This window comes from Glandiceps talaboti, chromosome 12, assembly GCF_964340395.1.
Source record: "Glandiceps talaboti chromosome 12, keGlaTala1.1, whole genome shotgun sequence".
Lineage (NCBI taxonomy): Eukaryota > Metazoa > Hemichordata > Enteropneusta > Spengelidae > Glandiceps > Glandiceps talaboti.
Genome location: NC_135560.1, coordinates 7,598,626 through 7,741,297, shown reverse-complemented (window position 1 = coordinate 7,741,297; position 142,672 = coordinate 7,598,626). Strand labels below are relative to the sequence as shown.

General features: G+C 36.6%; 10 protein-coding genes across 10 annotated transcripts; 6 read left to right on the top strand and 4 right to left on the bottom strand.

Annotated features, from left to right (window-relative positions):
* The first annotated feature begins 6,782 nt into the window (after window positions 1-6,782).
* On the top strand, window positions 6,783-16,018 carry LOC144443260 (arylsulfatase B-like). The gene is made up of 7 exons (XM_078132690.1): window positions 6,783-7,205; window positions 8,361-8,547; window positions 12,203-12,366; window positions 12,892-13,102; window positions 13,563-13,812; window positions 14,352-14,518; window positions 14,670-16,018. Exons 1-7 carry the CDS (start codon window positions 6,954-6,956, stop codon window positions 14,933-14,935), a joined length of 1,497 nt encoding a protein of 498 aa, XP_077988816.1. The 5' UTR covers window positions 6,783-6,953; the 3' UTR covers window positions 14,936-16,018.
* Window positions 16,019-17,562: 1,544 nt separating this feature from the next.
* Window positions 17,563-22,826, bottom strand: LOC144443677 (arylsulfatase B-like). The gene is made up of 7 exons (XM_078133218.1): window positions 22,575-22,826; window positions 21,421-21,607; window positions 20,731-20,894; window positions 19,571-19,781; window positions 19,018-19,267; window positions 18,393-18,568; window positions 17,563-17,828 (listed from the first exon to the last, which is right to left on the bottom strand). Exons 1-7 carry the CDS (start codon window positions 22,824-22,826, stop codon window positions 17,563-17,565), a joined length of 1,506 nt encoding a protein of 501 aa, XP_077989344.1.
* Window positions 22,827-26,541: 3,715 nt separating this feature from the next.
* LOC144443407 (tubulin alpha-1A chain-like) lies at window positions 26,542-27,957 on the bottom strand. The gene is made up of 2 exons (XM_078132874.1): window positions 27,822-27,957; window positions 26,542-27,671 (listed from the first exon to the last, which is right to left on the bottom strand). The coding sequence occupies exons 1-2, from the start codon at window positions 27,940-27,942 to the stop codon at window positions 26,542-26,544; spliced, it is 1,251 nt and encodes a 416-aa protein (XP_077989000.1). The 5' UTR covers window positions 27,943-27,957.
* A 6,038-nt stretch (window positions 27,958-33,995) lies between these two features.
* Window positions 33,996-45,405, top strand: LOC144443533 (uncharacterized). Its single transcript, XM_078133056.1, has 11 exons — window positions 33,996-34,357; window positions 34,695-34,791; window positions 38,679-38,914; window positions 39,059-39,197; window positions 39,675-39,914; window positions 40,837-40,977; window positions 41,363-41,626; window positions 42,218-42,409; window positions 43,063-43,389; window positions 43,836-43,979; window positions 44,381-45,405. The coding sequence occupies exons 1-11, from the start codon at window positions 34,208-34,210 to the stop codon at window positions 44,698-44,700; spliced, it is 2,250 nt and encodes a 749-aa protein (XP_077989182.1). The 5' UTR covers window positions 33,996-34,207; the 3' UTR covers window positions 44,701-45,405.
* Window positions 45,406-59,068: 13,663 nt separating this feature from the next.
* On the top strand, window positions 59,069-63,128 carry LOC144443494 (RNA-binding protein 8A-B-like). Its single transcript, XM_078132984.1, has 6 exons — window positions 59,069-59,141; window positions 59,410-59,475; window positions 60,380-60,454; window positions 60,748-60,884; window positions 61,704-61,843; window positions 62,367-63,128. The coding sequence occupies exons 1-6, from the start codon at window positions 59,078-59,080 to the stop codon at window positions 62,383-62,385; spliced, it is 501 nt and encodes a 166-aa protein (XP_077989110.1). The 5' UTR covers window positions 59,069-59,077; the 3' UTR covers window positions 62,386-63,128.
* A 1,337-nt stretch (window positions 63,129-64,465) lies between these two features.
* Window positions 64,466-80,803, bottom strand: LOC144443695 (WD repeat-containing protein 93-like). The gene is made up of 15 exons (XM_078133235.1): window positions 80,457-80,803; window positions 79,594-79,795; window positions 78,930-79,070; window positions 78,374-78,504; window positions 77,741-77,848; window positions 76,068-76,221; window positions 74,984-75,170; window positions 74,001-74,152; window positions 72,280-72,309; window positions 68,570-68,701; window positions 67,785-68,001; window positions 67,347-67,407; window positions 66,453-66,609; window positions 65,639-65,816; window positions 64,466-65,165 (listed from the first exon to the last, which is right to left on the bottom strand). The coding sequence occupies exons 1-15, from the start codon at window positions 80,712-80,714 to the stop codon at window positions 65,006-65,008; spliced, it is 2,268 nt and encodes a 755-aa protein (XP_077989361.1). The 5' UTR covers window positions 80,715-80,803; the 3' UTR covers window positions 64,466-65,005.
* Window positions 80,804-81,288: 485 nt separating this feature from the next.
* LOC144443844 (peroxisomal membrane protein 11B-like) lies at window positions 81,289-86,406 on the top strand. The gene is made up of 3 exons (XM_078133414.1): window positions 81,289-81,353; window positions 82,565-82,680; window positions 85,817-86,406. The coding sequence occupies exons 1-3, from the start codon at window positions 81,289-81,291 to the stop codon at window positions 86,404-86,406; spliced, it is 771 nt and encodes a 256-aa protein (XP_077989540.1).
* Window positions 86,407-90,161: 3,755 nt separating this feature from the next.
* On the bottom strand, window positions 90,162-97,210 carry LOC144443380 (large ribosomal subunit protein mL54-like). Its single transcript, XM_078132847.1, has 2 exons — window positions 97,097-97,210; window positions 90,162-94,924 (listed from the first exon to the last, which is right to left on the bottom strand). The coding sequence occupies exons 1-2, from the start codon at window positions 97,203-97,205 to the stop codon at window positions 94,641-94,643; spliced, it is 393 nt and encodes a 130-aa protein (XP_077988973.1). The 5' UTR covers window positions 97,206-97,210; the 3' UTR covers window positions 90,162-94,640.
* Window positions 97,211-101,643: 4,433 nt separating this feature from the next.
* Window positions 101,644-124,704, top strand: LOC144443676 (ATPase family gene 2 protein homolog B-like; the record flags this gene model as incomplete). The annotated part of the gene is made up of 8 exons (XM_078133217.1): window positions 101,644-102,792; window positions 111,105-111,302; window positions 115,626-115,784; window positions 119,910-120,119; window positions 121,051-121,278; window positions 121,518-121,658; window positions 124,178-124,303; window positions 124,557-124,704. Coding segments are annotated over 8 exons (2,355 nt in total), but the record flags the coding sequence as incomplete, so codon positions are not given.
* Window positions 124,705-132,623: 7,919 nt separating this feature from the next.
* On the top strand, window positions 132,624-136,386 carry LOC144443675 (uncharacterized). The gene is made up of 3 exons (XM_078133216.1): window positions 132,624-134,099; window positions 135,291-135,402; window positions 136,037-136,386. The coding sequence occupies exons 1-3, from the start codon at window positions 132,624-132,626 to the stop codon at window positions 136,384-136,386; spliced, it is 1,938 nt and encodes a 645-aa protein (XP_077989342.1).
* The last annotated feature ends 6,286 nt before the right edge of the window (window positions 136,387-142,672 follow it).

Here is a 142,672-nt window from a genome sequence, read left to right as displayed (position 1 = left end):
ACTCTCAAAACTGGTATACACAACATAGACCCATTTTTGTTTTTGTTTTTATTAACAATAAACTATAGAAGCCATGGAAAAATTGTGTGATACCAAACCATATGTGTACAAAATAGTGTACTGTAGTTGTGTGCTGGACAGTGTAAATGTAGTGAAGATTTATAATACCAAATAGTACTACAAAATAACATTATGAACAACGGTGTAACTCTACATAAATTATAGTTAAGAAAAGTTGTGTTTTCAGGAATTTCTTCCTGCATGCTTTATCAGCACTTCATTGTACACTCGTATTTAACTCAGAGAGATGGAAAAAATGACAGTGAAATCAGCTCATTAAAAACAGTTGCAAGTTTTGTAGCAACAAGGTGTCAAACATAGGAATATCTTGTTATTTTTGAAACTCCCAACAGGTTACTGATTTTCAGTATGTATGTGAATGGTTATGAAAATAACAAACTACAATTCACTTTATTTCAAAAGAAATCACAATTTCAGTAACTTCATCCATTATATATTTGACACACTGTCTATTATCATTTAATTTTGAAAAATCATTTTACACATTTTTTTCATTTCGAGGTCCTCCAATAATTCAAACAGCATATTTTTAGGTTCTTCTCAAGATGAAAGTTAAAGTCAGGAAGATTTTAAGGATCAGTGTATTGAGATATAGATCTTTTTTCTGCATTTCTTAAGAACAATGGACACAGTAATCTCAGTAATGATTTTTAAGAAAAATTCACAGGCACACAACTTGCAAAATTAAACCTGGAGACAATGTATCTTAAGTTCTGTTTGCCTGATTTTTCAAGCATTAGGTACATTTTGTAGTGCATTCCAACAGTGTTCAGGCAAAGATATGGGAACCATGGTAACAGAGGAGGGAAATCTGGTAAAACTTGCATAGATTTCCAAATAACACATAGTATGGTGAAAACCCTGTGGTTTCTTGTGGCGCAACTCTATACATGAATAAAACGGACTGTAGATACAAATTCCAGGCAGTTTTTCATGATGACACAAAAATCATTAACATATTTATTATAGTTGCATTACAACACTCTGTCACCATTCCGTGTTGGGGAGCATGGGTAAAATACCTTGGCAACTCTTTAGCAGATTTCACCTTCTTATCACAGTATTTTTGCTAAGGCTTAGGAACCCAGTAATAGAAATGGGGAAAGGGGTAAAAGTGGCATAGTTTGCCATAGAATCTACCATACATTGTAACACTGTTTGAGAACCCAGGTAAAATGACTAGGTAACTCCAGTAGATTTTACCTTCTCTCCACCCTTACGAAAACACTAACACCCTGAACAAAAACATTTATTCAAGTACAGTACAAAATTGTGTGGCTGATGGCAGCATTTTTTGTCCACTGCTCTTAAGCATGCCCCTAATAATGACATTGATATCAGTATGACCACCACTATAAGAGTAAATTTGAAAGATGAAACAACAAAACATTAAAAACTAAACGTCAAAGTGTTCAGTAATTTGAAGTAAAAGCAAAGATGTTGTGTGTAAAACTGTTCTGTCATACCCGATAGTAGCAGTAGAAATCATATCACCAGACATGTATTTGTGAATGTGACAGGTTGCCAATGAGAGAAAATGTATGTTTTGTATTACATTGAAATTATTTTGAAATGCAGGTGAGGTGAGAATAAACAAACACAGTACATCTCTATGAATGATGCCAGTTTAATTTAGAATTTTCTATACGTTAAAGCTGCACTAGCTGCAACTGAAACATATTTTTGGAACTCCTCTGTTTGATATAATTACTCATAATATTGTACACCCTGAACTATCTTGAATCTTTCACCCCAGGCTAATTATATGTACACATAGTATGCCACCAAGCCAATCAAAATGCTTTCGGGGTAATATCCGTGCCCCAGTGCAATCACAATTTCAACCTGTTCTGTACTACTTATGGATAAAATCATGTATAATTACCATGTGCAATGTCTAATAATTGGTATTTTAACAAATGTCAATGAATGTATTGTTGGTTGTCTGGTTGGTTGATAAAATAAAACCCTAGTGACGGCTAGTGCAGCTCTAAGCATAACAGTAAAGATGACAAAATAAAAACCATGAAATTTATGTTCATCTGACAATGTAGTTTTTTCGGCTCCAAATGCTATCTTTATATTTATGGCAAATGTTGCAACATCACACTGACTGTTCATTTGTTTTTGTTTCTTCTAGCCTCTGTTACAGGCTTGATGGTCGACTTGGCAAGCATTTTCTCCACACAGCCTGTGAACTCAGTAATTTAAACTTAGTGTTTGCCATGGATATAATGCATTGAAACTGATTGGTTGAATAAGTCACATGATGCATATATTATGTTGATTGTGTCAAGTTACCAAGATGTCACCCCATTTCCTGTATATGGAAATGTGACTATAGTACCATAAACCTCAAATGTCAACTGAACTGAAAATGAAGTATGGTCAGAAAGTACTAAATTTGATGTACTGAGTTCACAGGCTGCCTCGCAAGAATGCTTGTGAGGTTGACTGTTCAACCTGCTACAGAGGCAAGTTTTCTCAGTCCTAGTATCTTCAAAGGTTACCTGTATTCTAACATGGAATTAGATTAGGATGGCATTGTCTGATATCTTGGTCCTTGATCTTATGTATTTGATTGTGCACTGCTGTGTGTGCATACTAGTGGTATTTGCACTGAAGTGACATACAGAAAACATTATTGTATACCTGCATGCATGAGGTGCAATAATTTGTTGTACACGAAAGCATGTGATCGCACAGGATCGTTTTCACAGAAATTTGCTGTTTTGGATAAACATATGTAATAATAACAAAACCCCATGCCATGTGCGTTCAAGTTAGGGTACTAGGGGATATATGCACTCGTGCTTGCAGTGTTTTCTGCTGCACTTTCACTCACCTACGGCCATAGAGAACACTGCAAGCACTGTTGCAAATACCCTGAGTACGCCACACTTGCACTCTCGCATCACAGGGTTCTGTCATATAGTTAAGCACATGAGTAAATTTGATAGATAAATCCTCTCCATTTTACTAAGCAGGGAAATCTTTGTAAAACAGAAAGGAGAACTTTACAAAGCATATGACCAGTGGATGTACAAGCTGGTATAATATTGGGCACCTCTCATAGTTTGGTTCTGAACAAAGCATTAGAACTATTGCTAGAAATTTGAAAATGAAAAATAGGTATTTGTTGTCAGCATCATTCATGGACCAACACATTTTCGTTTTGTTTGGCAATTTGTGCATTTAATTTTTCAATAGCCATGACAATTTAAAACTAAAGGGCAAATAGTGCAACTTTTTCAATCATAGAACCTGTAGGAAGATTGTCAAAGAGTACTGTAAAAGTCAAGTTCAAATGTCTTTGTAGTCTTTGTTTCTGTAAACCTTATAGAGTTACAAGTAAATTGTGTATGAAATATGCTTATATTTGCAAGTCACATTTTTTTTATAAGTGGAATTTAGTCATTTACAGTAAATTGGTCATAATTTTTTTTGCATTGTTACAATCCATTTCACTCATCATAACGAAAAAAAGACCATAATTACAAAAAAAAGAAGAAGATTTAGACAGTTGGAGTATTAAAACCAAAAAATTATGAATTATTCTCAGCCATCAACCACTCTTTTGATGGTTCCCTGGCTTTTCCAAAGAACACCAAGGAAAGTTTAAAGGTCAAAAAGCAATCTTGAATGGTATGTATTGTACCACAATGCCTATGACAAAATACTGTAAACTTGGAAATTTTTGCTAAAGATTTATTTTTGCTTATTTCACTGGGAAACAAAAATGTGAAAATAAGTAGTGACTAAAATGCCCCATTGTACATAAATAAAAGCTTAGTACTTTATGAAAATTAGCCTATGAGAACTAGCTAAAGATTTTTCTAATGGCAAAAATATCCAGGTTTACAATATAACGGTTGTAGTAGTGAAAAATCTTGCCAAGCATGCTAAATCCTGATATGTGATGTGTCAGTTTACTACCATTAAATCTGGTTTTCGCTTGACTCAAATTCTTATGTTAAAAGTCGTAGGTCATGTGGTAAACATGATAAGTAATGTACCATTTGAGATAGTTTGTATGATATGCTGTGACGGGGCGCCCTCATACATTGGCCCACCCTTTTCAGAAAAAGCCAATGAGGGCAGAACGACATGATATATTGTACTGTCTAAACTTGAGAGATTACTCTGTGTAATTTGAATTGTTCCTCAGCTATGGTATTATCTAACTCAAACCGCCCAGGCAAATATCTTTTATATACAATAATGTCCATGTTTCACATAGCATTGTTATTTCTGTTCAATGAGTCATTGTTTACCATCCTGTCCACCTGTCAAGTTATAACAATTACCTATTGATTAACATCCACAACATGTACATTCAGGCCTTGTGTATCTATATATTACAGGACTATTAATGATATGCATTTCCGTAGGACCTGCATTAATTGTAAGACAGCTTGAACCTTCAATGCATGCAGCCATGTACATTTATGAAGTAAACCACACACATGATCCCAACTTTGAAAATTGTTTGTTCTGTTATTTGTAAAGACAGTTTGGGGTTCATTCTCTCTTTTAAAGTCCTCATTGAAAGTCGTTGGTCATGATTACTATTAGAAAAATATGTTCTCCTGGTAGCACCTTCAAAATTAATAATATGATCAGCCATAAAATATGGATAATATATTCATTACTGGAAAAGTTGAAGGCCTTTTCACAATATACCTTGGTGGCGCTCTACTTCCTGTCTGTGTGTACCTTGGGGGTATACATGGTATAGGTTACTTGGTTAATCATAGAGCACTGCTGCTTTCCTTGATGTCTGAAAAATACAAAAAACATCCCTGATTTACACATCTACAGAATACCAAGGGACAAAGCTCTTAAGTAACGGTACTACATGAGGTGACCATACCCCCAATTTGAGTAAGGGCGCTGTATTCTCAATTAACTGTTTGCAGTCTGGAATGACCTAAGTGGCAGACTGTTAATGAAAACATAGATCCTGGTGTGTATGTCACGTGGTATTCAATATTTTACATGATACATAATTCTGTACAATTCAAGTCATGTGGGTATTATTTTGTAGCTACGGCTATGATTTATAATGATATATGCCAATCTGCTTGACTTCCCAAGTTGAGAAATTTCATCAGTAAATCAATTTATGAGTGTTTGGATAAAATGTGATAATCATGTGCAAAAGAACAGCACTTCAAAGAGGAACCTCAGTTTTTTATCCTGTTCACTCCAGTGGCTTTGGTGAGATGTACTTAAAATACTCCAGCCTATAAAATTACTTCATGATGACAATCAGGAAAATTTTAAAATGATTGTGAGGGTGAGCAGTTGTGTAATCAGGGTGTTCTGAATAAAATGTATTAATACGGATTAACCATCAGATAAGGAGCATTCCACGTATAGTTTGTAGCAACTATTACCCTACCCACAACATTAACCTGAGATAGAAACAGCACTTTGACTTGTGGCCTTTTACATTTCTGACAGCATTTTAACCTACATTTTGAACTACTTTAACAGGGGAAGGGTCATGTTTTAGAGAAAGAAAGCTGAGGCCTCTTTTTAATGTCCTTGAGATGTTAAAGTAAGGTATGCGAAAATGGGGACATGATGTCCAGCTGGTAATAACCATGTTGTGTCAGTGACTCAAATCTTTGCAGCTTCAGCGATCTGTAGTCCAAGATGGATATGTGTTCCCGGCTCTTTTAACTGGAAATTAAGTGAGAGAATCTTAACGTTAAACGGTTGCATTTTTTTTACCTTCCATGAGGGAAGGTTATATTTTGTAGGGATGGGATGCATATATGTGTGTGTGTGTGTGTGTGTGTGTGTCTATCGGTCTGTCTGTCTGTAATTGTTTACTGAAAAAAAAACACTGGAAAATTGGTGCTTATATTTTCTAGGCTAATGGCTAGAACAAATTTGGAAATAGCCATGAAAATTAATGACTCACTTGAATAATTAAGAATGTTCAGTAATTAGGCTATATATTAAGAATGAATGCTTCCAATTCAATATAATTTTGTACATATATTGATCATAATAAAGCACATATGTTGATACTGTAGCTTTTAGCTGTAATGAGTCATTTGCATACTTAACGATTTTCAGTAATTTGGCTATATCTGAAGAGTGTAAGCTTCTGATAGCTAAAGCTCAGAATTCAACAAATGTATGTGTGTAGGAACAAAAATCTATGGTTTTGCCCGTATGGAAGGGATTCAGTTTACATCTGGTTTTGAATATTATACCAGATGCTAGTTGCTTTCAGGTTTAGGATTTTTGACTGAAAATCACATTTTTTAGACCAATATTACATTTGGTATCATTTTCCTTGTGAGAAGTACAAGAATTGGTTAGGTTTTAGTTAATAAAGGCCATACCATTCTGCAAGGATTTACACTGATAATAGAGAAGATGGTCAGACAGTTTGCATGTTAACATTTACACGAATTTGTCAATAATAAAATAAGAAAAATGAAGGGGGACGGTAAAGCTGCGTAGGGTTTTCAGTTGGAACTTTTCACTTTGATGACACCACATCGCAAAATGTTGGTTAGGCTGCTGTAACAGCTGTTTTATAGAGATTGTGTACTATTAAAGGAAGACAAAATCCCACAAAATATGTGACCTGCTTCTGTAATTGTATTCATGGTAAGAATGGGTCATAACTTCCGAGTTCTGACCCGGTGACCTTCTGTCATCCGCTCCGTGTCACGCGGTATGCAAAACCTTGGAGTCTTGGCGTAATTATACTGTCTATAATTGGAGTAGTTACACTGTATAATTACTCCAAGGCAAAACTCGTGCCAAAACTAACGTAACACAGTTCAGTTTAAAACTGACTGCTGGTGTGTGTGTGTGCTGTGCTGACTGTGAACACATGGGAAACAATGGATAAGCGGACGCTCGTTTTTATATTTCTGACAACGATTTGCATGAAATTTTCCTGGAGCGAATCTCCACCACACATTCTCTTCATTTTAGCAGACGACTACGGTTGGCATGATATAGGCTATCACGACTCAATATTGAAAACGCCAAATTTAGACAAGTTGGCCGCCGAAGGTGTAAAACTAGAAAACTACTACGTACAACCGATATGTACACCAACAAGAAGTCAGTTGATGACCGGACGATATCAGGTAGGCAGACATACAGTAATCATGATCATGAAAGACTGCAGCTGGAATCACTGGTCACTGTGAACATGGATCTATAATATAATATTAAGATAGATCCATGCTGTGAATGACTGAATTTCATCAGCAAGTACAATCTGCTTTACTGAAAAATGAAATAATACGTTGTTATTTGGTGTTTTAAGGTAAAATGGAAGCATTTGTGGAGTTCCGTGTGATTTATCTGACATCGGACCGGGGTGGACTCGACACGCAGTTTCACCGTTCATGACTTGACCCCAGCTGAGAAATCACTGGTTGTTCGTGTACATGTAATATCCGTATAATATATGCTAGAAGGTAGAAGTTTACCCGGGGAGTTTACAAGCTTACGGAACCTTCGGTAATTATAGGGTGGGGGGACGGCCGGAGGAATTAGGGGGTGGGTCGCCTTTTACAAATCACAATCGATCCTCGGGGGAGCGCCATATTTTAGAAAGTGGAAGTCAGTGGGCTAATGGTTGAGGGCGCTCAACAGAACAAACTCATAAATAATTACATGTAATTGGTTTTTTTTCATTGAACTATTTTAACAATAGGAGGGTCATATTTTAGAGAAAGGAAATTGAGGGAGGGTCACTTTTTAGCACAACGGACTAGGGGGAGGGTAAAATTTTATGCCACAGACCAACTTCCATTTAGCCCCATACATAAACTATGCAAAGGCTACTGACAAGCACTTGTTGATGAGAAATTGTGGCTCACGAAAGGTCAGTCATTTATTCAAAGATGCTCTGGCAGACTTCTTTTTTTTTTTCTTTTTTTTTTTACTACTGATTTTTGGTCCTGCATACTGTTGTACTGCAATATACATATTTTGGGTATATTTTCTTTGTCAGGAAAAAGTTTTTGTTTTTTTCACACAATACTTTTGAAGTGATAACGATGTACAATATTTCAAGCGTTGATAAGTTTGATTTGTTCCAATAGCCCCAATGAGTACACTTAATAATTAAGATCATCTTTTGGTGGAATATAATTAGTTGATGCAGATATCGCATAATAAGTTTGGTTCCTAGTGTACGCTTTATCGAGGCGCCAAATTGCCCAATTTCATTTTTACCTAGAATTCAAAGAAAACAGGGCTGTTTTCTATGTAACAAAACGTTTTCCTCATAGATTCATACAGGCTTACAACATGGAGTGATTAAACCACAGCAACCCAACTGTCTTCCATTAGACGAAGTGACACTGGCTCAGAAATTGAAAGAAGTCGGATATTCTACACATATCGTTGGTAAATGGCATTTAGGATTCTATAAAGAAGCATGTCTACCAACTCATCGAGGTTTTGATTCCTTCTTTGGTAAGTAAAGTTTGTATAAATTTTGTCATATTTTGTTGTTGACAAACAGCAACTTTTTTTCAGAAAATGTGTATAGTAAAGAGACACCGACGTTGTAAAACGATGAGACTTAGTATTTAGAGGGGGAGGGCCGGGGGGGGGGGGGGGGGTAACATTTTACAAACCTGTTCTGGGGGGGGGGGGGTCATATTTTGCATTATAATGTTTGGTGGAAGGTCACCGGCATTTTAATATCCGTAGTTTTGTGACCACATTGAAGATTCAATGATTGTCAATTTGTTTTGTGTGTTTGAGATGTAAAAGTGATATGAGCACTCAACATTTATTTTTATGAGTATTTTACATGCCAAAGTACAAAAACATATTGTAAGAAAATTGTTTAATAAAACGATGCATTTTATTGAGTGTACCATCTCACCTTTTCACTCACACAGTCCGTGTGAGTGAAGATGATTTAGTATTGAATGTAATATAGAACACAGACAGTGATACATTATTGACTCAAGTAGTGACAGTGAGTCAGATGAGAGTGACACTGATAATGGCAATACTGAAGGTGAATTAGGTGATGATGATGACAATGATATCAGGGAACGTTTACAAGTGACCACATCAGGCAGAGTATGCACAACTTAACATAGAAAGCACGTTTTAGATACTAACTAGATTGTGTATGATTATAAGAGAAAGGTAACCGGCCAGTTTTTTTACTGTTTGTCACTTTATATGTAGCTTTCTAATGCAGTCAAAATCATTTAATTTGTATGTATACATATAATGGGAATATTGATTAACATTTAGTATATTTATCCTTGGGATTGAAATATTGCCCTTAAGGTTGTTGTATAGGCTATTTTTCATCCAATTCTTTATTGTACAAATATTGTTGTAACTTTGTTAAAAATAAAGATATTGACACCAAATTTTCTGAGTTTGTCCCTTTAATATTCATCATAACATTAAAAACATTAAAGTAGAGTTTGTTTAAATTATGATGAAATTTGACACCTGTGTATATTATTATATCATATTTTTCATATTTTCCACTCTGTAATAGGCAATTTTGATTTTTTTTAAATTTTTTTTTTACAGTTGTGATCATAAATATACATGTCAAAATCTGTCTAGACAAAATTTTGAAATTTTGATCCAAAATGCTTCAAATTAATTGTCAAAAAGGCAAATTTTGTTGTATGCGTACCCCATTTTCAACAAAGTAGTGCCGAGTGCCTGTTTCACTAACAAAAAATCCCTCTAACCAGTTTCTCGTCCTTCATCTCAATTATCAAATAAAACAAACCCGAATTCCCTAGCATGTATAATAAGCTAGAACGAGTAAAATGAAGAAACGTTCTAAATGGTCAAAAAGGCAAAAAAATCCCATTTTTTGACAACTTCTCAACCATTTTGCGGTACTTGTAAAAACAATACTTGCGAACGCGTAAGTGATTCTGTCTCTTTGAACCCTCTAGAATGAATGAAAATCGTAATATGGCTTGAAAACAGGTTAACACTCTGATATATGGCCGCTTACATTGCTAATATGTAGCGTTTCGGTAATGCGATCAACTGTGTCAAGGCTAGGGGGACATCACAACTCATGCATATTGCGCATGCGTATCTTTGATTTCAATACGGAGCATACTGTCACTCAGTTACTTTCTACAGCGTGATATGAAAACTTTTAGCTGCCGTTGGACAACCCTCGAAGACTCACTACCATATTTGGCACACACTACCACGATGCCGAAAACGAAACTAGGTAAAAGACGTTCCAAACTTCGTTACGAGGCCTTGGCTGAGAATGGAGGGACAGTGTTTCCGTGTGATCATATCTAGTCATGACTCATGCTTGCAGACGTAACTTGTACGTGCGGGGTGACGGTAGATTATGAATATGACCTTGGAGGACAGACTAGAGTTTCGAATTACTCCCTCTGAAACTACGCACCGGACTACAGCAAATCTTATGTATTTTACGCATTTTCAATAAAAATTACATAGCAAAAAATTGTGTCTGCAGACAACCATAAATTTGTGTCTGCAGGCAACCATACGCATTCCATTAGCCAAAGAAGACAGAGCGAGTTTGCCTACAGTGTGAGCTCACACGTGTGAACGGCGCGGTACAAGCAAACATGAGGTCTATGAGTATGATGCAAATCGTCGTTCCTGAAATTGCCTGTTCGATAGTCCATGACGACTCAAATGTACAATGTGAGCAAAATTAAAATGTTTCAGTTAGGTCCTCAGTGTAATATTGACGTGTGTTACGTATCATTCCCTGGGAAAATCATGATTTCCATCCGCAGATTGCTATAAATAAACACAGTTGCTTTGATTTGTTTATTGTTGTGTCTTTGATTACTTGATGTGTCGCCCATGTCGGCATGCAATCTGAAAATGGTTGTTTTATTCAGGAAAGCGACTCTTAAAATGTATCTAAGCCGTTCATAAAATGTTCAATATTTGTTGGCACTATCACAGCTAGTCATGACATCGACTAACATCGTAGAGACATACTGGGATTATATTTACCGCTACGGAGACCAAACTTGGCTCGATCAGTATTCACCGTACCGCATGCATTTGTTTTGAAATACATCGCTTGTGGTAATTGTATCGATGTGAACTCGTACTCGCACATGTGACACGGTGATGTTATATTATTAGCCTTTTAGTCTAGAAACGAATACGACGTGAATAGTAATACATGTAGTTTAGTTAAGATTGACTGCTTTCAGAGATGACACCGTGGCTTTTGGAAATAGAACAAGTTTAAATCAATCATAAAACAGCCTTCACCGAATTTTGAAAAACAAAACTTTGAAGGAAAATCATTTGACTTGAGATCGTGTACGTGTGTATCGACGCCGTACTTCTGAACTTATGCTAAACTCGGAGTGTGGGCAATACTTCTGCGGGCACCTGATTCTGTGAGAAGCACATGCTCACGATGACAAAAAAATTGTCATCCATCAAACGTTTTTTTTTCGTCTTTAAATTTATAACAATTGACAAAAATGCCGACACTCAACGTTTTACAGTCAGGCATTTAAAATACTAAAACATCTTTACGGCAGACTCTCACACTCCCCGTGTGTGTGTTACTCAGGAATTTGTCGTAGAGGGCGCATCAGACTCCCCAGCAAAATGTCAATTACTCTTAGTTGGTCAAAGTTTGTGGCTGTGTTACTGCTTATTGACGGTATGCCCTTTGCTAGTTCCGACTCCAATGCGTCTATATAAATATGTATAAGTGGATTTACATAGTTTTATTGATAAATTCACCTGACGTCCTAGCCCACACAGATATATTTTGTGACGTATATTATAATAGTGAGTGGGAAAGAACAATATTGTGTGAAATGATGTGGCAAGTTACCATTGAGTAAGTCGTACATGAAAAGTGCAAATCTGAAGTCTGTTTTGGTTAAATATATTTAGAAGGTGTAATTGATTAAATATGCAATTGTCATGAGGAGGGACATGTTTTACAAAATGGGACAAAGGGGAGGGTCACTTCTTACAAATGGAGAATGGGGGGGGGTCATGTTTTATTTAACAAACCATGTGTGATTTCCTCTGCCCCTTCCCTCTGTAAATACTGAAGGCTCCTTTATTCCTAATGATTATGACATCATCACTTTTATAGGCTATTTGCTCGGCTCAGAAGACTACTATACCCACATCAAACAGAATGGTTTTGACCTTCGTAGAAACGAGAAAGAAGTGGCCCAAAATTACATAGGTCAGTACTCGGCCATGATATTTGCAAAAGAAGCACAAGAGATCATAGAAAGACACGATCCCGAGAAGGTAGGATTTGTGAAACTTGAAAGCACGAAAGATAAGAAATGAATACTATATAGTGATATTTCATTATTAAAACTAGACACATATAAGTGCACTTCGTTCTTTAGATATTTATCACAGACATTACCAAGAATTGTGGAATACAGTATATCTGTTTCGATTGACCTTTGTAATGATGTAAAATGACCTTTTCCCGCCTTTCGGCGATGATATAATTGTACCTGGTTATACCTGAACTGATATTATGAAATAAACAAGTGTTTGATTTTTTTAATGAAAACTCAATATCAATACTTTAACATTAAAGTGCTCATGGAAAATTCCATAAATTTATTTATGTACTTTTTATATTATTTTATGTAACTGTCACATTATTAAAACAATGTACGTGTTTATATGACCAGATAAAGTACCTGATATGTTGGAAAGATGTGCCGTAACTTATTTTGTGACTACATCCTGACATTACTAAGGGTCTATGCTAATTATGAAATATCTCACGTAGATTCTTCTTTTTCTTCAATCTAGCCATTATTTTTATACCTACCATTTCAATCCGTACATGCACCATCAGAAGTTCCTGTACATTATAGCGATGAATACAAAGGTCTTATTGAAGATGAGAAACGCCAAACCTTAGCTGGCATGGTGACGTGTATGGATGAAGCCATCGGAAACGTTACTGAAGCTTTACGAAGATCTCCGATGTTAAACAATTCTGTAATTGTTTTTTCCACCGGTTAGTAGTGTATTCCAGTTTCTCTGTAATCTTTTAGTGTACAAACACTAGGATAGACTTCCATGGTCAAATCTATTCCAAATGAATTTATAGAGACTTAAATTATGCATTTGTACATCAAACAACTATATTCAGAGAGCAGGCATAATCACTGCCCTCATCAGAATAAGGAAACAAAGAAACAAAAGAGCTGGAAAGGGTATATAAAGTGTGAGCATAAATAGACATGTATATTCTCCATCCTTTGAATTTAAATTATTATTATTATTATTAAATGATGTGTGATAAGTGAACATATAGTAAATAGTAGAAAAATTGCACTCATAGATAGGCATTCACTTAGTTCCGCACATTTCAAATATTTTCATAATCACTGCACTATGCAATACTTTTTATCCTTGATGTGTGATATACAGAAAACACATTATATATATTTGGGGATTAATGATCATTATATTAGATAATGGCGGACAAATACTTAATGGTGGAAACAATTGGCCACATCGAGGCTGGAAGGGTTCATTATGGGAAGGTGGTATGCACGGTGTTGGATTTGTACACAGTCCCCTCCTGGAGAAGAACGTGAAAGGCACTCTAAATAATGAATTGATCCATGTCAGTGACTGGTTTCCAACTTTGGTCAATTTATCGGGTGGTTCTTTGAATGGTACCAAACCATTGGATGGCTACAACCAGTGGCAAACTATAAGGTAATATTTGTGTTTCGCATAGATTTCCGATGTAAAACTCGAAATTACTTTCATTTTAATAGAGGGTGAAGATGATAAATGTCTTGCCTGCTCCAAAGAATGTGTATAGTGAATGATAAAGTTGTATATAGCAATGGACTCAGGACTCGGTGAAGTCACAGATAGTGGTTAGTGACAATGACAGTGATGTATTAAATTGGAATAACTGAGAGAATCTGAATGACACTGACAGTGAAAGTGAATCACACGATGACATAGATGGTGAATCCTTAGCTACATGTATTTGTGGTCAGGGTTTGTTGAGAAGTTGCAGAATTCAATGCGACTCATTTCATTTCCAAAAAATTAATCCCCCATGAAACATGATATATTAGATCAGTGTCCACCTATTTTTTGTTGGGAAAATTTGATGGCCCTTAAAAAAACCTCCACCCCGGAAGTTAAAAGTGTACACTCCCTTATGTGTTTCATAGAAAAAAACTGTACATTTAATTGATTTGTTTGTTTATTTATTTATTTACTTATTTATTTATGTACAGTGAAGGTACGCCATCTCCAAGAAAAGAATTACTTCACAACATCGACCCATTAATGCCATTATCCAACGACACTGTGTCTGGTGAATGGTGGAATGGAACCTCGTTTAATACATCCATTCGTGCTGCTTTGAGAGTTGGAGATTGGAAATTGATAACTGGGAATCCAGGTGGGTGAAAGATTACATCATCAGTGTAGACTTTTTGAAAGAGTTCTTCATATACTCATTTTATATACTAGTTTTGTTGAAGTTAACAACGATGTGTTGATGACACGATGTATTCAGAGTAACATCATATTGCACTGTCTTTATATTGTAGGAAACGGAAGTTGGATACCACCTCCAGAATCAGGAATGGTCCCAATCCATCCCCATGAGAAACCCGGGAAAAAGCTGTGGTTATTTAACATCAAGAAGGACCCGGATGAGAAAACAGACCTATCTGAATCTGAAGTTGAAAAAGTCAACGAACTTCTAGAGAGATTGGAAGCTTACCAAAATACTGCAGTTCCAACTGTATATCCTCTGTTTGACCCCAAAAGTAACCCCAAACTTCATGGTGGTGTGTGGGGACCCTGGGAATAGAACACACACACACACACACACACACACACACACACACCATATTCAACAAACAATCACTCAAAATAGTGTATCAAGAATGTAAGGAGTCTTTTGGTGAACTTGTCTGGAAAAGTGTTTATAATTTTGTCAAGAGAGTTTTAGATAGTAATGTTTATGTACAGTGTGTTTATTCATGTATGTACCACGACTCCAGTGCATTGGAGAGATATTCTTTATTGATTTATATCACTATATGGTTTTTTTTTATAGTTTGGTTTTTGAGGATTTTTTATATGTATTTTCTTGAAAATTCCTGGTGTATTTCTTTTATATGGGCCTTTAGCCTGATCCAAACAATAAATAAAATAAAATAGATATATATATATGTACCAATGTGTTGGGTGGTTGGGCAGAGGGGGTAGTAAATCGACAAAAAAAATACATACCACAAATCATTCCGAACCAGAAATTTTATTCAATAAATACATGTGACTTTTGTTATTGAAAGAAAGCATTTTCCTGAAGAATAATCAATTCAGAGCTGTTGTTTATTTATTTATTTATTTATTTGTCACACATACACACCTACAAACAAGAATGACATTAAATACACAAATGATATTGCACATACGAAAGGTACATATGAAGTAACAACATAAAGTATAAAGTAGTAATAAAAGTAGATGGTACACATGAAATATAATAGAATCAATATAATAATAAACCATAACAATGTAAAGCTGTAAATTTTGAGGTGTAAATCTTGGTATGTAAATGAAACAATTCAATGTGGAATTTAGCAAGACATATGTGACCTGGGAAGATAGCTATTGCAAAGCTAATAAGTATCCAGGGACCCCCACCTGAAATGGTTCACATAGATGATAGCAATAATTTTGAAAATTGTGCCTGTAATACAATTCAGAAAAAAAAGAACATAGAATGCCATTGCCATTGGTTGTTAATCAGGGATAACCAAAATGAAAACTTTGAACCAATCCAATTAGTTTAAAGTCACTGACAGCAAAACACTCCTGACTAGACTAGTCACTCGCTAGCTTTTGCGCCACCAGTGGTCACTGTGGACTGGTCATTTGTAACTTACCGAGGGCGTTTGTTGTTTTTTTGTTGGGGGGGGGGGGTTATTTTTTAAAAAGTGTATGTAGGTGGGAGGGGGGTGTTACTTTGGAAAACAACAGGTGTATTTGTCATTTTGATGCCATGAAATGACTCCTGGACTGTAATTTCCCAAAATGTATTTAATGTGGGAGGGGGATACCCCTCTTCTTATCCATGTGATATTTCCATATATCATTATTATTTATTTGCCAGAGGTCGAAAAGAAAACAAAATTTACATATCAGTGAGGAAGATGAATTAGTTAAGTAAATACAATTGGTATCGCTTGTTACAGTCTCGGTATAGACTGATCAGCAAGGACGGCACTTTTTACTGACGTCTGAACTGGCCATATGTGTTTAAACCAATTTGTCATGAAAAATACAAACTTGCTCTGTATCTTATTCTGAATGAAATATAGAATGAATACGTTGGAATATTGGTTCATCTTAATGTATTAACTGATGTCACTGAAAAGTATGCACTTATTGGTATGAGTACAGCCAATTCTCTACATTTTTGCTACGCGTCACACTGCTACGTGTCACACTGCAGTGTATATTAACAAAATTTGGTGAGAGAGAGAGAGAGAGAGAGAGAGGGAGAGGGAGAGGGAGAGGGGGAGGGAGGGAGGGAGAGAGGGAGAGAGAGAGAGAGAGAGCAACATTCTCTTTGCAGTCTCATGCCATAGGTTTAAGAATTCATTGCGGTAAAACCACAAGACATTTTGCAAATGCATTCGATAATGACCAAACGACCACTCATGAAGTTCAGTTTGGTTCAAATAATGAGCAAAATATTTCGTGCCCCTCCACCTCTAGTGCCACCTTAGATGATCTAACATATAATCAGAATCAGCTAAAAATGGATATCCCTCTCTCACATTTATCTACAGAGGGCGCAAAATATACCAATTGACCATCGGTCCATCTCCTGAGTTGGTATCAATAGTGATGTTTATTTGAAGATCAAGTTGACAATAGAATATGCATATGGCTAAAGAGAGAGGTAATCTCGTGTCAAGTTTTTAATATATTGGAATGTATATGTACACTATTCTCGATTCCTTTACTAGATTCTATACTACATATGCACTTACCAATTTGCCAACTTTGCTGTATACAAGTAGTTGGGTTTGGGTTGGGTTGAGAGGATAGGCGAGTTATTTGTGTGTGTGTGTGTGTGTGTGTGTGTGTGTGTGTGTGTGTGTGTGTGTGTGTGTGTGTGTGTGCGCGCGCGCGTGCGTGCGTGAGTCTAGGAAAGGGTATTAGAGTTTTATTTCAACTCGTTTTTCAGGGCGTGATCGTGAAATATCAATTTATCTATAATAATTAAAATCATTTTTAGTACGAAGAGTTTGTTGGTATTTAAAATTCCATTTTCGTTAACTTGCTAACTTATCAAATCGGGGTGTCTGTAAATGTTACGTTAGTCCAATATAACAAAAGAATGTATTTATTCATAACAAAAGAATTCATTAATTCACATACAGAATGATACACATTGACGCGATTCTTTGAGAAAAATATCTATTGCCAGGGACCCCATGCACCCCCGTGTAATTTAGGGTCACTTGCGGGGTCATTCGCAGGGAATCTAACCGGAACTGACGTTTGATAGTAATCTTGTAACTTCTGGAGTAGTTTGTTTACTATTTCCAATTCAAACTGAGACAAATCTGTTTTCTCATTCGGATCATTTTTTATGTTGAACAGCCATATCTTCTTGTCGGTGCTCTCATGTGGATGAACTGGCGACTTTCCTGACTCAGGTGGCGGTATCCAACTACTATTCCCTAGAGAACATACAGGATGGCAATAATTAGATATTATTACTCAATCAAGGTAAAATACGAGTGACCTAAGGGGCCTTGTCACTGTGAGTCGAAGACGTATAGTTGAACTCATTAGGTCACGAGTAATTTCCAGCTGAATTGAGGAATACATGTGTATATGAGTAATTATACCTTCGCAAACATAATGTATGAACAATCAAGAAATTTAATGGAGATTTTGAACGTTTTGTCAAATACTTTTGACACTACAGAACCAATGACTTACACGTAGATGGGTCGATCGGTCGGTTAAAATGTTTTTAAAAAGTGAAAAGAAATGTAAGCGTATGTGTACGTGTTGGTGATTCTTTCATTTCCTAATCATATTTAACAGTTAGAAGGAAACTTTGAACTTGATCTATTTAAATTTGTTTTATTAGATTCCAAATTTCAGCAATGAACGATAATTTTCGCTCAGATGCACTTTTTTTTTATCACCATCGAGAGAGAATAATTTTTTTTTTATTTCGAGACTGACCTGATAAGTGAACAAATATTTTTTGGTAATTTTACTTTTGTACCTACCTGGATAGCCTGTCAATATCTTCCAATCTCCTACTCTTAAGGCAGCATGTATTGATGTGTTAAAGGCTGTATCGTTGTCAAAATGAGTAATGCAATCACAAGTATTGCTTGGTGGTGACGGGTACAATAAATCAATGTTATGGAGTAACTCTTTCCTCGGAGATAACTCACCCTTGCTGTAAGACATAATGGGATTTATGTATACTCTATCAGAATGATAATTTACTTAAAGATCAATTTTAGCTGAGATGTTTGTGTCATTTTTTGAAATAAATCTGTTACCTGTGCTCACAGAACAACAAATCAAGACAGAGATTGAATGATGAATGATAAGTGGAAGAAATTGGTCTTTTAATTTTGGAATAGAACGACCTAACTCAGCCTACCTTGAACAAGAAATGTCTTGGCACATGCATGTTTCGTCGAAACAGAGGGATTCGGAAATATGAATGAATGCTCCGTCAATTTCTTTTCAATGGAGAAGACAAGGTGTGAACTTTTGTGAAAATAATGTTGATTCTAGATAAATAAATATATAAATGAAAAAGTGTATCCGAAAAGGAAACGTGAGACATCATTTCTATGGGGAAGATAGGCTACATATTCGTCATACAGCAAATATTACCTTATAGTTTGCCACTGATTATAGCTATCCAATGGTTTGGTACCATTCAATGAACCACCCGATAAATTGACCAAAGTTGGAAACCAGTCACTGACATGGATCAATTCATTGTTCAGAGTGCCTTTCACTTTCTTCTCCAGGAGGGGACTGTGTACAAATCCAATACCATGCACACCACCTTCCCATAATGAACCCTTCCAGCCGCGATGTGGCCAATTGTTTCCACCAGCAAGTATTTGTCCGCCATTATCTGATCGAAAAATGTAGTTTGGTCATATTTTAGGGGATGTAATAACACATTCTGTTCAAGTTCTTGTTCCTTGACATTCCTACATGATTCTCAGCTCCAATTATTGCCTCAAGCTGAGTGCAAGCGAAAGCTATTTCACAATAATGTATATAAAGCAAAGTATTCAAGAAGTTTCACCCATTTTTAGGTTCCCTGTAAAAATGATGCATAGCAACCGCATGTATGAAGGTAGCAACGTTCTCACTGAATTGCACCGATGTCTTATTATTCAATGGATGGAAAGTATATTGATGCATTTCCTACCTGTTGAAAACACAATCACTGTGTTGTTCCACATCGGCGATTTCCGTAAAGTTTCGGTGATGTTTCCGATGGCTTCATCCATACACGTTACCATGCCAGCATACGTTCGGCGTTGCTTATCTTCAATAATACCTTTGTATTCATCGCTATAATGTACCGGAACTTCTAATGGTGCATGTACGGATTGAAATGGCAGGTATAAAAATAACGGCTAAATGAAAAAAAAAATGAAAATGTCTTAAGTACATGAGGCAAACTGTGAACTCATGGGATTGGCGTTGTTGATCTTTAATGAGACCTTCGTATTCCTCTATGCATTGCTTTGGAACTTGAAGCGGATTATGAACTGATTGCAATGGCAGATATATAAAAACATTGGCTGACATAAAGAAACACAAACAATGGGTGTTTATGACAAGGACAGAATCAGTGTACTTTGTGTTGTAATCTGACAATATTAACATTTTTAAGTATAAATACGCCATTTCCAATCGACTTCTTAGGTGATTAACAAACTTTATTATTATGGGTTTTAACTTTTAACAGTAAGTGTAACGCCTCAAAATTTGTCCCACAAAAAAGAAACACGAAGTAGACATATAGACGTATGAAGTAGATAACCCAACAATCGATGGTAATCCTGTCCTAATAGTACAATACTTTAATGTTATTGAAAAACAGCAATTTCGTAGACATATTGTTGAGTAATACACTCAAACTTACCAATCCTGTCTGTAGTAGCCTAAAAATGAGCGTGATAGTTAGATTTCTCAGATTTATTAATTCCAGTATTTTTAATAAAAGTGTACTATTTGGAGTTTACATCATACTTAATTTTTTTACCAGTTAGATATTATCCTCATTATCTATAGGTTATATTGTCTTTTAGCCTCGATACAAGACGGACAGCTTCGTTGCTGAGTACATTCCTCAGTCTGTCTGTCTGTCTGTCTGTCTGTCTGTCTGTTTGTTTGTTTGTTTGTTTGTTTGTTTGTTTGTTTGTTTGTTTGTTTGTTTGTCTGAAGTGTGGCTTATGGTTAACAGAAGCGCCAGCAACGGCGACGACAGTCTACCACCATACATCTCCAAAACTATTCCTACAAATCATGATAGCTTAACTGGATTTATTTTCTTCTCTTGTAATTCCATAAAAAGTGTACCTTCTCTGAATTATGTGTCTGAATAATTTTCTGTGCTTCTTTCGTAAATATCATTGCTGAATACTGTCCAGAGTAATTCGTGGCCACTTCAATTTCATTTCTCCTCAGATCTTTACCATTTTCAACAATGTGAGTATAATAATCTTCTGCCCCAGTCAAATAGCCTGTAAAAAAAGTAATGACACAATGACACGTGACCTCCACTCAGCCAATAATATTTGCAGATTAAAGATATTCTGGAATAATCACAGGACAAACTTTTTCTATGCAGACAACTGATTTTCACACTGGGGAAATCACTCAAGACTTACTTTTAATAACACCCCTTGGTGTTATCATCACTTTTGTGTAGATTACTGTTTCGCCTATCAATTATTTTCAATTGATGATATAGGTAAGGCCTTAAAAATAGTTTACTTCCGGTTATCTCGACCCTAAACTTTGTTTACGCATTCGAGAAAAAAATGAAATCGCGAGACAATATAAAACTGTTCTTCCAATCTGTAATGGCTGTACATCTGATGAGAAGAATCCAAAAACACAGAGACCATATGGAAAACAACGGAAAATATAACTACCTGAACTAGACACTCACATATGAAAAAAAAATTGACAAATCGACCTACGTACCCCACCTATTCTAAAATTGAGCGTAATCGGAACCACAATTTTTTAGGCCTAAATACATACCAAAGAAGGAATCAAAACCTCGATGAGTTGGTAGACATGCTTCTTTATAGAATCCTAAATGCCATTTACCAACGATATGTGTAGAATATCCGACTTCTTTCAATTTCTGAGCTAGTGTTACTTCGTCAGTTGGTAAACAGTTTGGTTGTTCTGGTAGAATAACACCATGTTGTAGGCCTGTGTGGATCTTAATAAAGGACAACCACGTGTTACGTTGAGAACATTTTGTCTAAATGAAATGTCTAACGTGCCACCATATAGAGACACCAAATGCAGACATCAAAACATTATTAGCGCCCGCGTATCTACGTCTTGTAACATGTAGCAAGAAATTGGGATCTTGCTGTATGTAGTTTCTTATGGGTTTCTGCGAAGTTGTATCAAACAGAGCCAGTGAACACTAACATGAAACGGGTAGTACTTCTGGTATTGGCATTCCCACTTTTCAACTATATATTGTAAAATGTCTTGCATCGCTTTCGAAAACCTTTAAGATTCACGATTTTTCCAGATTAAAAAAATATATATGTTGTGGTACATTTACGCGCCTTGTTGGTTAAAATGTGACATTAGACTATTGTGGTGTGAGTTGTTAAGTTTTGAAAAAATCACGAATATCGATTTTTCTCAACTGCTGTTTGACTTTGTGGAAAATGAAAACCTTATAGGGACATAGAATGAAATATAGTTGTCGGAATATATAGGTGAAAGGTCAGTCACTTTAGTTGAAGTATTTTGGTGCGTTGTTTGGCAGTAAACACCTACTTATTAAGGAGCTTTAGGCCCACATTACTAAATAGGCGAAACGCTGGTTTCCTCTAATGCCATTAAGATGTAACATATCATGTGCTCCCCAGTCTGTAGAGTGTCAGTTGACTGTGCTGTCAAAGTGTTCGGAACTCTAGTCTCTAATCAAGACTTCGGAGGAATTTGTGCGTTGTATTAAAAAACATGTACAGTTCCCCCAACACTGCGCGACCTTTCGCATCAGAGACCCGCACTGTCTGACCTACATTGCATTGCAATGATTGAAAAGGTGCAATGTACGGCATATTACCATTACTTCCTGATGAGTGCCAACACACATGTATGGGTATGTATACGTCGATAACACCCGACTACCAAGTGCCATATTAGCTATATTCTATACCTACCTGATATCGTTCGGTCATCAACTGACTCCGTGTTGGTGTACATATCGGTTGTACGTAGTAGTTTTCTAGTTTTACACCTTCGGCGGCCAACTTGTCTAAATTTGGCGTTTTCAATATTGAGTCGTGATAGCCTATATCATGCCAACCGTAGTCGTCTGCTAAAATGAAGAGAATGTGTGGTGGAGATTCAAAACAGGCTGGCTTCGCCAAGATTGCCGACACGAACATTAAAGCTAGGGTAGATTTGGCCATGGTCATATTCATAAAACCAACGCCGTAGATTCGTGTACCCTGGCCGTGACGTAAATTGTAAATTGGAGATTTGAACACAGTTCTGCGCTGACACTGTTAACTTAGCTTACAACCTACATGCACGTTTACAAAGTACAGACTGGTACGTCCTGTGACCTGGCGAGTTTTTTTGTTTGATGTCCTTGCTATGTCACTGAGTCGTCACAATAGATCTACTCAATTGACAAGCAAGATCTATACGGAGCGCGTATATATACTGCCAGTAAATACTTGCATAACCTGAAAGAGAGTGTCGTCTGGCAAACATCGCTAATGTTACTACATCTTTGTGTTAATAACAAATAATAAAACCTTGCTTGATCTTTGCCAAAATATTTACAATATATTTTGAATAACAATGGCCGGGGATAACACCCTGAAAGTTAAAACGGGACGAAACAGTTTTACAGCATCACCCATAGCCACAGACACTTGTGAATGTATAATAAGGCTTAAATAATTATGTGGTTCCGATTACATTCAATTTGAGAATTGGTGGGTTATATATATATATATATATATATATATATATATATATATATATATATATATTCCCATATGTGAGTGTCTAATTCAAGTACTGAGATATATTCTCCGTTCTTTTCCATATGGTCTCTGTGTTATTGGTTTCATTCCTATCAGATGTGCAGCCATTACAGATTGGAAGAACACTTTTATATGTCTTTTTAAGTTGATGTCGGTTTCCACATCCCCTATTTCTTGCGGAACTTCACACAATTTTCGTGATTTTATTATCTTTTTGTCAAATACGGTAAAAAGTTTCGGGTCAGTGTGAAAAACTAGGTGGAGTCGGGTAACCGGAACAATTTGTTTACGCCTATTGTAAACGTATACTGATGTGAAGGAGATAGAGTGTTTTTGTTAACGGCGGTAAGCAGATAAAATCTATACCTGAGTTCCCATGTCATTTTTATCGGGGTTCACCACCAAAATTATGGAACGTACAACGTATTGGAAACTATGTAAGATACGTCGTGACGTGGCGCCCTCACCGGCCTCTTTTGTTGGCCGGCGTACATTTACCGACAACTCAGTGATGACTGTGCGATCCCAGAAACTCATTCTGTGTTAATGTTGTGAAACGCCTGTAACAGAAAGGGGAATATTATGGTAAACTGGCATAGTTTTTCCAATACATTGTACCATAATTTTGGTGGTGAACCCCGATAAAAATGACATGGGAACTCAGGTATAGATTTAAGGTCGCGGCGTACAGTTACAATGATAGATATCATCAACCGAAGTCCATGTTATCCCTTTTACGTATACGTATTTGATATCGTCAATATCATCATTTCATCCACAACATTCTGAAATAGTGTGTCACAAGTGTCTGTGTCAATGTCATAAATGGAATGTTAATTCTGATGCCATTCATAACTAGACAGTCATTCATAACTTGATCATTGAGTATGTCCTTCAGGATGATGTTATGGTCCATGATGTATATTTATAAAAACAATAAAAAACGTGAGGTTTGATTCCATTGACGTCTTCATCTGCAGGTACCCGTAACTTGTCATGGCCAAATTGCAGATATTTTTCACGCATCATATTAAATTTACAATTTCACCTGCACAGTTTTTAAACAGTTATTAAAAGTTCCCTGAATAAGTCAGAACGGATTTAAATTTGACAATATCATCACCATCTTTTTTACTTCGAATTTCATACAGTGGTAGATGTGTCTTTTGTCTTCAATGGCGGTATTACAAGAAGGGGTATATTACACGGTACAACTATGTGGGAGACGGATTTATTGCACATATTTTTTAGGTCACATCTTTCTTCAATCGTAAGTTCGTTCGGGTAAGGTATATTGTTTGTTCTACTTCTACAACAGATAGTACTGTCACATGATATTTCAGGAACTGAAACGAGAAGGAAAAGTTGAGTGCAAAGATACGTCATGTAATTCCGCCCTCAACGGGCTGATCATTCTTTTATTCTTTTCCAATGCCGTGTGTTGTCCTCCCCCGGGGGGGGGTACTCCCATAGAAAGGTGTACGGGTATGTGCCACCCAAATTGGCCACTTTTCACGTAAAAATTCCTAAATATGGGTCGACTTTTCATCTGGAAATTCCCTAATCATTGGTCGATAACATAGGAAACGTCCCATGCTAGTACACGTATACCTAATACAAGTCTGCCCTATAAATATGGCCAGATTAAAATGTGAAAAAAAACCAGCTGCCCGGTAAGGAAAAAAATGGCGTAGAACAAAAGAGCGATCATATATACTCCTTACTGATATGATAACACTAATTCTAGAACGTAGGACACAATCCCAGGCCTATAAAGAATATCTAGCTAACAGTACTCAAATACCGAATGGCATTATACTCATAATTGTAATCGTGACAAGGGGTGATGTTTTCGGGAAATTTTCAAGGCCTGTCGAAAAACACGGAGGCCTTTTTTTAAAAGACTGTTTATCAATTTTTATCGTGGCTTCAGAAACAAAATTAAGGTTGGCCTTGTAAATGATGTAATGGTGCTATATCGCATGTTCGATTATTTAGAATGACACAATGCTCCGTGATATTATTTCGTTCAATCTTTCGTTGACATTTTCATATGTTTTCTCTGGAATATGTCATTCCTTTTCTTCATGAAATGGCGTTTATTACGTATATATAGATAAAACTGTTACCGAAGCTCTCAATGATAGACAATACACATCGTCATCGTCATCGTCATCGTCATCATCATCATCATCATCATCATCATCATCATCATCATCATCATCATCGTTTGTACAATTGAAAAAAAAAATTGGGAGTTTACAGTCTCGTTTGAAAAGAAATCGATAATCTTGTACATGAATTTTTCAAAAGATTAATTTCATATTTTACGGCCATTTTGGATTCTAAAATGGGTTAAATGTTGAACTTTATTCTTCATATATTTCCATGGTGATTCCTAATTTTCTTCCATGATGTCAACAAAGATTGGGTTGGCGGTATTTTGAACAGAAATAACAGCAACAGTTCTTTAAATTCTGAGACGCACAAGACGTTAATAGAAAAGATATGACAAACCTTCATCACTAGCATGACTAGAGTGAACACAAATAACCCCACCACACAGACAGACAGACAGACAGACAGACAGACAAACAGACAGACATACACACACACACATACATACATACATACATACATACACACATACACACACACATACACACACATACATACATACATACATACATACATACATACATACATACATACACATATACACACATCCATCCATCCATCCATACATACATTCGACAATATTTATTGAAATTGGACGACTTTATTTTTAAGAATAAATAAAGTATTTAGTAAAGTAGATGAAATATATACACTTTACAAAATAATGACTTTAACACATATCAAACTAGTTCACAATATAAAATGTATATCACAGTTTTTCGCAACATACATTTCCTTTGGATATTTCTATGCGAATTGGTACAATAAATTTCTGTATTCGAACTTATCGTTCCTCTAGGTATCATTTCTAGCTCGATCTATATTTATCTCTTCGAGTTCAATTTCTTTGCATATTTTGTACTTGACTTAAATGTTTTGTTAAATAGAGCACGATGTGTTCTACGTTAGTTAATGAATGGTCCTTTTTCGTATGATCAATATTGTTGAAGGTTTAATATTCTTCGACTTCTTCTTCTCCCTCACCGTCCACGGAATCGACACCGACCTCTTCGTAGTCCTTCTCCAAAGCTGCCAAATCTTCACGGGCCTCGGAGAATTCACCTTCTTCCATACCTTCACCGACGTACCAATGGACGAAAGCACGCTTGGCATACATCAAGTCGAACTTGTGGTCAAGACGAGCCCATGCCTCAGCGATGGCGGTGGTGTTGCTCAACATGCATACAGCGCGTTGTACTTTAGCCAAGTCACCGCCTGGTACAACGGTTGGTGGTTGGTAGTTGATACCGACCTTGAAACCGGTTGGACACCAGTCGACGAATTGGATGGTACGTTTGGTCTTGATGGTGGCAATAGCAGCGTTGACGTCTTTGGGTACAACATCACCACGGTACAACATACAGCAGGCCATGTACTTGCCGTGACGTGGGTCACATTTTACCATCTGGTTGGCTGGCTCAAAGCAGGCATTGGTGATTTCAGCAACTGTAAGTTGTTCGTGATAGGCCTTCTCGGCAGAGATAATTGGGGCATAAGTAGCCAGTGGGAAGTGGATACGTGGGTAGGGTACCAAGTTGGTCTGGAACTCGGTCAAATCGACGTTCAGGGCACCATCGAAACGCAGGGATGCGGTGATGGAGGAGACGATCTGGCCAATCAGACGGTTCAAGTTGGTGTAGGTTGGACGTTCAATGTCGAGGTTACGACGACAGATATCGTAGATAGCTTCGTTGTCAACCATGAAAGCACAGTCGGAGTGCTCCAGGGTTGTATGGGTGGTCAAGATGGAGTTGTATGGTTCGACTACAGCGGTGGAGACCTGAGGAGCTGGATAGATGGCGAATTCGAGTTTGGACTTCTTACCATAGTCAACAGATAGACGTTCCATCAAGAGGGAAGTGAAACCAGAACCAGTACCACCGCCGAAGCTGTGGAAGATGAGGAAACCTTGGAGACCAGTACATTGATCAGCCAGTTTACGGATTCTGTCCAACACCATGTCGATAAGTTCTTTGCCGACGGTGTAGTGACCACGTGCGTAGTTGTTGGCGGCATCTTCCTTACCAGTGATCAACTGCTCTGGGTGAAATAGTTGACGGTAGGTACCGGTACGTACTTCATCTGTGATAGAGAAATATGTAAGAAATTACTAAATGGTGTTGGTGACATGACTCATTTGGAAATTTTAAAACAAAATTATTTGGAACGTAGTATTTAAACCAAATCACCGCCCTCGTTTAGAATCTGCAAGGTATAAAATCCATCACTTACCAATTACGGTTGGCTCCAAATCGACGAAGACAGCACGGGGGACGTGTTTGCCAGCTCCAGTCTCACTGAAGAAGGTGTTGAAGGAATCGTCACCACCACCAATGGTCTTGTCACTTGGCATCTGACCATCAGGCTGGATACCGTGCTCCAAACAGTACAACTCCCAGCAAGCATTACCGATCTGGACACCGGCTTGACCAACGTGGATAGAGATACATTCACGCTATGAAACGAAACAAATGAAAAAAAAGTTAATAAATCAGAATAAATCAATATATTCGCACAAGTTGGAAAAAGTACAGTGGTTGAGCATTTGTTTATGTCGATTGGTAAACAAAAGTTTCCAGGTCAACGGACAAATCGCCGCGAACAATACAGTAGAAAAATGTGATGTCATTACGTATTATTCACTCAAGAGTAAACAGTATAGAAATTGCCTAATTGGGTATTCTCAAGAATTAATTGCCATGATATTGCGTTTTCATACAAGTTGTTACATGCCCAAAACAGACTGTCACTGCCATTGGACGTTAATCGAGTTTCATTACACATTACAACCAAGCAGATATTTCCATCCAGTACACCAGATAAAACACTGGTTTGGTGGTTTAATTGCATCAAAGCGACCAGTTTTTGTTTGTTTGTTTGAAATTATGTGAAAGACACTACATACTCTCAGTAGCCGTCACTTCGCACAAATACGTTGGGTGGGGGGGGGGGCGAAGGTGTGTATTTTTCGCAAAACCGCTTTTGAAAAACAAAACATTTCTTTTCCTCACTTGATTCGTGCTTGATTTTATATTAGAACAGCAAATGTTTCTAACAAGAGGCGATAACCAATAGAACTTGATGACGTAACGTAATTACAAAATGGATGACGTAAATGGTGAGAAAAAAGAAGAATTTGGTCTCTTCCGTGAATCAGAATTAAGTAATTTGGTCACTGACTTACCCAAAAAACTTTAGTAAGACTCGATCATAATCAGCGTTAAAATAAACTTACACAAGAATTCGCAACATAATACAACCCATAAACATAGAAACTTTACTTTGACGTTTACTCGTAAACTGCCTGTGGCGTCTTGATTTGAATTACTTAAAGAGTAGAGGAATTTGCATCGATTTCATTGATATGTAAAGTTTGACTAGATCGGAATGTCAAGACAAACTGACACAAGAAGACAAATAATTTGGCCAAGCGCGTGAATAAACGTGATGGAAAGGATTGTACCAACCGCTGAAAACCATCGATGGCCATCGAGATCGATTCTAGAGTAACTGTTGCAAAATATCAACAGAAGTACAGAAAATATTAGGTTATATCTCTTCACGTTGGATCACTTTCAAGTTGGTGAAATGCACGTTGAACCATTGATAACGGGACTAGCTCAGAGGAAACACCACGTACCATGTTAATAAATGTCCCTATCCATACTTATGTTCGGAAGGACCCAATATTTTCGATATTGACAGATTTTTTACAAAAAAAATAGTTATCTGAACTTTTTTCGAACGCTTTATCTAAGTCAGTTTGTAGGTATCTCACCAGGCAGGAAGCAATATGAAAAACTTGCTTAGTGAAGACGGTCAATGTTAGTTTTAACATATAGAATTATTGCTACTCACCATTTTGGATGATTTGTCAAATTATCGTCTCACAATCAATGACAGCAATGAGTCTATCGCGAGAATGTCGCAGTTCGAGGTGGGAACCTCCTTATATAGTCACTGACATCTGTTGTCACTATAGCAACAGTCTGTACCATTTTGAAGACAGGTAAATCCGGTATTGATTGCTCTTGGGGTGAAGGAAAGTGTGGCAACGTGTACTATTTCGGGATGCCTCATGAGTTTCTTTAATAAAGTATACACTAGATAAAGTCCTTTTAGCAGAATAATAATTTTGCACGTGAAAGATTCAGTTAATAATATATTGTTGACATCCTGTGACGAATGCGGTAAACTTCAGATTTGACACGTAAGCCCAGTAACGACAGCTATTGTCCCTTGTCGGGAAAACAACAGTGTTCCGTAACGATGGTCCAATCTTAATTCATTTACATCTCAACAATGTAAGTGTATTAGTTAACTTTCTCAACACTTGCATCAATTAACTTTCATCGCATTTTAAACAAAGGTCAATTTAATACAGATATCATTTCGCTGTGTTTTTTATGACGTTTTGGCGCAAGATTGTGTATTACCGTGTAGTATATCTCAGAGCAATATATAAATAGTGGTCTGAGAGTGTATCGACCGTATACATGTGTACAAACAAAAACCCTGTATCATCATCAACACACTGAAAGTTAATCTCTCAAAGTTATGTCAAGACACTCTCCTTATCAAAAACACGTTTAAACATAGGCAAGAAAATCTCGTCATTACATGTCCATGTTATCACCATTTTCGAATAAATGGATATATTGGACTTGGTGTTTATTGGGAATGATGTTGGATGTGATTTAAAGTTTACCCCACTTTACGCCTATAGTTGGAGTAGTGTTGTTGTCATCATCACTTGTAATTAAAATTATTTTGAAAACATACAAGGTTCCGAAATTGTAACAGCCGTTCTGACTGACGTAACAATCACACGAGCAGCGTGAAGATGAAAAGAAAAAATTTGCATATAAGTTGAACAAGCTATAACATGTATGAGTCATTTGAATAAGCTTAGTTGATTGAGAGTGCAAAGTATCCATTTGCGTAATCATGCTTTGTGGAGATATATATTGTCAAACAGAGAGTTTCAAGCGCTAATGAGCAATCTTTGAGAGGTTTGAATGACTTCTCTATCAAAGATTCCAGACCTCCAAGCAAGGTCAATACTCTTAGATAACAGTATACCAAATTTAAATGATAAAACAAAGGCAATTTGGGAAAGGTATTATTTATCGACCTGTCATTGATTGATAACAGGTGCTGATTGCCATGGAAAAAATGCAAAACAAATGCGAAGCCAAAATTTATTGAGAGGACTTGTTGCAAGATTATGGCTGCCTTTTATTGAGTAGCAGAGATAAACTTCATCAAATTATCACCATGTCATACATTTCCGATTCGATTATTTAAAAGTTAACTTTATTACGAACGATATAGTATCAGTTACCACGCAATGTTGACAGTTTTCTGTCGGTATTTACACAACAGGGGACCAGTCAGTTTCTTCGGCCAGGGGATCATCCTGTTTTTGAAATCGGCAGTTGGACAGAGGGTCATCCTGTTTTTAGAGGGATAATGGTATTTTGATGGAAGAGAAAATCAATTTCTACAATGCAGTGGCATGACCTTGTCTGAACTGTGGGGTTTGTTCTTGTCCCTGTTTCTCACCCATATTCTTTAATATTTAATACTTCACCTGGAGTGACGCTCAAACAGAGGGCACCAGTACAAACTCTTCAAGGAACATACAAGGCTTGACATACGAAAGTATTACTTTGTGAACAGAAGTGTAAATACGTGGAACAGTTTGCCACAGTCAGTGGTCTTTGCACCAAGTGTCCAGTCCTTTGAGCGATGACTTGATGAACTGTGGAAAAAAAACTTACCATACAAATTTGACATTGACTCTCAATCATCAACTTTAGACATTACATGCAATACACACTCAGCGATGTATATTGCTGACAACGATCTGATTCTGAAAAGCCAAGTATCAGAATGTTTCCTGTATAATGTATAAAAATATGCATGTATTACCTAATACACTAGTTACAGAACATGTCATTTACATATACTCAACTGCTTCACTGCACAATCAATGGCCAATGCTTCACATGTATATCGCACTTTGGAGCAAAAGTCGAAAGTTCGATTCCCTAATGATAATATTCATAGATAGCTTATAGGTTCATAAAATTGTTCGACTCTTCAGTATGAAGGGATTAATACACATGATATACTTGCTATTTCGGACACTACATGGTATCGACACTACAAATCTCCACATTTCATCACATTTCATTTAAGTTTCTATTATATACATAGTAGGTATGAGCACCTAAAGCTGCAATAGTAATGCCGATATACCAATGTTACAGACACTACCTGACCCATTTGTATGTGTCATGCGAAACTCATTTAAAATTTACATTAACCATAACTTTTTGAAACTGTGAAATATTACCTCAAAGGCTATCAATAACCTAAAAACTGCCTTAACCGAGTAAAACACCTCCAGAACTAATAGGGGAAACCCTCCAGGATTCCCTCACTCCCAGAGGTCACTCATGCAGTCAACCAGCATTAATCAGATGTACCAACCTTTTACTGTCATAATGGTATTAAACTTTATGAAGATTAACTGCAAATTTTAGAAGATACTGTCTTTTAAAAATGAAACTCTCCAGCTCTTCCCTACCAATGATACAACCATCAGATGTACTGACCTTTACTATAATAGTGATGTCAGAACATATTTTCAACCCTGTGTATAAAGAATAATATGCGATACTTGATGGTACTGTCTTGTAAAGCTTGGAAGTGAGTGCCTTGAACCTTTTACTGTTTAGGTGCTATTTGACTTTTAAATAAAAAATACTTCAACCCTATGTAGTTGCTATAGAACTTTGATTAATCCTCCAGGTGAGACAACACTGACAGAGAAAGCCGTAACTGTTGAAATCTGACCAATGGGCATGTCCTTATAGTGGTCTGAGCTGTGACCCTGTCAGTATCAACACATACTATTACATACTTTGAGAGTATTTTTACAGACCCTGGGTTGATTTTAATATATACTCCTTTCTGTGATGTGTAAATCTTGGACTTTACGAACGTCTTCAACTGCACAACTTTCTTTCGTAGAACATGGCGTCCACGCAGTCATTGTGATGGATAAGCGGATAAACACACGCGATATGCTGTGGGAAGAATGGCTGACTTGGATACTTGGATTTTTTGCACACCATTCCTTTCTACTCATAACATTCAATTCTTCTGTGTAAGAAAAAATAAGGTACAGTTAAAACATAATATATGTTTTTACTCAGATCCTTGTGGGCAATAATTTTCAAGCTTTAAAAGACACGTCGTGCAATTACGCCCTCAACGGGCTGATCTTTAATAAACTTTTCTCTTGTGTGTGTTTTCCTCTCATTTCATGTCGGTTACAAAATACTTGTTTTTAGGTATTGTACACTTTAAGGTCGCGGCGTACAGTTACAATATTAGAAAACATTCAAACATACGACATTCCTAGATGACCCGTATGTCTAAAAAGTAGACCTGTTGTTTGGTGGATTTGACGTGTTGTAAGGACACGATCTAACATGTAACCATGGTAACACATAAACATTATGCAAATGAACACTACATGCGCCAAATTCTTTTCCAAAAACATGGGTTTGCCTGGTCCGTTAAAAAGCTTTTTTTCCTCCTTTTGGCCCGGGAGAACGAGACAATGCTGCCACGCACACAAAATGTAAACGCGACAAAACTTCAACGTCGCATAATAGCGACTGCCTTGTAAAGGTCGGTTTTTTTAACGGAAGTTGGAATTGTCAAATAGAAAGAAATTGGACTTCTCAAACTAGTTTTTTATATTGAAATGATATGTACATGTTGTAGTCGAATCTTCCAATTTCAAATAGCAAGTGTCATTCCCAAATGGTCTCCTGCATGTTATTTCATGGAATTATAAGTAGTAGTCAACTGTGTCAGTGACAAATAGCAGGTCGCAGTTTCAAATGGCGTGCAGTGGTCAAATGTCTCATTGACAAATAGCAGGTAGCAGTCTCAAATGGCATGTAGAAGTCAAATGTCTCATTGACAAATGGCCGGTCACAGTCTCAAATGACACGGTAGTTTTGGCATTGATAGGACGCCATATTAGCCTGGCACCAGTCCCTTGGGAGAGTTTTTTGTCTAGTAATCTTGAATTTGTCAGTCATTTCAAGTATAGTGAAGGAAAAAGTGGTTTATTTTTCCCAGTTACTTGTAGTCTCTCAATGACTTAGTGTTCCCCCGACTGTTCACAGTCAACTCACTCAGGTCACCATATTACACAAAAGAACACAATTGTATTCAAATAAAGAGCAACACACGCCCTAGAGACTTCAGCAAGTGTATCTGACATGACAGTCTCCTTTAAATATATGCATTTAGGCTAGGCCAACAGTTTTCAAGGACGTAAACGAAGCGTTCTTGCAGAAACCACTCGTTGTGTCCAGACAAATGGCAAAGATCGCATTTCACACTTCCTAGTTCCTTGTTTTTTGTTCAGTTGCTATCAACAACAAAAATCGCCTGCTGGCTATAACGTGTATAGGTAAAACTTGCGCGTTCAGAAGTCATTCTCGCCTCGTCGGTCTCTACGTTTATCGCTAACGTTGTTGTTGTTGACGTGCATAGTTTTCCTCGATGTAATTTTGAAGCCAATCATCATGGTCATGGCGAGATTGTTGTTCAGTGGGTCTTTGGTATGTTGTCTTATGTTGGTGGATTTATCACTGGGAAGTCCTTGGAAGAATACAGGTCTAATAAGTAATATCGGAGCACCAATCCGGGATGAAACACATGCCAAACATCTAGTGGTAAGACTTGATTTTTACATTCCGTAAAGAAGGTTCTATACACGTACATATTAGGGATGAAAACTGTATGTGTCCAAGCGCGCGCGTGTGTGTGTGTGTGTGTGTGTGCGTGCGTGCGTGCGTGCGTGCGTGCGTGCGTGCGTGTGTGTGTGTGTACCGACGGTACATTATATCACGCATAAAGAAACAATTGATCTGGATCAAATTCATGAAATTGTCGAATAGATAATATTAAATGTAGAAAAAAATCAACCACTAATGTAGTAGTTGTGTCCAAACAATTTTATCTGCAATTATTAACTTTGACTGACCTTTCAACTTATTGTTAACCTTTCAGCATAATTCAGTTATGGATGCAGACGACGAGTCAGCTCAAAATGTCCATGAATCACTGGTAACAAAATCCCGAAAGAAGAGGGGAGTTCCTGGCTGTGGTAAGTTCACGGGATGCATTATTTGTGAAGTATGATTAGTACTAGATAAAATGAAATACAGTAACTTGCTGATATCATAACATTATACATGGTTCAGCTTCATATGGAAGAGGAAAGCTCCCATACATGATATTTCCGCTACATGCACGTGATTTGATTGCTGATTAGAATTTTTCTAAATTTATTTATTCATTTGTTTGTTTGTCTATTCGTTTGTTTGTTTGTTTTTTCGTTCGTTCGTCCGTCCGTCCGTCCGTCCGTTCGTTCTTTTGTTCGTTCGTTTGTTCGTTCATTCATTCATTCATTCATTCATTCATTTGTGGTGGTGGTGACGGCGATGGTGGTGGTGGTAGTAGTAGTGGTGGCGGTGGTGGTGGTGGTGGGGGGTGGTGGTGGTGGTGGTGGTGGTGGTGGTGGTGGTGGTGAAATAAAACTTAGTCTTATTTTTTCTATTCTTTTCTTCCTTTCTCTGGCTAGTCTTCAAGTTCTCATTCGGTTGAATATTCACTTTTTATTGACTAAATAAGGGAGTGATCAGTTTTTACGGCCGGGGGTGGGCCGGTGACTTTTTGTTCATGTTGTAATTAAAAATAGTGACCCCCTGCAATTCATTCACAAAACAATTCAACCACCCTCTGACAAATAAAAAAACACAATAAACCCCCCCCCCCATCTGTTGACAAGAAACACTCTATTTGTTCTTGCAAAAGACACTCTATTCTCAAAGCATAATACCGCACACTGCACAGTTAATTTTACATGTTACATTTTCAGTAATTTTAAGTGTATCTGGTAAATTGCTATCCCAAATCCATTGCTTCACATGTATAAAGCTCTTTAGATAGGAACCCTATGAAAAGTATGATTGTCTGTTCACGTACGTACAAAATATTCATGGTTTAGTAACCAAAAGTTCTAGGATATCTCGTAGATTAAGTCACGGAACTATTAATATTTATTAATTCAGCTAATTATCAAGTACAATATTATAAATGGAGTTAATATACTTGTAAACCCATGTCCGTAACTGTCACACATAATGATGTACTTGCATCATATAATGAATTGTTTACATCATATAAAGATATGTTCACATCATATAGTCAATATATTGTTTTCTTTAGACTTAACACAACTGCGGCTTTCCATACATGTACACGTTTGCACTTGTTTGTCCTGTTCATAATTGTTCAGTTTAATCATGGCACTGACTCAAAACTCCACCCCACCCCCCATTCACTGACCACGCTGATAATTTTGAAAGGTTTTGAATAATGAAATGTGATAAATGTTATTGGTTTCAAAATAGAAATTAAAAAATGTCATAATTTTTTTTTCTGTACTACAGCAGTTTCTAAACTAGATTACTAATTCAATTCACTTACTACTTACTGGCTATGTTGTCCAGTATACTACTGGCAACATGATAGCCTTGAAAATAAATACACTCTAATACCAAGGAAATGTAACATTATGATCTGCTGACAAAATTTTACTCTCGGTATACAGTCACTCAATGTGGATACTAGATATTCCAGAGGAGATGTAAAATCTAATTTTCCTCATAACTTTGCACCGTGTCAGTACTATAGAAGTGCTGGCTACAGTAAATAGCGCTTTACTAGATCATCATCAAACAAGTCTGTGTTTATAACTTGTTTATCAGTCATTCACATAATATATATTCTCTGAGATGAGAATCAGATTAATATTGTGTTCACCTTGGAATATATTTCTTTCTTGGTAGTTTATGGTGTAAAACAATAGCAAGACAAAAGGGGGTTTCACATGTAGCCTGGTAACATGTATTAAACTTGATTATGGTCACAGGTATCAGAGAAGAAGTGAACCACAAACACAGAAAAGTTATTTTTGATAAGACATGTAGTTCGTACTATAGCTATGCCGAGTAACAGTTCAATAGTTTGTACATGTATGATAAATCAACATATTAGGGGTGAGATCAGTAGGTAAAAAAGCCAATTCTTTTAGTAAGGCCTCAGAACCCCTTCCTCACTCCTTCTAACTAAATTGGTAAAATTGTTGCAGACAGCACAATCAATATCAAATCAGTATGTAGTATCATGTAGTGCTATGAATACAAAGCCAGTATGTAGTGAGGAAAAAATAGCTTTTTTATTGGCACAATAATGTATTTTAGGGCCATGCATGCATAACAAATTTTTTTCCCATTTTTCAATCTGACATTTTTAGAAATGTTTGTATTGGGGTACAAAACAGATTTCATTATAAAAGACCTCCTCTCACCCCCATCCCTCACTAAAAGAATTTAGTTTTTACCCTACATTGAACTATTGATCTCAACCATAAATCAATTTGGAACTTCTAATTGAGATGATCGTAGTTATCATACATTATATGTACAAAAATGTATAGGAACTAGACTAACTATATACATGGACATTGAATATCCAATATCTAGACACAAGCTGGGTCAGGCACTTGCAGTCACAGTGTTTGCCACATATTATTTCAAAGTGTCCTAAATTGGTTATGTTTGTACACAATTCAACATGTTCAGGTCAATAGAGGAACAGATTTTAGAGCCAGTAAATCTTAAGGTATTTCATTTCTTATGTTTTACATGTACAGCTACACATGCAAGTTTTTGTACCACAAGATGACACAATGCAACTCATGGCGTGCAATAGCGAGAAGTCAATTTTATAACTGTTGCTTAAAGGTGGCCATGGTGCAGTGTTGTGATGCCGTACCATATGTATTGGATGTATCAAGAGACAGATTTTATGTTATATTTGAATGTATATTTATAGCTATTTGTTTATGGTTTATTTTATGCACATACATTTTTTGTTTAATAGCTTGCACAGCACCCACAAGCGGCAGCATAGCGGCTCAATGACTAGTACGCATGCAAGTTCTATGTACGATGTGTAATCTCCACGCCAAGGGCGCTATCTATATGATATCATTGTGAGGCAGCCGGTCACAAGTGAATCTACCCAGCTGTGCGAGCTTAGGGGCTTTGGCCTAGTTATGATATTAAATGTATGGACATTGAAGTACAGGCGCATGGCTCATGATTTTGTTTAGTTGAAAACAAGGTGACCCCCCCCCCCTTTATTCACCTCATAAAATGATGACCCCCCCTTCTTTAAGTCCCAAATTGAGGTGCGCCCCCCCCCCCTCTGATTTACCGGCCCACCCCCGGCCGTAAAAACTGATCGCTCCCTAAAGACGTGTTGTCCATTCTTCTCCCCGTTCTTCATTCTCCAGTCTCTACTACTCTTAATCACCTTACACCTAATCTGCATGCGATTGCATGTTTAATTCGAGGTGATGATCTTCTGCAATGTAACCAGGGATGTAATCCCAGTGTATCTGATACTTTGGCAAGTGTTATGCTCGTTGCTCCCTGTGTTACATATCTCGTAAAAAAATTGCGAGTCATTTGAATAATCAAATAATTAAGTGAAGAACATAATTGGAGCGGGTTAGCAATGATGACGCTTACAGTTTTTGTCATCCAAGTATTGTATGTACACAGATAAGATGTTTTTTCGTTTATTTTGATCAGAATAGCAACTTTTAAATCAGGAAACTTTAACTCCAAACACGTATAAATAACACTACTATAGACCCAATTTGATTAAAATCTGATGTGGTGAAAGCGGCTAGATGTCTTTATTTACCTCTATTTCCATTATTTTGTGACATTTGTTTTGTTCTTGGTGATTGCAGCCATGATCAGATCGCTATAGAACTAAATGTTCATATTTTATAATTGAAACCATTATTATAATTCGTAACGAGTCTGGAAAACTGTAGGAACCCAAAGCACAAGTCTGGGCTGTTTCTATCAGGACTATGTTCTTAATGAACTATATTTATTTTCATGGTCATAGATTCAATTTGCCAATACTGGGATTGCTATGTCAACAAGGCATTTATAAAAGAACAAGAAGGCTTCGAGACAAAAGGCTATGTACCAGAGGATAAAGTAACCGGGCAGCCACTGGGTAACAGTGGGGTAACCATAGGTAACGGCATTGATCTTGGATCTAAAAACGCCGAATACTTTCGAAGTATATGCGTTCAAGAAGACACGATCTCAACTTTGCAACCATACTTCGGATTGAAGGTACGTTAGATAAAAGTATTTCTTTGCCCTAAACAAGAATACTAGAACTCTTGATTACTTTTTTTCTTTCATCAGGAAGAATCTATCGTTTCCGTCGTCACTGTATTACTGGATTCTAACGTTGTTTTGTTACAATTGTTTCAGCGTGAAGAGGCGCAAAACAAACTGAAAGACGATCCATTATCCCTACAGGAGGATGAGGCCAAGGATCTAAGCAAACGAGTTATGGATAGTGAAATTTGTAAAACTGCCGATGTTTATGATGCAGCTGTTAGGAAATTAGGTAATTTGGTTTGGAATTCCGTAGAATTTCACTGTCAGTATATACATTGCCAATCGTTATCCATAGGAAATGTTGTGTGAGTGACAAACAGGCAGGCAGGTATGTAGGCAGACAGACAGACAGACGGGCGAGCGGGTGGGATGCCCGATAGGCGAACGGACGGACAGACTGACTGACTGACAGACAGACAGACAGACAGACAGACGGACGGACGGACGGACATGCAGACAGACAGACAGACAGACAGACAGACAGACAGACAGACAGACAGACAGACAGACGGACGAAAACTGCGTAATTATGTTTGTATAATTTAACCACCACTCTCTGCCTTTGTAGTCAAGCGGTAGTTTCATAATTATGGTAAGTATCGTTCAGTCACAAACTGACAGTCACTAATCATTATGACGTCATTTATTTGAGCTGCGTGAGAGAAAAGTGTTTTGTCGTTCAGTCTCACACCATTTCGTTATTCAGGAAAAACAGATTTAAAGGAGTTTCGTCAGCTTACCATTGCTCAACGCACAGTTATTTCATCTGTGAAGTTTCAGTACGGCAGAACGTCGAGATTTCCAACTTTCTGGGACCACGTGACCAACCAGAGATGGGATGATGCTGTATCAGAACTCAACGATTTTGGCGATAAGTATCCATCACGACGAGAACGAGAAGCCAATCTCTTGGAGAATGATTCAGGAGAAATAAACAGTTGTGAAGGTACTTATAGAAACTTTTTCTGCATCACTGAAGGAAACGGTAGATGAAACGTTTTACTTGGAATGTAATGTTCGAGAACAGTCAGTAACTACAAACATGACAAAGGGGTACCACAGAGGCAATGGAAGGATGCTAAAATCACAAAATAGTACAAAGTCAGATAATACAATGAGTCAAAGTAAAATGTGACCCTCCCCTAATTCCCTTTTGCTAAAATATGATCCAATTCGTCAAATTCGATCCCCCACCCCCTCCATAATTCCCCCACCCTCTCTGATCTGCAATACTAACTGAAGATTCCCTTGTTGGGTAATCTGCTTTAATTCCGGATCTTTTAAAAAAAATTTGTAACATCGCTCCAGAAGATTCACAGAGCAGCTTCCTGTAAAAAGGCAGTAACAAAAAACTATCGTTGACAATAGAAATCAATTTAAAAATGACAAATGTTTTGGACTCCACAATGTGCGAGCGAATGGGAGGGAGAGAGAGAGAGAGAGAGAGAGAGAGAGAGAGAGAGAGAGAGAGAGAGAGAGAGAGAGAGAGAGAGAGAGAGAGAGAGAGAGAGAGAGAGAGAGAGAGAGAGGGGGGGGGGAGGGAATCGAGCTGTAATTTCTCTGACATCTAGTCAAATAGCTCGAGCTAAATCACACAGTGATTATAAATGATGTTGACAACATGAGACGATGTCGTTTGTGAACTTCTTTCTTTGAAATCGTTCATTAAAATAATGATTTATCTCGACCTTTCTTCACATTCAATCGCCGTTTACTCGTTAAATCGTGTACAAGAGTGAAACACTGTATAAAAATATTTACATCTACGGACTGCCAACCTTTGATTTACAAGTATGGATAGTCGTATTTCTGTACAAGACCTTCCTAAATGATTATTCTGTGATTCTTTATTCTTACATCCCATACAGACGATCCGTACAGTGGTCTTGACTTCGACACTGACGGTATCAAGCAAACAACTCTGAATCTTTTCAGCGACCACGCCACATATGTATCCGATCTCTTCGAAAGAAGTAAAGAAGATAGCAGAAAGGAACTACAGAAAGAAGGTAGAGTCAATGTCAATATGCTACATCCGAGTGGTCGAATATAGTGCCCAATATGTAAACACAGATTTGAATGCTTTTCCATTGCCAAAACGGTGCTCACATGACCAGGTGCGTGCAATCTGTTTATTCTTTGCCGAATACATGCATTCCACAGAGATTTAATGCCATGTGACAGAACACCCAAATCATATGTTTATGTTACCATTGTTATTGGTACGTACCAATAAGAAAACGAAATGTCAAGTAAAAGGATTTTTTATTCCCAGCGCCATATTCCCAGCTTTCTTTCATCCACAAATGGAACACAATTTACGTTTAGTTAAATATACAAAAATAATTTCAAAAACTTACTTCCATTTTAAACTATATTACAACTTCCATACAGGAAAAACTGACACAAATATTTTGAAGGCTTTCTCGGAAGTTTTATGGATGTACCGCGTGACTGAAAGATATGGTGAAGAAGAAGCAAAAGTATTCGGTGATGCGCATGTGCGATCGGCTGATATATCACGTGGGGAGAAAGTAAAGGACTTGATGAACGACAAAGTAGGGAGAAATCTAGCACGGACTAATACGGGTAAATCAGATATTGAAACTGTTAAAGATGCCATGAAAAACGGCGACCTGCAAGTCAAGAAATATGGAGGTATGTGTCTATGTTCTATGTTCTATGTTATAGTCATCATGTTCATGTTAACTTGTTGGGTGGTAACTATAGATGCATGATCTCGATCTCATTTAGACGCTTGGTTCAATTAAAAACACACAAATTGGGGAAATGTTAGTAAATTCTAGGATTTTCGCATTGTAATACATAACACGATGATAAGGTGACCCTTTATTAATTCAAAGCTTTGATTGTTTCATCTGTTTTTCTCAGGGCTTATATCTTTGTTGTTTTTGTTCTATGTGTGTGTGTGTGTGTATGTATGTATGTATGTATGTATGTATGTATGTATGTATGTATGTATGTCTGTCTGTCTGTCTGTCTGTCTGTCTGTCTGTCTGTCTGTCTGTCTGTCTGCATGCATGAATGCATACATGCATATATGCGTGCGCGTGCGAATGAATGAATGAATGAATGAATGAATGAATGAATGAATGAATGAATGAATAGATCTTTCAATGGACATTGCAAAGGGTAAAGTTAGAGCTGTTTGATCTCCAAATGATTTATCCAAAGGATCTCTTATAAACATCTATCTTTAGGTCTACCTTGTTTTTTTTTCTTACACAGAAGAGTTGAATATTGTGAGTAGAAAGGACTGGGGTGCAACAAATCCCGACCAGTGGAAAAAATCCAAGTCAGCCATGCTTCCTACGGCATATCGTGTGTTTATCCATCATACTGCAGGGTCGGCATGTACTACGAAAGAAAATTGTTCGGCTGAAGTCCTTAAAATCCAAAGAGGTCACATCAAAGATAATAGTAAATCAAATCAATTTCGTATTATTGAAACTACTATTGAACTTTATCTTGTCTGTTTCATCTCCAATCAAATCTAGATCTGGAAAAAAATACTCTCGAAGTATGTAATTGTATGTATTGATAATGACAGGGTCACATCTCAGACCACTGTAGGGACGTGCCCCACTGGTCAGATTTCAACGGTTTTCTGTGTCCAGATATTGTGAAGCATTTTATAAGGTTCATTCTGATTGGTCAGAAAACAAGGGAAACAAGCACATCTGTATTGTTATATAATGAGCAAATAGTATATGTATGTATTCCATTGAGTGACAACCTTGTAAATTACAACACCTTCACATCGCGCTTCTGATATATGGGGCATCAACGTTTGGGAAAATCCATTAAAACTGTCGGTGTTGTAATTGTTAGGTACGCCCAAATAATGCATAAAACCTCGACTGTCAGATATATCGTGTCGCTCAGCCATCACTGATGTGTGAAGGCGCCCAGTCAAGGCATAGTAACTTACAGACTGGCATAATTATATACATTTTGTACATATAAGGGGCTTATGTAACTGGATAAAAATTATATCTGAAGTTGGCGACAGTGATCTGAAGTCATATTTGTATACAGTGTGTACTGATACATGTTTTCTATTCATCTTTTAGATTGGGCAGACATCGGTTATAACTTTCTTGTGGGGGAAGACGGTAACATATACGAAGGGCGTGGTTGGCGAGTACGCGGTGCTCATACTCCCCCGTATAACTATTATGCATATGGAATAAGTTTTCTTGGCAACTTCGAGGATGTCATGCCTGATGAAAAAGCCATCAAAGCTGCAAGAAAGTTGATAGACTATGGCATCAACAAGAAGTACATCAGTGAAGATTATATCTTGCGAGGTCATCGAGACACAAAAAAGACAGCCTGCCCAGGGGAAACCTTCTACGGCGATGTCAAAACATGGACACATTACACCACCCACAAGAAAGGTAAAAAAATTTTATAAAATTACAAGCAAAAGCTTTCGCAATATGATTGAATCATCTTTGTGATCTTGTTGACGGTGATTGATAAGATATAGGTAAAATAACAGCATTGTACATTGCAATCTGAAAATGACATCCAATCCTAAATGAACAAGGTACTTATAGTTTGGTGTATATGTTGCAATAAAGCGAACGTTGCCTTGGTAACCGCATGTTAAAAATACAATCTGGTTAATATCTGATGTAGTGAACTTGGCGCGATTTCCTTATTTACCTCCTTCTGTTATATAATAGTTTGTTCGTTTTGTTCTGTGAGAGACTTGTGCCTACAAGGGGGAGGGTCCAAGTCATATTGTACACAACAGCCCGAGCTTGATTTCCGGATCCCGCGGTCCCCCCGGCCCCCTTCTGATTACTGAAGGCTCCCAGTAACGTTTTATATCTTTCAGTGTGTGATGTCATCAAGAATCGCTTCACATCAGTAAATGGTATTGAGATTGGGTCAACTGGTATCACTGCTGCCTTGTCCAAGGTTTTCATTACTGACACTGGTGATTTGTGTAACTCAAAAACTGAGGGAAAATGTGTGAAAGGTATGTTTGCATGCTTTAGTGAAAGTGTATGGATTGGTGATTGATTTGATGGATGCATGGATGGTAGACGGACGGACGGACTGGCTGAAGAATGGATGGAAGGATGGATGGATGGATGGATGGATCAATGGGTGGGTTTGTCAATGGAAGAATGGATGGGTAGGTGGGTGGGTCAGTGGGTAGCTATATACAGAAAGACAGGTGGACAGATCGATAGCTACGATACAAGACAGGCAGGCAGGCAGACAGACAGACAGACAGACAGACAGACAGATAAGTAGATATGGTGGTAATGCCAGTAATTTTGACGTGGCAATACATATTTTCACAAACATATGTATGACAGCCAGAAGTAGACATAGTTTAACTAGTACTTATAATCTACATTTCGCCTTTCGTAGACCTAGCGAGTACTGCCTCGTTTTTCATCGGTAAAGGAGGACTGATGTATGAAACATGTGGTTGGGATCATCAAACGAGCGGAAGCAACCAAGCAAATGAAGGTTCCTTTACGATAAAGTTCATCGGCAATCACCAAACCAATAACCCCCAAAACAAGCTTTTCCAGAGAGCGATGGACTTGATCGAATGTGGAAAGGAGAAGGGAAAGATCAAGAATGATTACACCATAAAGGCTTCTGATAGTATTAAGAGAAACAACTGTGAAGGTGTTAACAAGGGGAGTCTGTATTGTGGAATCAAACAATGGCCTAAATTTTAGGAGTAGTTGACAGATTTACCATAACAAAATTAAAACCAGAATAACTATTCCTTATTATATCACCGAGTTTTGGCGTTAATTGTGGACAGTTATTCTCTTAAACCAGAGCTGTTCTTCCGCGACACTGCGACGGTGCCGTAAAAGAAGAACATTCTGCTAAAACTTACATGCAATGTATATGATTGAATTAATTAATTAATTCCAGGAACAAACCATTCCATAAAGAAAGACCACTGTAGTCCCACCATTCTAGTCTACAAGGACTAATGATAACGTGTTGCTAATAAGGAACTGGAGAGAAATTACAGCTGGGGGAGGGGGCTTTTTGGTTAGGTTTGCCATTTTTCATGCAAGTGTTTGGGGAGTGTCATTGTAGTTTTTGCAAATTATATTTTTGGTCACAGACATTCCAATGGCAGAAGGGGGGGTGCCAATAACTTTTGTGCAAGGTTTTGGGGAGAGTCAAACTTTTCACGCACTGGACTTCACCCCCATGTAATTTATGTCCACTCCCTAGTTTATCAAAATACAAACTAAGACTAGTTATCACAAAGTGTATACAGTATATATGCGGTAACTTTCGTTTTTCTTTGACCGTACGTATTATATATCATTTTAAAAAGTTTTGGCGTGCAGAATGATTTCTTATTTTAATTATCAAATACATGGAATTTACCAAAAGTATAAGTGTGCAGTGTGGATAAGATGGTGTATCAAGGTATCAGTGTCACTGACAGTGATTTGTGTTCATCAGACTCACTAACACAATAAAAATAATACATACCCATTGTCGGCTCTGTATTTGGTGAATGATGTAGATGATAGCAGCATGCACACAACACATACGATTTGACACATGACCTTTGACACATGACCTTTGAGAGTCACATTTAACTTTATTAAACGCTATGCAATCAATTAGTATACAGTACACAAAGAAAATGCACACTGCAGGTTTTCAAAGACGTATGCTCTTTAGGATACTTTTTGACAACACCACGACAATCTTGTATGAGAGTCTCATAAAGGAAAGCGTGAATGATAAGAATGTGAACTTGTGTTGCTTTTTCTTGGTAAACATTTTCAAACACTTTGCTTATGATACTAGCAAATCTGCAAATCATTTTGTTCATCAAGGTAAGAACATACTCAATTTACAAAGGGAAATACACCTGAAGTCAAATGGCATATCATATTAGACAATGAACGTAATAACTCCTTTCACAAAAATTAATATAACTGCAATAAGCAATACCTATAAAAAGAACTATCGAATATCAATTAGAAGTAATAAACAGTTTGTTAACATCTTTTCTAACGTTCTGTACGAGGTATTTTCGACGTTCCTTTGGTCGTGTAGGGCCTATGGTCTACTGGATGTTGATCATCAAAAATGTACTCCCTACATACTCCGACATACATGATGTTGGAGTACAATTATTATCCTTGATTCTGAGACAGTTATATATCATGAGACTGGTAAATGAATTCTTAGACTACCGAAAATATAGCCGGCACCAAGCTAAGCATCTTTCTTTACAAATTTAACATTCTCGAGGAACAATATTAGCTAGCCAGTAATCTAGTAATCACATATCAGGATAGTATAAAGAGTACTAGTCTGGATCATATTAGAGACATGCTCTTTTGATATTAGTTTTAAAATTTACATTTTACTTAAAAAATGGTAATTGAAATGACACAGAAGTAACCAGTCCCTTGAAACCCTCTACCATGTTTACGCATTATGATACAGTCAATTCCGTGTTACCACTGGCGGTGTTGAACCCTGGTATATAACTTTATATATTTATACCATTCATCATAAATGGAAATACATATGTTTGTGGTACACTATTTCGCCGATATATATGATGAAATTGGTTGTAAATGTACGCAGATGTTTTATTGGGGATGTTTCGTCCTTTTGACAAAGTTATTATTCAACGTAGCTAGGACATCTCCTTCCTCTTAACCGCCTGACAAATAGAAACTAGACAACACTGACACTCTAGTTCAATATTACAGTACGTGTTTTGTGAATGTGATAATGATCATAGTTCACACTTGAGGTTAACATTTAGAAAATTAAAGATGTGGACAGGCTATGTCGGTCTAGAATTTTAACCTCAATGGATATTTCTGACTTGAAAAAGTGCACATACCAAGTATAACTGTTATTGTAACTATAAAAGTACAAACAGAGCTAATTTCCGAACACACATCTAACTCTCAAAACTGAACGAACAACTATACCGCTTTTCATATGTATGAACAAAACAAGATGTTGGGAATGACAAAACTGAGATAGCTCTAATTGGCGCCAAAAGTTTGAAACGTCTACACAGCTGATACTAGAAATGAATCCAAATGTATCTTGGTCATCTTATCATTTGTGTGGTATCTCTTCTGTGTTTTCATTTTTGAACGAGGGTTGCTGAATTTCCACGAGGTGTCACGATTCTCGTCTTTTAACTGTATCACAGGTATGACCCGAGTTTTCTCTGGTTCCTCGGTAGTCAACTGTTCCTTTAAAACTAACGTGCTGCCCATCAAGTCCAAGCTGCTGGAAACACCAGAATCGGAGCTGACGATGCTGAATCGAGCCTTCCTCTCCTCCATTCGTCCGGAAGCTGTGTGGTGTTGTTTCTGCTCTGTTTTGTCTTGTGGACGACAGATATGACCATGTACCAGAGGAGGGTCGATATGCTTAACTGACTTATAGTTGATTTTTCCATATTCACCACGGCCATCTTGTTTTTGACTATATATGTTCATTTTACTGCGTCTTTCGAGATCACTAATGAAATCGTAATAAAACGAGTGTTGTTGCTGAGACGCCACCCAATCTTCTGTGTAACATCGTTTGTCAAAAGCAGACTGATTCTCTGGAACAATCGTGTCTTTTATAGATTCGTCTGCTTCGATACAAGTAGGTCGACCGTTTTCTTTTATCAACTTGTCAATCATCCAGCTAGCCTCTTTTTTGCCGATCTTACGAAGCGCATCATATAAATCTCCCAGGATTACATCTTGGGCAGATTCCTTCCTCAACGAGAAGAAGATGTCAATAAGCTGTTGGACAAGACATTTAGAGATGCCACTATCTACCTTTGTGGCGGTGTTCTTGCCCTTCATAAAATCAACCACAGCGATGGGGAGCTTTAGTTCTCTTGCCAGCGAATGGCACTCATTTGTTTTGACCTCTTCACATAACCTCCAATAAACATCAACAGGTATCGGAATCTTCCACTTTTTCTCATCCTCGAGTTCAACAGTTATTGGATCCTTCCACTTTTTCTCATCGTCGTGCTCGGTGCCTGGACTTGAACCATACCCCTGGACAGATGAATTGAGGGCGTGTATGAAGATGGATTTCATCGGTGTTAGAACTGCTACATTTAAGTTCTACAAGTACAAAGTAAAACATGACAAATTTTAGCCAACTCTAATCATTAGGATTAGCAAGATATATTTGCAGATGGTATATTTGTCACCCTCTTAAAAGTTGTCGAACGCATGTTCTACATAATAATATACTATCATCATCATCATCATCATCATCATCATCATCATCATCATCATCTCGTCGTCGTTGTCGCCGCCGCCACCGGCCCGCCGCCGCTACTGTTACACATTGGGTGTTTGCCACAACAGTATAGTATCACACAAGAGGTGGGCCAAGGCCTACCTGACCTGTTGGAGTGGAAATAGCATATTACTCTTGCTCGCCAGAATGTTTTCTTGCACTACTGACTCAATGATAAGACAGAAGTCTGCCTTTTGAACTGAGTTGATGAACTTTATTCCACCAGAGGGTGCCAGGTGAGAGAGAAAAAAATGACAATCCTTTAAGATGATGATGATATATATATATATATATATATATATATATATATATATATATATATATATATATATATATATATATATATATATATATATATATATATATATATATATGTGTGTGTGTGTGTCTGTGTGTGTCTGTGTGTGTGCGTGTCTGTGTCTGTCTGTCTGTGTGTGTGTGTGTGCGTGCGTGCGTGTGTGTGTGTCTGTGTGTGTGTCTGTGTATGTGTATGTGTCTGTGTCTGTGTCTGTGATATTTTAACCCTCTAGTCATTGTAAGCAAAATATTTCAGATTTATGTTATGGGAATCACTTACCCTGCGATATTGGTCTGATAGGTCTCTTTCAAGATTTAATATTTCTGAGTTGTTAGGCTTGCTCTTTTGTGAAATCTTAAATGCTGCTCTTACGTAACAAGCTGGTTGTTTTCTGGCGTTTTCATATTTCATATAGAACACTGGACTACGTTCTCTATCCATTGCATTATGATTTTGTTCCCAGATCATTCGACTCGATATTTCCTGAAATAAGAATGTTTACAACTTCAGATCATGTTCAAAATGATAGTTTCGAGTGGGCATGACAGGATCGGAGTCATTTTATTCCATGAACTCAAGAGTTTTGAAATTCAAATATTTCATCAAATGCTAAAAGTCCATGACGTAGTTTTGAAGCAGTGTCATAGTGACAGTTTGTGTGATTTCGTTTGAATGTTTACAAAGTGTTAACTAATAAGGGAAGTATGAGCTCCAACAGAAACGCGAACCTACATAGGCCAATAAAGATTAAGTAACCCAGTAGAAATATTGAATGATGTTATGGTAGGTATTTTGCAAACCTACCATGTCAAAAAAAGTTTTTTTATTAGTAGGAAACACAGTTTCACTGCATTGGAAATACGAGTTAACCACTGGAACAAAACAATGTCACATTGTTGACAACTTCCCAATTTTAAAGTGGCCATGTTGATGAAGATTTTGTATTTATGTTGGATTATTAATTTGCAAAGATCAAGTTAGGTCAGGCTGCATCCTCAGAAAGTGTTCGTGGCGCTATCCAGCCTTGTGTCAGACTGATCATGAATATAACATTGGATCTAGCAAATGGTCTAGCAGGTACACTACGTCGTTTGTAACCTGTACTTGTTACCCAAACTCTTGGTGGGTCTCTCTTCTTCAATTGCCTCAGATATATTACTTTCAGTTGTATGTTAATGATGACAATTACGATGACAGATGTCACTCATAAAACTTTTCCACAGGACAAAATTAAATTTCATTTTAATGATGCTTACCATTGATCCCTTGATTTGCTTCCAGCCATCAGGAGCTACAGAGATCACTTCAGCAACAAGATCACCACCACTGACATCAAATAATAGAGATCCTGTGGCACAACACTTCTGTCTTCCTTCCAAGCTCTCAACTTTCTCAACCACCTAAAATCATCAAAAAGAGAATAAAAGTTCAGGTTATATTCTTGTCATAGATATATCTTCTTCTTTCCTTGTGACTCTTGTCTTTGATTTGTCAGACTTAAATATAACATGTTTTAGATCAACTACAGCTCGTGTTGTTTTGTTGATATCGATAACGCTCTTAATCAAAGTCTTCAAAGGAACTTGAAACATCACAGTTTGATATGTTTATAGATCTGGGAATGTTAAATAAATATGGCTGTTTCACCTAAGATGCGGGTTTTATTTTTACATGCAGCCGACTATCAGAATGTTACATATTATCAACATATGAGGTAAATGCTTGTGTGAAGTTTAGCACTTTGTTAGAGAGGGTGTCTGGTTAGAGAACATGTCAAGATATCATCCATTGCTATTCATAATGTAAAATACTATTTAATGTAATACATGTATCTATTAAGAGGAAAGATGCTCGTTCAAACAGGTACTTACATGATGATCAGCAGGCGTGTCATTCCACACACGAAGATAACACGTGATATAGAACTGGTTATAATCATCTGGTGCCATGTATAATCCTACGCGAAGCTTCTTGCAACCATACTGATGACTACTATAATTCTTAAGTTTGTCTTCATCTGTCATTTGTGCGTGAGATTTTTCTCTTGGTACTCGGGCAAGAGTTCCATTCCTTGCATTGGTAGTACTCGGAGTTGCACTACCAGCCTTGTCACTAAACCCTTCAATGAAGGCCACAAGGGAATCGTCATGAATGAAGCAGTTGGAATTGCCTTCACCACCGAGTCGTTCCCATAGCTGAGGTTCACCAATCTGTGTGCCGTTTGTCATGACACAGAAATCCTGCCATCTGTTGACATCTTGGATGCAGTGTGGGATTGTCAGGATAACTGGCTTAGTGAAGGTTGTCCCTGGTGGCCCACAGTGTACCACGGGAGTCACTTGTACCTTGTCATCAGAGAATCCAGTTCGATCGGTCTTACTCATGTTAAGAAACATGTACAGTTCTCGAAGGTTTGGTTCGTTTGAACTGATTGCTCCAGGTGGTATGAAGAGATTAACACCAGTGTCTTCAATCCTGAGGTGACCCCCTTCGTGATCAAACAGACCAGCAGCGAACACCTTATTGGTGAAGTTAGTTGACAGGAGTCTTTCTTTAGATGCACCTTCAGTGATGGCATGGAACTGGTCTACACAAGCCTTCAGATATAACTCCCCAAGTTGGTTTATGGGGATAAGATTGGGTCTTTGAGGAGGACTGTGTAAGTTGCCTTGCTGTCGAGACGATGGTGGTGTTGGTTGTTGATGTGGTGGTGGTGGTGGTGGTGGTGGTGGTAATGATGCTTCTGATGGTGGTGAATACATTGCTTGTGGTGGTGTTCCAGAGGTTTGACTTTGTAGACAGGCTTCCTCTCCTTCATGGTAACCAGAATCAACGACCTCTCCCAATCTTTGCATACGAGGAGAATCCCTACCAGTTTTAGCAGTAATGCCAGAACCAACTTCCATTGAACCTTCCATTGAACTTGTAGCAGCAGTATCTTGACATGCAGGTCTGTATGCACATGTTGGTTCGGTAGTTTTGTGATGACTTGACTGTATGCGTTCCTTTTCTCTCTGCTTATGGTCGATTCTGTACGACATCGCACATTCATCACTTTGCCCTTGCCATATACTCTAGAAATAGAACAGACGATAAAGTAATGCAATCTAACAACAGCAACATTTCTGAATTATGGAACGCTACCAACATTTCTGAATTATGAAACGCTAAGGAAGAGTGCTCACAACACACTAACTTGTGTTGTAATAATACTGTTTGATACAATGTAACTGTGTATCCAAACTTTAGTATTTACCATTGGCTTATGCATATATATATATATATATATATATATATATATATATATATATATATATATATATATATATATATATATATATATATATATAGTTTTGGTAGTACTGGAACTCTTTCTTGGTTGTAACTCGGAGTTTCACGCATGGTGCGATCATCAGACACTCTGAGTGTCTGATGATCGCACCATGCGTGAAACTCCGAGTTACAACCAAGAAAGAGTTCCAGTACTACCAAAATTATTACGCTCTGCCACTGCGGTATAGAGCACTGTCTTAGCAGATTGATACTCACCGAGTTATATATATATATATATATATATATATATATATATATATATATATATATATATATATATATATATATATATATATATATATATATATATATATATATATATATATATATATATATATATATATTTATATATATATATCACAGAACTGGATTTGTAGGAGTTATAAATTAACTATTAAAATGCTCATTTTCGGTCAAAAGACACAAGCAACCATGGGTAACACTTGACAGTTTCTCTGCCATCGATGATAAGGGTAACAAAGCGTTCACACAACCAAAAACAACATGGTTGAACCATTGTCACATATTAAGAATTGATCATATGACACAGACAGGTTCAGATATATTTCTATGATTTATAAACTTATTAAAACATGTAACAACTAAATATGACCAATCTTCGGAATCTCTGTATGTACAGGAGATGAATGTTATATTTAGATCCATCTATATCTAGGTTCATCTTTTGCAACACTCCTTACCTCTAGCTCTTCTCTACTCGAAGATCTGTTACTCGAAGACAGTGAATCATAACTCCGGCCATCACATTGCCTCTTGAGTAGTTTTGTACGCTCCACGGCATGTTTGGATGGGTGTTCTGATTTCTTGTGCAAACTGGCATTCACATCACTTACTTCTCCAACCTGTTCGTCCTCGAGCTCCAAGTTAACAGATGTTGAACAGGGACAACTCGGAGTCTGGGATTGATAACATTGTGCTGTTCTATCTTCTCCAGTGTTTGTGCTCTCATTAATGACAAAACATGCATCTTGATTGCCATCACTGATGTCATCATTTAGCATCTGTTGTCTTTCCTCTGATTTCCTTCCACCAGATGGGTCCATACAAGCTCCATTCTTTCGACATCTAAACGACTATGGAAGAAAATGTAGAATGTCAGTTAGGAGGATGTTTTGTGATATATATGATATGATCTCAGTTCTTTCCAGTTTTATGTAACAAATCTGACGTAAGAAATATCTTAATCTATGACAGAGGACTTCTTGTGGCTTCATGACATTCCGCGGTAGGGTAAGGGGATGAGAGCAATTTGTCACGGATTCATCTCGCCCCACCCCATCTTCAGTATCACGAGTCCTGGACTTTGTAATCTCTGCTATGGTAAGGGGTAGACCATTCGATATCCTGGGGGGGGGGGGCTTGGAAGATTGGTGGAGAGTCATTATTTTTTTTCCCACCTGCTTGCCTGAGAATTATTTTTTTTCTCCTTCGCCTATGCTGGCAACTTTTTTTTTTCTTTGCTTCTTTGAGATATCCGGATTTTTTTACGTCAACGTTGAACACCTACATTTGTTGCCACAGTTTTCTGTTTGGTTTTCACACAGGGTAATACAGAGAGTAAAAAGATGCTGTTCTATCACACACAGATTTTATTTAGAAAACTACATATTTCATACATGTTTGATTTTCAATTAAATAAACATCATTGACAGTTTTTATGCCATGGTATGATGAAAATACATATCGGAAACTTGATTGGTGAGCTCAGACATTTAGATAGACCGGTCAGTTTCTCCAGCTTGGGGGGATGGGGGGTGTCAGTGTTATTTTCCATTGGGCCAACAAAAAGTCACTGTAGAGGAAAGAGCTTTGAGACTGGGATATGTCTACCTCTTGTGTGAGTGTGTGTGAATAGGGGGGGGGGGTTCAAGGAGTTCTCCCCCTAGAAGCCCTGGAGGATTTTTACTTCTAAAGGCAATGTTTAGGCAATTCACAGACACTTTCAGACAATAATTTACAAACTTTACAAGACAGCTCTAACATGTAAAAAGCAACTACGTGAGGTTGAAACATTTTTTAAATAAAGTTTCATAGCATCTTGACAGTAAGAGGTGGAGGGAAGAACTTTGATTTGAGACTGGAACATGTCTACCTCTTACGGGGGGGGGGGGGTTGTAGGGGGTGTCCCCCTAGAAGCCCTGGAGGTTTTTACTTCTAAAGGCAATGTTTAGGCTATTCACAGACACTTTCAGACAATAATTTGCAAGCTTCACAAGACAGCTCTAACATGTAAAAAGCAACTACATAAGGTTGAAACATTTTTGAAATAAAGTTTCATAGCATCTTGACAGTAAGAGGTGGAGGAAAGAACTTTGATTTTAAACTGGAACATGTCTACCTCTTATGGGGGAGGGGGTTCTAGGGGGTGTCCCCCTAGAAGCTCTGGATGATTTTTACTCTTAAAGCCAATTTTCAGGCTATTAACAGACACTTTCAGACAATAATTTGCAAGCTTTACAAGACAGCTCTAACAATTGTAAAAAGCAACTACACATGGTTGAATCATTTTTGAAATAAAGTTTCATAGCATCTTGGCAGTAAGAGGTGGAGGGAAGAACTTTGATTTGAGGCTTGGACATGTCTACCTCTTATGGGGGGGGGGTCCTAGGGGGTCTCCCCTAGAAGCTTTTCAAGTTTTTTTTACCAATTTTGATGAATCTTATTGTTGGTTTAACGAATGAGTGGCCTCTGGGGTGATGGAGTCCAAGGGGTCTCCCCATGCCAGATCTGTAGTTTTTTGTTTCTATTTAGGCAATTTTTAGGTTATTCATAGCCTCTGAGATATATATTGCCAAGCATCGAAAAGCTAAAGTAAATATAACCTTTTTAAATAGGTTTTCCATGTTATAAAAGTGGGCCTGTAACATTGGTATAGGGGCATTGATATTGCATGAATAGTAAAGTTACTGATGTGTTAGAGCACTTTAGGAGGTCATACCTAGTGTACAATAGAAACTTGAATTTGAGTTTTGGTGTCGATACATGTAGTGTCTGAAATAAGAAGTATATCATCCCTTCTGACAAATTCATACTGAAGAGACTAGAACAATTTAGATTAAGTTCTGTTATAAACTATCCAATAGTAATAGTAATAGTATGAAGATTACCATTACAAAACAGTCAAGTTCACTTTTGCCCCAAAGTGCAAGATAAGTGAAGCACTGATTGTGAAACAGCCAAAAAATTACATGGCATGTTCTGTAACTAGTGTGGTAGCTAGGTAATACATGTATTATATGTATAATTTTATGTATAGTTATGTTTGAACCCTTACATGAAGTAATATTTAAACCATTTATGAAAGAAACAGAGACAAGAACAAATATATATATGTACCACAGGCTAACGAAACTGACTGGTCCCTGACATGTGTTTGAAACTGTTTGTCATGATTTGACAAGTGTCCTGGTTGGAGAGGTACGAGCAGGTTGAACAGTATACTCGAACCTGTGCATCATTTCCCTGTAAAGATATTTTTTTTCTAGCAGCAGTGGTCCATCTTTTTTTTCCATCACCCACTCATATCCGGATTTTTTTTTCAAGCAAATCCACTTGGCATCTTTTTTTTTCCCGAAATCTTCCAAGCCCCCCCCAGGATATCAAATGGTCCACCCCTAATCACATAAAAGTGTGACTGGCACTTACTTCCACGGCACATCAACAAGATTATCGACTCGTTCAGTTAATTTTGCATGCAATGGATACGTACGTGGAATCTTGCAGATAACTGTACCGATCATTTAGCATAAATCATATTCCACTATAATTTGACCTATCAACTTCGTCCATGAAAAAAACCCATGCATGCATTATAAACCTTGTGTATTTTCAAGTGTTGAATAAAAGTGTACTCACTCTGTATTTCATGAAAATTGTCACCATCACCAAAAATACAAAGAGTAGAAGAATCCCAAATACCACTATGACAGTGGAATCGTCTGCTTTACCAACATGACTAGCTTGGGTTTGAATCGTGTCAGCTAGTGTAGTCTGTGTGGTTAATATCGTATTGCCATCTGCTGCTGTCGACTCTTCAACTTGTCCATTCATTGCTGCGTCATAGCTGCATCAAAAGAAAAATGATAAAGTCAAAATGTTTTTTGAAACCAAAAATATTTAGATTAGTTTTTGTTGCCAAAAACCTCTGGAACTGATATATAACCATGAGTTTATAGCCGATGAAATCCATTCGTGTGTATTACTATTTTGTTCTTGATTACATAAACATTCGCATAGGCAAGTCGGATTGTGTACGTGCACGTGATACTTATTAGGATTCTAAATTTTCGCCATTATAGTAGTTTCAGTGTATGTTTCAGTCTGTATAGAGGTCAACCCGTTCTTACATACAGTATGCAAACAAATACATTCTGTCTGTCTGTCTGTCTGTCTGTCTGTCTGTCTGTCTGTCACCTCTCTCTCTCTCTCTCTCTCTCTCGAATTGAATTGAATTGAATTGAATTGAATTGAATTGAACTTAAATTGACTAGCTTAGTGGCATGGAAAAAATACTTGTCTTCAATGTACTTACCTGATACAAACACCAAACGAATTGTCAGGAATACGCTGGTCACCTACATCATATTGAAATGTACCATCGGGACATGTGTGAAAACAACTGCCCATGTATAGATTGTTTTGACATTTTGTACAGATCAATGTGTCTGGAATGTCATTTACACACTCTAAGCAGTCCACTGGACATTCTGAATTGTCGGCATTCACCAACTATGAATGAAAATACATGAATAGATATTTGAAATAAATTGATATTGTTATCATGCACAAATTCTATAAAATGTAAAAACTTGTGCCACCTTTGTGTATGTGTGTGTGTGTGTGTGTGTGTGTGTATGTGTATGTATGTATGTATGTATGTATGTATGTATGTATGTATGTATGTATGTATGTGTGTGTGTATGCCTGCCTGCCTGCCTGCCTGCCTGCCTGCCTGTCTGTCTGTCTGTCTGTCTGTCTGTCTGTCTGTCTGTATGTCTGTCTGTCTGTCTGTATGCATGCATGCATGCATGCATGCATGCATGCATGTATGTATGTATGTATGTATGTATGTATGTATGTATGTATGTATGCGTGTATGCATGTATGCATGTAGATGGATGGATATACGACGAGATCCAATTAATTGTTGACGAGTAGAGAAAGAAATACGTCATCTATATTTCTAAATTCAAATAAGCTATTTTTTGTTTGGGTTGGAATTGACTGCCACTGCAAGATTATAAAATCAAACGCCCCAGAAAAATGGAAAACATTAGTGGTCTTCATCGCAACAACCACTATGCACGAGAAATTTTTAGTTTCGATGTTGCGACATACCAGACCCAAAACAAGACAGATGTCAACCATAAATAAAACATATGGTGTATTCTGGTACAAAGGTGGTGGTACATATATTAGCTTGCCCGCTAGCAGGTATAATATATTGGCAAAGATCTTGCCATAGTGAGCACAGGGAGTTGTCAGAAATTAATGCCATATATTACCTAGTAAGATTTATAGGGTTGTTTTAACGACTAGTTTGTACTATAATACATATTCCGAAGTTACAGATATCTGTCGTGAACTTCTCTAACTCTCCGTTTATTGATCGGATTTCTTCCATTAGCTTTGGGAGAAAGAAAAACCTGTGTTGCTATTCACGTGCAATGGTCAGGTGTAATTTTATTGGTTGCATCAGAACTATGGGCAATGTTACTGATAAACAGTACAAGTATTAGGCTGGGATCAGAATTTACGTCAAGGGGTGGCCTGGGGAGAAAGGTCAATAACACTGATAACAACTGATGAAATATTGAGATCCCCCCCCCCAACCTGAAATGATTACCTCCTTTAGAATAACCTTGCGTTTTTGAACTATGTTTTTCTTTTTACAGTGGCCATCAAGAGAAAATAAAATGAATATCACACTATGAAACATTCAAAGAAAATAATTATCTAATGTCTAGTTGAATGCAATAATGTAGACTCTGAATGCTGTGATGTAGCTGGAAATATGCCCCACGAGGACTCCGCTCCGACGACACATAAATTACGAGAACTTCGACGATATACGCGACTTCTTAGTAGCCTACATTTCCAGAGTTACATGTATAGTGACCGTCATGCTGCCCTGGGTCATGCTCGCTACTGCCAGTGTAGTCCTTCTTGCATACGGAGAAATCCGGGACTCGAATCTGACAATTGTCCCTCCTTATTAGGGTTGTGTCAGTAATATAGACCCGTGCACAGTCTGCAAGCAGGACTACTGCCAGTGCTGCCAGTTTTTATTTCAACTGCGTCACAACATGCACGCGTTTAGTTGTATCGTTCAGCTGATAGATCAAGTTTGCATGGGTAGGCGAGGCATCATATTTAGACACAGGGCAAGGCAATAGAAGTTAGAACTACGTACCCTTTTGCATCGTGTATGCCACTTACCTTTGAGACGAAAATCAAGAGGAACAATTTCAGCCGTATGCCTCGACAGGGCATTTTGTACAGCTCGATGTACGAACACTTTTGATATGAGTCGCTACCTAGCTAAAATGTCGAAACAGATTGCAACATTGTTTGTAAACAAAAGAAATGGGAATCCCCTTCTAAATTTAGAAATTACAAAAGGGGGAAAAGTCATAATACCTGGATAAATGTTTAACGATTTTAATAATAAGTATTAGGTTGCCATATACAATATTTGGGCAACTTGAGCCTACAGATAATTTTCAAATGTTAAGAAAGATATGAGGTCACAGCATGGTACAGAATCATGGGACCGCAATTTAAAATCGATATGGAGAAATTACTCTAATATTGCCAACAAAAAGTTGCCGACTCGATTGCCAAAACCAAGTATTACTCTTTGAGATTCATTGCATAGATTTCAAGTCATGCAATCGGGGGTTTTCATATATGCATGTCCAAAGAGAAAACGAAAGTGTAAAAAATGAGTTTGCTTGCACATCATTTTATTTACCGCAAAAAGGAAAATAGAAATGACTTAGCTTGGGGAAATACCGTTTGGGAAATACCCAATTCACTACCAAGCTTGCCAACTAAATAGCGCCACCACTCGTCCATGTGTTTTTCCTTGCTAATATTTTGCGCATGCGTACAACGTACGAGTCTAAATTGGCACAATGGCGGACGTTTTGGATCTTCACGAAGGAGACGAGGAATTTCAGGTCGACGAGGAGTCGGACCGTAAGTATTTTACATTGAAATCGGTTTAGTTTGAAATTCAAATTCAATGTGCACATGGCTTGATATCTTATATGGCCGTAGTAAGAACGATAATGGCGATGTAGTCTTAAAACCTCACCGACTAAAACAAGCGTGGGGACCCAACGTGTGTACAGCAATCGTTGCAAACTGCATGCAGTGATCGTATTTATGACGTTTTGTCGACGTTGTACTGGTGTTACGATGCACAATAGTTTTCAAACCAGCTATACTATTTCTCCTTTCACAGAGGGTATACAGAAATTGAAAGAAAAAGCAAGGAGGAAGAAGGGAAGAGGATTTGGTGGCAGTGGTGGTAAGTTGTTTATTTTGCTGACTTCAAATCATAGATTCGGTAGTGAGGTCTGTCACTGTGGTCAAAAGAAAATAGCCGTACATATTACATGTACAAATAAATTTTTACAGTTTTGATTTTGAAGAAATAACGTACAATATCGTGGTTTACCTATAACAATTGTGTCATTGCCGTTTTCATTTGTGTGTCAACGAGAATTGTACAATGTATGAGAAAGGTGAATATGAATCATTGAATGTGTCAAAATCCATTCCCTCAATAATGATATTTTGTATTCAGTGTACATATGGAATTGAAGATGAATTGCATGATACAACAATTTTGTGACTAAAACTGAATTTAAGAATAGTGATATGAATTTATGAGAGGCTGAGCTCAAGGGGCTTACAATTATTACCCCAGGCTCAGATCAATGGTGGCACAACGATCCTCTGAGGCCCTCTACAAATGTACATTTACATGTACTTCCATCCTCAACTCCCTGGGGAGCATACAATCCATTGCAGCCTCTATACACACTTAGGATTAAAGCACTCACATTGCAACCTCTATCCTACCAGGTCCCCAATTACACAGCTTGGTTGACTGCTGCACAATCGTAGTTCAAATCGAGCCCAAGGACTTTAGCTACATTTGTGTATTCAGAAACTAACGGCAGTGACAGGCTCGAACTGCAACTGGCAGATTCCAAGCCAGCCACTCTTAACTGTTCGATCATCATGCTTCCAATATAAACCTTATGACCATGTAGAAAGGTTATAGCAAGTATTGTGATTTAATATTTCATTATATTTCAGAAAATAGTTACTTCAGATTTTGAATAACCTGATTTGTTTATAGTCTTTTTAAAATGACAACATTTCCAATCAATTACATCATGGTATACTTTTAAATCTTGTTCTAGATTCAGGTATTAAAACTTCCAATGAAGACTTTGAAGGAATGGAGGTTGATGTTAGTGAGCAGGGTCCACAAAGATGTAAGTACAATATCAGATTTGTTTGTATAAAAATAAATGCAGTGAAAGGAATACTAGTAGTGTGCATGTATTTGAGTCTAATACAAGAAATACATCTCTATTTTCTTACCAGGAGTTGATAAATGGTAGAGCGACAAGAATATTTTTGAACAAGAGAAAATGTCATGTTTAATCTCAATGGTTTTCATGAAACCCATATGTGTGGGGTTGAAACTACTACTGTATAAATGTGTAGGGAAAGCTGTGTATACAGCATTAATTTGTTTATTTTTAATTTGTAACTTTTTTTTCAGCTGTGGAAGGGTGGATATTATTCATAACTGGAGTACAGGAAGAAGCCACAGAGGAAGACTTGGTTGATTCATTTGGGGAACATGGGGAAATAAAAAATATTCACATTAATTTAGACAGAAGAACAGGATTTCTTAAAGTAAGTTTGTCTTTCATTGGATGAAAAGTGTCATTTCAGACAGATTGTAAATAATGAGAACTCTTCTGAGATTGTAAATAATGAGAATTCTTCAGAGTAAAGGTGTATGTATGAAGAGTATTAATGTGTGTGTGATCATGTGGGGAGGTGTTAGTCAGACATGCAGTTTACTGTTTGTATGATACTTTCACTTTTTTTTGAAATTTGTTGTGTAGCTTTTTGAATCACAGTCAGTCTATTGAGGGTTGTATTTATTTCAATACTGAAGATATCAGTAGATAGCTTTAATACAAACATTAATTCTTGTTGGGTATGTTATTAGTGCCAAACTCCCTCTAACTTTGTAGTAGGAAACTCATGTCTACCACAGATATCCCACACAGTGGAGACCCTCTTAACTAAGTTGACATGCCAGACCCTTGATACAGCATTTTCTGAATCTATTATTGTACCAAAAGTTGTTGTTACTGCAACGTGGGGAGTCATGAGAAAACCTTCTTTGTATCATTTCGACTGTCAACAAAAATATGTCTTTTTATCGGAGAGCACATTGCCAATGTATTAGTACTGAGCTTCTGTGAGACTCTTTTAGTTGATTATGTGAATGATGGAAGTGAAACTTTGTGGAGGGAGGCAGAGGAGTTTGAATCCTCGTTCTCCCAACTTGTACTTAGTTGTGTAAAAACAAATAACACAACACAACACCCCCCCCCCCCCCATACTATTGTATGTGTTTGCAACACGTATACACTCTATGGCAATCAAAAACAAAATAGCAAAATAACTTCATAAATTATTTTCTTTTTTTGCAAACATTAGGGTTATGCTTTAATAGAATATGAAACATTCAAAGAAGCGCAAGCAGCTATGGATGCATTGAATGGTACAGAGATCTTAGGACAACCTATTTCTGTAGACTGGTGTTTTGTTAGAGGCCCACACAGTGTTGCCAAGAAAAGGTAAGTTAACACAAATTCAATAAATTTGAAATTTCTGCAGTGCCAAACTCCAGAGAAATGTTCTGTTCAGTAGTACTGAATGGCTTTGGTGAACAAATAAGTCTTCAGTTTTGTTTTGAAAAAAATCCAGAGTGCAGGCTTGTTGAATGTCTATGAGTAAAGACTTCCCTACTTTGTGAACTGTAGTTTTCTTCATTCATGTCATAAACTCGTGGTAAGTAACACTTTAGAGAGGCAATAAACATAAAATGTGATTATCATTTGGCAATACAATACCAAAATAATGATACGAGCTTCTTTTTTGTGCCATATTTTATTTTAGCCCACTCTGAAACTATTCCATAATTGTGAACATAATTTTTTTTTACTGAAGTGTAGTTCTGTAGTAAACATATATGTATTAGATAAACTAAACATGAATTTCACATGAGGTCCACACAGCATAGAGTCTGAGAGAATTTGTTATAAACTTTGTATATTTTCTGTACACCTGCCAAATTATTGATAATTTTGTCTGTTACAGGAGTAGCCGAAGACGTTAAGACTCTGCTGACAATCACAAACCACGTCAATTTTATATATAGTTATGTCCCTTTTTAAGAATATTTTTCCCCAAAAGACTGTATATAAATATTATACTGCAAAGACTTGTTTGAGTTTCCTCTGGTTAGTGGTTATATATACTGCCAAGAATGTGAAAGTTTGAATCAGACAGTGAGGGAGAATGTACCATTTTGACTAGTAGTAATATTCGCTTTTTTGTAATTTTTCAAGAATTGCTACATAACTTGCTTGTAAGTGGCTAGATCTGTTAAAATAGAGATGACATTCACATGAGAGGTGTGTTTTGTGTCAGTGAGAAGATTGGAAATTACCAGTAATAATGTCTTTTGAATAGGTAGTCTGTGAGGGCGCCCTCGTGCATCGGCTTACCCCTCTCCCTGACAAGGAAAGCCTGATTAGGGAACAATACAACATGTATTGCAGTAGTGAAAAGCTAACTTCCTTCTGTCAACTGTAGGTGAAAGGTCAGAGGTTAAAGTTCACACATCCATATCTGTAATGGTGCCTCTTTAGAACACTCATAATATGCTGATAAATCTCAAAGTTAATATTTGACGTTCAGAAAATGATTCCCATAGTTCAAGGATATTTATGTTTTGACCATATTTGGTACCTACTCGATCTTGTCATTTTGAATTGATATAGTATTTCATGAAATGAAGTTGCTGTGTAGCATACTTCTGTTTACTAGACCAACTTTGTTTTAATTTTTTTTTTGCTTTGTGACGAATAAAATTAAAAATTTTATTTGTTGTAGTTGTGATGTATGGAAGTTGATTATTGTTGTATGAATCTTGGCGAAAACATAGCTCTGAATACATTGCAAACATGTCCTGATGGTGACTGTCTTTTTCTGTTTCTCATTACCCAACCACCCCAAATTTTGAGCTCCAACATAAAAATAAAAAATATTGCCTGCCCTAAATATTTCGCAAAACAGCACCCTCTCTGGCAAGAATAAGGAAGTGTCTGTCTGGACTATTGATGTCATCTACAGTCATGGCAGCAACGATGATACTTGTTCACGAACAGAGCATATCTGTCATGATGGAAGGTATTCAAGAAGGGGCCTGAGAACATACCAATTGTGTAGAGAAGTTGGGAAAGGGTTTGTTAACCAGGAATCCAATAAAAGAGAGGAGGAAAAGGAGATGAAGACAAACATGAAGACTTACTTTTTACTTTTTTTAAAATTAAATCGTTCGACTGACCCATACCATAGCTGTTATGAGAAAGTAATGAACAAAAAAAAATAGGGTCACCCAGATCAAATATGTATTCCAACAAGCATTGCATTACTGATGCACCACATCTGTCATCAAAATTTCCAGTATTACAGTGAATTTCTTCAGACATCATGGAAAATGTGTGTGTCAAACACCTGTCATCATCTTTAATACTACATGGATAAATAGTTACTACCCTTCAGACGTCATTGCTGGCCTCTTATGTATGAATATGAATTAAAGAAATACCATAAAAATGTCTATTTTATACTTGATAAAGTGACCATATGGATGACTGGTATTCATTTTGGATTTTCAATTTGTGTATAACAACTTAAACAATTTGAAAAGAAAAATATGAAATTGCATTGACAGAGTGCGTGATTGTAGATAAAAAAATTACAAAAAGGTAGAAAGTAACAATTTTATGATGCAATAAATACTGTAGTCCTAGATATTTTCGCTACTAGTAAAATTTGTAATTTTACAGTCTGCAACTAGTTCTCAAAGATTAATTTTGACTAATTACCAGACTGGTACATTGTTTTCATATACAAAGAAGGCATTTTAGTCACTATTTATTTTGTCATTTTTGTTTTCAAGCGAAAATAAGTGTTCAGTGAAAATTTCCAGGTTTACAGTATTTTACATATTTTTTTTTGCAATTTATTTTAAATTACATGTTTTTTAGAGTAGATTAATTCCAAAATAAACTTACAGACCGAATTCTCATCCATATAACCACATGCAAATTAATTTTCTCGACGCAATTGAATGGAAAAGAAAGACAAAACTTTTATTGTACACAGTAATATACTTTAAAAAGCTGAGAACATTTACAAAATATGTGTACACACTCAAAAATCTGTTACTATTATATTACAAGACTGTCATGAAGTGACAGCTAGGGGACACATATAGTGGGGTGGACCTACACTGGTCAAAGGACATTAACGGTGCTAAACCAAGATGAATCTTGCTGTAACTCCCTAGCTCGTTTTACAAAAATATGTAAATATGATAGGTTCCCCTAACTGCAGTCTTGCTGACATGTATTGAAACTAATTGACCATTACAAATAATTATATAAGTATATTTACAAAGAGGCTATAATTCTGACCAGCCAACCAGAATGACATGTATATTTGGACATGCATATGAAATATATTTTCATATCTCTGTCAAGATATCTGCAACGTAAGAAGTGTCAAAAAATTATACTTTGGTATTCTTGTCAGAGTTTGTACTTTCCTTTCTTTCAGGTGTAGATTATTTGACTATGACGGCACACAATACTGCCACAGCACAAAAATGTGCCACAAAAGTTCAACTAGGGTATCTTGGATCAGGTCAAGGGTCAACTGCATAGGATCTATCCACTACGAAATTTTTCTGCCTTCTTGGCATCACCAGCTGCTGCTGCTGCTGCTGCACTTTGACTATCTCTGTATTTCTGTAAAGTCTCCACCTCTGATCTTAGCTTGTACCACCTATCCTGCATACGTACTTGTCGAACACTTTGTTGTGATAACCTGAAAGTTAAAAGTTCATCAATTATTGTGTATGCATACTTATATGGACTATCATGTTCTCTATATAATATACCACAAACCTCAATATTTTCCCTACAAGAAAGTTAAATGTGGTATGTCATGACCACACACATGAAACTTTAACTTTACCTGTATACTTTAAACAACTTCATCCTGATTTCTAACATATCTCTTTCTTAAGGTAATACCTGGCAATGCATAGATTATCACACCTTGTACCTTACTATTTGTAAGGAACCCTGGTAATAGCCTGGAATCCATGTGGATGGTTTTTTTTTACTCGAATTCTGTTTTTGTGATGGGAAATCAAAATTTGAAAACCCCATCCGCATGGATTCCAGGCTACCCTGGTTAAGTGATTGGGGAACTCAAGTAAGTTGTACTTGGTTATCACCGTTAGCATAAAATTGCACCAAAATACCAAATTGAAGGTAAACTTTAGTGATACATACCTCTCCACTAAAAGATCCTCCACTCTCTTATCTGCTGTGACATGCACCATGTGTGGTTGTGACTCTGGAAGTCTCTTCCAGTACTTGTCTAGAGTTGGGAAAGAACGCAACTGGAACACAAAGAGTGATGTCATACCACTATTTGGTATGTAGTCTTCATTGGGATCTAGTTGAGTTCCTGCACAAAGAAAACAGATTTTATCATTTTCAGAATCTGTGTATTTTGAAGTCAATTATTTTCTTATGTTTTTCAATGCAGACAACTGTCTGAACTGAATTAAATTGAATTTTCGTCAACATTCATAATGGTAGCTTCAGTAATTTGCTTAGGGTAATGTGTGTTTTCATTTGCCTGTGGTGAGATAGCCATGTGCATATATTTACTGTGAAACCTCATATTCATGGGGTTACCTACTCTTTAAAAAACAAAATCATTTGAAAGATGTGTCATTGAGGGTGCTCAAGAAACGACAGCAAAATGGAACACCCATAACAAGAAATATGAGTGACCTAAGGGGGCTTTGTCATTACAACTCACTAGATGAGTAGTGACAAAAACCCTCAGGTCATGAGTATTTTCCAGCTGAATAAAGAAAAATATTGGTGAACAACATAATTATATGAGCGCCAGTAATATCAAAGAAAAATGGGGAAAGTAATGGTAATTTTGAACATTTTGACTCATATATCGAACACAACAGAACAGTGATGTAGACATGCATTGTTGTGGCATAGAATAACCAGGGTATAAATTCCATTTTTTTGTTCAACTTGGCTTGTGTCTGGTAGAATGATAAACATGTTCTCAGCTTACCTTTAATGTATAACATTTGTCCTTCTGCTCCAACGCCTACTATAGGAGACCACGGTGAAGTAGTTTTATGTGTTTTTGGTAGAGTGACTTCACACAGTGTTTGACATGTGGTTATATCATGTAACATAGCCTCACTATTCTGTTTGACAATTAAAACCTAGTGGTATACAAAGGAAAAAAAAGTCATGTTACGACATGTGTATGAGAAATTTGTTAGTTTGGGAGATTATAAGGTGTCTTGTGCTGCAGTCAAAATTAAAAACACAGCATGCTGTCATGTATATTGTTGATACCATTGTCTCATATGAGGCATGTTATGTATTCATTTAGCAAACAGATAATAGCAGAGTCTAAGTGATCCTGTTTCACAGTACGGCATGGCTGAGAGTTACAACTAGTATTGGTATCACAGCTCCTAATTTTTGCAGCGGAAGTATTTGTATCCATACAGAAATAATTAAATAGATAAATAAAAAAAATAATAAATAAACAAATAAATACATAGTGCATGATGAGTTAATCATGAACTTTACAACATAGAAACTTGTCATGTGTTGTGAGTTAGCAACATTTATGTAATATGTTCATTGGAATAACACCAGAGGGCGCTATTCATTGGAAAGGTTGTAGTTCTTGATACATCCAATAGCATTTTACCTCATGCTAGAGGGTCAAAATAGAACGAGAAGGTTGACATATTCTCAGTACCTGTAATAGCATTTCACCTCATGCTAGAGGGTCAAAATAGAACAAGATTTATTCTTACACACACCTTGGTGTATAGTGTGTGGCACAGAAGAGAATGTGTCGACAAGAAATTGAATGTTCACGTATGGATGGTAAAATTCCAAATCAGGTACCGAGAATTGAGGAGACAAAATCTATAATACTAACCACATGTGGAATTGCTGGCAATGGTTCTATCATGGAAAATGACTGTTCACTGTTAGATTGCCTGCAAAAATAATGTGAAAAAACAAGTGTCAATCTCCAAATTGAACAATGGTCCTAAAGAATGTTCATGTCATGCCAGCTGGACAAAATATCATAGTAAGTTTCAACAAACATATGAATGAGTACTTCCGGTTAAAACAAAGTCAAATTGTTTAATTTAATTCTACTACTGGTAAGACTTCTAGATACAAAATGTTGAACTTAGAGTGTCTCGCTACATTATAAATTGTTCTCTATGTATGCTTTGTTAAGTACAGGAAGCAAATAACCCAGATTTCTCCACTTATATTTACCAAGGTTCCAAAATTTAAGTTAAAACACTGTCAACCCACTCGTTACCAAGGTGACCAAACCTTAGCAGAACACTTGTCTACTTACCGTCCACTAACGGTGATAATGTTGAGGTCATCACCACCTCTTCCACATGGTACCAGCTGTACAGTGCCATCAGTAGAACCTACCAGTAGTCCTGATGCTGTGGGTGTTGGATATGGAGGGTAATCGGCTAGTGATTGGGATAATACACTAGGATTCAGAAAGTGGAGGTAACTGATGTTGCCTGTGGTTGTCACTCGATGTGTTGTTATGGGAACACCTAGGATTAACAAAGGTGATGGTTTGAATTATTATTTTTTATTCCACTTTATTTCCATATACAATCCCTTGGAGATGTGATTTTTAGGACACAAAAAACAGAATATGAAGAGCGCCCTCACATGGTTAATTTGATTGGTGGCAAAATTGACAACAGACAATGTACCAAGTGGTCATTCTTGAAAATAGACTAGTGCCACACAAGGGCACCCCATATTTAGGAAAATTTACAGCTAAAATAGCATGCAAAAAACAGTCAACAAAATGCAAAAAAAAACAGTCAACAAAATGTGACTTTAACAAGTCCAGGAGTTCCTGACAATAATGTGACCTCAAGCAAAGTAAGTAGCATCTTTGGACTTATTGAAAATGCCATAAACTTTTGCCATGAAATACTGGAAAAAAAATTTTTTCTTCAAAAAAGCCAACAGTACTCAACTATCACAGTTCTTGTCCAAAAGCTGCTTCTGAACAGCACTCCTAGTGACGAAACTATAGAATCTTTTGTCTTTCTGATAGCTGGCATTGTATGATTCATGTTATTTATGCTAAAAGGTCTGGTTACTTACCTATATATTTGTCCCACACAACAACAGTTCCATCTTCCAGTCCTAAAGCAAGCAATGAAGTATCTTGACTCGTGGCAATAGCTGAGATTGCACACGCATTGGGCCACAACATATCTGGTTTGTGTTCAATATCTGTGGAAAGGTGAGTTGAAAACACATCAAGAAAAAATCGCAGACAGAAAAACAGAGTGACAGTTACAGTCGTGTCGGTCACCCTCATTACCATTACCCCTCTCAGAAGTCTAATGAGGGCAAATAGTCACAGAGTACAATGAAAATTTGATGATATTTCAAATACATAATTAACAACACTCCTTATTCCTTTGGGGTTTTTGTAGACTAAACAAACACATTTTCATTACCGATGGTTTGTCACCTAGTGCAAATGTCTACAACTTACAAGATGATATATTTATATTCGTGAGTATGTACAATTTCATATGTACAAACACTGGCACGGCATGAAGTTTGTAAAATATACACAGAAAACTACTGAATGCTTAACTAACACAGTAAATATCACAGACATCTATATCATGACTAAAGCCAACTCATTCCTTGTTGAGAGGGAAATAGTTCATATGCATCACTAGCAAAGACTATGTTCTAACTAACAATATGGCATAGTTATGGTACATCACGAGAAGAGACTGTTCTAACTAGATATAGCAAATAGTTGATATATCACTAGCAAACACTAACTAGCAATAGGAAGTAGTTAAAATTATGAGACTAACTAGCAATAGGAAGTCGTTATGACACTAACTAGCAATAGGAAGTAGTTATATCTCAACTATATATCACTAGCAAACACTGACTAGCAATAGGAAGTAGTTATGACACTAACTAGCAATAGAAAGTATTTATGACACTAACTAGCAATAGGAAGTAGTTATGACACTAACTAGCAATAGAAAATAGTTATGACACTAACTAGCAATAGAAAGTAGTTATGACACTAACTAGCAATAGAAAGTAGTTATGATACTAACTAGCAATAGGAAGTAGTTATAACACTAACTAGCAATAGGAAGTAGTTATGACACTAACTAGCAATAGGAAGTAGTTATAACACTAACTAGCAATAGAAAGTAGTTATAACACTAACTAGCAATAGGAAGTAGTTATAACACTAACTAGCAATAGGAAGTAGTTATAACACTAACTAGCAATAGGAAGTAGTTATATCTCAACTATATATCCCTAGCAAACACTGACTAGCAATAGAAAGTAGTTATAACACTAACTAGCAATAGGAAGTAGTTATGACACTAACTAGCAATAGGAAGTAGTTATAACACTAACTAGCAATAGAAAGTAGTTATAACACTAACTAGCAATAGGAAGTAGTTATAACACTAACTAGCAATAGGAAGTAGTTATAACACTAACTAGCAATAGGAAGTAGTTATATCTCAACTATATATCCCTAGCAAACACTGACTAGCAATAGGAAGTAGTTATAACACTAACTAGCAATAGGAAGTAGTTATAACACTAACTAGCATAGGAAATAGTTATAACACTAACTAGCAATAGGAAGTAGTTATAACACTAACTAGCAATAGGAAGTAGTTATAACACTAACTAGCAACAGAAAGTAGTTATGACACTAACTAGCAATAGAAAGTAGTTATGATACTAACTAGCAATAGGAAGTAGTTATAACACTAACTAGCAACAGAAAGTAGTTATGACACTAACTAGCAATAGAAAGTAGTTATAACACTAACTAGCAATAGAAAGTAGTTATGACACTAACTAGCAATATGAAGTAGTTATAACACTAACTAGCAATAGAAAATAGTTATGACACTAACTAGCAATAGAAAGTAGTTATGACACTAACTAGCAATAGGAAGTAGTTATAACACTAACTAGCAATAGAAAATAGTTATGACACTAACTAGCAATAGAAAATAGTTATGAGATATCACTATCAAAGACTATGTTTCAACTATTGTTTGGTAGTAATTTTTGCTGCCTATTAATGATACCTATTGTATTGAAGTATACTTAATTATCACTTGCTGTAGACAGAACTTGACTCCAGTATTCAAATTAACAAATTCCATGACATAACAGTGCATGCTAAATGTCATGAAAACCTGATTATGGAATCAACAATGGCAGGAGATGACTGCCATCAAACATATGAGTACAGGTGAAAGTGTGCCAGTAGCAATGCAACAGAGTGATAACACAGGTGTAACTAAGCAGACAACATGGGAGGTGGGGTGGGGGGTAACTAGCGACGTTATCGAGTGTATCACTGCAAAATTCGCATGTCAGATTTTCTATGATGTACCTAGTGACACTGCAAGACAGGGTGATTATGTGGTTACACACATGACATATGAAGCAACATGTCCCACAATACGCACTGCCAATACAAGTGAGTTGCTCAATACATTGCCAATATAGCCTGTGTTTGATCAGTGTGTTTACATAAGTCATTGTGAAGCTGGTGTACAAGATGGAAAAACCATTATGTGGCCTAATACAGCATCGGTATTTTTGTAATACATACAGAAAATGAATTTATTTAGGCTTTGATGAAAAAACATCAAAAAATTTCTGAGCAGACTTGAAAAATTATCTGATGAACATTTTGAACATCCTTACATGAAATGAACATGACCTTGTGGATTATATAAAGATTTGCTGATCAGATCTGCTCTCATGTCAATTAAACTTGACCAACTGTACTATGTCAAGAAAGAATGAGAGGACTGAAGGTGCTTCCACACTTAACTTGCACAATATGTAAATAACCTATTCTATATCTGGTAATGTATTAGTCTTGGTTACCCAGACTCTCACCACTGGGGCTCTACTATGAGGCCACCCAGACAAGAGTTGTGGCAAACGTAATCCAACATTGCCCACTCCGGATCGCTTTCTGAGAGCAGTGCATGCTGGGGAATACTTCACATCTAACACAGGCAGGCTGAATGATCAGGTACCTTCGCAACAGGTTATCATATCTCAAATGACTGATACATCTTAATTACGATGAACAGGCCTCGTAAGACCATTGTTCATGAAATGGAAGAAATACACTCTGTGACTTCCGGTGCAGGCGACTTTGGATTATGTTTCTCCAGACCTTCATCTGGGGGGTCTCGTAGTAGAGTCCCCAGTGGTGAGAGTCTGGGTGACAGATACTAGTAATGTATAGATGTTATACATGCTATTGATATGTTTCCTTTTAAAAAAACTACTTGGATTAAAGTGAAAAAGTTGTCAAGAAAATTGAATTCAATAATATAAATGTTACTGATAACAATTCTTGCAGTTATTATTGCTGACACAGCGAGATGGACACTCTTACAGACCCACACCCAAATCTAACAACATGCACATACATGCACCCAAAGAAAACCAACCCCGCAAATGCACCCACAAACATGTACACGCCACAAAAACACCCTCCAAACATGGAAACTAAAATTTATCTGTTACAGGGGAGGAAAACTCATGCACTGTTGTTAGTAAAAGCTTTGAATGATAGTTTCTGGCAGAAAACTTGATCAGCTGGTTTGTGAACACTTCACCTCGGCAACATACAGGCAATAATGTCATTTGATGATAAGACATAGGGTGAAAAATACAAAGGAAAGAGTGTCTGTAAAGTGATTGTAACACTAACTCCCCCAAGTGTGCAGGTGTCTGGGAAAAGACGACAAAATGGGGAGAAGTGAACTTACCCACAATACTAGAACGCTTGTCGGTTGGAGCTTCACACAAATATTTATAAAGAAAGAGAGAAAAAAATATAGAGACCATATACAGTGCATTTGATTATCATTTAGGCATGATGTATGATTAGTGATGAGAGCAAGTTGCCATAGAAACACATGGTTTTCTGTTCCTCATCTTTCATCCTCATTTGGAATGTAAAAGGATACATGGTAGATCATAAATATCACAAATATCATAAATGAAAGAGTGGTTATGATATTCTCAGAGGGCATTCAGTTTTTCAAGTTTTTTAATTTTCTACTCAAAATTGTTTTTTGATGTGGCCTTTTCCTTAGCTTTTTTAAACATCAAAGTAACATATCATTCACTATAAATATGAGAAACCGGAAACCAGCATCCCCCTTGGCGCTAACCATGTCAACCCTCTAATCCATGCATTATGGTTGGCTCCAGTTGTCATGGCTACATGCCTAATATTTACATAATGCGATATTCATTTATCGCTATGGCAATGACAATGGCAGTGATGATAATGATAACAAGGAGAAAGAAACATATGACAATGATGATGATCAGTTGCTGAAATTTGAAGTTTGCATGCATTATGACCATATACGTTGCAATTTAGAAACAAAGACATGCATTAATTTATATCTAGTGTAAAGTTTCAATCACCCAGCTTACGTTTTTGATAGTGTACAAATTAACAATTTTGCTTTACCCATTACATGAGTTGATTTCTCATTTGGTTGGTTTGTTACTAGGGAAAGTAGTGTATACTAAAATAGTAGATGGACTTTTGGCAAGCTAACACAGACACAAACTACAACTACTATGATTATACCATGCTTATTGCAAAGTTGAACAAAAAATATGGAATACTCTGGTTGTTCTATGTCACAACAACGCGTGTCTATCTCACGTTAAAACGTCACTAATTCTTTCGTGACCTAAGGGTTGTCAGACGAGTAGTGACAAAGGCCCCTTAAGTCACTCTCATTTTCCTTGACTGAAGGATGAAAAATATTGGGAAATGAAATCTAATTACGACATGTTGATATAAGCTATCAACAGCAGTTGATATAATTACACTCAAAATAGGGTGTTGCCCCTGATAGCCATTTTTATTTTTGATAGCGATCTTCTAGTGTACAGTTTCAGGGATTTCCAGTGGTTACAATATCGTGATTACAAGGTGATTATAGCCTGCATATAATTTAAGGACAGTGCGTGGCATTCACCCTCTTGTGTAAACTACGATATGTAATGATAGTAGCTTTAGTTTGTGTCCATCTCAGTTTGCCGATAGTAACTTTTCCGCACTATTATTTTCATTAGCAAAACATACGCTATATTATTAATGTTAAAACTTAATTATGTATCAAAACTTGCTTTGAAGTACAGAATTTTATGAATCAAAATTATTGATATAACATCCAAATATATTCCTAGAATGAAATTTTTTTTTTTAAGATTACATATTTCACCTGCATATGACTGACAACTGATTTGTAACATTTCAATCAAGTCTATGTATACTATTAATATTGGAATTTGTGTCAAGAAAATTTTAATTATGAATTTTGGATAAGTTTGATGGTCAACTTTATTGCAACTTTGGTCTTCTGTGATAATAAATATGATCGAATTTATGGAATTTCAACAGCAAGTTTTTTTTTGTATTGTTCAGCGGTTTTTGGTAAATTTAGGTTCAGATTATACCTACCTTTAGCAGTTTTTAGCAGGTTATAGTGATAAAGATTGGTACTGCCAGTCCATGCAACTGCTACACTGTTTGGTCTGCATGCTGTAGCAGCTGACTCTAAACCAGCAGGTAGCATTCTGCCTGCATTCAGAAATACTAAGTTGGGATATTGCCTGTTACAGAAAACAAACAAATGTAAGAATTCTTACGGATGTGGCTGCTTTACCGATACAGTAAAAATCAACACTTAGAAATACTAAGTTGGGATATTGCCTGTTACAGAAAACAAATGCATGTAAGAATTGTGTTGGGTATGGCTGTTTTAGCCATACACTCAAAATCAACATTTAGAATTACTAAGTTGGGATATAGCCTGTCAAGGGAAAAACAAATATCCATGCTCGGAAGAATATGGGTACTTCAGTTGTATACTAAAAATCAAAACATGCAATATCATGTCATGAAAAAAAGAACTCTGTTTTCGCATACACTCAAAATCAACATTTAGAAATACACTACATGTATTACTATTAAAGTCACGATACTGTAAACCTAGATATTTTCGCTACTAGAAAATTTTGCGATTTTACAGTCTTCAGCAAGATCTCAAAGACTAATTTTCTCTAATTACCAGACTAGACTGATCTATTGTGTTCATGTACAAGATGGCATTTTAGTCACTACTTATTTTTGCACTTTTGCTTTCCAGCAAAATAATTGAAAATATGTCATGAGCAAAAATTTCCAGATTTAAAGTATTACCTGTCACAGAAAATAGACAAACAGAAGTTGAATTATGACGGTTGAATGGTTAGAGTTGTCAGTTTCGAATCTCCAAGTTGCTGATTCGAGCCTCACTGCTGCCATTTGTTTCTGAATGGCAATAGTCCTTGGGCAAGATACAAACTTAGATTGTACTCATACCAATACATCTTGTCATAAGACACAAGACATAAGACCTGGAAAATTCATCGAATCAAACACTGCTTACTGAAATACATTACCTTGGCCTTCCTGTATCCTTGTCAGCATCTTTTGGTAGAAATTGTAGGTCTTTTTCATGGTGGATATTGAAAGCAGTTTTTCTCAATTCTAGATGAGGTGTTAATATGACATGGTTACTTCCTGAACCAATCACTGTACCATCATCTATGGTCTTGAAAGCATTCTGTGCTGACGATGCATTGTTACCTATATTTTTAAAAAATAGCGATATTGTAATGAGAGAATTATTTATTTATAAACCATCCATCAGGCATTGCCCAATAACAGGAGGAGGGTTCAGTGTTAGTGCAGGAGGAAACAAGAGTACCCGGGGAAAGTCTGTGTTGTTAGGTAGAGTCAAACTGAATGACACTCTTCTTACTTACAGCGTGGTAAATTTAATCAAACCCTGAATGGGTTCGAACCCTGACCACAGTGGTAAGAGGCAAGTGGTTTAACCACTCGGCCACCGACAACCCAAGTGAATTGTAACTGGAAACAGAGTATCATCTTGCTCAACAAAAAGTCTTATTTTATTACTACATTTTATCACCTGATGAAAACAATAGAAGTGAAAGAGAATTTCAATTTGGTGTTTTTTGGCAATCACACTAATGTTAAACTGTAAAATACATCTTGTCGTTCTGCCCTCACCGGTCTCCTTTCTCATAATTTATGTGACGTGATATCATGAAATGACTCCAAAACCCAATGTTATAAAAATACCTTTATTTCCTGGATTCCCCTTTAAATCACTCTATGAAAAAATCTGTTACGATACATAAATACATTATAATACGCTTGGCACATCTGTCAGCATACATCAAGTGAGAGTTTTTACATAACCAGATTAGTTGACTCTTGTTGGGACAGACAAAACATATTTCAATCTTCTCCTACTGGTAAACTAATGTCCAGATAGAAGAAACAACAACTTAGAGCTGCAATGGTTGTTTGTCCAGCTGTTATAGCTTGTCTTGCAACTAAAATTCTACCACAGCACATTCATTTCTACTATAATTCTGACAACTCTTCCAAGAAGATACAGTCTCAACTACACATATAAAGGTTTTTTTTCTTCACTATTTGGGCTAATAAACTTACCAGTCAGAGGAACTGGTGGTTTGATTCGTAGCACCATGGACGGTTTAGATAGATTGCCAATATTAATCTGAGCTACACTTTGAGAAGGTGGAGCAGCTGAGGACGGTGGTAGGGGTGATGCTCTTGGTGACTGTGGCTTTGGAGAACTTGGTGACTGCAAAAAGAATGTGTTTTATTTAGATAACATTCAACTCATCAAATCATATCATATCACATTGCATTGCATCGCATCACACCACATCATCTCACCTCACATCACTCCACCTGTAACTAAAAGATTTTTTTGTTATAAAAATTTCACCGAGAACTTTACTGACATGTTAATCCGCATCAAACACCCAACTTGTGATATGATGAGAACTTCAGTTGCCATGGCAACAAGTATGTGTCAAAATGTTCATGCTCTTGCTGCATTTTATATAGTCTATCAGCTAGCTCTCGGATGTTCTTCCGATAAAATACGACACACAGCCGAACAACGCTATCGAGGATGGAACATCCGAGGTCTAGCGAATGTCATCAGGATATAAATAACTGCCAATCAGAGAACCGTATTAGCGACAAGCACAAACAGAGGACAATAGCTAAATTTTCATGCATATTCATCTTAAGGAGGGGCTTGTAAAAATAACCACCAATGCGTTAACTAAAATGTGTGAATGACAACGTCTACACACTCATCAAACACAATTACCAAAAACTGATAAGACATAGTAATGACATAAATGTGTTTGTCAACACCTGCATGCAGAGATTGAATATATTAAAGTATACTAGTATATATGCATATATGGCCCAGCCCACCGCTTATCGTAATCTCAATGGAATGTCCGGTCTGAAAATGACATTCGCTAGACTGTTCGGGCAAGCCCTCAGATGCGAACTTCGTTCGCTTATAGTTATAGCATCGAAAGAAAGCCCGAACGTCTAGCAGCAAGACTACATTTTATACTACTAATCATGTCAATTTTGCCTCAAGGTCAGAATTATAAACTCTTCCTGATGACAAATTTCCAGGTAAGTTTGTAGGCTGCACATAGAATTTTAACAAATTAAGCAACACTACCAAATTGCCTTGAGAAAAAAAATCACAAAAAATAAAAATCTTTCTTTTTTTTAGTTCATCTTTGATAGTCTTTCCTGTTGACTGTTGTATTTGATACTTTGACTGTGAATCTTACTGATCGTGATGTCCTTGCTTCATTATAGACAGAAGGGTACAACGTAAGCTGCATTACTGGGACAAGCCATTAGCCAAGCAAGTGGACTTGTTATCAAAGAGTACCAATATTTACACATGTGATGATGGGCTCTTACATAACACAAGTAAACAGCTGTAAAACCTCTATTCGGCCGTCTGCATGGACTGCAATTGAGGCAAACCTTATCTCCGTCTTATATCAGTTGTTATCAATTTATTAGGCTATTATAAGTAACGCTACAAACAGCTTTAGAGATGCAAACAACTTTTATGACACCCGTTTTCGCCAGGCAAGCCCGCGGGTTTGTTGCACTTGGACCGCTAATGGTTTGTGACTGTCATGGTGTATGTCTTACTAGACTGTAAGATATGTCATCTTGCTGTGCCATCATCGGCTTCTCTTTTGAGAGATAGGCCAATGCATGAGGGTACCACAACATGTCATATCGTACAGAATACATGTATGTCTTACCTGACTTCTGCTTCCAGCAGTTTTGTCTAATGCCTCTAGACTTGCAGCAGCTACAGGACCTTCTGATGGATGACTGAACTCAACACCACCATCAGCACCATCAGTTTCCTGTAACACAAACAAAGAAATAACGGTTTCATAGTCAGTAATGAATCATCTTTGATCAACATACTATCTAAGAAGGCTTGATTTATGAACTCCGGATACCTATAATAATACCTTATTTCATGTTAGAGAATTAAGTTAGAAGTTAGAACAAGAATGTTGACTTATTCCCATGCATACCTATAGTAATCCAAGTTTAGGGAATGGAGCAGAAGTCATGTTGACCAAGACATCAAATGGTCATCATTATTAGGTGCCTATAGGTGATGAAATTCTATTTCAGGTGACAAGAATTCTACAAAATTCTGATGAAAAAATTTAACTCACATATGTTTCTTTGTTATCAATTATAATCCATACATACAAAATTAGCCATAGTGGTCAATGATCTAAATGAAAATATTTAACTCATCCCACTTTCTAGGCTTATATTACAAAGATACAAGTTAAGAAAGTGAGATGAGTTACCAAAAACCACAAGGAATAATAGCAGTTAAGTAATTTCTTCACCACTGTAGTGTGACTTACTGTTTTCTCCACTGGGGATGGCGGTTTTGGTGGATGCTGTTGTTTTAGCATTGTGGCATGAGCAGCTTCAAATTCTCGTATCCAATTGTCACGAGGTAGTTTGTGGATTTCTATCCAGCAATCTGTACCATCTGTATAAAAAAAATGCACTATCAGTCAAAGTTATCATACATATCCACCTTGTCATTTTTGGTCCTGAAAAGATGACAAGGTGATTGCAGTTTTAAATATGGAAAATAATTTGCTTTAGTAGTCTCTACACCCATGTACACTTGCACACATGATGATTTCAAGTTTGGAAGCAGATTTCACAGTCACTGAACAATTAAATGTCATATTCTGGTTATCATGAAAACAAAAAATTGTACAGTTTTAGCCACTGGGGGCACTATTTCACAGCAGGCTTTGGCCTGAAATGTTGGTCAGAATCATTCAGAACCATAGCGTACAACAGACTGTAGCGTACCAGACTGATTATCTGTGAACATGTCCTGAAAATCAATGGGTAGCACTACTGTAATTTCAAATTGTGGTAATTTTGTTGAGTTATACTTACTTTCAAGAGTGATAGCTACATAGTCTCCTTCATGTGATAACTGACACTTGGAAGCCACTGTCTTGGAACTGCTATCACTTTCATTCATAACTTTCAATAAATGAAGACCTTCAAAGGCACAGCAGAACAATCTACATACACCTACAAATATAGAAACTTAAAGTCACTTACAGGTTTATAATCTAAAAAATCAATCTTTCTTATTTCAAAACGACAGAATATAGGTGTAATATAAGGTAAGCAAAATCTGAGGGGTAACATTTGCAAAATATTTTGCACCATGAACCCTCAAAATGCCAACATGCCCATACACCATTGTAGTAGAAACCATAGACCCTCCACGTCAATTGACACACATTACCTGAACAGACCCTAACACATAACTCAAATATCAGTCTGTCTGCTTCTCTCCTTTTTTTTTGCATTTGAATTTCAAAATGGGTTTGCGCAAACTATGGCATAAACAACTCATTTTACTTTGTTTGTTTCTTTTTTAGTGTTGTAGGTAGCCTGTGTCTACTCATAGACCCTCCACCCTGGTCTACTTATTTTCAGTTTTTCCATAAAGAGATTAATATACAATTTTCACACATGTGCAGAAACAGTCAGCAGCAAAGAAATACAAAAGAAAGGAAATCACCACGGCTAGTTAAACTTGACCTACCCATATCATCAATGGTGGCTATCAGGTACATTTGTACTGTCATCAGACATACATGCATACCGGTTATTTCAACATTATCTTCTTCCCACTGACCCAGTCTACTTTGACTGGCAGCATCAATAATGGCAAGACCATTTGGTAAGCCTGTAAAGATATAGCGGCCATCTTTGCTGTCTGCTAGACAAGTAGAAGTTCCACAATCCTGTCGATAATAAATGTAGGAATTATAATTTCATTTCATCAATGAACAACACAGTGCAGATTCCTTGGGAAGATGTCCTGAAAATCCTGTGTATACATGTAGTTGGATGCACTCAAATAAATTGTGGTGGCAGTAGCTAGAATAGTGTTTGTAGGAATGGACAGGCTTCATAGATATAAAATGTATAACTAACAAACCCTACATTAAAACACATAATGTCACATAATAATATTTTGCTTGATTCTAACTCAAGTGCAAATTTTGTTATAAATTTATACAGAATATCCTGCAGTGACCTCGTGAAAGCAATCATTTGCCTACGAAAATGATAATGATTTCATCTTAAAATACGTTTCTATTGTTTCTGCAAATACCTGTCATACAGGTTATTAATACACTATATTTCATAAATAAATGAATAATAAATTATGTTAATAACACTTAATACAAAGATGGGAATAACAAATAAATACATGCAAGTTAACAAATACAAAAATACACATAAATTCAAAGTGGGTAATTCGGAAAAACTGTGTTCATTAGAATTTCCAATGGAAATAATTATTTATATCAGAAAACAAAACTCTAAGTTCACTTGAAGTTGATGTACAAATTTGTAAACAAGTCAAAATTGCAACGATGTTTACATCAATGCACTCACCTGCATCTGAACTGCACATTCATATTGCGGTGGTCGTACGCGGGATTTTTCTTCTAGCCTCACAGCTTCTCTACTACTTACTATTTCCCATACATCATCGACAAGATAGTTCAGGAGTTTATCAACCATACGAAATGGTTGTGGAAGTTGGTCGTGCAACTGTTCGGGATCAGTGAGAAACTCATCATCGTCGCTCAAAAGTTCACTCAGCGACGGTGGAGTTATTGACAGCAAGTTTTTCCGAACGTACACCGGCATTGTTAAGGTTCCTCTACTAAGATTTTTGACGAAAAATTACACTTAATGTATTAAAAACGAAAAATACTTGTTTGTCATTACAGTACAGCTTCGCTGCTAGGACGCCATTTTCAATCTAGCAACGAGCTCACGACTTCTCGACGATAAGTCTCGCAATGAACGAGATCACTGATAAGCGCGAGAAGACCTGTGCTGTGCCCTTTGTTAGTAACATTTTATTGGTTTCGTCAGCAAATAAGCGGGTATTGACTTAACTGTTTTGTTATCTTTTTCTGTTAAACAGCATATCATTGATATGTTTTGATATACTAGTTGTAAGGGCATAACACCGAAAGACGTCAAAATATCGGACAAACAAAGGTCAACTATCCTGAAGTTCATTGACCTCTGCTCCGATTACTCGATCACCTGATCACCTGCTACATTCTCTTGTCTCTTACTCGACATGTCTCACTCACAGTCACACCTAGTAGTACATGCAGTTAGCTAATCAGTCTATCAACCAGGGGATTAGTTTTCTTTTTGACGTGATTGGTGTGTTGCACTTTGGACGTTGTAAAAAGCAGGGGTCGCAATGGACATTGTGAGTGCTATCGTGAAATTAAATGCCCAGACTTCAGGAAGGGATAAAGTGTGCAGGTAGGTACCGACCGGTAGATTTCATGTGATTGTCTGGGCTATGCTGGTCAGCATGTCCTTGAAACCGATAAATGGAGGATAGACCCTAGATGTACAACATCTATGGATAAAAACCCTTGATGTCGATGTCCTAAACGAATGTGCTGTACTTCAATGTATTGCCTGCAGTACAAACTTGCTTGCATAGGCTGAGTATTACATGCAGAGTCGGGCCTCGATTGTGGAGGTGCCCCTTTCCAATTTTTTCTACTATTTCTAGGGAATTGTCTGAATCGACTAGTCCCGTACTAATACTCATTGTTTAACCACGTTCAGTATTTCAATAATCATACCCCCAACCCCCACCCCCAATACTGGTATTACTACCGTACATGATTATCTCAAATGGAGTGTATCATAGTCTGGATGCCAAATGTGATTTCTACCCAAATCGTAACGATACTGTAGAGGAACTAGACTAACTTAAAGGTGTATCTTTACTATAAAGTGCCATAAATTGCAGCCTTGAACATGATTTCAGTAAACCATACACTATTAAGAAATCCCATTCATTACTTGTCTAGATATATCATTCTTTTTCTATTCAGCACAGTTCGCTTTAATCCAAATTCCTTTTCAGTGTAATTTCTTTTAACTTCTTTTTTATTTGCACATATTTTTACTTTCAAATGTTTATATCATCACAACATGATGTACTATAATTGCCATTGTGTTGATGAACTCATCCAGTAAATGAAGTAAATCACGTTTTTATAAAAAATAAAAAAATAAATGTGAAATGAGTAAGAGTTGTCAATAGCACAAAGAAAACATTTGCATACAGTCCCAATTATTCTTTCTTTCATTTTGAAAATAGTAAATCACGTGATGATGATGACGACGACGACAATGATGATGAGGACGACAACAATGACGACGATGACAACGACCATAATGACAAAAATTATTATCATGACAATCAATGTGTCTACATCATTGCTTTTGTGATGTTTGAAATATCAGTCAAATGTTTAAAAAAAAAAAATTTTTGTATGTGCAGGTATACTCAATATTCTCCAATATATTTCTTCTTTCAGCCATATTCATATCGTAGAGTTTTTGTCACCTTCCACACATAGTGACATGGCCACTCTTATTTTCCAAACTCATAAATAGGAAAATATTATGGAATATATAATTAAATATTGATATATTCTTGTTGGATATTCTAGATTTTTCCAGTATGGTAGTAAATTTACATGGTCCTCCTTGAAAGGCCTGGGAAAAGATGAAGAATTGGTGCTAAAAATAAAGAATTTGGAGAACACACTTAGTGCAACCAGAAAATGTAAGTTATTCAAATTAAAAAGCAATATACATATAACTTCAAAATAACCCCTCACAATAAACTACCAGGTAAATCTAATTACAATGAAAAAGAAGGTGTCAAAATATGAAGGAGTTCAACCTGGTTTACTTGAAATTATGGGATGGTCAGTGTTTTTGCTAAGGGAGGAAATAGATAACATCTACTAGCATTCCCCATTTCTTTACCTGGGTTCCCAAACAAAATTATGGAAGATAGTAACAGAAACTACATCATGCCAGTTTACGTTTTTTCCTCCTTTTTGTTTCCAAGGTTACCAAATCTTATCAAAGTAGTGAATACTTTGACAACAGGTGTCATGTCATTAATGTTTTGATGTTAAAATTCAAAATTTAAAAGTGCGATGGTGGAGACCCCAAAATCAACTTGATTGGATTTATTGTACCATATTATGTGTATAGTTTACACAAATATATTTATAATAATAATAATAATAATAATATGTTTATTGCATTTCTAGGTCACTAAGTTTACAAATAGCGAAAAAGACATTTCTGATGACAGAAGTGTATTTTTCTCACAAATACATTTACCCACATGACATGTGATTCAATACTATTCAGAGTGTACGATATCATTAAGAATAAATCATTACATGTAACAAAACAGTTTCATAAAACATTCCAGTTGCAGCTAGTGCATTTTTATGTCTACTATTTTATATTATATCTTTGATAACCATCACCACTATTGTTTTATTACTTTTATAAGTTATAAATCAGGGTTATAAATCAGTTAAATCTCTAAGTGTTGTAGAAGTTGTCAACTGACACATAGCAACTGATTGATTATACAGGACAGTGCTTGGTGGACAATGGCTAAGTTCTATACCCTAGGGGATAGTATGACCTTCAACTTTGACCAACCTAGCAAGCAAGTGTCAGAATAGAGGAATGTTTCTGTGTTAAGTTATCTTTGTACTACACATATACTTCTACAAGTTGTCATAATCATATCCAAGTGCACATTAACATATTAGTAATATGCACATTGGAAATATAAAATCTTAAACTTTTTTTCGTTACTTTGGTCAAGAAAATTCAAACCCACTCTCAGTTAAAATCAAGAGGAAATATCTGAAGTAACTACACAAATTGTTTTGTAAATAGTTTTTTTTTTAAATTTGAGAATCCAATATACTGACTGAAAACCATGTGCTAACTCTGTTTGAAAATGAAAGATTGAATGTCCTTGAAAATAAGACAATGAAACCCCAAATTTCTTTCATTATTTCAAAAGAAATAGTAATAAGCTTTCATATGGTAAGTTTGGAGAGATTTGATTCTTTGATGATCAATCTAGCATATGACAACTTAGTATTTAATCAGTTGTCAGTTTTTACAAATTTACAAACTGGAAAGACTAATACAATACTGTAAAGAATGGATTCAGTTGATCATCACTGAGGTAGAAGACATATTACCTTGGCTGTTGATCTTGTAAGTTATCAAGGTCAAAGGTCACAGATGTCAGTATTGTATTAAAATAGTATGACCAGAACACAAATCAACGTAGTCTAGTTACTAGCAGATGTCATGAGTTGGCGATTTTGTTCATGGAGGTTGACCATGGATACACAGTGTATCGTATGATTGTAGTTTGTTAATGTAATTTTATTGTCAGTGTGTATATATTTGCCAGTACACTAGTCACCCATTCAGTTATCCTGTTATAAAAGTGACCATGAACAACATTTGTATTCATTATTGTCTGTCAGGCTATCCTTCTCAGTCTAGACACTAGGCAAATTTTTCCTAGGGTGCTGGGTGCTTACCCTTGGGATGTTCTGTAGCCTGTTTACTGTGTTGTTGAGATACATCATTAGCTGATCATACCTCCCTAGCCCTCACAATCAACATGTTGATAACGAGACTAGTATAAAACAGGCTAGATGTCCTGTGTAGTTATTAGACTGTTTCATGGCTAGCCTAAAATCTAATCATGTGAGATTTGGCTAGCCTAAGATCCAATCATGTGAGATTTGGCTAGCCTAAAATCTAATCATGTGAGATTTGGCTATACCTAAAATCCAATCATGTGAGATTTGGCTAAACCTAAAATCCAATAATGTGAGATTTGGCTATACCTAAAATCTAATCATGTGAGATTTGGCTAGCCTAAAATCCAATCGTGTGAGATTTGGCTAAACCTAAAATCCAATCGTGTGAGATTTGGCTAGCCTAAAATCCAATCGTGTGAGATTTGGCTAAACCTAAAATCCAATCGTGTGAGATTTGGCTTGCCTAAAATCCAATCATGTGAGATTTGGCTAGCTTAGAATCCAGTCATGGGGATTTTGGCCTCTTGCATTTCCTCTACCATGCCTGGCATTTCACTAGTGGCTGTTTACTTTAATGAAGATTAGGCCAGATATCAGATGCAAATTCATACTGGGTTTTATTCTTTCCTTCAGTGAGCTGACATAAATAGCGCCACCATGTGGTGAGAACCAACATGAAAGGTTTAGCAATATGATTTAAATATAATTACCATACCATATTCAATTATTGTTGCAGAAAATCATATTGAAGTTTAAGTTTCACTAAATGGTTGCTAGCAAACTGCCAGACATGGTAGGGGTAGAGACAAGAACCAAAAATCCCCAAACAACTGGATTCTAGGCTATTTCATGGCCGGAAGAGTACATAGTTAGTTGAATCTTTGAAAATTAATACTGTAATTTTTTTTTGGCAAACCTCTTCCAACTCTGACATCAGTACATTTTAATTAAAATCTGATGTGGTGAATACGGCTCGATTTATTTATATACCTCTTGTTTCATTCGTTTATTGTCATTTTCCCCCCATTGTTCCAGGAGTGATCACGTAGAAAGGTGACTGTCACTCCTGGGACAACAAAATCAAAAACGAATAACAATAAACAAATGAAACAGAGGTAAAAAAGAAAGAAATTGACCCATATTCACTTCATCAAATTTTTATCAGATTGATCTCAGTATACCCTTTTTCAAGGTGGTATACGTAAAATATGAAGCATGTTTGTGATTCAATGTACTTTCTTGTTCAAGTTGTTGTCCTTTCCAGAAAACCAGAAGACAGTCATTATTCTGTAACTTTCAATTTTGTTATTTTTACAGTGCTGAGATTTGGTAAAAGTTTTGACCTGATTCAAGAGACACTGAAGACCATTCATCTGCCGGATATATTTCTACGAGTCACAATAACCTTGGCCAAACTCAATCAGGCAATATATCTCCTGGTAGATCATGCACTCTGGGCTGAAAAAACTGGTCTGCTCCAACTCGACAAGAAATACTACAGAAAATTGTCTGCCAGGTTTTGGCTGGTAACTTTGATTTTAAGTCTTGCGAGAAATCTCTATGAAATCTTACTCCTTGTCAAAACCATGTTTAGATTATACAAATCCAAAAAAAGTGATGACAGTGGGAGTAATAACAATCAACGGAATTGCTATGTGACTTCAGGGGGTGCTACAGTTGATTCCATAAGTGCAGGTGTATTACAGGTTAGCCTTGTACGCAGATGCCTTCAAGACAACCCTCCCTTGGCTCTTGATACTCTTAAGAATTGCGCAGATATTTTTCTACCTCTGTCAAGTTTAGGATATATAAGATTGTCGTCCGCATTGCAAGGTATTTTAGGAATGATATCATCAGTTATTGGTGTTATGACTGTCTGGAATAGTGATTACAAACTAAGGCCTTAGATTTTATGATATCAATGGATACAACAGTAGATGTGTGGGTTCCTAGTCTGTGAGATATGACGTGTCATGTCACACCTATCAGCCTGAGCACCCATGTCGTACAGAGTGGGCTGATTATGGCTGAACGTATCTTACAGTCTAGTTGGGTCTAGTGGACAATCCAACATTTTTTTCAAGAACTCCACATTAGCGATATTTGACATGAACTAGATAACTGTATTGTTATCATTTTCCAACAGAAATGGATAGTGATTATTCATTGTTGATGTTACTACTGTAAAAATGAATGGAGAGCAATAGGGACCAACAACTCAAACAGGTTTTACCAAAATGCCATCACAAAACAACAAATGCTCAACTTACACATGTGTGATGCAAAATTTGTTGTGATGTAATTGCATGGGGGGAGAGGGGGGGGGAGGTGTGGCAGCTGGTGATACATTTGTATGGGGGATGTGTGGCATCTTGGAATTCACAAATTGTCTTTGTTACTGTCCATTTGTCTCAGATTTGACATATGTGAACACAACTGACAGAACTATGATGTCGCCAAAATCTTCCACTTATTTAGCCTTTGTTTGTCATATATGACAGTTTTGATATAACCCACCTGAAATATTGTCACCTACATTGTATAATACACTCGACCTACTGAAATAAATGTCAAATCTTGATTGATAGTGATATTTCAGTGTGACAGAGTTAGATCAAATGAATACATTTTAAACACAACAATCAATATAACCAGTATTCATATGCAAATCTGAGTTCACTTTTGTTCAGAAACCTGCATGACATAGTAATAAATTACTTTTTGTGTAAAATAAGAATATGCACACTATGGGTATTGGCTGATTGTGTTTTGAATCTTTTTTTATATATAGAGACTGTACTTTGCAATATTTTATACATTATTGTGATGAAAATTTTCATCTTTTTCCAACAGGAACGTTTTTCAACTCTTAAATTTCTTGACTGTGCAATATTTATATTAAAATGGGAATTGTGACTTCTTTTATCTTTCAAGGGTTTAATCTCCGACGATAACAAAATATAGCTTCTGTCTTTATTTTCGTCTTCACTTATTTTGAAATTGACATATAGAAAGTGATGAAAGCATGTTTTAATTGTATTTGATTCTAGATCAAAGTTGACTGCAATAATGAATTTAAACTCAAAATAACAAATGAAATATTCTATGTTATGTGGAGAGAAAAGTGAAGGAAATTAGGATTTGGATAGGTATGACGTGATGGGGCGCCCTCACTCATCAGTCAACCCCTCTCACCAGGAGGCCAGTGAGGGCAGTATAACTCTGGTGATAAGTTCATAGTCTAAGATTGACTTGCACTTACAAGTAAGTATTTAGATATTTATAAAGATAACACAATAGGCATTATGGAGAATTGTAAATTTTTGAGAATTAAATCATGATGAACTTCAGTGTAAAAGAAACAAGACATTTATATACATGGATGAAGAGACCAGATTTCTCATGTTGACTGCAGGTGTGTAGTGTTATATGTAACCAATTTAATTTCAAACACTATCATGCAAGTGCCTCAAATTTTGTTGGAAAAATATTAAATAACCAGGATATTGGACCATATTAGGATTATCATCGTATCAAGATTGCACCACAGTTTTGTTTTAGCTTTGAAACAATATTTATATTGACGGCGCTGCTACACTTCTTTGCACATTTTCACCAATAGAGGGCACTATTACACAGCATTAATTGTGATTTCTAGAGAGTTCCAGAATCTTTCAGATTTCAAAGCAATTATGGTAAATGGCATCAAGTTTTCTTTCCGTAGAGATAATCAGATTGATTTGTATGTGTCACTTTTGATATTTATCAGTACAAACTTGTATGATTGTATGTTTACAAAAAACAATAATGGACAATATGAATGTGTAATTTGTATTTCTGTTGACTGTACACCCTAATTTTTTGATGAAAAAGCATGAAAACTAGATTAGGCCTAAAAAAAGTTGTGTGGTTCCGATTACGATCAATTTTAAAATAGGTGGGGTAGGTAGATTTCTTCTTTTTTTTCATGTGCAAGTGTCTAGTTCAGGTAGTTATGTTTTCCGTTGTTTTCTGTATGGTCTCTGTGTTATTGGTTTCCTCCTATCCGACTTACAGCCATTGCATTTTGGAAGAACAATTTTATATTGTCTTTTTAAGTTGATGTAAGTTTCTGCATCCACTATTTCTTGCGAGACTTCACAGTTTTCATGATTTTTATTATTTTTTTCTCAAATACATTTGTTTTAAAAAGTTTAGGGTTGGCAATGAAAAGCTATGTTGGGTAACCAGAACCAAACAATTTTTATTTTTTAGGCCTTAGAAAACACAGACAAATAACCAGATTTGTATGTTTGGAAGAAGTCAAAAAGAACAGTATTGTAATGAATTTCATTAAAAAAGTAAAGATAATTAAGATTTTTTAATCAAGTTTTAATACCTGACCTATTTCAGATTTTTAGTTATTTTCAGACACTAAAACCTTCAAGGGGAAAGCAATTATTGTGATTTTTGATGACAAAATAAAATTATTTTACAGGTCATAATGTAGAAGTATTTGCCTTCAATATTTTATATTGTTTTTGATATCATTGTAAACAAACAAATAAAAGGAATCATTGATTAGATACATTGAACTGAAATGTGTATTTCTTGGGTTCATCATGTTCACTTTCTTCATTTTCATGGAGTCGTGATGATGGTAGAGTGGGACTTGTTTTAGATCTGTGATTTGCAGATCTAAGCCTCATCGCTGCCATTTGTTTTTGAATCCATGGGCAAGATTTGAAACGATATCATTGTGCTGTAGTCAACCCAGCTGCATAATGAGGGACCTGGTAGGATAGAGGTTGCAATGTCAATGCAGTAATTCTATGTGCTTACAGAGGCTGCAGTAGATTGCTTCTCAGAGTTGAAGTATAAAAGGGCAGTTGTGCTATTATAGGTCTGTGCCATAGGTAATAATTGTAATTTAAAAAATACTGCCAATGGTAATGCGCACAACTGACATCAATGTCTGACATACACAGTTAGAGAAACACACCTCAAACATCAAACACCCCTACAGGATAATGGAACATCCCATGAACTTTAGCCAAGTGATTATGTAACATTACATAACCATACTTCTACTGTAAATTAGGACCTATTTTGACAGAAAATGACTTTTGGACAAACTTGAAAACCACTGTTACTGATTGGACCGCTTTCATTTGAACAATTTTTCATCTACACACCATAAGCCATGTCCCTATCAAATTTGAAATCAATCGATCCAACAGTTTCTCACCTTAAGATGTTGACATACACAAGCACACACATGCGTGCGTATGCATACATACATACATACCGGTTCATACATACATACATACATACATACATATACATATACATATACATACAAACATACATACATACACACACACACAGACAAAATGTGATGCCTAGTTGTGCTAAAAACGCTTTGAGCAGAATGTGGAAAACACTACCAACAGTAAAACAGACTAGCTGAACTTTAGATTTCAATAAGACCAGGGGTTAATACACAATACATTCAAAATACATACTACATACCACAGGATGACGTGGTCTAAAAGTAACCAATGCCAGTATAGGATAGTGTTTGTTAATGCATGTTAAACTTTGTATTTTTTATTATCATGATAATCAGGTTCTAAATAACAACACTCAATCTATACATACATACATACATACATACATACATACAAATAAAATACCTATAAAATACACAAACTAAAAAGTTAACTTAAAAAAAAGTCTCACCAGGCTATAAAGACCACAACTGTAAACATTATTCAAACTTAATTTACATAATGAAAGCAATAGGAATAGATTTAGACTAAGATACCTCATGTCATTCTGCCCTCATCTGGCTTCATAATCCCGAGGGGCAATGTCGTTGAGGGCACCCTAACACAGGATGTATCATACAGACTAGACTATAACACAAACATGGAGAAATACATGCATGTTTACAAAAAATAGTGAAAAATTAGGTGTTAATTTCACACATAGTTGACCTTTGAAAACATGATATTATAGATTGAAGGAGCTGTCATTGTGTCCACTTCTGTAACTACTTGATACACACACTTGATGTTGCGTGGGTTAAGCAGAAACATCAACAGATCTTTCACTCTAACAATATTACTGATACATACATACAACAGTTCTTGAATGACTGATCTGGAAATGTGACAATGGTAAAAAGTACAATTTCCCTACACCCCATTGTGTTGTTGCTAGCCTTGAATCCAGGCGACTGGGGACTTTGAATTTTGATTAATAATGAATACAAAATCCCAACGCACATGGATTCCAGGCTAGGGTGTTGCATTCACACACAACTCAAGTACAAAAATGTAACTGTTCACAAATATAATACTGGCATCATATAAATGCTGCTAGGATAGGAGGAACAGAATTGGCCTGTGGTCTTTATAGGCTCATGTTTGGAAGTGAATACATTGCAAAAACTAAAAAAAATGTGTAAAAAGTTTGTTATTGTATGTACAATAATAAACATTTTACACATTTATTTATGTTTGCAATGTATTGAGTTACAAACAAAGATTTGGCATATGTTGTTTTACATTGATTTTTCAAGGAGGAAGACATGATAAAATTATTTTATAAATTAAAAAAATCCAAAATAAATACCCAATCCTCACCCATATGGCTATGTTAAGTTTGAGCTCAATCTTTATCAGTCTTTAAGATACTGCAATCGCCAGAATGAAATACATATGTGATTCTCATTGGTATAGCGTACAGAATTTAAACTTCAATCTCACGCTTCAAGAAATTAATATTAGATGTACTAGCATGACAATATACAAATAATATAAAAGTTATGGTAGTTTGTTTAGTTTAGCTGATATCAAAACCTGAGAGAATGCGTTCCGGTCGCACCTGCATATATACGAGACAAAATAAATATTTAAAACTTGCATTGCCAGCTCATTTAATATGCTAATTTTGGTTATTTGCATATTTAGGTCATAAAATCTTGTTGAGTTTGTGTAAATTGTGATTTATAAATCTACTCCAATTTGCTGTGCCAGATTTTTGGCAACATTTATCTTTTTTTACTCGAAAACTTCATTAATTTCATTTGGGGTGGTTTAGTGTACAGTGGAAGACCAACTACACAGTAACATCAACACAACATGGGTATATAATGTGTACACATTTTGAACCAAGGAATTCAATATCACTACTACATTTCACAGAAATGAACAATAGTGAAATCAACCCCTACTTGTTATTCAAGACAGAGTCTATATACATGTACATGCATAGAGGTATAAGACGAGGTATCCATGCTACATGTTAATCGAGCTACTAGACCCTTGGACAACTCTGCTAACTTTTAAAAGTGACCACAAGTTGCAAAGCACCCAAAGTGCTGTTGAGGGTAATCTAGCTGCCACACCCTCAGGCAATTCTGCTAACTTCAAAAGTGACCAAAAGTCGCATAGCACCCATAGCACTACAGAAGCTGTCAAAGGCTTGCCTGAGAGAGGAGCTATGCACCATCATCTCTAGCTTCTATATGGCAACCTTCGTAGTGCAGATCTGAAAGTCTTACTACAAGACTGCCTACCTGTAGGCCAGTAATTACTAGGTGGTTCCACCAAATGAGCATCTTTCAGATTATTTATCCCACAGACAAGGAATTTCTTACTTGTCTACGTTTATACATCACATTATTTATTATTGTTATGCAAAGTTATCATAATTCTCATGTTCCTTTTGAGGAGAACATAATGCAGGACAAAAAAACTCCACACATACACAAAAGTAAGTTTGTTCTACCATAACATATGTAATTATAGGGTGAATCCAATCCAGAGGTAGTCACTTTAGTCAATGACAAGTACCCAATGACTTGCTTGTCAAAATTAGCTGCACTATGTAACCTTACAAGTCTGTTGTTTGGCAAAAACAACATGTTTTGACCAAGTTTTAATTTTTATAATTTCCAAATAAGACAGCATTTCTAATATACAATTTAGACTTTTTTCTTTATGTTGAATAAGAAATGATAACATCATAAACAGATTCAGTTTGTACACGATAAACAGTGTTTTTGTTTTAAAAAGGGTAGTAAGACTGTAAAATCTAGCTGAGGAAGTTCCTACGATATTTTAGCAGGATTACCCACCAAATTGATGGTACAAGGTGTTGAAATCTATGCATGTTTTACCACCCCAAAGTTAGTAAACCTTAAAGGAGAACAAAAGTATGGCTGTTTTTGTCATAGTTGCTTTAGTTTATGTCCACTGGGGCATGAAAAGTCACCCTTCATCACTCTTAGTACATGTACATCACATGACTTTCTTGCAGCCATAAACCGACTATGTATACTGGGGTAGTGAATTCTGGGATTGGTGCCCAGTCAGTTATGTCACCAGTGCAGTGCCCCTATCTATCCGACTGTCCATTGTTTCTACCTAATCTCTCTATTGTTTCTACCTATATGTAATCACATAGACAGTGGAGAAGTCTATGTCCACTGTCTATGATGTAATTGACCTATGAACACTAACACTCTTGGTGACATCAGCATACATGTAGTCAATATTGGGCACCAATCCCAGAATTCTCTATCCCAGTGTACAGATGTCGGTTCATGGCTAATTCAAACAATGTTGTACATTGTATCTCTTCTGTATGTTTAGAGAAGATACATGATGAACAGTGGTGAAAGTGGTGACTTTTCATGGCCCACTGGACATCAACTAAAGCAGCTAGCAGGAAACAGCATTAACTTTGTTCCCCAGCCTTAACACCACTACGATACATGTTAACTTGGGTCAAATACTACGGTAGTTGATCATGAACAATTGTCCCATCTCATTTCATAACAGACAGGACTGTGACAGTGTTGGCCTAAATTTACTGTACTGCGTGTACATGTCAGTGTCAACAAATGGAAGACATGTTTTTATAAGAGTAGAACAAAATAGTAGAAAACTAGTTATCTAATCCGACTACGTCATTAGATACCCCAAAACAGATTATAAAAAAGTGACTAATTTCATCAGTAATGTGGTGGAATAAACCATAGACCCTACACGAAACATGTAGAGTCTGTGAATAAACATAGCACAGAGAAATAAAATACAATATTTTCTCTCTGTGTACCAATTACATATACACCCTCTTTTGCTATCCCCGAACTCAATCACTGGTAGACAGTATGTGATTATTAATTATGAATATTATTTGCGTGATAGTATTGAATTAATTTGCATACATCAAACTATGGCGTCATACTTTTCAAAATTTCAGTTGTGTTGTCAGTGTTTCTGGCAAACAGTGTGCGAGAACCCTGCAAGTATCATCAGGATAAATTTTCTACCATGGTTCTCGTCTCAATTTGTTCTCAATTACAACTGTCTATTAATTTGTGATATGGATTACTACTGAGTCACATGCGCTGTTTACCCTTTGCCCAGCATGGGGTTTAGCCAGATTAACGGTAATTAATTTCTTGGTCAACACTAGAACTTTTGCTCCGCACGCTACACATGCATTACTGTAGGTGCACATGAGAATAAGATGCCCGTCTTGTTCTATTCTGACCCACTAGCATGAGGTAAAATACAATTGCAGGTACCGAGAATTGTATGTCTCCTACATAATTAACTAGAAGCTGATGAAGTAACATGTAACTGACTCTAAAAGAACTTGTTTTAACACTGTATCTATCAAATTAATCAATATCAAAATTACTTTTTTTATCAAACAATATTGTTTTAGTGTGTATTTTGTTGTATTAAAAGTGCTTAGCCTTAGTGTTGGTGATTTACAATTATCCACTGGTTATTCATGTTTCTGCAGCTAAAAAATCCCTCCAGACTAGTATGCTTTCCTCTTTACTGAGATGTTGGCACTTCAAATTAATTCACACAGCTTCTTCGTACTTCTGGCTTCCACTCAGTCATCAAGTTAGAATTCCATGATAACATTTCCTAATCCATGTACATGTGTGTTATATAATTCCACTAAAAATATCAAACTTTATCAAATGCTTCCCCCACACCCTCACATTGGAGCATGTCCAAACATCTTTGTCTTTGTGTATCAGTGCATCCCTATGGCCTGTTAGAATTGACAGCCACATCACAAATGTCAATACATGTCACAAGTATCAAGATGATGAGTACACACTTTTCTAAAAGGGTTTGATTTTTTTGAGAGCATTTTTCCTCCATATCTGAAGTTTTCGCAAGCGACTCCAGTAATGTCTCGTGTCAGGTGAAAGCTCCTTATAGGATTCCGGCGGTCCTGTATTCAAAGTCCACAACCAATCCGGATATTCTGTATCTGCTTTTAATTCGGGGTCTGGCCCTTCTTTGTAAATATTAGCACCAACACAACGAGCCACCAGGACATCAGGGTCACCAATTACCATGGGACCGACTTCTTTTTTGATCATCGGGGCTTTGCCTTTCATACCTACAAAATGAAACCAATATTAAAATCTTGTACATGTAAGATGAACAGTTTTCAGGTATTTATCACACACATTTATTTAATGTTGTTCTGCAAATGCCCATTGGTATTCTCAATAGACACAAAAATATACTCTCACGAGGAAGCATGCAGTTAATATATATTGCAGTTAAAAACATAAAAATTGCTACATCAATGTTAACAACTTAAGACTACCCTGGTTGTAGTGAGCATGCTATGTACTTAGATACTATGTGGCTTCAATGAATTGTGTGCTTACAACGAGTTGAGGAAGTACAATGTATAGAGGGCCATTGTGCCACCATGGGTCAAGGCCAGGGGTAATAATTGCACAGTACTTTGAGAACTGTATGGGCAGTGTTCTCTCCACACTATAGAGAAAGCATGGTGCAAACACCACCCTTGCCATCTAGGCCGCCATGCTTGGCATGTTTCTACCGTGCTTCAAAAGCATGCAAAGTGTTCTACCATCCTTGAGCGTTAGTAATCTTTGAATGACAAAATCATAATAATACTTTCACTTAAAAAGAAATGGCTGATCCTCAATGTCAATGTGTGTATCATATGTGTTAAAATAAACATGTCATTGTCAGAGTTTATTCCAGTGTTGAAGACATGCATATCATATGCTGATCACTATTACCATGTTATTTATATGTAAATCAATATGCAAATCAATATGCAAATTACCACATTATTTATATGTAAATCAATATGCAAATTAGCCACATCCTTGCAAACCATCCTTGGAGAACACTGTGGGGGAGTGTGTTATATAAAGAGTAACATTATCATTAACATGAACCTTCTTTGGATTTCCCTTGAAGTTTCACAAAAAATCAACTTTTCAAATTGTCTAATGTTGGGACAAATATTATAAAGGTTCACATTAACATAAATTACTGAAATTACACTTAAATATTACAATAATTATATAGTCTATTCTTTAAAGTCATCTCTCTACCAAGGAGGTATTTGTTTGTACACAAATAATTACTAATTCATTGAACACATGAGTATTTAACGAGCTAAATTTACACGTGATGAAATTCTGAATGACATGGTGAACAGTAATATACAGAAATAATGAATATGATTGTGATAGCTGTAACAGTACATGTATATTTATTTCATAATGTGTTTGAGGCCACAACAATGTATAAGATGCAGCTCTGTATGCACTAACATACATCATCTAATTACCATGCAGCCTCAGGGAGGTAATCAAAATCACCCTAGACATCTAAATGTAAACATCAACATCCTTGTTATTCAAAGGTCTGAGGTCAGCTCAAGGCCAAAATGATTTTCTATGAATTCAATCTCACCACCAGCACGTTTACATATGAGTTGAAGGTTCAGGCCATGGTCAACCTCAACTTTCATGTACACACCAAATAATTATTCTGTACAATTTTCTATGGCTATAACAGTGGAAGGGGGTTGCTTCAGTTACATCTCATTATGTTTTTTAATCTGCGGTGCTTAATTCCAATGCAATCCTCTGCTTGACGTTTTTTGAAGTTGCATGCAGATTTTCTGCATTTTTAAATGATTTATATTTATTCATGTGTGTATTTGTCAGTTTTTTTGTGTTTTTTAGTTCTACTTGTTCTATTACATAATGCTGTTTTTAATGTGTATTTTCTATCTTGTTTCTGTCTGTTTTAGCTATGGGATGTTTTGAGCATTGTTGTGTTCTTTTTCTTTCCAATAATAATAATAATTACTATATTAAATAGTATTTAACATATGAATGTATATAATCTATGAATGTTTCAGTTGCATTTTCGTGGAGACACAGGGTGGTAGTTCACCGAGTATATAGGAATATGACGCAATAGTTACCTTGCGAGTTATGTAAGGAGGAAGTCCGGGGAATATTCTTTAGAGAACAACGGCCAGATCAAAATCAACTACGTACTGGTCACAGACAATACAACTACTGATCATCACTTCAAACAATAAAACTACTGAACTTCATCACTGGCGACAAAACGGCCAAACTTTTTAAAGTGTGATTCGAAAGGACGTTCAGTTTCAGTGCACATATATAAACAAGCCGTAGTAAACCGCCAAGGAGACAGTACACCACGTAAAAACATAGGCTGTTATCGACATCCTTGTTGAAATAACCATATTGTTGATACCTACCTGGCTTCTTAGCATATCGAGCTACTGTTGTTGTTGCAAGGACCGTAGGTTTGCGATATATATGCGATAAACTGCGGAACATGTGGCTAAACTTCAGCACAGTAGCCATTTTGACTCTCGGTACTCAAGTTTCGCAATGCATTATGGTTCTTCAAAATGGCCGCGCCCATGATTTACACGAGGGTTTGTTTATTTCCGAAATAATGGTGTAATATGCAGATTTTTCTTGAATAATTGGATTTCTTGTTGATGTTCATGAAATGGAAAGGTAAAAGTCATATTCAGTCGTGTTATATCTGGTCATAAATATACAACAAAACTAGCAAATCAATGATCGCTCCATCTGTCAAATGTCTCGGATCGGATATCTTGGGACGTCGGAAGTGGCAAGGTGGTGGATGCCCCCCCCCCCCCCCACACACACACACACACCACTCGTCTAGTTCTAAACAGAGAATTACGTAATGTCATAACAAGGCAAAACCCATAACCCACTGTCGTGCGCCAAAGTTTCCACTGCGACAAAATTTCCGATCAATCGGATCAGTACTTTTACTCAAAGAACCATGCGATTTAATAATTAAAGGTAACTATATAGAAAATGGTATGATATTTTGAAACTTGTGACAAACTTTCCGACCGTCAGAAATACACTTATTTAAATCATAGCCCATGACATTTATTATATAGTGATTGATACCTTTTATATTTGATCTGAAATTCTGTTAAATTTGAATTTGCTCCCTCTTATATCCATTGCGAAAAACTTTCCGAGCGTCGACCTGCTCTAAATTAAATTATGTTTTGAAAATGAAACGGAAATTCTGTTCACTTTGCCCCCTTTCATTTCCATTGCGACAAACCTTCCGACCGTCAGATCTACACTAACTGATAGCCAATGACATTTATTCTATAATGATTGGTATGTTTTGAAAGTTGAATCGAAATTCTGTTCAATTTCCCACTTTTTATTTCCATTGCGACAAATTAAACATTCCGACCGTCAGATCTACATTAAATCATTATAGCCCACAACATTTATTGTATGAGCTAACCCCAAACTACGGAGAATTGTATGTAATCCACTGGGGGAGAAAATGCGCAAAATAAAGCAATTAACAAACATGCATGTTGTGTATTGATAAGAATAATTTTTATTGAAATTTGTATCATAATGTTATGTATTTTTTTAAAAATTAGTATCACTAATCAAGAGGAAAACAAAAAAAATACCGCCAATGGTGTTGTAGCACAACTGTACAGTTTTTAAAACTGTTTATCCATATCCTACTTACAGGCGGTGCACAAGTCTATATTGCTGACTTGACTCTAAACACCGCCATGCAAAGAGCAATGGACGCAGCGTATTACGAGACCACAAGCAAAATGTATGCGCACCAATTGCAAAAGAATTGCATACCGAATGATCAAATATTAGCAAACGATCGAATATCTACGCTCTTTCCATTCCTCTGACGGTAGTATTCCCGTCAACACATTTAAACCATAAACTAGGTGTGAAAATGGTTCAAAGTTTTCTCGTTCGATCCTACAAACACTGTGGATCATAATTTTTAAAATGAAGGCACACACATTCAATAAATTACAGGGATAACATCAATGCACAACACACGGAACAAATATCGTAGGTAATCTCATTAATATGTGTGACCAATGTGTGCATGTACGATGACCCTGTGATGACCCAATCCAGAAAGTTTGGAGATGGGAAACGTTGGCGCATCACACCGGCTGCCTCACGATGATATTGTAGATACAGGGTTAGCTCTAGATATGTACAGGGTTAGTTACTCTGGCTAATGACAACAATAATGGTTAACCTAAAATGAAAGTCACTAGCCCAGAACATTGGAAACATGAATGCAGTTCAGTTCAGTTCAGTTCAGTTCACGGGACTAGTAATCCTATTGGATTCTAAACATCCCTCTGTTCCGTAGCATAATATCAGTCAATAGCATTCTTAAAAGCATTTACAGATGTTGATGATACTACATTGTCCGGTAGCTTGTTCCATTCGTTTATTACTCTACAAGTAAAGAAGTGTTTCCTGATGTCTAGTCGAGATGGTCTAGTCGCGCATATGGTTTCTGGAGTTTATTTGAGTGTCCTCTTGTTGAGTGATATTCTACAGTCTGAAAGTGTAGCTTGCATTGGTCAATATTGTTGATAATTTTGTATACTTGAATTATGTCACCTCTACATCTTCTCTGACTCAGTGTTGTCAACTGTAACTGTCTCAATTGTTCTTCATATGTGATGTTCTTCATACCGACCACCATTTTTGTAGCTCTTCTTTGTACTTTCTCTAATTTTGAAATGTCTCTCTGTAGCCATGGTGACCATGCTTGAATGGAAAATTCCAGTTGAGGTCTAACAAACTGTTTATAGACTTAAGCCTTACTATGATTTCCTTTGACCTCATTGTGAAGGACATTTTAATCAGTTCAAGTGTTTGGTTTGCCTTTTTTGCTGTTTCAGCACATTGAACGGATGGTTTCAGTGTCTCATGTACAATGACTCCTATGTCCTTTTCATTTGCTACTGTTGTGAGTGTAGATCCTCCCATTGTATATTCCATTTTTTTGTGTTTCTGGTACCTACATGCATGACCTTGCATTTTTCTACATTAAAACTCATTTGCCATTTATTAGCCCATTCACATAGATGATTTAAATCAGACTGTAATACTTCATGGTCTTGACTTGTGGCTAATGGTGTGTACACTTTTGTATCGTCTGCGAATTTCTTGATGTTTGAGGTTATACCCTGATCGATATCATGTATGTATATCAAGAATAACACTGGTCCAAGAACGGAACCCTGAGGCACACCACTTGTTACATCTTGCCATTGTGAACTCTCTTAGCTCGAATTACAACACGCTGCTTTCTGTTACTCGGCCATTCCTGGATCCAAAATGCAATATTCCCTCTAATTCCATGGCATCGTATTTTCTTGAGAAGTCTAACATGTGGTACTTTGTCAAAAGCTTTGGCAAAGTCAAGATAGATAAGTCCACTGCCTGTCCGTTGTTGATTGCTTTTGTTACATCCTCTAGGAATTCAAGCAAGTTTGTCAGACACGATCTGTGAGAACAGAAACCAATGTGTTTGTAATTATGTTATTAAGTTCCAAATGCTTTGCAATTTCATCTCTAAGACATGTCTTGAGTACCTTGCCAACGACTGATGTGAGGCTGACTGGTCTGTAATTTCCAGGGCTTGACTTAGATCCTTTCTTGAATATCGAGGTGATGTTTACAACTTTCCAATCATGTGAGACTTTGTATAGAGCTGTTGAAAATGACTGATAATGGTTGGGCTAATATGTCTGCACATTCTTTCAGTATCATTGGATAAACTTGATCAGGACCTGGTGACTTGTTGGGATTTAATGACTTCAAATGCACATATACTGTATCTTCCGATATATATATCTTGTAGGTTACTAGCAGTAATACCCATGTCCATATTGCCTGGTTGGGGTACATTTGTCACATCCTCCCTAGTGAAAACTGATGTAAAGAACTGGTTGAGCTCATTGGCTATACTTAAATCATTATCACAAATTGTTCCGTTGTCCCTTTTGAGTTGACTTATTGATTCTTTTGTTCGTTGCTTTGATCTAATGTATGCATAGAATGCTTTTGCGGTTTCTCTACTGCTAAACCCTCCCCCACCCCCTAAACAAAGATATAAGTGAGACATTGATATATGATGTACACTATGGGAATTGTAGTGGTCACTCCACTAGGATCTAGGATCAATACAATGTAAAATACTATTAAACTGAAAACCGGGCACTGTCTGTATGTCACCTTCAGCAGTAAATTTTTCATGAACATATCAACATCAGTGTGATTGAAACCCTGGATGATCTCAGCAGTAAATGCAGGACCAGTGCTATCATCGCAAGTTTTTGAAGTTTGGTTAGAAGTGCAAAAATGAAATTCAGCAATTGCATTGATGTCAGCTACCCCCTCCCCCTAACCAAACAAAGCTCATGTAATGAGCTTGTGCGACATGAGCATCATCCCCAACTACATGGGCCAATCTGGCTGTATGTCCTCTTCTGTTACTGCATATAAGAGTGAAAAACATAAAGCCTAGGTGTGTACCAAACCAATGAATCTATCCTGCATGCATGTACACTGTGGGATTGTCATTATCCAGTGATATTCACCTGCGAAGTGACTATTACAGATAACATTTTGTAGATGCAGACATGTGCATTTTCTAGTCAGAGAGAATTGAAAAACCTCAGCACACAGCTGTTAATCTGTAAGATATGCTGTGTCAGGATGCCCTAAGCTTAGGCATCGGCTTACTCTGTTGAAGCTGGCGCAACATGGTACATATCTTACAGTCTATTGTTAAGTTAAAATTGACTCTTGTAGTTTCTCCATCTGCAAGCAGTCCTGACTAAAATTGTTTAATGTGTATATCTATCCTTTTAGATTATAATGGCAAGGTCATCTGACAGGAAGTGAATGGAAACACCAGCACAAAATGGATGAAGGCAATGATATACTTCTGCAAAAATTACCGATTGATCCCAGAGATGCTGGATCACAGAAATGCTACATTGGACCGAAGACGATGAAGGACCTTGGAGCTCACATAGGGAGATGGGTTAAAGTGAAAAGACCAGACATTAAAGCTATGTGTATGGTATGGCCAAGGAAAGATCTTCACGATGGTTTCATACAGTTTGATCCATGTATATTTAATAAGTGTGATGGCAATGGTAGCAAGTATATTGCTGAATGTGACAGAATGAGAGTTAGTGATTTAGAACCAGTGCAATACCCTGTAAGGCTAATTCACGGCCTCGGTGTAACTCTGATTCTAGAAAGAGCTCCTGATGGCGAAAGTTTTAACATCAATGGTGGGAAAGATGAGTTTATATCAGATCATATTAAGGTTTTGCTACTCCAGCGTGTCATGTCTGTGGAAAGTATCATAGACTTCAAGTCAATTTCTAAGGGAGCACAAAAATATACCAACATTGCATTCATTATTGTGAAAGACATAGTTTTCACAACTAAGGACCTGGATTCTCCAGTTGATGAAGAAAGTGATGGCGACAGTATTGGAAAAGTCACCATGGAAACAAATGTCAAAATTTGTGGTAGTATGAGTCGAGAGAGATTTAGTCAGCAGACTACAAAACAGACTTATTTGATTGGTGGGTTGGAAAAAGCAGCAACCATGCTGAGAGAGTTAATAAGTTATCCTTTTGATTATTCGGAATCGTTTGCCAGACTAGGACTTGAATGTCCAAAGGGGGTGTTACTGCATGGTCCACCAGGGGTAGGGAAAACACTTCTAGTGAAGTCAGTGTGTTCTGAGTGCAATGCCTATGTTGTCAGCATAAATGGACCTGAGATTTTTGGCTCACTGCCTGGCGAGAGCGAAGAAAATCTTCGGCAAGCTTTCCAAAAGGCCTCTAACCTTGCTAAGGAAGGTCCCACAGTACTCTTTATTGATGAACTGGATACACTATGTCCAAAAAGAGGGCATGCAAGTCAGGGTCATGAAAATCGTATCGTGGCACAGTTGCTTACATTGATGGATGGCTTGGAAAGTAGAGGCAAGTTGATTGTGATTGGTGCTACTAACAGACCAAATGTTGCAGACACAGCTTTGAGAAGACCAGGAAGGTTTGATAGAGAGGTAAGTTTGTGATAAAAGGCAGGCAAGTCTCTTGCCATCTTTATTCTCTCAAGATAGTAGTTGTTGTAGTACTGATACTAGTCTATAGGGGCAAGATCAAAAGCTCAATGTAGGATAAACTAAATTTTTAGGCCTCAGCTAGACATCCCCCCCCCCCCAACCAAATTGGCCAAAATTGAAAATTTCAATCAATTTCAAATTAGTATGTAGTACTAGTAGTGTGTAGTGCTATGAATACAAAGCCAGTATGTAGTGAGGAAAAAATATTTCTTTTGTTGACACTTTATTTTAGTGCCATGCATTTACTATAGTGAAAATTCTTCCATTTCTTAATTTGACATTAGAAATATTTGTATTTAGGGGTACCAAAACAGATCCATTAACAGTAAAATCATTTTTTGTAGGACAAGAACAAAAATGGCTTAACCCTCCTATGTTTCTATGAAAATGTAATGTCTTTACTCAAGTGATGTCTATACAGAAGACAATTGAGTTCAAAAACTTGTATACATCACTTGTCACACATTTATCAAGTTCTATCAATAGAAATTTGCAATGTCATTTGAGTGGACCTTCCCTTTAAGTTTAAAAATTCACCAAGAAATGGAAACTTGTTTGATGACTACCAGAACGAGTGGTCGACAATACAAATAAAACATATGCACTCAGGTGATATCACAAATATTTGCCTACTGTCACTCTGGCAATCAGGCCATTCTTTACCAAAATATGACGAGACGTAAACCAATTGCAGCAGCCTTTAGGCAAGCAATAAATTGTGATGTTGATGTCCTCGCTGGCACATGTTATTGTTTAAAGAAACATACTTCATAAAGAGAACAGTGTATGTACATCTATTCTATACCTATTATCATAAACCCAATTATCACATACCGTAAATACGTGCATATCTTCTACTGTGTGACGTCAAACAGGGGTGATTTCAGAGCATATCACCCCTGTTCTACCGAACTATTTTTTCTCCGTACTGTTAATGTTTGAGTGTTCGTATCAATCCTACGTTACGATCAAGTTTATCGTAATAATTATGTGCTTTCAAAACGTAAATGCATACATTACGTTACATATATCCTTGGATGGCATGAGTTTGATACGTAGAAGTCGTTTTCTTTTTATTTGATACATTTTATTCTATTTAAAAATCACGTAGATTATCGATGAAGCAGCCGGCAAGCTTCCGATTTTCCGTCGAGCTCAGATCTCCGAACTTACACAACCCGAGAAAATATTATTAAAATGACGGCACAAAAGTCGTATTCAGACAATTCTACTCATGTTTTAAACTAAATTCGATATTACATGTACATCGCAAGGTTATAACCGATAATTTTGGTTGAGAAACCACAGAACAGTATGACCGATACCGTGTTTGTGGTAAGCTTGACCTCGCGACAGGTCACGCGATTATGTAATTTGCATAGCCGTTGGGCGCCATTTTTTAATACGTGATGAAGAATATAGTGCGATGAAATGATGCAGTATTCGTAAAATACGAATGAAGATTTTAGAAAAATACGGGGAATACTTAGTTATGTGATAAATATATAATTCCATGAAATCAATGTTAGTTTTACGTCATAATGCTCCCCGTATGATTCCGCGGACTACAAATTCTCGCCTACCGGCTCGAATTTGTATTAGTCCGCGGAATCATACTCGGAGCATTATGACGTAAAACTAACATTGATTTCATGGGATTATATATAACTATACAATATAGGAACATGATACAAGTAATTATATCACAGAACCCATGATGTGCGAGTGCAAGTGTGGTGTACTTGGGGTATTTGCATGCATGCTTCCAGTATTCTCTGTGGCAGTACTTTCATGAGTGTCATGACCGTATGCTCATGAAAGTGCAGTAGAAAACACTGCAAGCATGGGTGCAAACACCCCCGAGTACCCACACTTGCACTCACGTGACATAGGGTTCTGGTATTATCAGTCCCTGCCGGACGAAGTCCAGGACGGGGACTTATGGATTGGGTTCCATCCGTCCGTTCGTCCATCCAGAGCCGTTTCTTGGAGAGGCCTGGACTGATTTTTCAAACTTGGTACGGGGCAACATACAATGGCATACATATGCACATCAATTTGTTTCATGATACAATCCAATATGGCTGCCTAGCAGCCATTTTGTTTGCGAATTTTCCCTGTCCAAAGCCATAACTCAGACATGCTTGAACAGATCTCATTCAAAGTTGGTATTAGGACAGTGTTCTATGACATACATGTGCATATTCATTGTTGTCGTGATACGATCCAATATGGCTGCCTAGTAGCCATTTTGTTTGCCAATTTTCTATGTCCAAAGCCATAACTCAGACATGCTTAAACAGATCTCATTCAAAGTTGGTATTAGGACAGTGTTCTATGACATACATGTGCATATCCATTTTCATTGTGATATGATCCTCCATACCCGACCAATCCTTTATTGTTGTAGGCATGTTACATGTCCAACAAGCAGACACAACATATCTAAGTCTGTTTGATTTAGGTTCACAAGTGTTGTTGCGTGATCAGAGTAGTGATAATTCCTTAAAACCCAATCATAGCGGGGACTATGTCATTCTCAATGACTTGTTTACATTGTCTTTTGTTACACAGACTTTTGTAATGCACTGTGCCGACTGCGTTAACGCTAAAACTCGCCACAATCACTTAATGTGTATTAAAAAAACCAAGTGGCCAAAAAGAGGAAAACGTATTTGCCACAGTTGTGAATTGATAATTTTCTGCTCTCGAGGGACATTTTTGGCCCATCGCCTGGCCTACAGTAGTGTCCAGGTGCAACTTTCCGACTGCTAACCTTGCCTTAGTCCAGTGCTAACGCTGGGCCACGAAGGCCTTGCAAGAACCCCATTGACTGGCACTAACGTGACCCAATGCAAAACAAAGCAATAGCGCAATGATAAGAAAGATGTTCATGAAGTAGAAAATAAAAATGTCGTCTATGTCTCGTCTACAACACAAGAGCCGGGTGGACCAAGTTTCCATTTGTACTGTAGCCATGCACAAATTTCAGTGGAAATATAACTGCATTCCACTGGACAATATCTTACCCACATTCTCTCTGATTGGTACAATGTATGCTTGGAGGTTCCTTATTTTATATCTTTTTCAATAACCCATACTTTTCAACATTTTAAGCATAATAATTATGTGTCAATAATATGTAACCAGATTTGAACTGAATGCCCTCCATAAGGGCAGTCTTAGTTTTTTGTTCCTACACATAATAATTGCTGGAATGCAAAAATCTTGGCTATAGTACATGACATACCCCTCAATTGGCAAAAAGGTGTGCCGAACAATTAGAAATCTGAAAGGATATCAATCTAAGTATGTAGTGGAACATGTGAAATAGCTTTTGAAATGAAATTATTCAAATTTACAGAGGTTCACATACAGACATACATTTACCCACACATACAGAACAAATGTTATGATTGCTTATTGGTATCATTTGAACATAACAAACTTTTGTTTAGTGTCATGAATCTATAATTGCCCAATGTACATCCATACATTTTACTATTTGTCATTAGAGTGGTCATTCTTTGATGGTTTCACTGTATTATCTATATCAAATCAGAATATTACATTTAAATTCCAAACTTGGAAAAAGAAAGTAGGAAGCTTCATAAACCAGAGTTGAATGCATTACTAGAAATTTCTAGTCTTGCAACGATCTGAAATAAACAGAAAAAAGCCATGTCTTCATATTGAGTGAAAAAGATGTAATTTCAAGTGTATGAAAAGGAAATGATTGTCACTGTCGAAAGTTTACATACTTCATGGTAAGCATAATACAGGTCTATACTTCGATTCTATACATTTCATTTACCACAACGTATGGATTTATCTTGATGAATTCTCCAGCAAGATTGCACACAGATGTAGTTTGATTTATCATAGTGTGTGACATTTAGATCGTTGGGTCAATATCTTTCAAACCTGGCACAAATGTGACATTTGTTACCATGAATTTCTTTTAAAATCATGTCATCATTCAGTCACACAGAACTCAAGTACATGTATATGAGGTGAATGTATCTTCTGGGAATTTCCTGGGAATTTGCCTTCTCTCTTACAGTAAGAAAGTAGCCTGTTACCTGAGAACCTTTAGTTCATATTTTGTAATTGAAGCATAAAGTGGAGTACAAATTTGACTTGTATAGTCATCACAACACTGCCATCTGGTGGGACGATGTTTGTATGCACGTGCCTAAACATGAGTATGGTGAAAGTTCCAGTCTCTTTTAGATAACTTTGTACTTCAATTTTGCCTTCTCTCTTGAGAAAGTAGCTTGCTACTCGAGAACCTTCAGATCATATTATGTTATCGAAGGTGCTTACAACATAATAAAGCATAAAGTGGAGTACAAATTTGAGCTGTATTCTAATCTCAACACTGCCATCTGGTGGGAAGATGTTCATAGACACATGCCTAAACATGAGGCTGGTAAAAGTTGCAGTCTAATTCACTTGAGACTTTCCATTTCTACTTTCACCTTTGAGAAACATGATCACTTTCAGTTTATATCTGGTTATATTTTGTTATTGAAGCTGCTGACAATGTAATAAAGGTTGAAGTTGAGTATTAAATTAGCACAGTTACTGTATTGTCATCACAACACTATCTCAACACCGCCATCTGGTGGGAAAATGTTTGTAGACACGTGCCTAAACATGAGGCTGGTAAAATTTGCAGTCTAATTCACTTGAGACTTTCCATTTCTGCTTTCACCTTATAGAAACTAGAATACGTGATCACTCTCAGTTAATGTCTGTTTATATTTTGTTACTGAAACTGCTAACAATGTAATAAAGGTATCAAAATAAAGTATCCTTGAGGACCAATAAATAGATAATAATAAGTTGAGTACAAAAGTAGCACTGCATTGTCATGACAACACTGCCATTTGGTGGGAAGATGTTTGTAGGCACGTGCCTTAACATGAGTCTGATAAAAGTAACAGTTTCTTTCAGTTGACATTTCAATTCTAGCTTCTCTCTTGAGAAACTATGATCTCAACCTGCTACTGAGCAATTAGTTCATGCATTCATTACATGTCGAATAGATTCATGTAATTCACTTTTATTTGGGCCCCCGAACTACCTAATCAACCGTATTCAACGTATTCAAAATATTGCTGCTAGAATTGTAACTCGTTCCAAAATCACCTTTCGCATCACTCCAATTTTATATCAGTTGCATTGGTTACCTGTTTCAGAACATATTGTTTTTAAGATTTTAGTTCTTATTTTTAAATCCATTCATAGGCTTGGACCAATTTATCTTTCTGACATGATCAAACTATATGTTCCACGTCGTAATTTAAGGTCAGCTGATCAGTTCAAACTCTGCCCCATTCGATCACGTACTAAGACATATGGTGATCGTGATTTTACTGTTGCTGTTCCCACTCTCTAGAATAATCTCCCATTCAACATCCGTCAGTCACCTAACTTATCTGCTTTTAAATCTAATGTTAAAACTTTACTTTTTAAAACTGCTTTTAACTGATATTTGTATTGTATGATTTGCTTTCAGCGTCTTTGATCACATTTTTTGTGGATACTGACGCTTTATAAATAAATTATTATTATTATTATTATTATTATTATTACTGTCAGTTTACATCTGGCTATATTCTGTTATTGAAACTGCTGACAGTGTAAGAAAGCTTGAAGTTTAGTATAAAATTAGCTCTATCAAACATGAGGCTGGTAAAAGTTGCAGTCTAATTCACTTGAGACTTTCCATTTCTGCTTTCACCTTTGAGAAACATGATCACTCTCAGTTTACATCTGGTTATGTTTTGTTATTGAAGCTGCTGACAATGTAATAAAAGTTGAAGTTGAGTATTAAATTAGCACTGTATTGTCATCACAACACTAATCTCAACACCGCCATCTGGAAAATGTTCGTAGACACGTGCCTAAACATGAGGCTGGTAAAAATTGCAGTCTAATTCACTTGAGACTTTCCATTTCTGCTTTCACCGTATAGAAACTAGAATACGTGATCACTCTCAGTTAATGTCTGTTTATATTTTGTTACTGAAACTGCTAACAATGTAATAAAGGTATAAAAATAAAGTATCCTTGAGGACCAATAAATAAATACATGTAATAATGAAATTAAGTGATCATTAGCACTGCATTGTCATGACAACACTGCCATTTGGTGGAAAGATGTTTTTAGGCACGTGCATTAACACGAGTCTTATAAAAGTAACAGTTTCTTTTAGTTGACATTTCAATTCTAGTTTCTCTCTTGCGAAACTATGATCACTGTCAGTTTATACATCTGGCTATATTCTGTTATTGAAACTGCTGACAGTGTAAGAAAGCATGAAGTTGGATACAAATTTATTTTCGTCACAACACTGCCATCTAGTGGGAAGTTGTTTGTATGCACATGAAACATGAGTGTGGTAAAAGCTGGTTCTAGTCTCTTTTAGTTAACATTCTTCCTCTGTCAATTTTGCCTTCTCTTCTGAGAAAGTAGCCTGCTACTAGACAACTTTTAGTTCATATTTTTGTGATTGAAGCATGAAGTGGTGTATATCTCAACAATGGTGGGAAGATGCATGTAGACATGTGCCTAAACATAAGTCTCGTAAAAGTAGTAATCTCCTTGAGTTGACAGTTTTCAATAATATCCTTCTCTCTTGAGAAACAAGAGTACTCGATGTCAGTTCGTGATCTGCTAAACTCATTTAAAATTGCTGTGATTTTTAATATGAAGCTGCCAGAAGAGATTGATGTTTTGTCATAATCTCCAACAAAATCGCTCATACTAGAAAATTGATATTCTAATGAAGAGATTTTCAAAGTTGAAATTGTCTAAACAGTTGATGTAAAGTGATTGAAAATTATAGGATTCAATTTGAATTGAAGTGATTCTGTCCAGTACGTGTTATTCAGATTTTTATCCCTTAAATCTGCACTAAGCTGCAGCTGGGAAATCTTTTTTTCATGAAGCAACCAAAGATATGTTCACTGAAAATTACAACTATTAATTCTCCGTATACCTGTAATAGAATATTACTGCCTAGGTACATCATAAAAATAATGAACATTTAATTTCTTGGTCGACAGCATGCTCCACATGCATTATCATAGGTGTGCATGAAAATAAGTCAACCCTCTTGTTCTATTTTGACCCTCTATCATAAGGTAGAAACTATTGCAGGTACCGAGAATTAGTGCAGTGGTCTATTTCTTAAGTGCCTTCCAAAATGAATATAATAGTCATAGTATTATATAATTATTACCCTTGGCTCAGACCTACATTATATCAGCACAGTGGCCCATATAATTTCCTCAAACTCCTGTGGAACCTACAATCCCTAGGAGCCTCTGTAAGCACTTAGGTTATAAATTCTTCATAGAACAATTTCTGTCCTATGAGGTCTCCATTTATACAGCTGAGTTAACCGGGGCATAATTGGTGGTCCAATTTTGCCAAAGGACTCAAGCTTTTCAGAAGCAAATGGCAGCATTGCTCAAACCAGCAACCTGTAAAGTACAAGCCTGCACCCATAATATATATACGTGTGTGTGTGTGTGTGTGTAAATAACACAGTATCAAGCAAGATACACAGGAGCCATTAATTAAAGTGTTTCACGCTCTTGCGATCATCAGACAATGATGATGATGAAAAGGATGAGGATGATGATGATGATGTCTGATGATTGCAACAGCGTGAATGTTATTTACACCGTTCTACATACATGCAATGTATGTATTGAGTACTGTTTACTCCAGCATAGACATTTTACATAAATATACATATATCGATATATATGCATGACTGTATGTATATACCTGCATATACATGATTTTTTTCTAATCAGACAACCAACAATAGTGTTGCTACAAAATGATGAAATACCGATAATTAGAACTGTGCATGTTAATCAGAGGGCGATTTCATCTACAAGTAATGCAGAAACAGGTTGAAATCGTCTTCACAGTGGTACCGCTGATTTTAGGGTGTGGACCCAAAGATCTATTTATTGTACCATATTATGTGTACTGCTACACAAATATAATTATCCACATGTGATTCAATACTATTCAGGGTGTACCAGGTGTAGAACAAGTAGAGCTATTATATCTATCAATACAGTCTCAAAATACACCCCAGTTGTACCTAGTGCAGCTTTAATGTAAAACCTGTTCAGACGTCTACAACCATGTTTGTACTGATTGATTGCAGAAGATTTTTTTGTCTTAAAATCTTTTTCATATTTTATAATTCAATTCACAGGTGATCATCGGTGTACCAAATCAAATGCAAAGAGAGGAAATTCTGGAAGCACACATCAAGGCAATGAAAACATCATGCGATGTAGATTTCACAGTGCTAGCTGAGATTACCAAGGGTTATGTCGGAGCAGATATTACTGCTTTGTGTCGGGAGGCTTCATTCAGTGCTCTAGGAAGACTCAAGGGACAGCTTGATAAGGTTGGTACCACTATTACGTCAATATTGTTTCAGTAATTTATTTGTGTTCCAAGTTACAGTGCCTCATCATCATTCTCACAAAATGGCTATAAGTTTCTATGGGGTTTCTATTAGAAAATGATTCAACATTTTAATATACTCATTGAAATGTATAAATGGAACTTGCAATCCAAGCTCAGATGCAAAGGAGGCTATGGGATTATCTGTGGTTATCATAATACCTAATCTGGAGCTACTGATAAAATTAACCTCCCACAATTGTCAGGTAACCATGAATTGATTATTTGTGGTTACAACCAATATCAACATTGTTTACAATACTAATAGATTAGAATTTATTATCCCATGATGCAACATTCAACATGGCCGGTTTGCAAGTTCCCTATTGTGATCAATGGTAACAGGTACAATCAGATCTGGTTGATATTTTCAGACTTAGCCACTGAGTGTGTAATTTTCTACCCCTTCCATATGAATAACTTAAGAAGAACACATCAGTTCAAAAAATGGAAAAAAAGTTTTGGAAAAGAAAAAAGAAAGCTGAACATTTCACCTGACGAAACACCGTAATTAACACATCTTAGTGTATTAAACCAAATTCTAACTACTTTGGATCAGGGAATCTTCAGTACCTACAGTAACATTTTATATCATGGTACTGTCAAAATAGAACAAGAAAGTCAGATGATTCTCACATGCACCTATAGTAATGCATGTGAAGCACTTAAAACTGAAATCAGGATGTCAAAATTCTATTTCAGATAACAAGAATTCTGATGGATTTACAATGATAGGAAACTAGGGGTTATTGATGATGACATGTACAAGTACACTCTGATAGGTGACTCTATCATTCTTTTGATTCTACACACATCTTGTGGCGTGTTACAGTACGTAGACAATCAATCCATAGTTCACAGTGTCAGTATGTGTCTGCAATTTACTATACTTTGAATCATGAATTGTCAAGAAACTTTAGCAGTGACAATTGTAATAAATACACATTTTCTAGCATAGCACGTGGAATATTCCACATGCAACTATAGAAGCTAAAGTAATTAAATATGTATCTCTATTGTAAGCTGGCTTAACTTTGAATAAAAATGTGTCCAGTTACAAATTGTAACGTTTTGCAGTGTAGCGAATTAAAAATTCTTTGTGCGGGAAAGTACAAAAGAAATGTGCACATGTACTGTGCATTTTCCGCAAGTAACAGTAGTGTTGAAAGTCTCCTTCATTTGACGATAGCAAATCACAATAATGTCAGAGAGTGAAAAAGTCATTCAATGTGAGGTTGCCTGCTGCATGCAGTGACTCCGAAGATGCGCTCGATCTCATTTACATCTTGTTCCTTATATTAAAACATTTACTGATAAAACGGCAGATCTCTTTTTGGAATATTTGGTGGCCCTGAAAAACTATTAAACTAGGTACGCAGTTTAAGATCCACTCTTTGAAGATCCCCTTTTCAATACACATGTAATTGTGTTTGACGTTGTCTTTGGTTAAAATGTTGTTTGATATAATTATCTCATTGCACTGACACTAACGTTATTCCGCAATTCATTTTGAAGCAACAATTTGCTATGGAAAGAATGGCCCAGAATTTGTAAACAGAGCCGTATCTTCAACATCAAAATCCAAACTTCAGTTTCTACTATAATGATAATGACAAGGAGAATCTACAGAGTTCACCTTGGGTTCCAAAATAAAGGAGGGCCGTAAAAGTTTTGGAAGTTGGGTAAAGAAAATGATTATTTTGTTGTGTTACTTATTTGAGAAAGCACCATCCAATTTTTTTTTTATTTAAAATGTTTTTTTTTTTAAACTTTGAATGTGAAATCTTTTTCGGCAACTACTTTGAAAGATACGACATTAGGCCAGAAAAATTGAAAAAGCTGTTCAACCTACCCATATATTTTTTCTGGTGATGGGCAATATATCCTCATGCAGGTGTCGCATTTGTTTCAAAATTAAGGCTATTTCTTTATATTTTCTGAATAGCACATGTAACAATATACATTTGAGTCTATTCCAAATTATGTAATATCTTATACAGTGGTTTACTTGGCTCTGATGCGCACAAGCATGAATTGAGATTAAGCTAAATTTTTGCATATCCAATGTGCACTAAAAAGAATTGAGCAAAAGTTTACGACCATGGGAGTGGGCTGAGCAGTCATTGCACCATCAAGTCTGAAAGTCTTGGAATGTTTTGTTCTTTATTTGGGATTATTTGGAACCAAATTAAAAAATATCTTTCAGCCTTGCCACAACAAAATACACTTCCAGATAATATGTAATGCATTATGCCATAGCATAATTGTTTCAATTCTGGTATTTTATTACCATGTTCAAGCATTGTAAGACTTTAAATTATGTCTATGGTTTGATATTTTATGCCTCTAAATGACCTCCTACACTGTCTTATTGTCAATTCTTTTTTGACCTTTGGATTTGTCTCCTTCCAATCAGTAACAATCAAGGTGATAATTGTCTTTCTCTCCAAACAAGATGGAAGGTGTCTGGCTAAGTACCTCCCTGTAAAGGTTTGAGCTAATTAGAGACATCTCCCTATGCATGTGAAATCCACATGGTGTGTAAAGTAATCTCTTTCGGAGTATTATTGTAGTTGGCTATCACTGTTATTTTAATGCATCATTGTACCATATGATTTTATATCTCCACTGTAGTGTAGGTGACAGAAGGGGTGGCTAAAATAATGCTTGAGTTTCATTTGGCGGGGCTTAACATTTTTTGAGAAGAGAGGGTGAGAGGAACTACACCATTTGTTTAACCATAAATTGTGTACATCTCCTAACTGTAGCTATGCAGACCAATTTCAAGAGATAGTATCAAGATGACTGAATATATTCTATCTAAACTTGAACTGAAATATTCTGCTATCATTATATATGGTTTGTTTTATTCTTGTCAAGCATTATGAAAAAATGAAATTGACCTACTTACCCAATGTGATGGGTTAGGTTGCCCATTGACCAGCTTTTTTATATTTTCTGGCCTCACATATGATATTTAGTTGTGTGTGCTAAAATAGATATTATGTAAATTACATGCAAATTTATGTAAATTAGCCACTTTTCTAAATTTTAAATGCATGATTGCACCAAGACAAAGTTCTGTAAGGAATGATCATGCAGTCATTTGCCTACAGGTATGCGACAATGTTTTCGGTATTGCACTATGCATGCACACCAGCAATGTTCCATCAATTTTTTTTTTGAGACTGAGCAACTTTAATAAGGAAATGAAGAAAAATGGAAACAGTGATATAACGGCCATGCTTGTGCGGCCACAGGGGACTGGTCCGGAAGGGTCCCTTCCTGCCAAAGGCCAAAGTCAAAATCACATGTTTGCTTTGAATATGAAGCTAACATATTTTACCTGGTCTTGGATATTGAATAAAGAGAAAAAACTCTGTGACAATGTTTCATTTGTCATTAATTCTACTTTATATGTATATTTAAAAGTGAAAAGAGTCGATCAATTTCAGAAATCAAAAAAAAAAAGACAACTTCTGTTTAATATATGTATTGATGACTAATTAAATCATGTGATTGTTTTTATTATTCATTTAATTTGCAATATATCATAAGTAATATGCTAGGTTACTTGGCCATGTGGTGGATATTTTATAGAACATATGTGTAAACATTTTGCTATTCTGCTATATAGAACAATGTGTAAAGTACTTAATAAAAAAATGAACTAATGTATATAAAATGTTAATCAGAAATGAGAAATATTATGCTTACTCACATGTTACTGTGCCACTAACTATGTCTTAAGTAAAATGCTCGCCAAACAGTTTTAACCATGAGGATAGAAATTGGCTCTTACTGGCGCTAAATAGTTTTTCTTTTTGTACTGGTTCATTTAAACTTATGAGCACAGCAGCCATATTTTGACTGCTGTATCATGTGACCTGGTACAGCTATGTATCAAGTGTATGATTGGCTCACCCTACATCAGGTCTTGTTTGGCATGCACGCTGTGTTGGTGTCTAGATGTAGACATTGCACGATCACCGAGAATAGCAAAATGTTCACACATATAAAGTTTCACTTTAAACCCAATGCAGAAGTAAAATTAGTCACATGATCTTGTAATTCAATTTTATTTGTAATATCTTTATTCATTATGTTTCTTCCTTGATGGTTGGATATATAAAGTTGTGCAAAACATGAAATTTGACTGCGAGAACAGACGGGAGACCTTGCACATATATTGCTGTTATGTAGGAACAACAATCCTTATGGAAGACATTCAATTTACATCTCGTTATCTTCTTTTTCCATGTAGACTCCGATGGCTATGGAAGTCAATATGACTGATTTCAAGTCGGCCATGAATAAGATTGTGCCGTCTGTTCTACGAGGATCAGATGCGCTTGTTGATTTCAAACCAGTTTTGTGGTCTGACATCGGCAGCCTTGAAGAAGTGAAAACACAACTACAACAGGTTTCTATAATTATTATATTCTTTATAATAATAATATGACAGAACCCCATGACACATGAATGCAAGTGGGGCATACTTGGGGTATTTGCACGAGTGCTTGCTACACCTGTGAAAGTGCAGCAGAATCTAAGAAAAAATTGCAAGCATGAGTGCAAATACCCCTGACTACCCACACTACACTGGAACTCACGTAGCATGGGGTTCTGTTATTATTACATATGTTTATCCGAAACAACAAATTTCCATAAAAATGACACTATGCGATCATGCGCTTTCATGTAGAATGAACGATCACATCTTCATTTGCATATCATTTGCATGCAGGTATGCAATAATGTTTTCGGTATTACACCTCTGTGCAAATGCCATTAGTATGTGCGAGCACTGGTGCAACTAATCTCTGGTACATATGTAATAATCTTTTTTGTACTGCATAGTTCTTTTAAATGTTTATCAACTTGTCTCCCAAGAAGTCTTGTCAGGGTGTTAAACCTCATGGGTTCAGTGTTAATGCAGGAGGAAACCTGCAATGTAATTTTTATAACACCATGTATGCTCATCGAGGAAGCACTAAAGATCCATAGACAAGTTCTCTCCTTACACTTTTGATTGAGAAACAGACATGTTTCAAACAAATCACATGTCCTTCCACATGACAAAATGATTGAAATTTGTTGGCAGTGTTGAGTGAAATGGAGGTGTGAAAAGTGTAGCTTCAATATATGTAAATTCAGGTGTGAAAGTTATGTACATGTAACTGTCCACCTTCTGTGATGATGTCAATGTAGATTGGTGAAATGTCATATTTTCCTACATAGGCATTAAGTGACGGATTGTTGACTTTGATGTACATGGCCTAGCTCCAATAGTCTTTTATACATGTTTTGTTCTCTAAATTTAATTTTTAGCAAAGACTATGTGTACTCCACAACACTTGAAGTTTACAAATCTAGGTACACCAATTATTGTGTACAGCCATAAACATATAAAGAAGAGGTTCAAAAACTTACCCTTGAACTTGATCAAGAATCTTAACAGTCAAACAGTGAAAAGTTTATTCATAGAGATTGAGATTTAGTATGATCAGAAAAAAAAACTGCCTTGTCTTGTATGTCTGTCTTAGTTTACAACTATTAAACATGTATACAGTTGATGGCACCCGAAAAAGCACACAGACTTTAGAAATAGTGGCCAATCAGATTTTTTTAGCAAATTGTGCAATGGCACGGCCTAGATCGAACACTGTTTTATTTCTTTCTTTTTTTTTAACAATGAATGAAACTTACAATTGTGAAGGCATTATTGTAGGAAATCAAATGAGCTGTACCTTTGACCTTTGGTTTTCTCTTTTTTTCGAGACTGTACAGTGAGCCAGTGGCCAAAAGTACTCATTGATTAATAAACATTATTATTATTATTATTATGTACTATTATTATAATTATTATTATTATTATTATAAATTAAAAGAAGAGTGATATTCATGCTGTACACATCGTATAGAATATTGCAAAGTTTTGTCTGATTGTACTTGTCCTTAAATGAACTAGAATATTAGATGTATACCAAGTCACATACAAGACCTGTACATCTTTGCATGTAGTCTCATTAGCAATTGATAAAGCTATCATTACGTTAAAAGTGGTGAAATTCATCACTGTCTGGTGATTTACCATGGCAACTCAACATGATAACCTGCATGGGATTACTAATTGGTTCATTTTACACTAAATCATGTCATTCTGGTTCAATCATTCCGTTTAGTTTTTGATCTTTCATACATGCAACTGTAATTTCGGAGAACCCCTGTTTTAGGTTTTGAAAAAAATGAAATTGGGGGTATTAAAGTAGGTCAATTTTTTGTTCAGTGTGTGTCATCTTGATTTCATCCTTTTGGTTATTAGGCAACAAGAATTGTGTGTTTCCAACCCTAGTGTAAGCCGCCAACCCTAAATATTTAAAAAAAAAAAAAAGATAATTTGTCTTCTTCACCTTCATACACATCAGTTTTCTTTCCCAAGTGATATCTGTATATACTTCATCAAAGTACCACAGAAAGCGTCATTTCATTTGTTTTTGGTCGAAGCAATATTTAAAAAAAATAAAACAATTAAAGGGGTAAAGATAAAATAAAATAAACTAAAATAAATTAATATTCCGACCTACTGATCCTATTTTCTGAGGCCATGTTATTGGAAACACACAATTATTTTTTGCACCTTAGCTGTATGACAAGGGTATTTCGGGTGTAACATATTTATTGAATTTTATTTATAAAAATCACAGGTATTGTTTAGAAAACTCAAGGCTATACACTTAAACAAACCAAGCACTGTAGTCCAGCAGCCATTTATTAAATGGCATTTGCAGCCACATGAGGGTGTATGGCCATCCTTTTATTAAAACAAAATTAGTCTTAATATGGGTAGGTTTGGTCTGTTGAACAGCTTGATTTTTTTTCTGGGTTTCCTTGGGTTGAAATTAAGGTGGTTTTTTTAGCGCAATTGAATTTGTAGGTTCAGTAGTTCTATAGGTGTGGTAAAGTGTCTCTGTCTGTCTGTCTGTCTGTCTGTCTGTCTGACTGTGTCTCTGTCTGTCTGTCTGTCTGTCAGTCTGTCTATCTATCTGTCTCTCGGGCCGTTTTGATATTAGGTAAGGTATTACTTTTAGTGTATAGTTGTGAGATTGTTCAAAAAAAATTAAATCAGATCATCAATATGCAAATGTATGTGTATATGTTAACAACTAAAACTCAAGAAACACTTAACCAAGTACTAAATATTTAGTGGCAATGTGAGATTGTTCAAAGGAAAATGATCAGATCAGCAATATGCAAAATACCTTATATGTTTATGTAAACAACTTAAAGTTAAAACCCACTGGGCTAAACCCACTACTAGATGGGTTTTGTAGTTTAATTAGTATCTAATTGTGAGATTGTTGGAGAGAAAATCGTCGGCAATATGTAAATTAGGTAGTACGCATTTGCGTTTCAACCAGCTGGTTTCAACACCGTTGGCCCTATTATTTTCTTTAACCCAAGCTGTAATTAGGTTCAAGATACCACACACATTGACATATATGAATAGATGACAGCAGCATAAAAACTGCACAAAGTCTCCAACATAGTTAATTGACTGCATAGGATGGGTTCCTGTAATTATTCAGGTCTGAAGAAATCAATCACATACTTTTTCCCGTTTACTAGGAAACATTAAGCCTAATTTGTCACTAGTAATTCTTGTCTAAGAATTGCTCCATACAGGTTTGTGTGCCTGCTATTAAAAGTACATTTCTCAGTCATGATCAATATCTACATGTGTGCTGTCACTGAAAAAAATCATACAACAGAATAAATGTAACTTTTCTTTTGATGTTAGAAAGCGTTGGATTGCCCAATACTGTTCATGGAGAATAGTAAAACAACAAAATCATTCTATTAAACTGCAGAATAGTTATATTGTATATTACTTCAAATTGTTTTCTTTAAACCTATACTGTAAGATACAATGTGACGTTCAACCCAATCTTATTAAAATCCGATGTAGTTTACAAATCACCATTTTTGTTAATTTTTTTTTTTTTTTTTTTTTTTTTTTTGGGGGGGGGGGGGCTGTTTCCTTTTCTCAAATTACTGTTGTTTGTTCTTTTGTGAGCGCTCATTACATACATCTGACACAATGACTGTCGCTGAACTTTAAAGAGTTATGCAGGACAGGGTTGTCAGTGGCCGAGTGGTTAAACCACTTGCCACAGCTCACTGCTACTGCAGTTGGGGTTTGAACCCATTCTGGGTTTAATTAAATTTACCGTGCTGTAAGTAAGAAGAGTGTTTTAGGTTTCCCCGGGTACTCCGGTTTCCTCCTGCACTAACACTGAACCCTCCTCCAGATATTGGGCAATGCCTATGGATGGTATATGAATAATATAAATAAATAAATAAATAAATAGGCAAATATCAATGGAGAAGTATTGTGAACAACTTCTATTGGATCCATTCTCTAGATGACTAAAGAGATGGATACATAGAATATCAATATCTCAGTTTTCGAACTTACTAATTTGTTTCATCCAACTTTCTGGTTATTCCATTCACCTTCAAACTACCGGTATGTATTCACCTTCAGGCCATAGAGTGGCCCCTGAAATATCCAGGTTCCTTCACTAGACTTGGGATATCGAGACCCAAAGGAGTCCTCCTGTATGGCCCACCAGGCTGCTGTAAGACAACATTGGTAAGAGCTGCAGCAACAGCATGTAATGCAACATTTCTAGCAGTCAGTGGAGCCCAGCTCTATTCACCATATGTTGGAGATTCAGAAAAATCCATTGCTGAGGTAAAATGTTATGTTTGTCATTTTAATTTGTGTACAAAACATGTCAATATAAGAAGTGTGTTAACATTTTGATGATGCCCTCAATTCACAATCATACTTTTAACAGTTTTTAATGTTTAAATAAAGCTAATCAACATCAGAAAGATATCTGTGAACCATTTGACCTACCAAAGCTCCAGAATTTCCACAACTAACAATAGTCAATTTTCTGGTTCCAAGATGCATTGTGCAAGATGACATCGCTTATGTCGTTATGTTTAATCTTGTTTTGTCTTTGTTACATTTGAAATAATATTTTCATCTGGAAATGATGGCAAGACATGTTGACCTCTTTAATTATGAGTGAATTTATAGAATAAAGACTAAATGCCATCAATGGCAGAGAAAGATTTTACTTGGTGTATGGTCCGGTGTATGGTCAGAGGACAACCACCCCCGAGTAGCACATGCAAATTAACCCCTCAGCACACACACAATACATGACATTGTATGAAGAGTCAACGTGCAGTGCATCTTGGAACCAGCCACAGAGCTGTATTTTTTACCCTCAGATGTGTTTTAATAGCGCATTGCCATCTTACCAGCAGCTCATTCTGTTTTACTGATCTGGCTATAGATGGCATAGTTTTTTTAAAAATTATCTGATTCAAGAAGTTTAGGTGGAGCACCTAGAAGTAGGAATATTGTGACAAAGGTTGTAGTTATTCTTTTTATTTTTAGGCCAATTCCTAAAATCTTGTCACACTTTAGTCCAAACTGCAGAAAATCTTCAACTCTGATTACTATGCAGCAGTAATGTTACAATTTCTATGTGTGGAGTGTATTTACAGTATGGTTTGTCCTGAGCATTAACCATATATCTTGTAGTTATTGAACGCATGTGACATGTGAAATAGAGTTGAAACTTTTCTCTGTTCACTCTTTCATCTAGGTTTTCCACCATGCTCGCCTTGGTGCACCATCAATTCTCTTCTTGGATGAAGTTGATTCCATCATTGGAAAACGGTCTATGGATGGAAAACAAGGACACAGTGTCCAAGAAAGGGTTCTGGCCACATTGCTGAATGAAATGGATGGGATTGGCATTTCATTAGATGAGAAAAAAGAACCTGAACAGCAGAAGATACTAGAGGACAGACAACTAGATGGAGCCAAAAAGGTGCAGTGGGCAGGATTACATCACAAATTAACAATTTTTATCAAAGCAAGAAAAGTAAATGTTGTGACTGTTTGAGGTTTGTTAAATAATTTCAAAATATTGTACATAGTCCCGAGCAGCCATTATCATCATAAATTTAGCATAACTTAATAAATCAACACACACACACACATACATATATATATAAACTAAGATATGCCATGTCATGTCATGAAATTTTATTCGGTTTTCTTTTACAGGTGCATGAATCAGCATATACTGTCTCCAATAACGACATATTGCTTGTAGCAGCAACTAATAGACCAGATTTGGTTGACAGTGCATTGCTGCGACCAGGTCGAATTGACAGGATCATATATGTGCCACCTCCTGATAACCAGGTATGGAAGTAATCTCACTAAGTAAGAACTTCGTCCTCACACTACTGAAAGTTTAAGAAATCTATGATGTTCAGTAAGAGACTTAATTTAAATTCTAGTAAGTTGTCCGTTGTCTGTTAATGTGATGCTGAAAAGTATTTCTACCAGCTACATTACACCTAACCTCCACAAGAAGTCAAAACTGATTTGATGCAATGCTATGCTCCCCTCTTATTGGACCCCTCCTGCAGGTTGTAACAGTATGATGGATCATTATATTGATAATTTTAGTTTTGTAGCCCCCCCTTCCCCCCCCCCCCCCCCGAAGGAGGCTACTATAATGGGCTACATCTGTCTGTCTGTATTGTCTGTGTATCTGTCCATCCATGCGTCTGTGCCTCCGTCCATAGTACATCATTTCTCTGACATGCAATATTCAATTTCAACAGGGCACATAGGTGCTATAATTAACATATAGGACATATGCATGGCACACTCAGATCTAGATGCCAGTGGACGTTTAGGAAGATGTGATGTCACAAGCAGGGAGTTTTCCCAACATCCTTTGCGGCAAAAGTTCCCAAAATTCACATACATAACATATCAGTTAAAAACGCAAAGTTGAGCTATCAAAAAGTGCAGATGTGTTTTATTGGACCGTCCCATTAATGTACAGGTACATACAACATATCAAAATCTGACCAATGCAGACATATATGTTGTTAAAAATCAATATCTGTGTAATGAGTTTGTTGATAAAACTAGAAATCAGTCCAACTACATTGTAGAGTGTAACTCAAAACCTTTAATACATAGAGGCTCCATTCAAGCATCTACCCAACACCCCCCCCCCCCCCCCCCACTCGTCCATTGAAGTCACCTCTGCAAGTGCATTGTAACGTCACTCCATGTGAGAGATCACTCACATTGCATGCAGCTTTGAGGTGAAAGCATACAACATTTCCTGGTGACGAATGATTTTGTTTGAAAAATCTTACAGTATTACAGTTGCTACGGAAGTCAGCTATGGTTTCCTAGCATTAGAAACATTGTAACTGCATACTATACAAGGAATGACGTAAGTGGCCTATTGATACACGCATTGGGCTGATTCAGGAAGTCATCATCATGTACATGAATTCTGAGCTTGATTTTTATCAAAAGCTGGCAGCCAGAAAATTAGATGGCTGTAAGATCATTATCTCTGGCTGAATAAACACAATTTATGGCAGGGGGCCATGAGGAGAAAATGGGATTAGGCACGAAAGATTTGGGGCCAATGGGAGTGGGCAGGCTTGAAAATTCTGAAAGGGGGCCATGGAATATTGTGCTCTTGATTTGTGGCTTTTTGACCCAAATTAAAATTCACGAGTGGTCAATTGAACTGCACAATTGAACTGCTAAAAATTTTTTTTTTCAAAAGTCTATAATTTGAAAATTACTGAGCAGATGAGGGCTGAGATTTTGTGGGAACGTTCTAGGGGTGTTTAGATTATTAAAGATGTATTCTTGATATGATGAGCTCATCATTGATATGCAAATTAGGGCTAAAAGTTTGTCTTTTTGGTCAAAAATCTCTAATTCCAAAACTATTGAGCAGATTTGAACGTTCTTAAGAGTGTTTAGTTTAAGAATTGTTCATGACATGATGATCTCATCAGTGATATGCAAATTAGGGTTAAAATGTGTCTTTGGTCAAAAATCTATAATTCTATTAAGCAGATTGGGATGAAATTTACTGGGGATGCCTATAGGGATGAGTACATGAAGATGTAGTCACAATATGATCATCCCATCAGCAATATGCAAATTAGGTCTAAAAGTCTCAATTTTGGTCAAAAACTTATATCTTGAAAACTACATGGTGAATTGGGCTGAAACTTGGTAGCGATGTTTCTGGAGGTGTTATCTGCACTTTTTGTTCAAAACATTTTGACACAACTGTCCCTGGCAACCCTGGCCATGCCCTTAGCAACAGTGAAGTGATAATGCATATTACAAGGATAACAACAGAGACAGGTAGGTAGGTACATTGTAAGTGAATAAAGAATGAAGAAATGTATGTTAATATGCCTAGCAACAAGACCATGCCCATAGCTACATCAAAATAATGGTTTATATTGCAAACTAGGAAGGGTAGGCAAGTGAATAAAGATTCAGAAAATGTATGCAAATATGCCTAGCAACCGGACCACGCCAATAGCAACAGCCAAATACAGTTGTGCTACAACACCATTGGCACTATTTTCTCAACTTGTACTTATTAATATACAAACAAATACCCCCACCCCCATCGAGAGATGTTAATTTTGGGCTTATTGAATAAAGAACAAGGGAAACACACAGATGCATTTATTTTATCCACAGAAATAAAGTTTTGAGGGAGACTTGCTTAAGCTGGCCTTTAATTTAATGAAATCAGAGTTAATAAACATAAGACATTCATCACACTATTCAACATGAGTTGTAACAGAAACTTTACAAAACACAAGATTGTGAAAATTGTGCCATGTGAATTGATACAACCATATCTATTTCAGGCAAGAGAAAGTATCTTGAAAATTCACACCAGTAAGATGCCTATAGCAGAAGATGTTGATCTTTCTGACATTGCAAAGAAAACACACCTGTATTCTGGAGCAGATTTAGAGAACTTGTGCAGAGAGGTAATTGGCTTGGTAAAGCGTACATTTTTTTTAATTTACAGTGTCACACTGGAAGACATATCATCAATGTGTGATCAAGGATTTGTCAAGTGGGGACAATGGACGACCCCTACTAATCAGTAAAGGATGGTCCCTGTGTGGTGAACACCAAACTTACCCAGGGAGGGGTATTATGGCATGGACATTGTAGAATATTAATAATGTGCAAAAACTTTGTATGACTACTTAAAGGTTTGTTTTAATTTCATTTTAGGCTGCAATTACTGCCCTGCAGGAAAATGGATTGGACACAACTCATGTCGGACAGGCTAACTTTTTGACTGCCTTAGCAGTTGGAAAACCATCATTAACAGAAGCTCAAATCACACACTATACCAAACTCTCTACAAAACTGTAATTTCATGTCCCTCTCTTTATATATATATATATATATATATATATATATATATATATATATATATATATATATATATATATATATATATATATATACAGCAGCTTATTATCAAACCCTCTGAATATCAATTCTTATCATTCCATTAAATGGTAACCCAGCTCTAATAAACAAAAGCAATTCCTTAAACTTTTGGGTTCTGGAGAGTCATTTGTATTGATTTTACAATGTATACATTATGTATGTGTTATTGCCATAAAGCTTTAATAGTTGACATTTGTTACTCATTTATTGTTCAGTGGAAGTCTTTGTTATGGACATATTGTTTTGTGATGTTGTAATATCAATGCCAATGTTGCAATGGTGGTTTTAGCTTAAGTCTGCGTTAGCTTCCAGATAGCTGATCTGTCATTGTTATAAGAAAACATAAAGTATGGAAGGAAGACCTTATAACAGCTGTAACTGCTGAAGGGGTGCCAAAATTACCTGATATGCAAGAACATATCCGTCTTAACATGCATGGTTAGATTTGCTGGGACGGAGGAGCACGGATTTGAATGCGCTCCGTGAGCAGAACTTTACAGAGACAAAGACATCCCAAGGAACTTTGATTCTCGGCTGTATCTAAATTGCTGAGTTCGATTGAATCACTCCCATAGCTGCAAAATCGTATATTTCATTCGACCCAAAGTAACATTTTGAGTCCTTTATGAGTTTTTCCACAGAATACGTGTCCTGAGATTCTGGTACCTCTGAGATAGACTGTGTGTGTTTGAGTTTACCCTTGAATTTGGTCAATAGCCACACCACCAAAGACAAATCGGTAACAATAGTCAACTACAATAATACTCCGAACGAGATTACTTTACACATGATGTGGATTTCACATGCATAAGGAGATGTCTCTAATTAGCTATATCCTATACAGGGAGGTACTTAGCCAGCCACCTTCCATCTTGTTTTGGGAGAAAGACAACTATCACCTTGATTGCTACTGATTAGAAGGAGACAACTCCAAAGAAGAAAAAAATGACAATAAGACAGTGTAGGAGGCCATTTAGAGGCATAAAATATCAAACCATAGACATAATTTAAAGTCTTACAATGCTTGAATATGGTAATAAAATACCAGATTTGAAAGAGTTAGGCTATGCATTGCATATTATGTGGAAGTGTATTTTGTTGTGGCAAAGTTGAAAGATATGTTGTGGATGTGCACTTGGTAAATGACTTCTCCTGAAGTTTAATTTGGTTCCAAAAAATCCTGAATAAAGAGCAAAACATTTCAAGACTCAGACTTTTGATTGGCAGCTCAGGCCACTCCCATGGTCGTAAACGTTTGCTCAGTTCTTTTTAGTGCACATTGGATATGCAATAGCTTAATTTAATCTCAATTCAGGCTTGTATGCATCATCAGAGCCAAGTAAACCACTGTATAAGATATTATATAATTTTGAATAGACTCAAATGTTTATTGTTAACATGTACTATTCAGAAAATATAAAGAAAATATACAAATAAAATTGGATGTTTACCCAACTCCCAACACTTTTATGGCCCTCCTTTATGTCGGAACCCAAGGTTAACTCAGTGAATTCTCCTTGTCATTATCATTTATGGCAATTGAAGTTTGGATTTGACGTCGAAGGTACAGCTCTGTTTACAATTTTAATGCAGGGCCATTCTTTCCATAATAAATTGTCGCTTCAAAATGAATTGCGGAATAACGCTAGTATCAGTGTAATGAGATAATTATATCAAACAACATTTTAACCAAAAACAACGTCGAACACAATTGAAAGTGGATCTTCAAAGAGTGGATCTTAAATTGCGTACCTAGTTTAATAGTTTTTCAGGGCCACCAAATATTCCAAAAAGAGATCTGCCGTTTTATCAGTAATATAAGGAACAAGATGTAAATGAGATCGAGCGCATCTTCAGAGTCACTGTATGCGACAGGCGACCTCACGTTTAACGACATTTTCCGTCTTTTTTGTTTGAGTTTCACTCTCTAACATTATTGCGACTTGCTGTCTTCAAATGGAAGAGACTTTCAAGACTACTGTTACTCGCGGAAAATGCACAGTGCATGTGCGCACTTCTTTTGTACTTTCCCGCACAAAGAATGTTTAATTAGCCACACTGCAAAAAGTTACAATTTTCAACTGGACACATGTTTATTCAAAGATAAGCCAGCGTACAATAGAGATATAAGATACATATTAGCGAGGAGTTAGTGTACAGTCACTTTTGACTTTAGTGAACCATTAATTTAAATTGCGCATGCTAGGAATCGTCACGTAAATAACGATTTTACCCACCACCCCCACCCCCACCCCCACCCCCCCGCAGGCTACGGTACTGGCTTCATCTACACATCCCTAAATGCATTCCTATTCAGCCCAATCTGCTCAGTAGGTTTTGGAACTATACATTTTTGCAAAAGACACATTTTTAGACATAATTTGCATATCACTGATGGAATCATCATGTCATGAATAATTCGTAATCTAAACACCCCTAAGAATGCGCCACCAAATTCCAGCCTAATTTGCTCAGTAGTTTTGGCATTATAGATTTTTGACCAAAAAGACACATTCTAGCCCTAATTTGCATATGACTGATGGGATCATTGTGCCTTGAACAATTCTTTATCTAAACTCCACTAACAACGTTCCGGAATCAGGCAGAGAATGACGGGCGTGGTGGACACGTGACATCCGGACAACATCCTTCAAGATCTAATAACTATGAATCGAATTCGTCATTGCTTACCCGGAAAAAGATCTCCATGTGAGGTCAAAATGTGGATACAATAACGATATTGTTTATTTCAATATAATATGGGCCACCCAACTGGTTAAATTGGTAATACAAGGGGGATCTGTATAGTGCATTTGGTAAATACCCATTCCTTAAATGATCGCATGCTGGACACATGGAGATAAATTGTAGTCAGTCTCTTGTCCAAGAGATCATACTCTATTTGTCACTCCTAAATATCGTCAGGAATAAATTTATGTACAAGTACTCTTTCAAGATGTTCAGAAGGTATAAACCCCTACACTTCAGATCCATAGATAAGTACTAGTAAAATCAAAAGAGTATGAAGTAATTGTTCGGTGTTGAAGTCTTTAGATTCTTAACAGACTTTCCAAAGAGTGACTAATTTCTTCCTTGCTTTCACAGCAATATTTGTTTTGGTAACGGAAAAAATGACTAACAGAGACCTAGGAACTCATAAGTGTGCTTTCTATCTTAAACTCAGTGCCACCAAAATACCCCTACGCATGTGTACTATTAAAAGGTATTCCCATTTCAGGGTAAAATCATTTTCCATCATTTTCAACTACTCATTAATAATGTATGTAAACTAAATAATAGGCTAAGCACGCAGCCCTGACGGACCCCTTTTTGTAGAAAAAAATACTTTGAAATTGTGTTTCCCTCCCTTGCACACGATTTCACGTTATACATGGTAATTTTTGTATTGGCGGATGGTGCCGTGTGTCTCTGTCTCTGTGTCTGTGTCTGTCTGTCTGTCTGTCTGTCTGTCTGTCTGTGTGTCTGTCTGTGTGTGTGTGTGTGTGTGTGTGTGCATGTGTGTAGGCACGTATTTATGTACCTAGCTACGTGTGTGTGTGTGTGTGTGTGTGTGTGTGTAGTAGTAATTCTAGGCCATCGGCCCATAATACATCACAATGTACAAAAAGATTAATTAAACGCATTGGCAAGAAAAAAATAAAATGTACAATCATACTCAAATATGTTTGTGCACGTCTTTACACATTTTCATTGCGTGAAATAAATAAAAGAGCTAAGCTTTGCATAATAACAATGTCATCAGTTAGAATGTACTTGGTTTTGAAGTGGTTAAAAAAAGTAGAAAATGGTATGCATCTTCAACCTCAGCTGAGTCACAGGGCAGGCATAATCGTTGGCTTCTCCCAATATTATGCTTTCTATCGCTTTCTTTATGGGGGTAATCAGAAGAGCAACGAAAACATGCCAACATTTGTAAATGAATGGGTTTAAAATGTATAAGTATTTCTTGTACGAAAATAATGAACCGTGTATAGCGATTAATATTTCATAAGATCTTTCTACGTTGTAGTAAATTTTGGTTATCGAATGACGTAATAATGGAAAGTCGTGTCGGGTTGGCTAAAAATAAACATTTTCTTTCTTGCGATATGAGTTCAAACCTGTATCCGGTTTGAGAAAGACGTGGACTGATTACCATGACAACCTTTTACTCACTACTACCATGGCAACCACCGCACAGACTTTGTTCAGTATATTGGTGATGCTCATGGTCTTCCATCCCATAGAGCCACTCCAACTCTCGAAGCAATCGCGACAGCCTGCACCCTGGCGTTTAACTAAATGTTGAATACCCTGAGACGATGAATTCACTCCGTCCAACATCCTGGTTCAGGTTAGTGTGCAGTCGTAAAGCAAATGTATTTTATTTAGCTCGAAGAAAATGTTTATACATTAATGCAAAATGTGAATCAAACAAAATATATTTAAAGTAGGAGATATGTAGGAGAGAAGTCACATAAAGTTAGTGTTCATATAATAGCACTAGTACTACCGTTGCAGCTATGGCAAGGTCGCTTTCGTGTTAGAGAACTTTAGATGCCCCCACCTACTATGTATAATAGAAACTACATGCAGAGTCTGTAACATGTAATGTCTGTTACATGTAGTGTCAAAACAAAACAGGGACAGCATCATGGTATTGATTCTCATAATAGCTTGTGTACTTTTTGTCTATTTGTAACTCAGGGGATGTAGAAGATGAGTACCACTTTCTGTTAATTTGTCCAATTTATGATCACCTTAGAAACTAACTCTTACCATTCAATATTCAATATTCACAACCAACCCAATTACAATAAGTTTAAAATTATAATGAGTACTGCTAATTCAGATATTGTGCTCAATTTATGTAAATATGTATACAAAGCTATGGAGATGAGAACTTTCAAAGCGAATGCTGTGTAATATATTTTTCTCACTTTTGTTATCTGTACGACAGAAGCGTATTTTTCACTATTTTGTAAACTTTGCATATGGGCCGGAGGTCTAGAAACGCAATAAACATATACATTATACAAAGTGTATAGATACATATCAATCTATTCGTACTGAAGAGTAGAAGAATTGAGATTTATTTATCAACTTTTTTTTCCAGTTTTCTGAGGAATACTTATAAACTAGGAAACTTTCCATTTTTTGCTCCCAAGCGCAACATGATTGTGAAACAGTCGTATCACAAGACCGATTTTTATGGTCTGTACCAGTTCCCCTTATGTATGCATGCCGATATTATATTATGGAGGGAAGCGATCGAGCTGCTGTCAGTTACCCACAATAATCCCTGAAGATTTATTTCGAAAAGTATTTGATCATAGATAATGAAGATACACCTGTCACTTTAAGATCACCAGGTCGTGTCAAAGTATTTATCGTTAAGGTCGATTAATCAAATTAACAGAAATGTGTGCATTTTGAAAAAAACACACGATAGGTTTAGTCACGTGATGTCTGTTAATGAAAGGATAATAGTAAGGGACGATCGCACAATGTCACACAAGCTCAATAAAGTTTAGGGGGAGGGCCCGAGGGGGTCTGGCGTCAACTTCATTTTCGCACTTAATTCTAACCAAATTTCGACGGAAAACCTTCACTGTGACTCCATCAATGATAACAGCTTTTGTAGTCACAACTGAGATGTTGAAAATTTGATAAAAATTTACTTCTAATGTGAGATATGGTGCTGGATTTCTGGTAGTATTTCAATGTGTTTACAATCATTTTTTTTTTACATTACATCGATCGTAGTGGTGTGACCGCTACAATTTTCATAAGAGTTTACATTATATATTTTAACGTTTGATGTCACACTTTTGAACGTTCGTTTAGGGGGAGGTGGGAGGGGGTTTGACCTAAACGAATGATGTTCGTTTGTTGAGCTTGTGTGACATTGTGCGATCGTCCCTAAGGCTTGTCTAATTAGTGTTTGTATATATTTTCTACTCAAATCAAGAACCTTCACAAGTTTATCCATTTCCTGCGCATGCTATCCAGATAACAAAACAGAATAATCATTTCGTTCGAAACCTGTTAAAAATTTTTATTTTTGTCATCGATTCAGAAATATTGCGAGCTGTTAATTGAACCAAATGAGACAATGCTCTGTGTTTCACGAACGCAATTTTTAAAGGGCGATATCAAAAGATTATAGTTTGAGGGTGAGGATTCGACCAACATCAGTTTTCATACCACAAAAAAAAAACGACTCTGGGTTTTTTTTGTGAACCCACTTCTCAGTGTTCATTTTTACAAAATTATCTTGGGATGAAATCGAAAGATGGTGAAAATATACGCAGAGAGCGTACCTAGGAAAACCCAAGCTGCAGGAACGGACGAGGCCATTATCAGGACGTTCAATTATGAACGTGTGTTTAAACTGGAGGATGTTTCATGTGCATTCCACTCTACCCTTGTCTATACTCCTTGGAGAGACTTCGCGAATCCTATTGGAAAAGAGACAAAAATAACAAAACCATGCAAAACAATGCCTTTTTGAAAAGAGGATTGAATTTAACTCTGCTAACCAGGATATTAAATTGAATACAGTATGTATTATGTGTTATTATTTGCGATATCATATTTACATAAATACTTCGAAGTTTTCAACAATATTTGTGTTTTTATACTTGGTCTTTGCATAATTGCCATGAGTTTTTATTAGATGTGGAATGGTATCCTTTTGAAAAATATTATAATTTTAGTATGGTTTAGTTAATCCCTGACTATATGGGATGACTCGTGAGATGAGCACGTCCTCTATCGTCCATTTTAGGAAATTCGTTCGTCTAGAATTTTACATGTAAAATATTTATTTTTTTTAACCATTGCACGATTTCAGCTATACCCACAACTGTTTGGTAAACCTTCCGTTGTGCGGGTGGGGGTAGACTTGTGAGTGTGTGTTGGGCGGGATGAGGTAATGTGTGTATGTACGTGTATATGTGTGACGCCCCTTCCCTACGCGCGTGTATATAGTTTGTATGGACGATAATGAAAGATAGCGAGGCGTATTCTCCAAGTTCTCCAAAAAATCGTTTATCTACATTTTCAAGCGGGCGATGGTTTCACGCGTCTTGCCAATATCACGGTGGAATTACGTGTATTTACTAGTATATATTTGATCCGAGGAATTTAATGGCAGAAGAAATCCCAATTAAGGCCGTCATCGTCGTCGTCGTCGTCGTCGTTGTTGTTGTTGTTGTTGTTGTTGTTGTTGTTGTTGTTGTTGTCGTCGTCGTCGTCGTCGTTGTCGTCGTCGTAGTTGTAGTCATCGTCGTCGTCGTTGTTGTTGCTGTTGTTGTTTCTCAGTTCTTTTGTTTTGACATGTTTGTTCTTTAGTCACTGGAAGGAACGCCAAAATAACATTTCCACGTCGACGATTTCCATCATTGCCCGTGTTTCACCTTCCACTATCAAAAAATATCCGTTTAATATATCTTCGTCTGTAGTCATACAAATATTTTATTTATTCACGTGTTTATTTCCGCTGTATCTATTGTTTATTGGCATTTACACATATCATTAATTCCTCATCCGTTCACGTGTTCATTTTCGCAGGCGGTATTAAACAATACAGTATACAATTTGTCTATTGAACACAGGGATTTCCAGTCATCTAGTTTACTAGGACTATTACGCCCTCATAAGATTATGTTTCACTACGCATATTTTCGCCGACGTTAAAAAATGATATTATGATAATTGTACAGCGCATGTGCAATGAAATAGGTATACTATAAAAAGCCATGTCAATAGTTTAAACCTCACATATGCCCTCGCTATATACTCAACCAAGTTCTCCTGTACTTTTGCAGGTCTGTCAACATGTGGCTGTTCAACAAATACAAAACAGAAACAGGAGATCATCTCGGCGGCGAAATGCGCGATGGAGTACCGGGACAGCGATCTAGTAGAAACCTCGGGAACGCGGTTACACCAAACAGTATACCTGAATTTGTGATTCCGCATTTTACCAAGCATAACGATCGCGAGGCCTGTAGGGCGGCAAATGGAAGCATCTCAACATGTTCAACGGAAAACAGTGCTTTGAGATCCCCACTGCTCCGCAGTCCGACGACGCCATACTCCCGACCAAACAGTCCGATGTTCTCTGACAACAGTAGATGTTCATCTCCGAGTCCGTCACCCAGTATGAGCCCGAGAAGTGCGAATTCATTGAGTCCTAATAGCCCAACCAGTCCACAAGCTTTTCGATTCGAGAACAGTACAAATGTTACCGCTGATGGAGATACATTTACGGAGGCTTCCCGAGCTTCTCTCTCCCTCCACCAAATACCACTGTACTCTCCCACATTAGGCCGTGGTCGCGAGGGGGTAATAACTTCAGACTCGTCAAGCCCCGTTGAGTCGCCTCTCATCTGTCGTACCAGGCGTAAGCTTTCGCGTCCCAAAGACTTGCCGTACAACGGACTTCCTAGCCCTTTAAGTGACTCGTCAGAAAAAGAAAATAATTTCGTCTATACCCCGAAACGAGAAAGGTCAATATGTTTTTCACCGTTAAACAAATTACGCGGTCTGAGGAAACAAAGTACGTCGAGTGCCAGTGAATCGCCAGTGTCAACCCCAAGTCTCGCTCGTCAGGCACGATGTCGAACCAATTTACCAAAGGACCACTCTAAAAGGAAGGCACCAAAAAATCTACGCAGACCGAGAAATTTGTACGAAAGGAGACGCTCGTCAGTAGACCTTGCACTTTATTCAGAACAATTTTCCTCCACCGATGCAAGCTCCGTGGAGCCAAGTCCTGTCATTTTACGACGAAATAGCAGTGGTCAGGTGCAGCAGATTGGATCACCGAATCTCCGACTTGGACAGCTCCGTCGAGTTTGTTTAACAGATCCAAAATGGTTAATGCATCGTCTACAAAAACAGTCCTCCTTAGACCTCGGTGAATTAAAATTTGCTCTAGAATATTTTTGGGAAACCAGACAGCTAAAGGTGACTGTTATCAAAGCGGAACGTATAGGCGGAGGGCAGAACTTGTTGGCGCACAATACGAACGCTTACGTCAAACTTTACCTGATGCCCGGAAAACAGCAACGACAGCACACACATACTGTCAAGCGAACGAAAGACCCCGTGTTCAACGAAGACTTTTACTTCAACGGAGTGAATGCACCTGATTTCCGACACCTGAAACTGAGAATGAAGCTGTTCAACAAAATTTCAAATATCAAAAGAGATGAATTTCTAGGCGAGGTCCAGGTGCTTTTGGGAACATTGGACTTTTCACATGAAATCCGAGTATGGAAAGACTTGCAGCCAAAGAGTGAGGTTGAGGTAAGTCAAATTCATCATCATTCAATGGCACATTGGAGCATGTCCAGAAGCGCTCGCTTGACTTTTAGTCTTCACTGCAACCTATAGTACGATTTTCCGGACACGTTTTACTGACGATGGTTTTGACTTTCTCTGTTCAATTCCTCAGTATATCTTGCTATGGTGAAGTGCAGATTTGTCAAATCAGTACTAATGCATATATCTTTATTCAATATTTGCTAGATGAAATTCTTCGCTGTTAAAGAAATTGACGAGTTTATGTTTTACTATCTCATGTTTCTCGTACGTACTCTGTATATCTAGCGTAACGGTCATCCTTACATCGATGTAAACTCTGGCGTCATTTTCCCGAAATGTATATTTTTTCTTTAAAAAATCCATTTCACTGTCTCTGTCTCTGTGTCATGTAATAAGGCTTCGTTATGAATAGCGGGATGGTTAGTCTCATCCGATTGTATATCCCATAGTTTTTCTACTCTGAAATGATTAAATCGGAAATGACCCCCGACCCCCGAGTGCTCGTTGTAGATTAGTTAGTAGGACCATGGCGGTATAAGGGGGGACTATACAATCGAAGACAAAGGTTTTGTGAAATGTTAGTCACATTATTATCTCACTTTATCTATTTTGATGACTTCTGGATATCGCTCACCCACACAACTCCCTCTAGATCCGTCTGCAGTGTATTAGAGTTGTTTCGGCAAACGGTGTACATGAAAGATATATTAAAATGATGTGGGAGCATTACAATACTTTATTAAAGAGATTAACAGAAAATGGTGAAATTAGTTTCCGTTTTTGATCTAAATTTCTTCTAAGTGTCATTTTTGGCCTTCTGCCCAAAGTACGTGAAAAGCAGTGTTAGTGTACCGGACATTGATCATCTTGTTCTGACAATACCACCAAAGGTCGATTCCCTGAAGTAGGGATGTGATGTGATGTTAGCCTCATTAAGCATACCGTGTTAAACAATACATATAAGACAGAACAGCAAGTAAATTACCATTTCAGTAAATTGATAAGTTTTGTACACTTGGATTTGTCCATATTATTGGTAATATCGGCACTGTGGTGACGTCACTACGGAGTTCCCAATACTACGCAACATTTAAAATCCGCGAGATTGAAAACAATTTTGAAAAAATGTGATATATGCAAATATTGATCATTCTTTTCTCTTTTTTTTGCTAGGATCTTGGTATGCTTAATGTGTCGGTGTGTTATCAACCCAGACAGAAGAACATGATTGTTACCATGGTGAAGGCCAAGGACTTACCTAGGAACAGTATTACTGGCGCCCCAGGTGAGTCTTCAATACATCAAGCAGAAAAAAAATGAGGTTCACAATTTCACCAAAACAGTCATTTGAATTTTTGACGTGCGTGTGATATATCTGATTCAGCTAATCAGGATACGAAAAGAATATTTGCCTATTTAGAGGCATTGCTTTTTTCACGTTTTTCACGCCTAAAACATACAGCAAGGCGTGCCGATTGACACCAGTAAGCAATTTCGTCATAAACTAGTCGACATTTGTTGACACTATGAGCCATTATCGTTAAAGATTGGCATCGTTATATTTGAAACGTTGTCTTCTCCACCACCCCACCCCCTTTAGATGATTATGTATCAGGGTCTTTGTATACATTTCATCTTGCACTATTGAAGCAAACTGGTGACAGCGAACCTACGTTTAAAATTCAAAGAGTTGGCTTTTGTCATCACTGACAAATAAAACATGTAATAACAATATCCTGTATGTGTACATCAGTATATGGAGGTTGAATTATTTGGCTTCATCTCTAGTCAAGTACTGATGGTTTCATGAAAGTACGTCAACTCAAGCAACCCTTTCATAACTTCCGAGCACGACTACCCATTACAATAATAAAGGCTCTCTGATTTTAATCCGATCTCTCTTTTTTTTTTAAATTCAGATCCATACGTCAAAGTTGAGTTTTCAATTTGCGATCAAACGACGACGACTCTTCGCAGACAGACTCGTGTACGCAAGAAGACCACTGCACCCGTTTTCAAAGAAGCATTTACTTTCAGCGTTGGTAATCGTAGCATTGAAGACATCGAAAACAATGCCTGCATTGTCCTTACAATGTACGACCACGATCGAATCAGAGCCGATGAGACAATCGGAGAAGTTCGCATTGGTTGCAGAGCAACGGAAGAGAGTGAACTCGATCACTGGCGCAAGATAGTTTCAGCACCTGACCAACCCGTCCCTAGATGGCATAACCTTATGGAACTAGATGAGGAAATGACGCTTGCTTAATTGACGTCGTCACTATTGATAATTGCTATTGGTATGGCAACCACAGACAACAGAGAGGATCGTTGAGTCATTCTATGCCCGGCGTGATCGACGAATTCCCATGTTGTCTGAAAGGAAGCACACTGATAGGCAAACGAAGTTCTATTAAATCCCTATAGACTGCTCTGTTGCCTTTCAAACCACTGTTGAGCAGCGCGAAATCATTGGACAGTCGACCTTCAAAGACAGCATAGCAATCATATCTCTGTACTGCAAATAGAACTGTACATATCATATTGATTATTTGAATGTACATAAATATATTTATATCATAGTCAAAATTGAACACACGCAATGTCACTCCTACACAGTACATATACATTATGAATTTCATATATTGCTACAGGTGGTGTATATTACTGACTCGAGATAATCATGATGGCGGTGCTAAAAAGATAATTTTGTTGACTGCCCTCTTTATGCCTTCAATTCGCTCTACATTTGCACTAAATGTGACTCTTGAATGCGTATATTTGGATTAATTTTCCACCATTGCCAAATGGCGCCGAAGAGCCAGAAAAAGGTTATACTTTGATATCATAAAATTATTGTGTACTGTACGTACGAACTGATTTTATGAAGAATATAACTTTTAACACCCACTCCACCCTCTGCAAACAAGAGGATTGCTCAACGATTTACAATTTTTCTTCATCTTATTTTTTGAGGATGATAACTTAAGCTTGGTTCGATGTACCACAATTGTGCATTTACATACATCGTATTACTATTTACTTGTATTGAAATGGAATAACTGTAACATAATACATTTTCCCATATCGTTGTACTCTCAACTGAATTTTGATCAGTGCTAGGTACATTTTTTTTTGTATTTCTAAAGCGTCTTGTTTTAGATCGTATAAGACTCTCTGAGAACGTGACTTTTGATTTAAGATATAAAGCTCTTTCGTCGAAAACTGTATGATAGGTTTACTTTCACCAATGGTAAGTTGTGCTCATCGACTGTCCATTATGGTAATGATGTTGGTGTCGTTGTAATTTGTGAAATACCTAATTGCACATTATTGACATTTGTTTTGAAATGACATTGTATTATCGAGTATGGCCTTGTGTCCCAAAGCATTTATATGAAATAAAACAACCTACATGCTATTCTATGATAAATTTGTTGTGTGTGTGTTTTAGTTACTTATTTTTAATGATGATGATGATGATGATGATGATGATGATGATGATGATGATGATGACGATGTCAGTCTCTTTCTATATAAGTGTATATGTAAATTATGATACTAGGCTAAATGTCTGTCTGTCTGTCTGTCTGTCTGTCTGTCTGTCTGTCAGAATGTAAACTAAAAAAATGGCTGGATTAGTTTAAGATTTGGTGGGGATGGGACACCTAAGGTTGGCTAGATGGAGAATGGTTCATGGCCCATCACTGATATGCAAATTTATATATATATATATATATATATATATATATATATATATATATATATATATATATATATATATATATATATATATATTAAAAAGCAACAATATGCTATATATATATATATATATATATATATATATATATATATATATATATATATATATATATATATATATATATATATATATAACTCGGTGAGTATCAATCTGCTATAAGACAGTGCTCTATACCACAGTGGCAGAGCGTAATAGTTTTGGTAGTACTGGAACTCTTTCTTGGGTGTAACTCGGAGTTTCACGCATATTGCGATCATCAGACACTCTCGAGTGTCTGATGATCGCAATATGCGTGAAACTCCGAGTTACACCCAAGAAAGAGTTCCAGTACTACCAAAAATATATATATATATATATATATATATATATATATATATATATATATATATATATATATATATATATATATATATATATATATATATATATATATATATATATATATATATATATATATATTAAAAAGCAACAATATGCTAAGAAGGCGAATTAATATGCACGAATTTGGCCAAAAATCAAATCAGTTCTAGTCATACCCGTTGTGCACCATATAATATTGAAATATATGTACTGGTTATTATGATAATCGGCACACAAACAGACGTGGACATAGGTAGGTTTTATTTGCGCTTCACGGCCACCGGCCCAAATCCAAAGGTGGATGCATCAGAAAAAAAAGTGGTATTAACAAAAACAAATGAAAAGATAAATACAATGTGAAAGACTCTGAAAATACAATTGTTCTGAGAGAATTTCACTGAAAATCGATATATACAACCAATTGATAATGAGAGCAATCACGTCAAACACACCTTATCTCTAAGCCTGGTTGCTTTATGTTCAAAATTGCAGTTTAAGCAAAATATTTGAATCGATTGATCTCATAAACTTAGTAAAGTAATTTGGTTCTAAAAACACATCACATGGCAAGTATTGGATTTTAAATTATTATAAAGTGGGCATATTACGAGAAAGTGATATTCGTCCTCTACCATGTTTGTGTTACAGATTTTGCAAAAACCTGTTGGGGGATGTTGCGTCTCCTCCCGTTTTCAAGAGGAAGTACTGATAATCGTAAACATGCAAGAGCCCGGATAGCTTGTCGGTTACAGTTAAGATAAAAATATTTTTCAGATTTCAGTAGATTCTTGAAGTGAATATATGTGCGAAGTTTGGGTTTCAATTCCAAGTTTTCCTTCCATTGTTGTTTAAGTACGTCTTTAACTCTGAGCTCAGAAGTGGAAAGAAAAAGTTGTTTGTCACCAACGTCCTGGGCAATCCAGGCAAAACCAAAACCAAAAGAATATGAAATTTTCTTAACCGAGGTGGCCCATGTATTTCTGCCCATGTTGTCTAGATTACAGAGCATTAAATATGCTTGCCTTGGAATTCTGTGTGCGGGCATCTCAAGTAGATTCAACCAGAATTTGATACAGCGCTTTAAAGTGGTATGATATATTCGCCACATTCGCCGACTACAGCCTCGTTCGCAGCAGTGGTTGGGACCCCCAATAATTTTCTACACCAACTTCTCTGAATTTTCTCCAAAGCATCGTAATATTGGTATCCCCAAATTTCCGACCCATATGTCAAAATTGGTAAAATCATTACATCAAATAATTTAAAATGCACATTGGGATCTACGAATTCAAGCTTCTTTCTTGCAACAGATAACGAGGTCATAGACTTGTTGGCTTGTTTAGCTAATGAACACACTGCCTTCGACCAATTATTTCTTGAAGATAAAAGAAGACCAAGGTATTTTATTTTTAATGGCGAGATGTTTCAGTCATTGTAAACATAGCAACGACAAAGGCGTCATAGTAGTACAGAAATGAAGAAATCGAAGGCGTTCTGAAGGATTCTTATAGGCGAAATATGGTCAGAAGCTGTAACCCTAACAACCTGTTGTTCACATTCGGTTCGGACGAATGGATTACCGCAAAGACGAAAGTATACACATATTTTCTGAGAATAAAATCTCAAAGTAAGGCCTAGTATTGAATTGGAAGATGAATAATCTTCGTAAATGTGACAATAACGTGCAACTCTTATCCTAGACTATTTAATTTTTATCAGATTTGCGAAATGTCGAGCAAGATGAAAAAAATTGAATCCGCAATGAAATGTCTTAACAATACGTACATCGACTGAAAAACCTATATTCACAATGCAATTTCATGTTTTCACGCAGGAACGAAAATTAAATTGAAAATTGAAAAACCGGTTACATGCAATGCAACACATGGTTGCTATAGCAACTGTATGTTATCCTCCGCTGAATAAAATCATCGCATGTGAAAAATGTATCTTAAGTTTTTTGAACTGAACTTAGATTCAGGAGGTATCGAGGAAATTAATCGAGAGTGGTATAATGTAAAAAATGTATCCCCTGTGAAAGTTGAAGCTTTCAACTGTAGAAGTGTAGAAGCTATGTAATGACGACCAGCGGTACTTTTTTTTTGAAATTCATGGATGACGCCCCAGGTGTACCTTCGGCCATGGTAAACAAATTGACTACAGTTATCCATCTTATAGCTGATTTTACGCAATAAGTGAATAGAGTTGTCAAATTCTTAGCATGTTGTTGATGCCATTTTGACTTTATATTGTATTGTATGATTGTAATGTATCGTGTTTTCTTTATTTCATTGTTGGTTTCTCTTCTTGTGAAGGCTTAATAAATAAATAAATAAATAAATAATATCTCTGTATATCAAATTCAATAAGCCCGAAGATAAAGCGTTTATAGCAAATAACCCATCCCTGTAATCCACAGTATATTAACGTTATTCTTGCATATAAAGCGGTAAACTATCTGAAAATGTCATTTGGGCTTTTGAGAAATGTCATGTCACAAGTTTAAAAACAACAAAATCTGAAATCACACACGAACCAAATTAAAATTGTTAAAAGTGAAGAATCCCACAAACATTGACGTCTTAGACTAGGGTATCCATGAAGTTTTCAATTTGGAAGTTCGTGACGCTACCTACGTACGTCTTTGGAGAAAACGTCACAATATAGATTCAATTTTAGATGATTTTCTAACTGACATGTTTCTGTTCAATGCTATTCCTCTCGTAGACTCAAATAAGGGTTTCATATCACGACTTGCGAGTCTTCTTTAGACTGAAGCTCTTCTATTCAATAAAAAAACTGACAATCTCAACATGACCCCCAAAAAAGAGAAAACTTATTATATCATAAATACGCAGTAGATACCCTCTAACTCGACCACATACAGAGAATTCGAGAAGCTTTGCATATCTAAAAAAAATATCTGGGATTTTTCCCACCCACAAAGCCAACGGAAACCTAATTTTTGTCCTTGAAATATCGAGCGGATGATTTTCTAAACTCTCTTGGTATGATACATTTACAACGTGTGTGGGTGTATGAGTTTTAAGGCAAATCGTGATTCCCGATACAGTAACTGTAATTTTTATGTCATTTGTTTTTACTGTGTTGGACTCGGATCTTACGGTGTACTTGCTTCAACAATTGATACATATGGCCGCAAGGGGTACATCTCCCCTGCTGAGAGAAATTAAAGACATCAAGCACCTATCATAATTGTAGACTTTTCGATTTGATGATCGCTCTTGTGAATGAAGCTTGTGAATGTAAAATGGCACACAATCCAGTAGTTGATGTTATTAGCCTATTCGTGTCTCAGACGAGATTTTGAATGTATAATTCAAGATCAATCCAAACGTCACTATGGTCTAGATTCATATTCACTTCGTCAAATACATTGTATAAAGCTCTTAGGCAATTAAGAAACAGTTAATAGGTTAGACAGGTCGGAATTTTATTGTTATTTTTTTTGCTGATGTTGAAAAATTGCTTTGACGGAAAGACAAAATATACTAGCTGGTCACAATACTTCGATGGTGGATAGGTTGATGACATGTAAGTGAAAGAAGTTAAGTAAGGATGATATATTATAAGTGATGTTGCTGAATGAACACAACATGCAGACTGTACTGAATAAATTCAACTTAGTGTCTGAAAAACCTGTGGGGGGGGGGGGATCGCCACAGGTTCTTTGGCAAGAAATTTTACACAGTAATTGAAGTAACTTCACAACATGTTACCTTTCTGACTAAGATAAAAAATAATGTTTAGGGCCGGTCGCTAAAATTTGGATAATGGGTTACCGGAAACACAACACTTTTTTATTTGTCTTAGCACCAGTCTTTAAGTAAATAAATGTCAAATGAATGTACAATTGATTAGTTAATTTGAGAAAGTTTTGACACATACACGACTAGTATTGAGATCATTCAGGTGTGTTTGTGTGTATTCTGTATAGTAGTCGAGTCAGTGATCAATCAATAAATGATTGCTTGAGAAATCCAAGATAATGTGTTATTAAATGGGACACGTCATATGTGTATACGGTTTTTGGTGCAATGTTTGGTACATATTTAAAAGGTATTCATGCATTAACTACTTGCTGAAGCACACTTAACCACCCCTTGCAACTGACTCTAAACTACTCATACTATGACGTATAAGCGATCCCATGACGTAATTTATTATACGTGTGAAAATGTCGAGGAAACACCTACTACACTGTAAATGTACTAAGTTGGCAGTTGCCGTGGGGGGGGGGGGGGTTAGACGCTCTCGGGGTATAGCTCGTGATGGGGGAAGCACTCAACTCGGTAGCTCGAGGTACACAGAATCGTAAGTTGGCACACATACTGGATAAACTCACACTTGGTCGGGGTTTGAGGTTCCGTTGATCATGAATTTAATGCCTAAGGAGAAAGCACCTTGATAC

What these genes read in the sequence shown, in the direction of transcription:
- LOC144443260 (XM_078132690.1), top strand. Translation starts at nt 6,954, where the DNA reads ATGGATAAGCGGACGCTCGTTTTTATATTTCTGACAACGATTTGCATG. An exon ending in TGATGACCGGACGATATCAG is followed by an intron (nt 7,206 to 8,360) that starts GTAGGCAGACAT and finishes TTTTCCTCATAG; the next exon opens with ATTCATACAGGCTTACAACA. An exon ending in AAAGACACGATCCCGAGAAG is followed by an intron (nt 12,367 to 12,891) that starts GTAGGATTTGTG and finishes TCTTCAATCTAG; the next exon opens with CCATTATTTTTATACCTACC.
- LOC144443677 (XM_078133218.1), bottom strand. Translation starts at nt 22,826, where the DNA reads ATGGCCAAATCTACCCTAGCTTTAATGTTCGTGTCGGCAATCTTGGCG. An exon ending in AGTGATTGTGTTTTCAACAG is followed by an intron (nt 19,268 to 19,570) that starts GTAGGAAATGCA and finishes TTTTTCGATCAG; the next exon opens with ATAATGGCGGACAAATACTT. An exon ending in AATCAGTGGCAAACTATAAG is followed by an intron (nt 18,569 to 19,017) that starts GTAATATTTGCT and finishes TATGTCTTACAG; the next exon opens with CAAGGGTGAGTTATCTCCGA.
- LOC144443407 (XM_078132874.1), bottom strand. Translation starts at nt 27,942, where the DNA reads ATGCCAAGTGACAAGACCATTGGTGGTGGTGACGATTCCTTCAACACC. An exon ending in TTTGGAGCCAACCGTAATTG is followed by an intron (nt 27,672 to 27,821) that starts GTAAGTGATGGA and finishes TCTCTATCACAG; the next exon opens with ATGAAGTACGTACCGGTACC.
- LOC144443533 (XM_078133056.1), top strand. Translation starts at nt 34,208, where the DNA reads ATGGTCATGGCGAGATTGTTGTTCAGTGGGTCTTTGGTATGTTGTCTT. An exon ending in GCAAGTCAAGAAATATGGAG is followed by an intron (nt 41,627 to 42,217) that starts GTATGTGTCTAT and finishes TTTCTTACACAG; the next exon opens with AAGAGTTGAATATTGTGAGT. An exon ending in TTACACCACCCACAAGAAAG is followed by an intron (nt 43,390 to 43,835) that starts GTAAAAAAATTT and finishes TATATCTTTCAG; the next exon opens with TGTGTGATGTCATCAAGAAT.
- LOC144443494 (XM_078132984.1), top strand. Translation starts at nt 59,078, where the DNA reads ATGGCGGACGTTTTGGATCTTCACGAAGGAGACGAGGAATTTCAGGTC. An exon ending in TGAGCAGGGTCCACAAAGAT is followed by an intron (nt 60,455 to 60,747) that starts GTAAGTACAATA and finishes CTTTTTTTTCAG; the next exon opens with CTGTGGAAGGGTGGATATTA. An exon ending in GAAGAACAGGATTTCTTAAA is followed by an intron (nt 60,885 to 61,703) that starts GTAAGTTTGTCT and finishes TGCAAACATTAG; the next exon opens with GGTTATGCTTTAATAGAATA.
- LOC144443695 (XM_078133235.1), bottom strand. Translation starts at nt 80,714, where the DNA reads ATGCCGGTGTACGTTCGGAAAAACTTGCTGTCAATAACTCCACCGTCG. An exon ending in AGCCACCATTGATGATATGG is followed by an intron (nt 79,071 to 79,593) that starts GTAGGTCAAGTT and finishes CTATATTTGTAG; the next exon opens with GTGTATGTAGATTGTTCTGC. An exon ending in CAAGCGTTCTAGTATTGTGG is followed by an intron (nt 68,702 to 72,279) that starts GTAAGTTCACTT and finishes ACCTTTCCACAG; the next exon opens with ATATTGAACACAAACCAGAT.
- LOC144443844 (XM_078133414.1), top strand. Translation starts at nt 81,289, where the DNA reads ATGGACATTGTGAGTGCTATCGTGAAATTAAATGCCCAGACTTCAGGA. An exon ending in GGAAGGGATAAAGTGTGCAG is followed by an intron (nt 81,354 to 82,564) that starts GTAGGTACCGAC and finishes TGGATATTCTAG; the next exon opens with ATTTTTCCAGTATGGTAGTA. An exon ending in ACTTAGTGCAACCAGAAAAT is followed by an intron (nt 82,681 to 85,816) that starts GTAAGTTATTCA and finishes TTATTTTTACAG; the next exon opens with TGCTGAGATTTGGTAAAAGT.
- LOC144443380 (XM_078132847.1), bottom strand. Translation starts at nt 97,205, where the DNA reads ATGGCTACTGTGCTGAAGTTTAGCCACATGTTCCGCAGTTTATCGCAT. An exon ending in TCGATATGCTAAGAAGCCAG is followed by an intron (nt 94,925 to 97,096) that starts GTAGGTATCAAC and finishes TTCATTTTGTAG; the next exon opens with GTATGAAAGGCAAAGCCCCG.
- LOC144443675 (XM_078133216.1), top strand. Translation starts at nt 132,624, where the DNA reads ATGTGGCTGTTCAACAAATACAAAACAGAAACAGGAGATCATCTCGGC. An exon ending in AGCCAAAGAGTGAGGTTGAG is followed by an intron (nt 134,100 to 135,290) that starts GTAAGTCAAATT and finishes TTTTTTTGCTAG; the next exon opens with GATCTTGGTATGCTTAATGT. An exon ending in CAGTATTACTGGCGCCCCAG is followed by an intron (nt 135,403 to 136,036) that starts GTGAGTCTTCAA and finishes TTTTAAATTCAG; the next exon opens with ATCCATACGTCAAAGTTGAG.